At 60.6% G+C, this 135,391-nt stretch overlaps 7 protein-coding genes across 12 annotated transcripts; 5 read left to right on the forward strand and 2 right to left on the reverse strand.

Moving 5' to 3' along the window:
* Window positions 1–8,234: 8,234 nt before the first annotated feature.
* Window positions 8,235–10,583, forward strand: SPDEF (SAM pointed domain containing ETS transcription factor; the record flags this gene model as incomplete). Its single annotated transcript, XM_080358108.1, has 5 exons — window positions 8,235–8,682; window positions 9,428–9,625; window positions 9,705–9,752; window positions 10,180–10,320; window positions 10,405–10,583. The coding sequence occupies 5 exons, from the start codon at window positions 8,235–8,237 to the stop codon at window positions 10,581–10,583; spliced, it is 1,014 nt and encodes a 337-aa protein (XP_080214234.1).
* Window positions 10,584–13,358: 2,775 nt separating this feature from the next.
* Window positions 13,359–24,020, reverse strand: PACSIN1 (protein kinase C and casein kinase substrate in neurons 1). Its single transcript, XM_080358121.1, has 10 exons — window positions 23,979–24,020; window positions 16,239–16,359; window positions 15,774–15,930; window positions 15,408–15,643; window positions 15,100–15,255; window positions 14,800–14,975; window positions 14,436–14,556; window positions 14,235–14,359; window positions 13,781–13,974; window positions 13,359–13,628 (listed from the first exon to the last, which is right to left on the reverse strand). Exons 2-10 carry the CDS (start codon window positions 16,299–16,301, stop codon window positions 13,519–13,521), a joined length of 1,338 nt encoding a protein of 445 aa, XP_080214247.1. The 5' UTR covers window positions 16,302–16,359; window positions 23,979–24,020; the 3' UTR covers window positions 13,359–13,518.
* A 1,033-nt stretch (window positions 24,021–25,053) lies between these two features.
* Window positions 25,054–30,150, forward strand: LOC308048816 (small ribosomal subunit protein eS10). The gene is made up of 6 exons (XM_080358123.1): window positions 25,054–25,191; window positions 26,057–26,206; window positions 26,657–26,828; window positions 29,003–29,080; window positions 29,457–29,512; window positions 30,062–30,150. The coding sequence occupies exons 2-6, from the start codon at window positions 26,057–26,059 to the stop codon at window positions 30,101–30,103; spliced, it is 498 nt and encodes a 165-aa protein (XP_080214249.1). The 5' UTR covers window positions 25,054–25,191; the 3' UTR covers window positions 30,104–30,150.
* Window positions 30,151–31,620: 1,470 nt separating this feature from the next.
* On the forward strand, window positions 31,621–50,288 carry NUDT3 (nudix hydrolase 3). 3 transcript variants are annotated; one of them, XR_013923185.1, is made up of 6 exons: window positions 31,621–32,229; window positions 41,127–41,237; window positions 47,969–48,013; window positions 48,465–48,549; window positions 48,825–49,131; window positions 49,565–50,286. XR_013923185.1 is itself a non-coding variant. In XM_080358122.1 (5 exons), the coding sequence occupies exons 1-5, from the start codon at window positions 32,131–32,133 to the stop codon at window positions 48,992–48,994; spliced, it is 510 nt and encodes a 169-aa protein (XP_080214248.1). In that variant the 5' UTR covers window positions 31,621–32,130; the 3' UTR covers window positions 48,995–50,288. The 3 variants fall into 3 exon arrangements, 1 of the variants encoding a protein (XP_080214248.1); XR_013923186.1 differs by having other exon boundaries at window positions 49,793–50,283; XM_080358122.1 differs by having other exon boundaries at window positions 48,825–50,288.
* Window positions 50,289–53,016: 2,728 nt separating this feature from the next.
* On the forward strand, window positions 53,017–54,428 carry SMIM29 (small integral membrane protein 29). 3 transcript variants are annotated; one of them, XM_080358172.1, is made up of 4 exons: window positions 53,017–53,537; window positions 53,603–53,628; window positions 53,699–53,798; window positions 54,053–54,428. In XM_080358172.1, exons 1-4 carry the CDS (start codon window positions 53,427–53,429, stop codon window positions 54,113–54,115), a joined length of 300 nt encoding a protein of 99 aa, XP_080214298.1. In that variant the 5' UTR covers window positions 53,017–53,426; the 3' UTR covers window positions 54,116–54,428. The 3 variants fall into 3 exon arrangements, with proteins under 3 accessions (XP_080214298.1, XP_080214297.1, XP_080214299.1); XM_080358171.1 differs by having other exon boundaries at window positions 53,699–54,428; XM_080358173.1 differs by having other exon boundaries at window positions 53,017–53,244; window positions 53,699–54,428.
* On the reverse strand, window positions 54,420–57,608 carry HMGA1 (high mobility group AT-hook 1; the record flags this gene model as incomplete). Its single annotated transcript, XM_080358174.1, has 4 exons — window positions 54,420–55,751; window positions 56,278–56,328; window positions 56,715–56,795; window positions 57,507–57,608. 4 exons carry the CDS (start codon window positions 57,606–57,608, stop codon window positions 55,698–55,700), a joined length of 288 nt encoding a protein of 95 aa, XP_080214300.1. The 3' UTR covers window positions 54,420–55,697.
* A 22,320-nt stretch (window positions 57,609–79,928) lies between these two features.
* GRM4 (glutamate metabotropic receptor 4) lies at window positions 79,929–108,904 on the forward strand (the record flags this gene model as incomplete). 2 transcript variants are annotated; one of them, XM_080358274.1, is made up of 10 exons in its annotated part: window positions 79,929–80,679; window positions 86,912–87,128; window positions 95,053–95,188; window positions 97,141–97,295; window positions 97,513–97,653; window positions 101,230–101,430; window positions 102,034–102,170; window positions 102,547–103,482; window positions 107,606–107,852; window positions 108,855–108,904. In XM_080358274.1, exons 1-10 carry the CDS (start codon window positions 80,161–80,163, stop codon window positions 108,902–108,904), a joined length of 2,739 nt encoding a protein of 912 aa, XP_080214400.1. In that variant the 5' UTR covers window positions 79,929–80,160. The 2 variants fall into 2 exon arrangements, with proteins under 2 accessions (XP_080214400.1, XP_080214401.1); XM_080358275.1 differs by lacking the exons at window positions 79,929–80,679; window positions 86,912–87,128; window positions 95,053–95,188; window positions 97,513–97,653 and having other exon boundaries at window positions 97,178–97,295.
* Between the last annotated feature and the right edge of the window lie 26,487 nt (window positions 108,905–135,391).

Below are 135,391 nucleotides of genomic sequence, written 5' to 3' on the forward strand. Positions count from 1 at the left end.
GTGCAGCCCCTGCACCGGGGACCCACGGGCTGCGGTGAGGAACCGGGCGGTGGTCTCGTGCGGGTTATTTTGGGGTTTGGGGCTTGCATGTTCACGTGGCGCTGGTGCGTGGCCAGGCCAGGCGCGTCCCCCCATGTGGGCTCCCTGTGGGCTCCCCCCTGCACCCCAAATCGCTGGTGCAGGGGGCTGTGACCTTTCCTCATCCCCCTGTGCCAGGTTCCAGCTGCCGGGCTGGGCGCACCCTGAGCCCTCTGTTCCTGGCACCGACGGGCGACCCGCAGCCTTTTCCAGGCTTTTAATCCCGAGAGACAAAAGCAGGAGTGTAAAGCGACCGGAGGAAGCAAAGCGCAGGCTTTGAGCAGGGAACAGCAAACACGCCGTGGGTCCCGCTGCTCCCAGCCCGGCCCGTGTCACCGCAGCTGCGCTGGCAGCGCTGGGACGGCGCTGCGGGCAGGGGACAAGGCCAGGGACAGGGGTGTGGGACAGGGGCCAGGGACAGGGGATGGGGCTGCAGGACAGGGGATGGGGCTGCAGGACAGGGGATGGGGCTGCAGGACAGGGGACGGGGCTGCAGGACAGGGGATGGGGCTGCAGGACAGGGGACGGGGCTGCAGGACAGGGGATGGGGCTGCAGGACAGGGGACGGGGCTGCAGGACAGGGGCCAGGCAGGACGGTGTGCTTGGGTGAGGAGCTGGTGCTCCGGGGGCTGTGGGTGTGCAGGAGCCTTTGGGCTGAACGTGCTGCAGCCGGGCAGCACCGACACCCCCCTGCTCAGCCAGGGGACGGCTCTGGGACCCCAGTGCCACCAGCACAGACCCCGTCCCTGCGCCCAGGGTGCAGCTGGGCTCTCCAACACCTCCCGTTTGCACCAGCGAGAGCTGCCCTGAAACGCAGTGACGCTTTAGGTTGTGGGGCCATTAACTGTCCTGCTGCTGCTTTTTTTTTGCCCAGGGGACACCAGGAGCCACCTCGTGCAGAAGAACCGAGCGCTGGAGCCGTGACTGGGAGCCCCAGCTCTTTTATCAGGGTGGGCCCAGCCAGTGGGTGCCGGCAGCAATAACCGCGGCTGTTTGCCCCGAGCACACACACGTCCCCGTAAACAGCGGTTATGGCAGCAGCTGGGAGATGGGGAGCCCGGCAGAGGCGACGGGGGGGTAATAAAGAGGAGCGGCCCCGCTTGGCCCCGCAGCACGGGGCTGCCTGGGAAATGGGCGTATTGGGCTGGGGTGAGGAGGAATTTGAGGAGATTCAGTTGGTTTCTGTTCTGGAGCAACTTCAGTGGTTCGAGAGCTCTGGAGATGCTCCCGCTGGCTCCGCTCGCTGCTCCTGATCCGCTCCGGCCGCTCTCTGGGGTCGCAGGGAGCGCTCCAGGCTCTGTCCTCCACTCGTGCCTCGGCTTGGACCAGCACGGAGCGAGGGCGACGAACCCTCCCGCTGCAGGCCAGGAGGAAGCGAGTTGCCTTTAGCAAACATCCAGTGAAGAGCAATTAAGATTACAGATGGCAGGAGGGAGGGAGCCGCTCGATCCCCGGGCTGTCCCTCTCTCACCCCGCTGGGATTCCCTGTCCTGCTGCTGTCCCGGTGGTATCTGAATTTGAAGGCTGGTTTGGCACCGGGAGCATCCCCTGCGGGTACCGGGGGCTGCGATGGTGCTGGTGGACGGTGGAAGCCAAACGGGCGCTCAGTTCGGTGCAGCCCGGGAGCCGCGGTTTGTGTCTGGGACACGAACCCCTGCCGGCTCCGGGGCCGGTGCGGCTGAGCTGCCGAGTGCCTGGGGCCGGCTCGCGGGGCCGTACCTGCGGAGCGGGACCGACCGGGGTTGGGTGCAGCCGTTCCAGCTGCTGTCTGTCTCCCCGGGTGCGGAGGAGCTGGCCGGAGCCCCCGGTGCAGCCCGGAGCGGGGATCCGTGTCCTCTCTGAATGTCCCCAGGCGCACGGGCTGCGGGTGCGGCGTCTCGCAGGGACCCACGCGGGTGGGTTTGTTCCGTGCAGGGGCCGGAGCGGAGGGAGCCGCGCTGCTGCGGGGACCAGGAAACGCTGCTCAGCGTGGGGACAAACGGGGCCTCTGTGGTTTTACCAGTGACATCAAGTGCCTTCAATAGTTTTATTATATATTACACAGCTGCTTATCTATTATTCTTGTGATGCAGCCAGAGATTAGCTGCAGGCAGGTGGGCAGAGAGATTCTTCCAGGCTGATTCATGAGTCATTTCTCCCCCTTGGGCCACGTTCCCAAGCACTGAAGTTTCAGCCATGGCAAAAGGCACCGGAATCAGAGCTGATGGGTTGACAGGGAGGACAAGGAAAAAGGCCCCGAAACCTGCGCACACGGGGCAGAAAAGCCAGACTTCATTTCCCCTCTTTTGTTGTTTCTCAGGTGTCGCAAGCTCTTCCTTTCCTGGTTTGCATATGCACGCAGAGCCGCGCTGCAGCAGCGATTGCGAAAGGGAGCGCGGCCGCTGCCACCAGCGCGCCCTGGGACGCCAGCAGAGGCCTCTCGCGCTTTGGGGCCTTTTGCCCATCTCTGCGTCCCTGCGCAGCGCAGCCGGCTCCCTGGGCACAGCAGAACCAGGGTTCTGCCCTTTTAGCGAAATCTTCGTGCTACCGATGAGAGCAGCAGGAGAGCGCTGTCAGACCCGGGTGGGAGCCGAGCTGCAGGTTTGCAGACAGGCTGGGACGGCCCAGCTCGGGGATGCTCTGGAGCAAGGAGGTGGCACCAGGCACTGCCAGCACGTCCCCTCTGCCCAGGACACGCCGCTGTCACCCAGTGTCCCCATCGCGCTCTCCTCCGCTTTGCTCCTGGCTCCTCCGCGTGCACTGGTTTGGTGTTTGCTCTGCTAACAAGCAGCAATTAAACCTAATGAACAAGGGAGACTTGAGGGTGATGCCCCAGTGAGGAGGTGCAAACCCACCTGGTGCAGCCCATGCAAACCGCAATGCGCTGCACAAACTGCGATGCGCTCCGCAAACCGCGATGCGCTCCGCAAACCGTGATGCGCTCCGCAAACCACGATGCGCTCCGCAAACCACGATGCACTCCGCAAACCGCAATGCGCTGCACAAACCGCGATGCGCTCCGCAAACCGCGATGCGCTGCACAAACCGCGATGCGCTCCGCAAACCGCGATGCGCTGCACAAACCGCGATGCGCTCCGCAAACCGCAAAGCGCTCCGCAAACCGCGATGCGCTCCACAAACTGCAATGCGCTCCGCAAACCACGATGCGCTCCGCAACCCGCGATGCGCTCCGCAAACCGCAAAGCGCTCCGCAAACCGCGATGCGCTCCGCAACCCACGATGCGCTCTGCAAACTGCGATGCGCTCCGCAAACTGCCCGTCCGAGCTGCCAGGGGACGGCGGGAGGCCGCGGCCCCTCCCCCATGCGGCATGTGTGTGCTCGCAGGGTCTGTGCAGGTTTTACTGCCTCCAGATTCCACAGTCAGACACCTGCGTTCCCGCGCTGCGATAAGAAGCTCCGGGCGCTGCGGGGCCGTGCTGTGAGCTGGCAGCACTGGGGGGACACTGGGTGGCCGGGACCCCCCGACCTGTGCCACATCCCTGTCCTGTGCGCCCTCCCCACGGCGAAGCCCGGCGGTGCTGGCGGCTTCCCCGGCGCAGCCACTCGCCCCCTGCGTCCTCCCCAGCCCACGGGCCCCCCCCCCCCCACCGCCACGTCTCACGGCCCAGCCGTGTTTACCAAAACTGGGGAGAAAATCACCCCTTGAGTAGCAGGAGCCCTAATCCGGGGGGAACGTTTTCCCCACGATAAGATAACATTGAGCTGTTTCAAAAGGGAAGCAGAAACTCCTGGTGCTGCCGATAGCGTGGCGAAGCCCTTTGCCAACGCACCAGGCGGGCCGGGGAAGCCGTAACTCAGGGGTCGCCCTCCGACGGGGTTTTATTTTCCTGCTGGCAAACAGCCCCAACGGGCAGCTTATCGGCCGTGCCGCCGCCGGGGCCAGGGATGCTGCGGCGCTCTCCATGCGCTGGGGATGCTCAGCCCAGGCGCGATGGCCACGTGGCCACCGGGATGCGGTGACGTGGGTCTGACCCGGGTGTCACCGCAGGTGTTTGTGGCTGAGAGTTTGTCTGACGTGGGTTTTTAAGGCATGAGGGAGTTTGATCTCGGCAGTGCTACGTCTATGGGAGAACCCCCTGAACTGCCCTGTGCTCTTCACGGGTTAAAAAAAGACAATAAATACCAACTCAGTGTATGTCTCGCTCGGAACAGCTTTTTCCTGCTTATGCCGGTGAAGACAACCCAGGCCCGGAGCGCCGCGCGTCCCTGTCGCGCCCCGGCCGCCCCGTCCCGCGCAGGCAGCAGCACGACCCTCGGGAGGAGACGAGGCCGTGTCCCGCGCGAGGGGCCGTCTGGTCGGTGTCAGGGGCTCCTGGTGTCCCCAATGGGCTCCTCTTGTCCCTGACGGGCTCTGAGCATCCTTGCTCACAGCTTGTTGCTTCCACCGCAGCACTTGCGTGGGTATCGCTCGGGGACGCTCCTGGGTCCGCTCGGGGACGCTCCTGGCCCAAAACGGCCCAGCCTGTGCTGGGGCAGCGATGCTGAGCTGCAGGGTCTGGGCAGGGACTCTCGTGCACCCACCAGGTCTCTGCCGCAGGGTCCAGCTCCAGCAGGAGCCTTTGGTGTCACCCCTGCAGTGTCCCCATCTCTTGGGTGGGTGTCCTGGGTGAGGGTGGGAAGAGGTGAACGGTGCCCAGATTTGCCCCCCTCCCAGGGTCCGTTTGGATCTGGACCCAGCACCCCGACGCACCCCTCAAGGGTTAAGCCCGGCTCGGGCTATTCAAACACCTCCAGCTGAGGTAAGCACCCAGCTTGTTTGTTCAGGTAAATAAGGAAGGAATTAGATATAATGGGCAAAGGAGGCATTTGCTGAGCACCTTGCACTCGGCTGGGCCACTGACTTCCCCCTCGCGTTCCCCGGCACAGCCGCTGTCTCTTTGTCCCTCTGCCGCCCCCGCAGCCGCACAGCTGCCCTGTCCCTGTCCCCGTCCCTGTCCCGGTCCCGGTCCCGCTGCTGCCTGCCCAGAGCCGATGCAGCTCGGCCCGCGGGGCTGGCGTTGAGCGGGCAGGGTGCCGCTGGCAGCCCCCCGGCCGGGACACCCCGCTCCAGGCCATGTGTCCCCCGGCCGCCGCACCGAGACGCGTGGGGATGGACGTTCCCCCCCTGCGCTGGGACACACGTGGATTCTGAGCCGCCCGCGCACCCTCCAGGTGAGCCCCGCGCTGCCGCCGCGGCCCTCCCGCCGCTGCACCGGACCCCCAGCCTCCCCGGGCTCCTACAGCCCGTTCGGCGTCCATTGGGGCAGACACGGAGCCATCCTGCGCACATCCCGTCCCACGGCTCCTCGCAGCTCCCGCTGCACCAGGGCTCAGCGGGGATGCCTTGTCCTTGTCCTTGTCCCCCAGCGTGAGGTTCCTGGCGCTTCTTGGGATGGTGTCACCCAAAATAAAATGGGATTGGTCAATTTTGCACCCTCGCAATCCCCTCCTGCTCGAGCGAGGAGGGTGGAACAGGAGCCCAGGCTCCCCCCGTGCCCACCGGTACCACTGGGGATACTGGGGAGGGTCCCACGAGTCCCTGTGCCCGGGGGAGGCGGGGGACAGTGGCTCTGGGACAGTGTGACTGGTTGGCAGCCGGGACCCTTTACAGAGCGTCCAGGTGGCTGTGGAGGAACTGCCAGCTCAGCGGTGTCTCTAAAGCGCTTTGGACCCTTTACGAGACCCGCAGCATCCCAGCGCTGCGCTGCTTCTCTCCTGGGTGTATTTTTTGTCGGTGCTGAAGGCACGTTGGCTCGAGGTTTGATTTTTGCGGTTCTGCTTGGTTAGTGAAACACAAACGCCACTCGGCTGCCAAATCCCCCACAATACGGGCTCTCTCACGGGCAGGAGCTGGCGGGGAAAGACGGGGCTGCTATAAATAGGGGCTCCCTGGCCCTGCGTGGGGAACACCAAGCTCTGCTGCTCGCCCGGGGACACCGAGCACCGGGGCTCCGCTCAGGCCACCGGCGCCTTGTGCCCGTCCCCCCCCGCTGTTTGCCTCCCCGCGCCGGTGGAGAGGGCAGCCTGACCCGGGCGTGGGGACCGTGGGGACACCCCGTCCCCGCGCAGGTAACGGCAGGAGGAGCCGGGGGGGCTCAGTGGTGCTGGAGAAGGCTGGGGGGAGCTGGGGGTCCAGGACCCCTGGGATGGGCAGCATCCCCCCATCCATGTGTGCAACATGGGCCCCGTCCCCAGGCAGGTACCGTGGTGACCCCGGAGCTGGCGACTGTCCCGGCTGCCCGGGAAGGTGTTTGGGAGCACCCAGGGGTTTGGGGACACCTCGGGTTCCGTGGGCAGCACCCCGTCCCACCCCCTCTGCCGGTCCCACGGGGCTGCCCGAGCCGCGCTCCGGCACAACCTGTTTAACCACAGATTTAATGTTAATTAACAGAGCCATTGTTTGAGGGTGGTGGTTGGGTGCATTTCCTAGTTATTTATTTATTTGTTCCTGCTCCCAGGGGCTGATCGCAGCTTCCCTGCCGCTGCTGCTGGCGCTGCCGCCCTGAGCGCTTCTCAGGAGAGCTGGGGGTGATGCAGGAGCTCCCGGTCCCCAAAATCACCCCCTCAGCTGCATCATCCACTGCGTCCCCAGCTGTGGTGGGGCTGAGTCCCCATGTCCCATGGAGCTGAGCCCTGACCCGGTGTCACCCAGACCCCGCACTTGCAGCCCGCCCCACGCCCCGGGAGCCCGTCCCAGCCCCACGGCCCCGGGCATCGTCCCCCCAAGGGAAGGTCTGCGTTCCCTTTCCCAGCTGCTGTCGGGACCGGCCGCCCGGGCCGGGCGGTCACGGTGCCCTTGGGCGGCAGCCGCTGCCGCTTCCCCTCAGCCACGGAGCCCGGGACCGGGGCCGCGCTCGCCGCCGGCAGCGCACACAGCCTGGGAGCACTTGCCGGGGCTGGTGCAATCGCCAGCGCGGCTTGGGTGGGAACATGAGGGTTTTTGGGTTGCCATAGGGGACAACGCTCCCCGGGAGCACCTCGGTGTGTCTGGGCAGCCCCTCCAGCTCTCCTTTTCCAGGGAAAGGGAAAAAAGGGAGAGGAGAGAGAAACAGCCACCCGAAGCAGTTCTGGGAGCAAACAGGTCCCCACCCTGCGTACCAGCGCCAGAGAAAGTCAAACAAAGGCCCCCGCCCTGGGAGTACAGCACCGCTGGCAGGTGGCGGCTCCGCTCACCGGGACACTTGCCCCAGGGATCGGGTCCTGCTGGTCCCGGCCCAGAACAGGCGATGGATGGGATGGGATGGGATGGGATGGGATGGGATGGGATGGGATGGGATGGGATGGGATGGGATGGGGAGCCCTGCTCCTCCATCCGTCTGGCTCACGGCTGCGGGAGCGAAGCCTGGCGGAGGCGGGATGGGCAGAGGCACCATGAGCGCAGAGCATCCCCGAGGCACTGGGGACCCCCATCCCCTCCCCAGCAAGCTGTCTGGAGCGGCACAAGCTGTTACGCCGCCCTGTTGTGCCGGGAGCAGCGTGAGGCTGGATTTAAGGCTGATCTGCTAAAGCTCTTCTTCTAATCTAGAGCAAATCAAGGAGAAATTTGGAAGCCAACGCCATCTCTCAGGAAACTGTGGGCAGGGGGCACCCCCTCTCCCTCCTCCCGTACCGGAGACAGATGGGGACGGGCTGAGTTTTGGGTACTTTTTCTTGCAAGAGAGTAGAAGGAAAGTTCTGGTCTGGCGGTTGGCAGCAGCAGCCGAGTGTTTGTGGCTGTCACTGCTGGGGCGCCCTGGGGTGACATTTCCATGCACAGGAATGTGCGTGTGTGGTTCAGGTGTCCTGGAGCCCTGGCTGCCCACTGCCCACCCCATGTAGTTGCTGTGGAGCCCCCCGCGTGCCGCCTGCGCGGGTGTCAGCCTGGCTGGGGCCCAGCCGCTGCTGACCTTCGTGCAGTTCTGGGGACACCCTAAACCCTGTGGCGCTGCAGACCTGTTCGCACCAGGTTCCCCGTCCCTGCACACCGCTGCAGCCGGCGACCCAGCAGCGGGGCAGCCCCGGCGCCAGCGCTGACCCCGGGCCGGCGCTGGTCCGCGGGGCTCCTGGGAGGCGCTTTCCCCTCTAACAGGCTTAGCTCCGGCCTTTGTGCCGGGCTGCGGGCGGGCGGCGCAGCCGGTGCCGGGCCAGCATCCCCTCCTCTCTCCGTGCAGGTTGGGAGCCGGCGCTGAGCGGAGCGATGGGCAGCGCTGGCCCCGGGCTGACCGCGCTGCCCCCCGGCCGCGCCCCCCGGCCCGAGCCTGCCCTGCTGCCCCCCTCGAGGGACCCCGACACCCACAGCTGGGGCTGCCCGGACAGCCCCAGCCCCCCCGGCACCCCCGAGCAGCCCGTGCCCGCCTTCTGCCTGCACTACTTCGACATGCTCTACACCGAGGACGTCGCCTGGGCCACCAAGGGCACGGGGGACCCGTCCCCGAGCGGCGCCCTGGGGGGGCGAGGGGAGGTGCCGAAGGAGCCGGAGCAGTGTCCCATCATCGACAGCCAGGGCCCGGCGCTGGGGGCCGGGGGGGCCCTGCCTGGCAGCCTGGCACTGGAGGAGCACTCGCTGGAGCAGGTGCAGAGCCTGGTGCTGGGAGAGGTGCTGAAGGACATCGAGACGGCCTGCAAGCTGCTCAACATCCCCGCAGGTGGGTGCCCCCCGGGGCTGCGGGTGGGGGTCCCACCACGGGGTGCAGCAAGCGGGGGACGTGCTGGGGCTCGAGCTGCTCTGCAGCTTGGAGGCTGTGGGAGGTGGGACTGGGGAGCGCGGCTTCTGTCCCCCGTGGGCATCGCTCCGGGCAGCACCGAGTTCACCGGGGAGTTGCTGGGGTGTGCTGGGGACATCGCTGGGGTGTTGTGCTGGGGACATCGCTGGGGTGTGCTGGGGACATCGCTGGGGTGCGCTGGGGACATCACTGGGGTGTGCTGGGGACATCGCTGGGGTGTTGTGCTGGGGACATCGCTGGGGTGTGCTGGGGACATTGCTGGGGTGTTGTGCTGGGGACATCACTGGGGTGTTGTGCTGGGGACATCACTGGGGTGTGCTGCTGGGGACATCGCTGGGGTGTTGTGCTGGGAACGTCGCTGCTGTGACACACGCAGTCTCGGGATGTGCTGAGGTTATGCAGGCTCTGCCAGCCACTCCTCGAAGCATTTGCAGTCACCCGGGGTAGCGTAGGGAGCAAGTGGGGCTCCAAAGGGCTGGATGAGGCTTCCCAAAGCAAAGAGGTGGCATGGGGACAGTGCTGTCCCCGGGCACAAGGGCAGGCCGGAGCGGGCGCAGTGGGTGATGCTGCACAGGGCGGGAGGGGCGGCTCCCGGGTTGCTGGGGTGAGATGCGTTTCCCGGGGCTCAGCCGGGGCCGTCGCCGGCCGCGCTCACCCCTGTCCCCAGACCCCACGGACTGGAGCCCCGGCAACGTGCAGAAGTGGATCCTGTGGACGGAGCACCAGTATCGGCTGCCGCAGATCGGGAAGTCCTTCCAGGAGCTGTCGGGAAAGGACCTGTGCGCCATGACCGAGGAGCAGTTCTGCCAGCGCTCGCCCGCCTGCGGTGACATCCTGCACGCCCACCTCGACATCTGGAAATCGGGTGGGTGGGGGGCCGGGAGGGCGCTGGGGAGGGCGGGAGGTGCTGCGCGGCGCCCCTGACCCCCGCTCCTCCCTTCCAGCTGCCTGGATGAAGGAAAAAGCTGCCCCAGAAGATGTGAAATACAGCGGTGAGTTCTGCGCAGGCTCAGCTCCGCTGACCTCAGTTCTGCCTCAGGCAGGTCTGGGGGAGTCGAGAGGTCGCTCCCCACTTGACTACAACTGCCTGGTGTGTTGCAGCAGCTGCTGCAGCAGCAGCCGTGTGGTTGCGGCTCCCTCTGCCCTGGGCAGCCCCTGGGCTGTCTGTGAGGTGCAGCCAAAGGGAAACGGCTGCGAGACCCTCACGGGCCCCATCCCACACCCCACGCACCCCCAGGGGGCTGTGCAAGGGTGGGACCGAGCTGTTTTCCCTGCTCCACGGAGAAAATGATGCTTCCAGCCCCAGTGCCTGGGCTGACCCCCAGAGACCCACGGGTATCCGGGCGGGATTCCCCAGACCCGGCCTCGTGTGGGTCCTGGGGTCCCTCTCCCCACGTGTCCCCTTCCCTCCCCGGGCAGGAGGTGACGCCGGCTGGGCGGACAGCGAGGTGGACTCGTCCTGCGCCGGCCAACCCATCCACCTCTGGCAGTTCCTCAAGGAGCTGCTGCTGAAGCCCCACAACTACGGCCGCTTCATCCGCTGGCTCAACAAGGAGAAAGGTGGGCGGTGGGTGCTCCAGTGGCGCTGTGGCGGGCGCGGGGGGGCAGGTGAGGCTGTGACCCCCTGCCCTGCTCCCCTCCCAGGCATCTTCAAGATCGAGGACTCGGCGCAGGTGGCCCGTCTGTGGGGCATCCGGAAGAACCGCCCGGCCATGAACTACGACAAGCTGAGCCGCTCCATCCGGCAGTACTACAAGAAAGGCATCATCCGCAAGCCCGACATCTCCCAGCGCCTCGTCTACCAGTTCGTGCACCCGCTCTGAGCGGCGGCGCTGGGCCAGGCTGAGCCCCGCAGGGACAGGGACCGCGGCCGCCTCCCTCTGCCTCCCGGCCGCAGAGCGCGCCCTCCAGCGCCCAGGGCTGCGGCCGGGGCCAAGGGTGCAGAGCCCCCGGGACCTGCCGGTGACAGACCCTGGGCCGCCCCTCACCCGCAGCCGTGGCAGGGAGGGACGAGCCCCCAGCTGCGGGACCACCGCTGTGCCCGGGCGGGGGGCAGGGACCGTGCACAGCCCCATCTCCCGCCAGCGCTCGGGGGGACTCGGGCGGGGCCAGCAGAGGAGATGGGGGTTGGCGGGGGTGAGATAAGGGCAGATGGATCTGCGGCTGTCACAGGACTCCCCGCACCCCGGGGCCCTTTGGCAGTGCCAGAAGGTGGGAGCACGGCTGGGGTGACACCGGGGAGGAGCCCCTGGCGCATTGTCCTCACACCCTGCAGCACCGGCAGGACATGGGGGCCAAGAGCACGTCCCAGCAGGAGACCCCGATATCCCACTGGGGCGGGGGTGCTGTGGTGGGGGCTCTGCCCTTTGCGGCACCCCAGCTGCACGACGGGGCTGCCCCGGCTCCAGGCGGGGGGGACAGTGGCTGCGCTTGTCCCTCTCGCATTGCGCTGGCTGTGGTGGCTTCACCCCCGCCATTGTTTGGGGAGGACAAAGCCCGTGCGCGTGGGCAGGGGACAATGGCACCCGCAGGGACAATGGCACTGGCAGCTGCCCCCGCCGGGCTCTCGATGACCCGCGCTGCGCTGGAGCCGCGTGGCAGCGGCAGCACCGCGGCACCCAGGGGTGCTGCCCGCCCGGGACCCGGGGACTCTGGGCGCCCCTCGGGACGGGCACATCCCCCGTCACTTCCTGCTCCAGGACACACTTGGCTTCTCCCCTCCATGGGCGTCTGGGGCTGAAAATGGACATTTTGCGAAGGGAGCGGCTGTAAAACACAAGTGCGTGGGGGTCCCCTGGGCCGGTCCCCCACCCCTGGGCACAGGGACACCCAGATCCCGCAGCCCAGGTCCCTGGCCCTGGGCTCTTCCCTTGGTTTGGGCTTTGTCTGAACTGCCTGGCTCTGGAGTTTGGAAGGGGACAGGGCAGCTTTGCCTCCTCGCTCTGGACGGTAAATCTGAGACACGACCTGCGGAACCTGGACTGGGACAGAACGCGGGATTGCTGCCGCTGCACAGTCCAAACAGTCTGTGTTACCCGGCAATGCTGATATTTTACATTGTCATTTCTTCATTTGTTTATTTGCTTTCTGGCTTTGGCTGGTGGCACGTTGTGGTTGAGGTTCAAATGAGGAGGGTGCCCACAGGATGCTTTGCGGGAGTTTGAAAGGGAAAAAACCATCTGGTTCTTGGTCTTTTGTTTCTAATTCAAACCAGCGGTCGGTGGCTCCGCCGCCGTTGTGGCCGTTTCGTGCTGCTCAGGCGGCAGAGGAGCCCATCCTGCCCAGCCGGGCCGGGGCCGGCGGGTGCTGCGCGGCTGGGACAGGAGCAGGAGCAGCGGCAGCGAGGGAAAGTGCTGGGGCCTCTGGAAAAGAGGGGAAGAAATGGGGGAAAACGAAAACCAAAATGTGTCTTGTGATTTCCTGCGTGTGACCGACGCTCCCGCAGCCGCCGTGGGGGCACCAGGGGCTGGGCGGGGTGCTGGTGCCACAGAGCTCGTGCCCCTCGGGCAGGACCCGCATTGGGCGGGTGACAGGCGGGTGACAGGCGGGTGACAGGTGGCTGCGTGTCCCTGTGGGGAAGGTGGGGTCAATGGCAGGGAAAGCTGCTTGATCTTCACAAAGCTTTGCCCAGCACGTGGGGGTTCACAGAGTCTGTGTCTGCTCCCCCTCCCCAGCCCCTTTGTCCCCAGCGGTGCACCCGAGCCCCCATCCCAGCGCGCGGAGGCAAACGAGGACCCAGAGGACGCCGACAGAGCTCGGTTATTTTCGCTTGCTGCTTTTTGTTGTATCCACGGTAATACAATCACAATATATATATATTATATATATACTTATTAAATTACACAATCAATGTACAAAAAACCGGGGTGCATTGCTGAGACAGGTGGCTGGTTGGGTTTTTTCTGCCTGTTGTGTGGTTTTCTCCCGTCCGCGTGCCCGGCAGGGGACGTGGGGCCATGCCCTGCGCGTGGCGCATCTCCTGCCTCCACCGCAACGCTGCGCTCCTGGGGCCAAGAAATTCCCAGACCCACGGAGGGGCAGGAGAGGAGCGGGGGGTGTGGGAAGGCGATGCCGTCGGTGCTGCCGGGGCCACGGTTGGAGGAAGATGAGGAGATGTGTCGGGAAGAGCTGCCCGGGCCGGGGTCTGCTGCCCGTGCCGAGCCTTCATCCTCCTCCTCCTCCTCCTCCGGCTCTGCTCCCGCCCGTGCCGCGCAGGGCTGGACGCTCATCCCCGCTCCGCAGGAAGGAGGCGGATGGGACCGTCCCCAGCAGCACCCGAGCTGGCCCCCCCGTCCCAGGCTGGGCGCGAAGGTGCTTGGATCCCTCTCAGTGTTTTGGGGTGAATTTGATGGGTCCCAGGAGCTCCAGCGCTGTGCGTTTCGGAACAGTTCTAGCCAATCAGAAGGTGGCTCGTGATTTCAGTATCTTTAAAAACCAACCGATCAGGAGCTCTCACTGGTTGGGCTTTAAGATCTTGAGGTATCGGCTTTTCGCTCGGAAAAACATCAACTAACGTAGACAAACAGACAGCGTCATCTTTCGCTTCACGTAATCTTAGAAGAAGAAGAAAGCGACTATGCAAAATACTCTTCGGAGACAACTCTTAAAAAAATAAAAGCTTGGTCGGAAAATATGTCTGAATCTCTAACTGTGAGGAGTGAAGGACCAGACGGCAAATGGCTGGTTGGCTGGTGGAGAGATGGAGACAACAGAGGGTGGATTTATCTGCTGACGGCGATGAGGAGCACAGCACGAGACTTAGATTGCCTCCACGTAGTTGGCGGGGTAGAGACCCAGCTGCCCGTTGTCCAAGCGCCCTTTGCACCAGCCCTGCTCGTCTTCTTCCCCGAGTTTGGTCAGTTCATCACCTGGAGAGGGAGGTGGGAAAGGAGAGCTCACTGCAGGTGTTGGAGCTTCTTGTCCCACCCCGTGTCTCCCCAGACAGAGCTGCCGGGCGCTCCCAGGACCGATCCTGCGCACGCAGGTTTGCAGGGCGGGAGGCGAGGGGGACACACTGTACCTGCTTTGAAGCTGAGCTCATCCTGCTCCTGCCCGTCGTAGTCGTACAGAGCGCGCACCCGCACGCCCTTCCCCGTCGGCTCCTCGTCGAAGGGGTTGGTGCCGCCGTTGGCCTCGCTGGCGTTGAAGGAGTTGCTGCCCTCGTCGTCAGACCACTCGGCGCTGTAGGTCTGCCCGCGGTCATGGCTGCTCACGCTGCGGGGGGAAGGAGGGACAGGGGCCATCAGAGCTGGGGGGACAGTTTGGGGGGCAGCACCGTGTGCCAGGGACATCAAGGAGGATGCTGCAGCTGTCCCGGGGTTACAGGGGAGCGGGAGCTGCCGTGGGCAGGAACCCCAGCAAGACATGGAGGGAGGCCAGAGGAGAGTGGTGGCTGTCAGGGAGGACATCCCATGTCCCACTGGCGATGATTGCGCAGACAAAGGCCGTGCCTGTCCCGTGGCATCTCCCCTCACCTGCCGCGCTCGCCCGCCGACGCCCCCGTCTCTCCCGCACTGCTGGTGTTGGTCAGGGTCACCCCCTCGCCCTTCTTCTGCTTCTCCTTCCGCGTTATCGTGTGCGTCAGGTCCGGGTTCCACTCCTGCCAGCACAGAGCATCCGCGCCTGAGCGCCCGCCCGCCCGCCCGGCCGCCAGCACCCCGGGTGCCCAGCCTCACCTCAAACTGCGGCCAGTTCATGGGCATCCCGGGGCCGCTGGTGCTGCGGAACCACCGGAGATCCTCCTGCGCGTCCGAGAGGCGGATGGTCTGCTCCAGCTCCCGGTACACGTTGGCGTAGCTGCAGGGAGAGGAGCGGGCTGGGTGCTGCAGGTGGGACAGGACCCCGGGGGGTGCCCCGGGGAGGGGTGGGACAGGAACACGCCCAGACCGTGTCACTGGGGCGCCAGGCTCCCGCACAGCCCTCCTGCCACCTCCCAGGGACCAGCCTGTTGGCCAGAAGCCGCGGGAGCAGCTCAGCCTGGAAGCTCCCGGTCCCCACAGGGCTTGGCAGCGCCAGGACACCAGGCGCGGCGGCACCCACCTGCTGCTCTCGGCCAGGTTCAGGTGCCTCTTGATGTCCAGGAGCACTTCCTTGAGGAAGTTGAGCCTCTTCTCCTCAAACTGCTGGCACTGCTCGAAGACCTGCTCCATGCTCTCGATGTACTGCGGGGTGCACTTGTTCAGCTCGTCCAGCACCTTCTCGTACTTCTCCTGGGTCTGCAAAGGTGCGGGAGGAAACCTGGGTTGGACCTCAAGCACCTCAGAGCCCCCTCTGGGTGCTGACAGGGTCTGGCTAGTGGGCTGCCACGCTGGGGAGCCCAGTCCAAGCCAAGGTGCGCACCTTTTGCACATCTTGCTTGCACTTTTCCACCTTGTCCTGCAGCTTCTTCTGCTGCTCGGGGGTGTTGTTCTGCTCTGCCTTGCTGTTGGCTTCCCGGGTGACGGCCAGCTTCTCCTCCTTGCAGGCCAGGTGGTAGGCTTTCTTGGCTGTCTCCAGCTGCGGAGAGGAGATCAGGGACATCAGAGCAGCGGCACTGCCCCTGCCCACCTGCTGCCTGCGGGGAGGCGCCCCTGGGTCCCCCCGCCCGGACTGGGCACCCAGAGCTGGGAGCCCCAGGGGTGCCGCAGGACACGCTGCGCCTCCCTCACCTCCTTGAGCTTCTTGGCCCAGGGCTTCTGGGCTTTCCTGAACCCATCCTCAGCCTCCTTGGCCTCCTTGAAGCCTCCCATGATCTGCTTGTGGTAGGCGTCCTTCTGCCAGTTCTTGACCTTCTCGAAGTCGTCGTTGAGCAGGCTGTTCTTCACCTCCTGGTGCAGCTCGCTCACCTTGTCCGCCTCGGTCATGATGGCCCCCCAGGCCCTCTCCAGGCTGCCGTACTGGGGACCTGGGGGCAGAGGGGACAGCTGGGTGTCACACCACAGCCCTCGGTCCCGCACCTCTACCAGGGGACGCTGTGACGGTGCTGGGGGCCCACGGGCGTCCCGGGGGAGCCTGTCCCGGGGCGGCCGCAGCACCTTTCTCGATGAGCTGCCTCCACCGCTTGGACCAGTCGGTGAGCTGCTGCGCGTAGGACTTCTCGATCTTGGCCCGCTCGTGCACGCAGTTCATCAGGTCATTGCAGAGCCGGTGCCCGTCGTCAATCCGCTTCACCGTGCGCTTGTAGTTCCCCACCTGCGAGCGGGACGGGGACAGGCGGGCGTGGGAGCAGGGGACGGGCTGGCCAGGGGTGGGATGCGGGGAGCACCAGGCACTTTGGAGGTGCAGGGATGGAGCTTTTGCTTTGGGGCTGCTCCAGCCCAGCTCCTTTTGGTCCCCTCCATGGCCCCTTGGGGACAGCCGAGGTCGAGCCCTCCAGCAGAGCCGGGGACAGCGGAGCCACGGGGCAGCAATGGCTGTGGGAGGGGACGGCAGCGCTGCCCCGGCGCAGGGGACACCCGGGATGCAGGGACAGCGGCGGGGGCAGAGGGGCCCGCACTCACCTCCCAGAAGCTGTCGGTCGTTTCCTCCGCGGCCGCTGCCGACTCGTCGTAGGAGCCCGACATGGCTGCGGGCGTCAGTGCGGGCGCTGGGCGGCTGTGGGGCAGACCCCCGCCTCATGCACTGCGGGGAGACGGGAGGCGCGGGGGTGGGCAGGGCAGCCCTGGCCCTCCTGCCCATGGGACAAGCGTCCGGCTGAGGGGACAGGGATGGGGACAGTGCCCGATTCAACTGCAACCCACAGACCCTTCCAGTGCCCACACGTGTCACCCACTCGGTGCCCCCCAAACCCCCCAGAGCTGCTGTGCTGGGAGAGAACTGCGGGAGCAGCGCGGCGGGGCTCAGCAGCCAGGGCCCGGCTCAGCACCGCCTGTCCCTGCGTGTCCCCGCGGGGCCAGTGGCCATGGCAGGGCTGGGGTGGGGGATGCGCTGCCCGATGAAATTCTCCCTACATTCCACCTAATCTGTCCTGATCTTCAGAAAAACGGCATCCCCGAGCATCACGTGGCCCCGCCGCACGGCTTAACCCTTTGCCGCTTTGCTGAGAGCGGGGGCTGGGGGCTGGGGGCTGCCATGGGGGGGACGGACAGGGGGTGCAGTGGCCATGAGCATCCTCGTCATCCCCACCCTGCCCGGGCTCCGGTCAGTGCTCCCACGGGGACATCCTGGGAGCATGGGGGCCCGAAATGGTTACTGGAGCGCAGCGCAGGGCTCACTGTGCTGGAACTAACAGGGCCTGGCAGGGATTTAGTGATATAACCAGGGAGGCACCAATCCCTCCGCCAGTTAAAAATAAACGCGTGACTGTCCCTCGCTCAGCCGCCGCGGCGCAGATGGCCGGGGGGCCGTGGCGATGCGCACTGCAGTCTGCACCGGCCCCGCTGCCAGCGGCACCCGGCGCCTGCCCGGCACCCACGGCACGACCACCGCCCTGGCACAAACACTCGCTGGCTGCTCCGGTGCCCCACAGCGGTGACAGAGCAGCCAGTGGCAGAGCTCCCACATGTAGCTGCCCCCTCTGCAAGCCCCGCGCATGGCGCGGTGCTCAGTCCTTCCCTGTGCCACCGCTGCGACGGGCAAGGGCATCATCGGGGTGACAGCCCCATCCTGCCCAAGGCCAGAGCGGGGACCCCGGGAGGGAGCGCACCCACGGCCGGGGTACCCTGGCACCCACGGGCACACAAGCGGCTCCAGACCCCCACCCAGCAGCAGAGGCCGTGGGGCACAGCGGGACATGGCTACCGCAGCTCCCGCTCCTCGCTGTTCCCCGGCCAGAGCTGCAGCCTGGGGGTTATTTTTGGCTCTGCAGCACTCCCCAGCCAAGGCTGCCGCTCTCCTGCCACGCACAGCCACCCCCGCACGCCCCCGCGTGTGCCCCCGCCGCGCTGGGCCGCCCCAGCTGCCTGCGCCACGCGCCAGCCCCGCGCCCCCGGCTCCCGGCACAGCCCATCGCTCCGCATCACGGCGCTGTCGCTGACACCGGCACCCGCAGTGCCGGCGGCCGAGACACCGCGTGGCACGCTGCCAGCCCCTGCCGCGCATGGCCGCCGGGGCACCCTGGGCCCAGGGAGCTCCGCTTCAACCCCCAGCCCCGTGTTTCCACAAAGCTGCCGGAGACAAGCCACAGCACATTTGGCACCGAGTGACGGTGGAGTCTGGTCCCGCTCCTGCCCCCGCGTGCCCTCGGGCAGCAGCCGCCCCCTGCTCCTCTGCTCCCGCCAGCTCGCGGGGCGCTGAGCTCTGCCACAGCTCAGCGCACCCGCCGGCATTGCCGGGGGTCTCTGCCGTCCGCGGGGCCGGGGCCGCGGCTGCCGACCCCGCGCAGGCAGGAGGCTGCTGCAATGCAGAGGCTGGCGCTGCCCGCGCTCCCGCAGCCGCAGTGCCCCGGCCACGCGCAGGCAGGGCCGGCCGCTCTGCTGTCCCCTGGCAGAGGGGCCAGCAGCCACAGCGGCCTGACGTGGAGCCGCAGCCCAGCCTGCACTTCTCTATGGATTCAGCCCAGGCAGCACGGCGGGGCCGGCGCACACCCGCGCACGGGGCGGCTGCCAGGACAGCCGGTCTCTGGGGGTGACACGTAGGTAATGATGCAAAATGTCTTCTGGGAGCCACTCTTCCAGTGAGTCCTGGGCGGGATGCGCCTGCAGCAGCCGCCTTGCTCCAGCCAGGGGCCTGGGCATCGGGGGTTCAGCTGCCACGGGGACTCGCTGGACCCTGCTGGGTCAGGGCTTGGGTGCTCCCCAAAACCGTAGTGTTTGCAAAGGGGATTCAATGACCCCGGAACGTTACCAGGAGCCACACGTCCCACATGCAGATGAGAGGACGCCAGCCTCGTTGGCCAGGGGGGTAACGCGCCGCAGGTGCTGCCAGGTTGCAGTAGCCAGGGGCCAAGAGACACGTTTGCTCCAAGTCCTGGCAGGAGGGTTTTGATTTTGTGTGTGCTCTGCAGAAACCTTCACCTTCCTCCTATGCCCCCCAGAGCACCCCTGCTCAGAGCGGACACCTCCAGAGTCTTCTGGGGCTTTACCAGCCTTGTGCAAAGATTTCTGGAGGCACACACGGCACCTGCAGCTAACGCAAGTGTCTCTCACCAGGGGAGCCTGCAGCCGGGCTCGGGTGCAGTGATGTGCCAGGAATGCGGATGGAGCCCACGGCGGGAGTGGGAGCAGGAGCAGGAGCAGGAGCAGGAGCAGGAGCAGGAACAGGAATGTCAGCCCCAGGCTGGGGAAGGGAGATGGGGCTCAGCCTCAGCTCCTGGGTTTCAACCTCCCTCCCAGCGCCGCAGCCTCGGTCTGCACTCAGCTCGCCACAGTAAACAAGGCTGCTCAGCACTGGAGCAGGGGCTGCTCTGGTCCCCGGAGCGGGGTTCAGGCAGAGATCCAAATATGAGGTTTGCAATCAAACCGAGAAGTACCAAACGACACTGGTGGAGGATATGGCGGTGCTGTCCCCCCGCGCGCATCGGGGAGGCGGCAAATCAGAGCATCACGCGCTGGCACAGGGCAAGGGGTCCCGTTCCCTGTACCTCGGTGGGACAAACCTGGGGCTGGTGGTAGCAGGAGGTGAACGGGGCTGCCGGGAGGAGGGGAATGGGGAGCAGCGGGATTTCAGCTGCCTCTGGTGGGGGAAGCAGACCTGGGGCCAGAGGGGGCTCAGAGCGGGGGTGGAAAGCAGGGGGACAGGGTGGGAAAGAGCAAGGGGGAAGCTGGGGTGACAACGGCAAAAGGAGGGGCTGCAGTGATGGAGTGAGGTGCTCGGCTGAGCAGGGCAGCAGCGGCGACAGGGACAGCACAAGTGTCACCCCCCCATTTGCAGCTGGGGAAACTGAGGCACAAACGCAGGCGCGCAGCAGCGTGGCAGAGGCGTCCCCGGCCCCGGCACCCCCTTGGGCGCACGCAGCGGTGAAGGTCATGCCCCCTCCAGGCTTGCCGTCTTGCAGACGGGATCAGGGGACACCGTGTCCTGGCGGGGGGTGCAAACCCCCCCCGTACCGCCTGGTCCTCGCACAGCGTCCCCCCTGCGCCCCCCATCCCGCAGGGGACACGGCATCCCCCGCAGCCCGGGCAGCCCGCAGGGCCCGCGGGGCTGCGCTTACCTGGGCCGGGGGGACCGGGACCGCGGGGGCTCCGTGCGGGGGGGCTGCGGGCAGCGCGCGGCTCCGCTCCGGCCGTGCAGCAGCGGCGGCGGGGGCGCGCGCGCGGCCGCGGGCACGCGCCCTGCCTGCAGCCGCGCGTTGCCATGGCAACGGGGGATGGAGCCGCTGCCTGCAAAGGTTGCGAAAATCATCCCGGGGGGAGGATGGACACCCCCCCACCTCCTTGTCCCGCTGCCTCCGCTGCACGGGAGGCTGCGGCGCGGGGCACGGGGCTGGGGGGCGGGGGGCGCCCGCAGCCGGGAGCGCGGGGGGTCCGGCCCCGCGGCGGCTCTGGGAGGCTCCTTGGGGAGCTGGGTGAGGATCCCAAGGGTCCTCGTCCTGCTGCTCCCCGGGCCCTCGTCCCTCCTGCACTGCCTGGGACACAGCAGCTTGCTCCCTCCTCTGCCCCCACGGGCTCCACCACCCCTGTGGGCTCCGTCACCCCTGTGGGCCTTGGGAAGGGGCTGCAGGGAGGGTGTTCAGGCTGCGCCACAGCTCTTACAGCAACAAACACCTCAAAACGCCTTTGGAGACGCAGCCAGTGCTGCCTCCTTGCCAAATGTGCCAGCTGGGAACTGGCTGGCAGGGGAAGCAGAAGCGGTCCTTCCCACTCGGGAAGTGGGGCTGGGGAAGGGGGCGACGGGGGCGGCACCTCACTAAGGCTCCCTCAAGGTCAGGGAGCCGGGCAGCTCCCTCCCCGCTGCCATCTGCCTCCCCGAGCCCTGGGGCTCTGCCTGGGGTCACTGGAGCTTACTGTGGGGTGGGGGTGCTGGGCGGCTGCAGCCCCCCACTCAGGAGCTGTCGGGGTGCCAGGGGGATGTGGGTGGGGGTGGCGGCAGACTCTCCCTTCTCAGATGCCCGAATGCACCGCGCTGCATTTCCCCAGCACAGGTGATGTCAGGGAAATTAAAAGCCAGCAGGAGACGGGCGCTTCCAGCCGAGTAACCGAAGCCGCTGCAGAAGCCGCGGTAATGAGGCTGCCGAGCCGCCGCCGCCGGGATCGGGTTGCCCAGAGAATGCGACCGGGTCCCGGGGGGCTCTGCTGGCCCCTGATGCCAGCTCAGCTTTCCCCTAACGAGCACCTTCGACTTAATGAAGCCCAGTGGGCTCTCTGTGCTGCCCTCCCCCCGGCTCTTTCCAGCTCCGTGCCATCCCAGTGCCTCTTCCCAGCTCATGGCTGGCCAGGAAGAACACAAACCCCTCCGTGCCCGGCTGCAGCTGGCAGCGGTGTGCGAGATCCAGGAGATCTAACGCTCCCTGGAGCCGACACGGGAGCGGGGACGGACTGTGGTTCCTGTAGGTAACGGGATCTTTGCCCAGGGTGAGGGACCAGCGGGTGCTGGTGAACTGGGCACCATCCTCACGGGCGGTGAGCTGCTGGTTCTCAGCACGGCGCGGCTGGACCGTCCCGCTGCTCCTGCCCCGGCAGCCGGGAGGAGCAAACGCTCTTGGCATTGAGCGCTGGGGCTCAGGGTGACGAACGCTCTGCAGGGGTATAATGGGGCGATCTCAATGACTTGGGGGGTCTCCAGTGCTGACAGCCCATTGCCACCATCTTTGTGGCAGACGTGGTCCACGCAGGGAGCACCGACCCACAGCTCATTCCGCACAGCTCGGGCGGCCCCGTGCTGGGAGCCAGAAGGAGCCTCCGCGGCACGAGGCTCCCGCGACGTCAGCAGGTTCCTTCCCAAAAACTCAGCCGTGACAGACATCCCTGGCTCTTGCCACGCCACTGCTTACTATTTCCCACAGTAAGTCATTTTCCCTTCTGTAAAATGAGCTTCCTTGTGGGAAGCAGTGGTCAGTATTGGCAGGAAATAAGCCCTGATTTATTGGGCCACTTGCCGCTCTGAAATGATGGCTCTTGGAGCGCCACGGCACAGTGAGGAGCAGAGCACAGCAGCCCAGGCTGCCAGCGGCGAACCAGTGTGGGCAGGACAGACAGAAATGCCAGGAGCCATCAGCCACTCTGCCCATCACCAGCCTTTGCACCAACACCGGGGGCGCTTTCGGGCCCAGCCCGCTCCTGGCTGCATCCCTAGCGAGGCAAGGAGAACACACGTCCTAAATGACAGCAGAGCCCCCAGTGCTGGCGCCGGGAGCAACGGGAGAGCCCCCAGCCCACACTGCCCCAGGGCAGGCTGCCTGGGGCGGGGCGGAGGGGGTTCCGCACCCCGGCACCCCGAGCACCGCCCTGGCCTCCCGCTGCCCCTTCCCGCTTGGAGCGTGGGACGGGCCGGTGCCCCAGCGCTCGCCCCGCCGCGGATGTGCTGCCGGTCCCAGGAGTCCTCTGGGGCTTGCTGGGAGCATGCAAGCACAGGGCTATTTTGCATCTCTAATTAGCAGGGGAGGATAATTGGCGGCTCTGCAGCAGTTACGCAGAAAGGCAGCCATTGTGGAGGGCCCCGGCGTGGGGCAGGTGCTGCCGCTGACCCGGCTCCCACCGAAACAATCCCGCTCTGTCTGCTCAGCCCTGGTCGGGGCAGCCCCAGGGACGGTCACAAAAGCTCCATTTTCCTGGGACTGGAGCTGGATGCAGCTGCCCAGGGAGCCCCATGTGTTGGCCCGGCCGCAGCGACGGCGGTGCCGGGCCCCGCTGTCCCCTGCCCCGCGCCGCGCTGGGACAGGCGGATGCGAGTTCAGCCCCGGGAAGCGCCGGCTGGGTGTGGTGGGTGTGGCAGGTGTGGTGGGTGTGGTGGGTGTGGGAGGTGTGGTGGGTGTGGCAGGTGTGGTGGGTGTGGCAGGTGTGGTGGGTGTGGCAGGTGTGGTGGGTGTGGCAGGTGTGGTGGGTGTGGGAGGTGTGGTGGGTGTGGCTCATCCACAGCAGCGCGGCACAGTCCCTGGTGCTGCCATCAAGGTGTTGCACAAACACCAGTCAGGCTGGCTGCCCCACGGGGACAAAGTCTGTCCCTGGGCAGAGCCACCGCCAAGGTCTCTTCCTCCTGCCGAGCTGCGCCAGGGAGCCCAGCGGTACCCCGGTTCCAGCCCAGCCATATCCCGGTTCCAGCCCAGCTGTATCCCAGCCCCATCCCAGCTCCATCTCCCGGCACAGCCAGGAGGACCAGCACGCTGGGGACAAAGGATTTGCAGCAAGGAGAGGAGGGGTCAGCACCAGCTGGGGGTCGTGGATTGGTGCAGAACCCACGGCGGGGCCAGCACCGGCAAAGCCAGTGGCCCAGAAATTCCCGTTTTCTCTTGGCTCCTGCAAAGGGAACATGAAATCCCAGGAGCAGGGACGGACTCCCAAGGCTCTGGCTGGGGTTTGGGGTCACGCGTGGGGGAGCTGCAGCGTGGCAGAGCCCTCGTCTGGGCACAGCTGTGCTGCGACAGTAGCGCTGCCCTGAATGTTTGGCGCAGGGATGGAGTTTGCCTGGGGACAGTGATGCGGGGGCCGAGGGGAGCGGGAGCAGCTCGAGACGCTGCTGGGGAAGCTCTAATCCGTTTAGCAGAGCGCTGGCTTGGCCATTTCCAAGGCAGGCGCAGGAGCGGCCCGAGGAGGCGCGGGCAGGGCGGGCAGCGCGGGCAGGCAGGGCAGCTCTCCTGCGCCGCGGCATCGGCCGGGAGACGCGTTTCTCCGGGGGTTTGCTGCAACTGTCGCAGCATCCCGGGGGCTGCCCTGTGGGGGCTCCTGCCCCCACCTCCATCCCTGCTCTCTCTCCCAGAGAGGAAGAAACGAGGCAATAAAACGGTAGCAAAGCTCCAGGCGCCCCGGGACGTGCCGCATACCTCAGCCCCGGGCAGCCCGAAACGCGCAGGCACAGCCCCGGGGGGTACGAGCCCCCCCAGCCCGCGCACCCCGCAGGGACGCCGGGGCAGGCAGCAGTCCCTCCCACCACCCCGTTCATCCTGGGGCAGCCCCAAAGCCTCGGTCCCGCCGCCCCGTGCGCCGGCAGAGCTCGCACCCTGCGGACAAACGGGGCTGGGGGTGAGCACCGGCCCCCGCCTGCCGCGGCACCGGAGCCGGGCCCGGGCTCAGCCGGAGCCGCCCTGCAGAGCCCCAGCTCCGCGCCGTCCCACCCGCGACCCGCGGGGCGTCCCCACCGCGGCCGAGCCGCCGCCCGCCCGCCCCCGGGAGCCCCGCCGGCCCGACCCCCGGCGCCGCGGGCGATACCTCGGGGCCGCTCCCGGCTGGCGCTGCTCACCGGCGGGAAGGTCGCGGCAGATGGGAGGGGGGGTAAAGATCAGCGCGGGATTATGGAGGCATTTTTAGCCGCCCAATCCCCGCCCCGGCGTGACGGCTCCGTGGCCGCACAAGGTGACAACACGATCGCGGGGACGGGTGGGAAGGAGCCGGGAGCCGCGGTGGCGGGGGGTCCCCGCTGTCCCCTGCCCCTCCGGGCGCTGCCGCCCCCTCCCGCTCTGCCGTTCCCTTCCCCTGCGGCTGCCGGCAGCCGCGCCCCCACCCCGGGGTGTCCTCGGGCTTGGGGTGTTTGTGGGGGGCACAGGGAGCCAAATCGCATCGCTCCGGGGGTGTCCAAACCTCCAAACGGGAGGAGCAGCCCGGGGCTGGGGGACGTGGCACCGGGGGACGGCTCCTGTCCCCGCACCGCGCCCGGGGCCACCACGGCCCCCGAGCCCCGAGCTGGGGCTGCGGGGGGGGCTGCGGGAGGGGCTGCGGGGGGGGCTGCGGGAGGGGCTGCGGGCAGGGGCTGCGGGAGGGGCTGCGCGTGGCCCCAGCTCCGGGACGGACGTTTTGGGGCGCACAGCGAGCTCGTGCCCCCGGCGCGCCCTTTGCCCGGGCGGGGGAGCCCGCGGGGAGCGGGGGGGGGGCGGGGGAGCCCGCGGGGAGCGGGGGAGCCGGCGGGGGGGGGCGGGGGAGCCCGGGGGGGCGGGGGGGGCCGGCTCCAAAGGGCGCTGCGGGCGGTGACCTGTGCCCGGGCACGCGCGCTCCTCGCCCCGTGTCTGGCGACAGCCCGGCGGCCACCGGACCGCGCGGGGACGTGACTCGTGCCCCGTGCGGCACGTGCCCGGGCTGGCCGCCCGCCCGCTGCTTCCCCTGCGAAGTGAGGGGCTGGGGACAGTGCTGGTGGCGGCCGCTGCGGCCACGGCGGGTGGAGGGGCGGCACGAGCGGAGATGTGAAGAGGGATGTCAGTGGTGGGGACATGGAGCGGGATGTCAGTGGTGGCGCCAGCCGACGACGGGGCGACAATTCCCATCAGGCACCGCAGCGGGCACCCCCGTGCCTGGGCTAGAGGGGGCCTGCGCGCGCCGCTCAGGCAGCGCCGCGGCCACCCGCGCCGCTAAGGGGCCTTCCGGAGGCCGGAAACGATCGCGCGGCGCATGCGCAGTCCTTTCCGCTCCTGGGCCCGCTGCTGCTGCCACGGTGAGGCCGCGTCCCGGGCCCGCATCGGCCCCGCATCGGCGCCATCCCGGGCCGGCGGCGCGGGGCCGCGGCTGGGCAGCGCCGGGCAGCCCCAGCCGGGCCCCCGCGGGGGCATTTCCGGGATGGGGGCGATCTAGGTCCGGGTCTGCGGCGTGAGCGGGCGCTCTAGGCCGCGGGAGGTCCCGGTACCGGGCGGGCGGGCCGCGGGGCCCTGGGCTGGGGCGGGTGCGCCAGGCTGCCCCCGGACACCCGCGGGGTGAGCGGCGGCGGCACCGGGCAGGCTGCTCGCCCGGCGCTGCCCGCGGCCGGGGCGGTTCCGCCGCCGTGTCCCGAGCGCCGGCAGCGCTGCGGGTCCCGCAGCCCGGCCCGGGGCGGCCCGAGCGGGGAGCGGCGGCGGCGCGTCCTGTCCCCGGTGCCGCCGGCCCCTCGGCTGCGCTCCCGTGCGGGCTCCCGGCCCCGAGCGGGGCGGGGGGGGTTCCCGGGCCCCAGGGCACCGAACGACCAGCGGCACAAGTGCTGTGCGGCGCTGGGGTGAAACGAGCCCGTCCCCGCCCGAGCCGCGTCTCTCGCTTTGACACAGAATAGTCACAGTTAATAACGGGGGTGTGATCGGTGTGCAAGAGCAGCGCTGAACTGCCCGGGCTTCCTCTGCCCGGGTTTCCTCCGCAGTTCAGCGGCCGCCCGCCCGCTGTGGGAAAGCGGCGCGGGGAGTTCTTGCAAGATGCGGTGACCTGGGGGGTGTCACTGAGGCACTGGGCTGTTCATACAGACGAGCACTGTTAGTGTTTTGTTACTTCTGGTGGACTCCTGCATGTATTCGTTTTAAATCACCAGTATTTATTGCATGCCACTTATTCTTCTTTAGATGTTGATGCCCAAGAAGAACCGAATTGCCATCTACGAACTCCTTTTTAAGGAGGGCGTGATGGTGGCCAAGAAGGACGTCCACATGCCGAAGCACCCCGAGCTCGTCGACAAGAACGTGCCCAACCTCCACGTCATGAAAGCCATGCAGGTGCGCGGGGCTTGCGAGCCTGGGAGCCAACAGTCCACCGCTATCGAACGAACGGCGTCACACCTTGCCTTGCGTTTGATGATTCTTTCCTATTACAGTTGTTTTCCCGTTTTCCTGATTTTTGCAATTTCGTCTCTGATTTATTGTTCCCCACAGACCACAGGTTGTTGTTTTGTTGATCTCCTTGTCTAGCTCTGTTTGGAACTGGAATAGCTCCATGTGTGCTCGCTGTGTATTCTCTCAAGGGAGAAACACGATCCACATTTTCTCAATGGGAATGATGCTGTAATTTTGTGCTCTGCATGTGAGCTTGTATCGGCTTCTAAATATTTACTCCCCACATGCCCTGATAAGCTCTTGTGTTCATAAAAACACCTGGTGAGGGTGTTGATCAGAGATATTGAATGACGATAAGATTGTACACAAAGTAACGGAGAATTCTCTCTCTAGTCTCTGAAATCCCGTGGTTATGTGAAAGAGCAGTTTGCGTGGAGGCATTTCTACTGGTACCTGACCAACGAGGGCATCCAGTACCTGCGCGACTACCTTCACCTGCCCCCCGAGATCGTCCCCGCCACCCTGCGCCGCAGCCGCCCGGAGACCGGCAGACCGCGGCCCAAAGGTGAGCGGGCGGCCCAGCTGGAGGGGCTGCGGCGGGAGGTGCAGCTGTCACACAGCGTGGGTGTGCTGGGAGCTGAGCTGCACCTCTGCCTCCAGAGTCACCCTGAGTTTGGGGTGTATGAACGTGAACAGATTGAGGAGACTTGTAGGTTTTATTATTTTGTGTTTGGTGCTGCTCTGGCGGCCACTGGCCTGCTGAAAAATGGGAGAGTGCTAAAGAAAGCTGCGAGACAGACTGGAGAAACGCTCCGAGTTGGGACTTGGCCTTCTCTGGTAGCACCAGGGCCTGGAGTTGCTGAGCGCCCGCCGGGGCCGCGGGCTGCGGATCGAGGGGCGGCTGGCGCCAGACACGGCGAGGTCTGAGGCGGGGGTGGCTCCTTCTGACAGGGCTTTCCAAGTGCTGGTCTTGGCTTTTGGGCAGAGCCTGCGGCAGTCACTGCAGTGCTCTGCTGGGAAGATGGTGTGTGCGCTGCCGGTCTCATCGAGCAGCCGCAGAGAACCTTGTCTCTGGCTGAGTTATCCGTAGCAAAATGACAGGAGAGGCTGTTATGTGGAAGCTGAGTGGGCTTGGATTGCTAAGATGGGGAACAAACCCAAACTCAGGTGCAGCGCACAGGGACAGGTTTGATGACTCAAAGGAAAAGCAGCATTGCCAGTTCTCTTGGGGCAAGAAATGGTTCTTCTCCCCCAAGGCAGGAGATGCAGGGTCTGTTTGCCTTGTGTGGAGCTGCCACTTGTGTTTACCAAGAGTAATGCTGTAGGATGTCATCCTGCCCTCGAAGGCCTCGCTCTGTGAAAGGAGAATCCTGTGTGACAGAGCTGTTTCTGGTAGATGTCAGGAGTCTGCTCTTCCTGCATCTGAGCCACATCATGTCCCGTCAGCAGGTGCTGGGCATGAACTAGGGATGGAGGTTGCGGGCGGGGGATGCCGAGGGCTTCCCCTCCATCTCCTGCCAGTTGTTGTTCAGCCTAACAAAACGGGAGCATCATCTGCTTCAAAGGAAAGCATTGCATCAAAGCCAGGAAGGTGATGGTTTCTTTGATCTCTGAGTAGCTTTGGGTGTTACCCAATTTATTCTTCAGATGCTGTGTTTATCCAGCGAGCTAAAGAAACTGCATGTCTAACGGGAGGTGGAGCTGCCAGCCCTGGCTGAAATGTGCTCGGGTTTGTGCTACGAGGAAGCTCCACTGTGCAGCACCTCAGCCCTTTCAGGGCAGCGCCGGTGAGCTCCGGTCCCACCTGGCGGGGCTGGCTGCTCGGGCGGCACACACGGTCCGATGCGCTGCTCTCTGATGCCCTGCCCTCTGATGCCCTGCCCGAGGCTGCAGCAAACCAGGAGCCGCGGTGGCGCAGAATCCAAGCGCACGGGTCTTCTTCACCTCTGCAGGTCTTGCAGCGAGTGGGACTGTGGGTACACCGTGTCGGTACACCGTGTCTTACGCCTGCGCGTGGAGACCTTGGCCTGGTGCTGTGGGAATGTATTCCACAGAATCATGGAATGGTTTGGGTTGGAAAGGACCCTAAAGATCACCCACTCTGCTCCGGCGTGGGCAGGGACATCTTCCACCCGCGCTCCGTCCAGCCTGGACTTCACCGTTGCCCAGGGTGAACCCCGCAGGAGTGGCACACAGGGGGTTCCCCCACATCTTTCTTTCCTGCAAGTGTTCTGTCTGATGTTAATCTGATGTTACATAGATAATCTGCTTTTAGTTCATTAACCCACTCCATTGCGGAGGATTTGTCACACTGATAGTGCAGCTTTGGTTTACGTTGGGATCAGAATACTGTGCGGTTTGTGACTTAGCTGTGAGCAAGCTTGTTGGACGTGACAGATTCCCTGTATTTCTGCTTTTTTATTGTCATTAATTTTTTGCTCTTGTTTGAAGGCTGGAAAACTGCTGAGATGATGCCGCAAAATCTGTTTTTCATGTTATTTACCTTCAACCTAAGCACCAGCTGGTGCGCTTTAGCAGATTTCACCCTTAAAGTGAAGTTTTTCTTATGATGTCACATTTTTGTTTAGGTGTATGTACACTGAGCTGTCACAGATGCAGTTCTGCTGGTAGATCTAATAGTGAACTGGAGAGCTGTTTCCACCTTGAGGTGCAGGCTCACCCATGGAATGAGTTGTTTGTGTCCCGGATAAGCAAAGCGTTTGCTCTGTTCCCTTACAGGTCTGGAAGGCGAGCGCCCTGCACGTCTCACTCGGGGAGAAGCTGACAGGGACACGTACAGACGCAGCGCCGTCCCACGTGAGTGTCCCTCGTGTTGCTGTGCAAGCATCAGGCTGACCTTGTCTTAGTGAGGGTCATCTCTTTGGGAGAATCGTCTTCAGTATTGCCCTCCTCTCAAGAAGAGAAGGGCAAAATCAGACTATTGGCGTGACTTAGGCATTTGCACAACAGAGTTCATCTGTATCTGCCTGTGGGTATGAGTCTGTTCTTGAATTCTGTCAGCCTGGACTGGGGGGTTTTCTCTGGGGTGGGTTTGGTAGCTCTCTAACAGTCACAATAACAGCTATTTTACTTTGCTATATTTAGCCTCAGTTTTAGTCGTCTTTGACTGTAAAGCTTTGATTCCAAGCAGGAGCGCTGTATGTGGTCAGTAACTGATTCTTCTCCTCTTCAGCTGGTGCCGACAAGAAGGCTGAGGCTGGGGCTGGAGCAGCCACTGAATTCCAGTTTGTGAGTATTTGCAGTCAAGTTTACTCCCGTTATCGAGGCTTTGATTAGGAGGAGGTGGACGGGTGGTACCTGGGCGCTCTTCAGCGCGGGGCTGCCGGGTCTGCCAGCCGGTGCTTGGTGTTTGGCTCCGATTGTGTCACCAGCAGCTGGTTAGTCCCCTTGTGCCCAGCTCGCTGACCACATCCCTGCTGGGGACACGACGTGATGGCCTCGCTGCTGTGACGGGAAACCCCGTGAGAAACACGCCGAGCTCTCCGGAGGAAACACACCATCTTACACTGCAGAAATAGAAGAGTTTTAGACGTGACCCACGGAGCTGGCTGGGATGGGTTCATTTTGTTTAGTCTCACTCATATGGTTAACCTGTGTCAGGCAGCTGGTCTCAGATCAAAATTAGGCTGTGCTTGGAGCAGGGGATGCTTGTCAAACCATGTGAAGTTGAGGAAAGACAGCTAACTCTTGTGATGGTGGTGGTTCTCGCTGCTGTGTAATTGCTGCTGTCACTTGCTTAATACGGTGACTTCTAACGCTGTCCCTTTTCTGTTGCAGAGAGGCGGATTTGGTCGCGGACGTGGTCAGCCTCCTCAGTAGAACTTCCTGCTCATGTTTTGTGTATAATAAAATAGGTGAAAATGCCACCTGGGTTGCATCAGTGTGTCTTATTTAAGTGCATAAATCTAGAGCTCACGTAGCAGGTGACTCAAATCTTTGGTGTAACAGCAGTAACAGAATGACTTGTGATTAGAAGCAGGTTATACCAAGGAACTTCATAGCTTTGGTGGCTGCTGACGCAGGGTTCTGCTCTGAGGAGGTGGTTCTCCCGGAGGAATGAGGATTGTTGGTTCGCGGCAGTGCAGAGCGCTGCAGGCAGTTTTTCTGTCTGCACAGGAAGACACTCATTTCTCGTAATTCCCAGGAATGCAGTAAAGCTGGGCTGAGAGACAATTTTATTTTGCAAACAGAGAATTCAGCAGGCTGAGCAGTGTTGGCCCGAGGCCCTGCGTGAACCGGACACAGCCAGTGCAGGCAGGTGAGCGTTTCCTTCATCCCAGCTTGGAAATCACCGGGTTAATTAACCGTGGCTTGAGAAAGATGAGGTGTGTGCGGAGGCACAGCCCGGGTTCCCTGCTCTGTGCAGCCTACCAGCAGGTGTCACCCACCAGCAGTTAACGGGACGATGCTAATTGGGAATGGGTTTCTGTAGCCTGGTTAATCGTATCTTGTCTAGCATTTCTATGATATTAAAGCTGCCCTGAACACTAACCAAGGCCAAAGGAGTTGATTCCAGTCCTAGTTTGGGCTGAGGGAAATGGTGGGCATGGGATTATGAAACTGAAGGGAGAGACTTGACATTTCAAGTCTTTGTTTTATCTGATCCATCTGCCTCTGTTGGAGAAGTTCTCTATTCTCTATCGCTCTGTTGAAGTTTGTAGGTTGCGATTTACCTAAACCTAATCCAGACTGACCTGCTGAGTCCTGGGTGACTGGATTTAGCCAAGACACGTTGGTAATGTGAATTAAAGCAGCTCTTTTTTCGACTGTGCCAGCGGTATTCCCGAGCTGCTAGGTTGTCTGCATCTTCTGGCACTTTCTGTTCAAGTTCCTGCTTACTTTCCCTGCAGCACGGTGGTGATGTTCACCCTTCCTGTGCATTTATCGGTGTGACTCTGTTCAGGAAGCGGTGTGTTCTGCAAAAGGTTTAGGATTAAGCAACTGTTTAAAATCACTTGGGAGTGCTTAAGTGTGTGGCAATCAGTATCAGATGTTCTAAAAGAACGTATGACACGCTAAAGGGAAGATCCAAATGAGCCAGTAAAAATTGCTTTCTGGAGTGAAGAACTGTACTCTAAACAGACTCACGTTTTGAAGCAGGGTCCCTCCGGGGCTCCCCGCTTTGTTCCGCGCTACAACGACCCCCACAGCCGCGCTCCGCCATCGGCGCAAGCCGCCCCCGCCCTGCGCCAGGCGGGCGTTCTCCCGTCTCCGCGGCTGCGCCCTCTGCGCAGAGCCGCTGTCAAAGCGGAGCCATGTGCACTGGGGGCCGGCTCCGCCCCGCCGCCGTTTGCGTAACTGCCAGGGCGCCCCGCACGCAGCCGCCCGCCCGCTTACGAGCAGCCTTATTCTCGGAGGCGGCCTGCGCCGCAGAGGGCTCGCGGCGAGAGGAGGCGGAGGCGCGGCAGCGCTGTCTGCGCGGGGGGGAGCGATTCTGGAAGCCGGGCTGCGCCGTCTGCGTGGCGGGCGCGCCGTGTAGCGGCAGGGGGCAGCCGCCGCCTCCCCCGCCCGGCGGCTCTGCGCCGTTTGCGTAGCGTGCCCCAAGATGGCGTCGCGGTCGTCGTCGTCGGCGGTGGCCGGAGCGCTGGCAGCGGCGGCGGAGCGGCTGGAAGTGAAGGGCGGGATGAGGCGGGCGAAAGGCGGCAGCGCGTAGCGGGCGGCTCCCGGCCTGCGGGAGACAGAGCGAGACCGAGAAAGAGACTGTCACGGGGAGGCGGCCCCCCTCTGTCCCCCGTCCTTCCCGCCCGCCCCTCGCGGGAGCCCCGGCGGGTCCTGCCCGCCCCCGCCCTCTAGGCCGCGGCCCCGCCGTCCTCCGGCCTCCCCCGCGGCGCCCCTCGGAGCGGAGGATGATGAAGCTCAAGTCCAACCAGACGCGCACCTACGACGGGGACGGCTACAAGAAGCGGGCGGCCTGCCTGTGCTTCCGCAGCGAGAGCGAGGAGGAGGTGAGGGCCGGCGGCGCGGGGCCGCGCGGCGCCCGCGCACACTGCTTGCGGGGGTTTGTTTCTAGATGCAGCTGAACGTCCCTCGGGAAGCTGGTGCTTCTCCCCCTTTATTTTTCTCCGCCAAACACGAGAAAAATGCCCCGATCTAAGTGCTGGTGGGGTGGTGGAGCGGTCTGATAGGAGCGCTGTGGCACAGGATGGGATTTGGCAGTTGAGTGGAGCGACCACACTGGCAGAACTTCAGTCCAGCGCATCACATGAGATGGGAGAGGAAACTTGACCTCGGATTTATAAAAAGAAACTGGGATAAAAGGGGCCTGCTGGAGTGCCAGGAGCTGCTGTCCAGAGCGGCGGGAGGAAGTGGCAGTGGAAGGTGGACCAGGGGGCCGGGAGCGGCCGTGCTGCCCAGGGCTTCTGTTGTATGAAGTTAAAATGAGAAAGTTTGCTCGGATGTGCAGTTTTTCACCGTTCTTTCGGTATCTTAACGTGGGCTTGGGGCACTGGGGACAAGCGAGGCTGCGCGTCTCTTTTCTCTTCTTCTGGAGTCAGGCATACTTCATTCCATTTGCTGGTTCCTGAGTGGGCTGTGCTCAAGTCTTTGTTCTCCTGATTATCATATTTGTAGCTACAGGAAATTGGAAGGGAATGCCGGCAGTTCACTGGAGGAGAGTCAATTAGCATACGGTTCAGTTATTATTTAACGCGGTGAAGGAGGCTTGACAAGCCCTGTGTAGCTGTGCTGTCATGGTGAAGTGTCAACATTTCAAGCATAAATAGTTTGAAATGAAAACAATATGTTTTGGTGAAGCGTTCATCATAGCTGGTCCTTCCCACCGACTTTCAGGAAATTCATGATACTTTGATCTAACTATGAAGAAGAACATAATTGTGTTGTGTCATGATGCTGGGGCTAATCAGCACGGGTGGTTGAAGGCACCTGAGCTTCCTGATGCGCTTTTACACAGTTTGTGTGGCAATTCTTCTCCAGAGTTAGATGCTTGACCTTGTTTGACTACAGTGTGGTTGAAGACAGAAATGTGATTTTAACAGCTGCCTGATGCACCCAGCTCCTGGCTGCTTGTTGGTCTGTATGTCACGATGCCTCGATTCACAGTGTCATGCAGCTCCAGCCGGCCCCATGGCTCCAGCCGGCCCCACGGCTGCTCTCTCCTGTCTTCTGGCTGCTGGGAACCAGTGTGCAGAGCTCAGAACAGTGTTGGTGACACAAGGGTTTGTTAGGATGGCACGTCCGCAATACTGACCCGAGATGGTCAAAGAAAGAAAAGTAAACTCATTCCCGAGACATGCTGACTTATGGCAGATTTCTCTCCGTGTAGTTAAACTGGTTAAGTTTGCTCAAGTTGAGCTTTAAAGCCATTTTGATGTCAAAGTTGTGTCTGTTGTGGCTTGGTTTGCAGATGTAATCGGTGCCGTTTCAGGCTCGAGTCGCTCGAGAGGACCCGGGGCAGGAAGGTGCGTGTGCGGTTTGGACGCAGTGGTGTCCGGTGCTGGCTGTGCCCCCTCCCTCCCTGGGTCTGCTCTGGGCAGCGAGCGGAGCGCTGGGCAGCGAGGTTCTGCCGTCAGCACCTGCCCTGCCGTCCCCGGTCACACTGCGGTGCCGCGCTGCTCTGTGCGGGGACGGGGCACCGGTTGCTTCGTGAGTGATGCAGCACGGGATGGACGTTGATTTCCTCAAGTGCCTACCTGTGTGCTCTTTTTGTAAGTGAGACACAGATAGCGAAGCAATGAATTACAGTTTTGTTTGATTTTGAACTGGCCTCCCGAGGACATCCCAGGCTTCCAAACACCATGTGTGTTTATGGTATCTGTTATTTAATGCGGCCCTGGCACTGCAATAGCCCGTCATGAAGTGGGCTTTTCCAACGAACGCTTAGGAGAGGGATCAGGTCCCACCGCAGTGCTCGTCCGCAGACACGGCGATTCAGCTGGGCAGAGGCCTGCAGGCCGTGTACGTGCTGCTCGTGTCGATCGCTGACAACAGCAAGCAGGGAACCTTGATTTTTATTGCTTTCTCTTTCTAATTATTTCTTAGGTTCATTCTCTTTGTTGACGTTTCAGCCTTAGTTCGAGACGAGTCTACCTGTCTAATCTTAGTGCTACTTGCACTTCTTCGGTGCTGAGAAAGGTGGTATCTACACAATTATGGAGTTTAACGTTTCTGTGAAAGATTTTTTGGTTTTCTATTGGAGAATAATAATTTTTCTTGTGCTACTGACATATTTTATTATTGATTCCTTCTGTGTAAATGGAAATTGAGATCTGTTTAAAAGGCCTCTCCGGGGAGGAGGAAAAACCAGAACCGAAGTGGGTTGGTTAAAGATCTGTTAAGCGCTTACTGTTTAAAAAGAAAACAGGCAAAAATCACTTAAACTAAGTATTAGATTTTTCTAGGACTGGCTTGTTCTAGTTGCTGCTTCTTTTGAGATCTCAGCTCTCGTGTTTCTTCTTCACTTCCTGCTATGAATTTTAAAAAGCAACTTTTCTCCCTTCTTGAACCTCTAATTAGCTCCTGAATTAAACAATTTTGTCAGTGAATGAGAAGAAATAAGAAAAATTCTGATGGCACTTACAGAGGAGGCTTATTTTTTCTTTTCTTTTTAGGTATTTACACCCTAACTCTTCAGTTCGTTGACTTTATTTTCTTTAACATCTCAGCAGTCAATGGAGCTGCTAAACCAGCATGTCTTTGGCTGGGCATTAAATTTGTCAATAAAGAGGCTTAACATAATAATACTTTGGGTTTTTTGGTTTTTGAGTGATTTGGTTCTCCTTGAGGTTGTGCATTGTCTCTGTTGCGTTTGGAAGCTGCGGTTTGGGACCTGAAAAGCTCTGGAACGTTTTTGGAAGACCAAACGTTGGCTGAAAAGATGTCTTTGTTACACTTTCCTTTAAAAGCAGTACAGGGAGAATTCTTTTAAACACGAATCTCAAGTGGAGCAAAACCTACAATTCTTAATTGGGCTGTATGGAAAAATCCGTTTCATAAGCAGTAAAGCGCAGCGACGTCTGCCTGGGCGAGCGGGAGCAGGGGAAGCAACGGGATTAATTCAAAGCGAGTGTGGACAGACTTCAAAGGGCCTTTGAGCAGCCGAACGCCGGGACGCTGCCGTTTTCATCCCTTCCCGTGGAGCAAACTCCCCTGGTATTGGTGCTCCTGCAAACGTGGGGAAGGAGGATGTGCAGATCAAGAGATTCCGAGTCTCGTGTTATCGCTGAAATCACTCATTTTATTGCTCGTGATGTCAGTGCCTCTCAATATTGCTATTATGGTGTTATATCTAAATAACACAAGTTTTTTTTTGTGTAGAGCAGCTGTTTCAATGAGGAAATGTTCCAGCAGGTCTCACTACTGTCTTGCTCTTAGGGAGCAGATGGAAGCCTTCTCAACGGCAGCGTCTCCGCGTTAGATTTGAACAGAAATGAAAAGGAACCGTTTGGCTTTAAGTCCCGCACTGGTGCAGCTACAGGTTTAAGCATGCCTGCATTGTATCTGCTGAAAGGACAAGCTGCTCGTTAACAACGGGTTTTTTAAAGACTTTTTGGAGGAAATGCTTTGGAAAGAATACGATCCAGGGCTGGATGTCTTTTCTTACTGGTGAATGAAGCCTAAATTGAGAGGAGCAAGCAGAACTTTCACACAGCGCCTGGAAGGCGCGAGCGCGCCAAGGCAAACCGGCCAGAGCTGGGGCTGGACAAGGTCATTTAAATGCAAACTACCCTTTTTCTTCTCGCTTCTCCGGGTCAGGTTTAAACCAAGCTCTGGTGCCATACAGCACTTCTCAGATTTTAACCACGCTGATGATCACACGCTGTTCCTGGGCCTCCTTTGTGCGTTCGCTTCACTATGAAAATAATAATAGCTGAAAGCACTTGGAGCACTTCACCGGTGGGACGTTAAGGGAGCCCAGCATCATATGATCGTTGTACTTTCCATGCAACAGTCTCAGAATCTCTGTTCTGATGGTTCTGCTTGACTCTGTGTTCTCTTCGGCTCCATCAAAGGGCTGTGACGCTCTCCCTGTGCTGCTCTCACATCACCGCGGGATACGGGCTGGTTCGGAAGAGTTCTCTTGTGCTTCTCCTGTGCTTTCTCCAAGAGCAACAGCATAAACCTTTGCAAAACCTAGCTTTCATCTTAAAAAGTGTTTTCTATCCTTTTAATAAATGATTTTGCAATGGATTCTGTGGTCTCTTGTACTTTTGCGAACTACAAAAGAATGAAAATTAATTGTTACATTTTCACTTAATTTAATGGAGGCTCTGTAAGCTGGGCAAAGCTGAAGAATTGAGTCTGTCTGATGCTGCTGAAGCTCAGGAAAATACCCAGTGGGTATCAGCGTTTAGATGCTGTAGCTGATACCCAGCAAGGGGGACGCGGGTGCCCGGTGTCTTTGAGCAGTTGTGTTCACTCCGTCTGGGGGGCTGGCTGCGCAGACGGGTCGAGCGCCCTTCCCATGCGCTGTGGATCGCTATCAGGATGCGGCGCTCTGAGCTGTTTGTGCCGTGGATAATGCACAGGAACTCTTTGTTCTTAGAAGTTTCGCATTAACACGTGAAATTCAGAGTGATACAATTACCTACCGGGGAGATTTGTTTTAAAGACACTTCTGATGGTTTGAATGTTATTTCCATTCATGTTGACTTGGGTGGTTACTTGTGTAAATGACATATTGGTGTTATGCATAGGATTAACTGCTTACATTTGAAAGACTTCTCAACAGGTTTTCATGGCTGTAGGGTTTTTGTGTGCTTTATTTTATGAACAGGACTTGATAATCAAAATAGTGTATACATACGCAACTGCTGAAGGCCAGAGTTATTTGGTCAGTGTAGAAAGACCAAAACACTCCCTTAATTTCTCCCTCCCCGACCAAGAAACAACGCGGGTTCAGAAGCTGGCGTTTCTGCGGGAAAGCCTGCGTGGAGCTGCGCGGGTCCGGGGTCGGCGGGCTGGCTTGGACAGGCACAAACGGGTTATCGGCTCCAGGTCTCGCTGGGAGTGTCTCCTTATCAGCCCTCGGCCTCCGAAACAAGCGGCACTGGTTCAGGTGTTGCCCTGTCCTGCGACAGACATGTTGCAGATAAGTTTTGTGGTTATCTAGAACATAATTTCAGTGCAGGGAGAGGACTCTGGATGGTGTTCTTTGTCAGTGAGAGCGAGCAGTCACTCGAAAGCCACAAGAAAGCTGCAATAACAGTAATATGAGCCTTGGTATTTTGAAGGCAGCGTAGCAGTGCGGTATGCAATGCTTTGTTATCGTTATTCTAAGAAACAGGCTAAAAACTAACAGGATTTTCTTTCCTTTTTCCTCTATGGTTATAGCACCATAGGCACGATCCAAATGCTTGAAATGACTTGAACATCTTCCAGTTCACCTCTCACTCCTCTTTGAAGACTTGTGCTTTAGTTTGTCGAGTTCTGTAGCAGGAATAATTACCCTTCTGACTTTGTCACCAGTTTCTGGGCGCTGCTTTGTGCCCCGGAGCGAGGTGTGTGAAATCCCGCTTGTCCGAGGCGGTGTAACCTCTGAGGAGCAGCGAGGACGCGCTGCTGTGGGCAGGGGAGGCGTTGTGGCTGTTGGCCGAAGCCGTGGTCACGTTCCAAGGCGGCTGTAGCTGCTGTAGCTGCTGACCGCAGGCCGTGCTCGTCACTACCGTGTGCTGACTCCAGAACGTGCCCTGAATAGCAAGAGAGCGGAGAACCCCTCCTGTGAGCCCTGGTGCGTGTGTTCAGCCGTCCTGCGGTGGGAGTTTGGCCAAACGCGTGTTTTGTTGTAGTGCAATCAAGGCTGTGTTTCTGCCGGTTAGATTAGATTGAATTTTTGCATGGCTTTGCTAACCACAGCGTCTCCTTTCCCCTCCTACTCCTCTCCAGCTGTTCTTCATGTTTAAAGGTGGTTCAATGTGGTCAAATCAAGATCCCAGTTTCGTCAAAGCATTAAGTACATTAACAATAATATGTTGGGATTGTAAGAACGTTTGAGAAGAGCATAAAAGGTCTTTATTATGCTGGACACAGAGCTGCACCGGCTACAATATCCTGCTTGGTCATGGGGCACATTGGAGAGTCACTCGCGCAGCTGAACCGCAAACTCCTGAATACAGAGACTCTCGTTAAATGGAACTTCCAACAAAGACAGATTGTAGAGGAGAACGCCGTTGAAGTCGCCCATCTTCACCAGCCTCGCTACAGCGCCTTGTGAGATGTTATTTTCTTGCAGTCTGATAAATAATGCTGAAGTGTGAAAGGAGTTGAAATGTCAGGTTTGTGCCCTATTTGCTATGCAAAATACCTGATTTCGTGGCTTAATATTGATAGAAAGCACGAACGTGCAGAGGCCGTTCCAGTGGCAGTAGCTATAGATGGGCCAAGGCCGCGTACTTCACGTCTTGCTGTTCCTCATGGGTCTGCCCAGCGGTCCTGGGGCTGGCGGGGGTGGGACTGGGCTGTCCTGGGGGTCGCGGCTCCTGCTCTTGTCACGCGTAGCGCAGCCGCTCGTGATGCTGGAGCCCTTTTGTCTGGGCTGTGACGCTTCTGTGGAGCCTCTTTCTAGGGATCCTGTTCATTATAGAGTAGCTGCTCTTGGTTTATTTGTTGGGTGGTGGTGGTTGTTGAAATCCACCATAGCATGAAAGAACCTGGGAATCCCTCCATCTCTTCTCTGTTAACTGGGAGCTAATTCTGTGCCTTGTTTTGGTTGCTTAGCCTTTTGTATTGTAGAGCACCATTATTTCTGGGGGAAAATCAAAACAAAAAGCACAAACAAACCCCAACCCTTTTGTGAATCCAGCAGCTTTGTTCATGACGAGGTTGGTGTAAGGTTGCTGCTGGTATCAGGGACTCCCAGATCCATCCTGGCGAGCAGCTTTTCCCCTTTCCCACGGGTCTCCCCGGGGCCGCCGTGGGTCCAGCAGCCTCCGCGGTCTCGGCGTTTTCCTGCTGCTCCCCGGGGAGGCTGGTGGGGTCTGTGTGTGGTTTTTGTTGTTTGGCTGCACGCAGCTTTGAAGGCGGCTCAGCATGGGGGCTACGGTCCAGCACTGGTGGGAGCCCCTGCTGTAGCCTTTAAGCTTTGCTTATTTTTCTAACCTTTCTCTTATTTTATTGAATGTGTGTGAGAGCTACTTCAGGGCTGCCCCGCGCATTGCCAAGGAGGCTTGAGTTGCTCATTTCCCTGCTTTGAAATGACAGAATCCAATCCTGGAAAACAGAACTTGGCCCTGTGACGCGATACCTGCAAATGCTTTTCCAAAAGGAGCGCGATGCTGAACTGCGAATCCTGCCGGGTCCGGAGCCTCCGCGGCGCCCCGAGCACAGCGCCTGGCAGGAGCCTGCTGGGACAGCCCGCGTTGTCTTTTGGCCTGACTTACAAAATAAGTCACTTTGGGTATATTTTTTATGACGCTTTTGATTAAAGTATCTTCTCTAGTATCCAGTCAAATGAATGCTTTTTCTGTAATAAAGAAGTTAATGAACAAAAATTGAGGTGTTGAAGACATAGGAGCTCCTGAGTGGTCCCAGGTGTTGGTGTTCACCATCCGGCCGGCGGGGAAGGTTTGTGGTGGGGAATGTAGTTGTTACCCGGCCCGTCCCACCCGCTGTTCGTGGTTTCCAGGGAGAGGCTGTTTTCCAGCAGGTCTCCTTTTGCTGCCTTTGGGGCAGTTTGTAACGTATTTCAGTGTTGTGTGTGCCTTGTTAAAACAGGGATTTGGGTTAAAATGACCTTTATACTCGATCCCTTTGAGCAGGTTGCCTGTGTTGGGACATGGGACGTTTTAGATGTGGGTTTTTAAAGCACACCAGCGGCTCACCCTGGTTTTGAACCAGGCCCTTTGTCTTGGGAGAGCTCATTGGTAGCAATATCCTGTGTAAAGCTGTTGTAAAAGAGTGACCTTGTACGGCATGTTTCCTGCTCTCTCTTGATGGGATTTCCTTTTTCTTAAACAGGAAATAGTCTGATTACATAAAAGTGTGAGAATGACGGGTTTTTCCTTCCCAGCGAGGGCTGTTCATGCTAATTCTATTCAGAAAACTCTAACTGCCAGAGCAGCTGAAGTTAATTTACTTTGCCTGAAATGCTGTTTACACTCGGGGTTCCTCCCGTGTGCTGCGCAGCGTTGGGCAGCGCTGTGTCCCCGGCAGCCCCGCAGCCGCTCCTGGAGGAGTCTTGGCCAGGGCTTTCTTAGCAGATACTTTCTCACCAGTGGAAGGTGGCAGGAGTTCAATGGCCTGACGTGTGCTGAACCGACTTCAACGAGCTGTTTCTGCAGCTTTTTTCTGTTTGTTTGAGCTGGGACTCTGAATTGAAAGTGGAAATGACAAAGGTGATGCTTCCTTACCTGGCAAGAAAACATATGATTGAAATGACCATTACTTTTGTTTTAACTTTGTCTTGGCCTCACATTTAGGAATTTCAGTCCATGCTCTCCCATGCCCGATATTGGTGGTGAGTCCAGGTGCGGTAAAAGTCGTGTGGTGTAGCGGGAGGAGATGTGGTGACAGGGGCACAGCACACGTGCTGGGCCTACAGGGCTGCTGCCCCCTCGGGAGCTCAGAGGATGGATGAAGCTGACGTTCCCTGTTGAGGCATGGCTGACTGCTCGTGTTTTACATGTTGAAGAAGGCCAAACGCTGTGGGATGTCAAGAGGATGGGGCCAGAGTTTTCAGTGCTTTAGCGGGGGTTGGAGTGGATGGTCTCCAGAGGTCCCTTCCAACCCCAACCAGTCTGGGATTCTGTGAACTGTACTGCAAAGAGTGGAGTGTTGTCAGGACTCGCGTTGGCGCGGAGGTGTGGGCAGCGCAAATGCAGCTTCTGTTGGCAGCTGTGCGACCCAGCGTGCCCGGCCGTGCGCGTCAGCTGTGCTCCGCTCTCCGCAGGTGCTGCTGGTGAGCAGTAGTCGTCATCCCGACCGATGGATCGTGCCCGGGGGCGGCATGGAGCCCGAAGAAGAGCCCAACGTGGCCGCGGTGCGAGAAGTCTGTGAAGAGGTGAGTGCTGGCGAGGCCGGAGCTGCCACGGCCCCACCGCTGCGTGTTGGCCCGGGCTCTGGGAACCGGTGTTGCTCCTGCTTGTTTTCCTGAGGGTGAACAGAACTATAGCGTCACATTGTACGTGGGAGGGAGACCGGAGTCCTAAGTAAAGATAGCGTGGGAATGTAATTAAGGCTCTCACTCAAAATGAACTTTTCCTCACCTGATACCTTTAACTGAAAATAGATAAAATTAAGCTACAGTCATTTCAGTACATACGATGATATTCTCAATTTTGTTTTCCCTGTAAGAACAATGATTTCTAAACCACCAGCTGTGCTTCAGTGAAGCTATCTAGTACTTGGGTGGAAGGTAGGAGTAAGACCTTCTGAGCCACTAAAGTCATTCCAGATGTGGGCACCTGAGTGTGTTTTGGTCTAACACATATTTGAGTTTTATGTGAATAAGAGAAATTGCTCATAAAAGTTAATGTGTTTGTGGTTTTGTTGTTTTTACTTGAAGCCATTTCAGAAAGGGGATCAAACAGCAGCTCACACAGATCCATGCTCTGGGTGTGTAGTTTTCTCTTCAAGCTGGAAGAACAATTTTATTCTCCATAAGGAATTTGAAGGCAACAAATGGCAGTTGGCACACTGTATGTAAAACATGTCTTCAGAACTCACTTCTGAATAGTGTCGAATTGGAGAGATGCTTGGATTCAGTAAATGATTAAATGATTCTATGTGGATGACCAAGTCGGTTCACAGTTATATAAGGCAGGATTAAAAATGCTTTCGAGAGGGTTATAAATCTCTGTGCTGCAGAGCAGAAATCAAGCGCTAACTGATGTGGCTGGGAGGAGGTTTCTCCAGTAGTTACTTTATTTACCTGTCTGGTGTGTGAAGGTTTTTCTGTGAAGTACCTGGAAGTACCTGCTGCTGTCTGACACCATGCTGAGCATTTGGGCCTCTGGACTAACCTGATGCGGCCGTTCCCGAGTTGTGTGTTTCTCTTGGATGTTTTTGTGATGTAGCCGTTCATCAGGAAGACAGGAAAGACTGTACTGTGAAAGTTTGTTTTGTTGAGGTGTCTTTAGGTGCCTCTAGTACTGGGATCTCTGCTTGCCAATTTTGCTTCCAGCTTGTAGTACAGCTCCTGCTTTTTTAGTAACTCAGCAACCTTTCAAATGCATTACAAGCCAAAGTGAGTTTAAACAGAACAATAGGAACATTTTTAGCTACAGGCTCCCAATCGTTATTAACAATTCAGTTATTGGATACAGCAGCCAGGGGTCCATACAGGAGATGCATGGCTTTGCCTTTCGAATCCATGAGATAAGCCCGTGCGGACCCTGGGTCCCGGGGAGCAGCCTCTCGTTCCGTGGCGCTCGGTGGCTGCGCGGCCCTTGGCTCTGCGGCGAGGGAACTGGTTCGGGCTGGCTCGGATAATCCCCCAGCTCAGCTGGTGCTCCCTGCTCACGTGGACCGGTGCCCGATGCCACTGAGGCTGCGGCCGCCCGGCAGGCTGGAGCCGTTCCCGGCGCAGCCCCGGCGCGCTCACTGCCGCTGGGCGAGCAGTGGACAGTGTGGGCTCCGGCGGCCAGCGCCGGCCTCCCGCACCTCCCACAGCCCGACATGCAGCTCCCCGGTGCCGTTACCAGAACGGCTGCCTGAAAGCCGTCTGCAGACGAGCAGCCTGGCAGGTGTGTGGAGCGCTGAGCGCTCTGCCGCCGCTGCTGAGGCTGGAAAACGCAGGCGGGCTCTCAGGTGTGCAGGGCGTCCTGCAGATGGGTCTGTGTGCCGGTACCCTGCTGATGACCCGCACACAGATAATCGCGCACATCAGCTGTCTGAAGCTCAGTGAGCTGTTTGCTGTACAGTGTTGCTGAGGAGTGCGCGTGCAGGAGGAGCACTGGTTGTGTTCCAGCTGTGAGGAGCTGTGCCCCCGGGTCCCGCTGCTGCTGTGGGTTTGGCAGAGGGCGTTCGAGGAGGCTGCGGGCGGCTCCTGTGCGCGCTGGATGGTGACGCGCGGTCACCTGCTCGTGCGGGTCCGGGCCGTTTCAGGCAGGTGGCAGCGGATGCTGAGCTCCGAGGGGTGGGTGTCTGGGTGTCTCTGCTCCCGTCCTGGGCCCGGCACCTCTGGCACGTGCCAGGAAAGCAGAGGCTCCATAGCGGGTAGCGTCGGAGGCTCCTGAGCAGGTAGCGTCAGAGGCTCCTGTAGGGAGAGGAAGAGCCTGTTTCCTCCATGGCGATCAACACAAAGTCAGCTTTATCCTAAGAGAAGGTGGTTTGCATGCTGGTCAAAGTTATGGAAGAAATTAGTGGGCTTTCTTTTGCTGGCTTTGGTATGCCTTCTCCGTTTTAATAAGAGCCAGTTGGAAGAGCTGGAAGGACTTGTTATCCTTTCAGTTGCTTGTGCTCTTTGAAGATGACAATAGGCTGGTTTTTCTCAATTCATTCTTTTTTTCGCATGTCATGCTTTTGCTTTTGAAAATATGCTTCCCTAAGCTAAGATTTTTAACTTGTGTATTCACCATTTTAATGTCACCACATATGTGTTTGAGTTTATCCGTGTGATTGCTGGAATAACTGTCATTTAAAGAAATCGGACCTTTCCCTCTTTCTGATTTTCAACACTTTAGAAGTCTCCTGAGAATGGAATGTTGACTCAGAGTGAAACCTGTGGTGCTTCTGTCCCAGTTTGAGTTAAAGTCCTTGTCCCAGTTTGCAATAGTCCTTATCTACATTAATCTCTGCCAGCACAAGTATTAAAGCAGACAGGTACTCACCCTTGTCACACTCGCTGTCGTCTGCATCCAATCTGAAGTGACTTGAGTTCTGGGCATCGTTAGTAGCCAGGGGCCGCAGACGGGCGCGCCGGAGCGGAGCAGCCTTCACAATCAAACGCTGGCTGCTAGCAGTCGGGGGAGATCCATGTGGTCGGCCCTGCACAGCGGGGAACTGGGGTGCGCTCTGGGGTTCGCACCCCGGGAGGATGGTGAGCCCTTTGAAAATGATCATTAGCACAAATGGAGTGTATTTTGCTTCTTCCTTCTCGGATTTTTTGCATTCTCTCCCCAAAACTAATGTGTTAGGAATAAGGGTTTTTTATGGGTGTGAGCAACTGGTGAAGAACATGTTTTAGAAATAGATGCCCTAAATTAAACTTATCATAGAGTGACTTTGGAAAAAACCTCCGCACTCATCTGTTAAACCCAAAGGCATTTCATTTTGCACTTAGAGCATCTTTCACATCCTGACCTTTAAATACTTAGTAAATGTCAAGTTCTATAAAATTACAGGAGTGTTAATTGTGCTTTCTTCATGGGATCTGTGATCAAACAGCAAGTGATGCCAGCATCGAACATAGTCCATCATGATAGTACATTGATCTGTTGTTTCCCTTTTCCCCTCTTAAACATGCTTTATAAATAGTCTTTTCTGTTTCATGTATTTTGTTAGTAATTTAGAATATGAATATTGGTATCTTCAGGGCTAAAATAGGAATACTCTCTTTTAAATGTTGCAAGGACTGTGGCCCGGTGACTGAGCTGATGGCATCGAACTCTTCCTAGATCCAGTACTAGTGCAGACAGTGGACCGGGTTCACTGCTGCGTTACCCCGTGTCCTCAGACTCCTTCAGAACGAGTGCGACGTCTTAAAGTTCTTCTCTCTGTCATGGTATTTAATGTCTGTTCCAGAAATGTGGAAGCACGTATGGGTTGTAATGCAGTGAAGAATCGGCTGGGTCGGTGTAGCGCCTGTGAGCCCAGCGGACAGACTGGCCTCGCGGCCCGGCCGCGCGTGCGGACGGCCCAGCCCGCGGCGCGGGGGTGATGCGCTGCCCCAGCCGCGGGGATCAGAGCGCACATTGGGCTGTGACCACAGTCCTGCCCAGCAGTAATCCATAGTGGATGCAGGCTGCGAGCCTAATAGAGCAAAGTCAAATAGCTGGAATTCCAACCCACATTTTCTTAGCTCAGATGGAAGGAAATGAAAGCCGTCCCAGGGAACAGATGGTGTTGCTGCAGGCTGCTTTTTGCATCTGACCCAAACTTATTTTCAGCTTTGAAACCTGAACCTGCTGTTCTTGGATGTCTTCAGTAATTTTTCTTTATTAAAACAAGTTGTTCCATGAGCAGCAGAACTAGTAAAGCTTCATTTCCTCCGGATTTTTTGTTCCTTGTCCGGAAAGCCCAGCCCAGCCCGCGGGGCGCAGCGGTTTGAAGCCCATGCTGCTCTGGGGACACTGCCTGTGACTCGGGCGCTTCTGCCGGCTGCGTCTGCTCCTGCAGGGACACCTTGGACATTGAAACTGATGTGGGGCTGCAGAGCCGTGGAGAAGCAGCACGTTTTGCAGGCTCAGTCTGTCCCCTTTCATACCCGAGTGTGTCTTCCTGGGGATTTGCTTTATTTTTGTGCTGCAGATGGAACAGTTGGTGCTGGTGCCCTCCTGCCCCTTGTTGGCAGGTTTAGTGACATCCTCCTGGGACACGTGTGTGTTCTGAGGGCGGCAGCAGGGGTCCCACACGCAGCCCTTCCGAGGCTTGGGGGGAACGTCCCCAAATAAACTGTGCTGCCTCCGGCAGACGCTGCCATGCCCGCGAGGGCAGGGGATCCTCAGCGCACTCACCACCCAGGAGGAGATTCCCGAGTCATCTGGTGCAAATTAGGATTTAGATCCAGCTTCAGGCCTGGCTGAGCCTGTGACTATGCTTTGAACTTTCCAAGAAAACGCTGCTTGTCCTGCAGCGCAGTCGGGAAGGAGCTGAGGGCTGGAGCTCTGGAGCTCGCCCGGAGAGGAGCCTGGCACTTGTGCTGCTCGTTATCTGCCTCGCTTTGTTAGTGACAACAGCTATAGATTGTTTTCTTGAATGTCTTGGGCAAGTTGTGTGAGCTCTGAATTCCACTCCCACATTTGTTGGTTCCACTGAATGAAGTATGTGATTGTATAGAGACCACGATTTACCGATCCAAGCTGCCTAATGACAATTCAGCGTGATTTTCCTGCAGCATGTGTTTGTCTTGGCGTGGCTTTTTGTGCAGAACGGAGGCTGAGCTCAGCGTGCAGGAGCGCGTTCCCGCCGCCGCTGCGGCCAGACGGCGGGGAGGGCTCCGCGCCTGCCAGGTACCTGCGGGCGCTGGGGCCGCGGCGCTCGGGCTGGCTGTGCGCGCTCCGCGCCTGCGCTCCGGCCTGAGAGCTCGCTAAACCATCACAGCATCATCGCTGGGCTTTGGTTCAGCGCTTCTGCAGGCGGGTGAGGAGAGCTGACATTCAGTAGTCAGAGTATTGGTCTAAGGCAGTTACTTATCTGAACCATTTGATTAGGTTTCACCTTTTAATATATTTCTGTACGTAGGGATGTTGCAAAGGTGGAAGCTTTGTGTTCCTCTGTGTTACTGCCGGCTGATGGATGCAGTTGCTTACTAAACCAAACTGCTCACTGCTGGGGGCTGCGGAAGGACTTGTTTGGATGAAATTCGTTGCAGTCCTCCCCCCGGCTCGGTGCTGGGGGGTGATCCCGCTCCGCAGCGCAGCTGTGCAGAGGAGCAGCCGCTCAGCCGCAAAGGTCAGCGAGCTCTGTCCGCCGTGCGCAGACACACGGACATTGACCTTCGTGGAATCGCGGGCAGCTCCAGAAATAGCCCCGCGGCTCAGTCGGCGCTCTACCTACGGGCTGCGCAGAACGGCACAAATACTGACGAGACAATGCAATTTGCATCCAAAACCAACAGAAAGGATTGAGTGGAAAAGCTCTTTCCTAGAAGCAGAGGCCGGGGAGTGTGTGACAGGGAGAGTTACGCGTTTCTGTGAATGCCGGAGCCGGGGAGCTGCAAATGGCGCTGTGTGGGGACAGCTCTGCCGCCGGCAGGAGCCCTCGCGAGGTGCCTCGGCCTCTGCTGTGCGGCGTCTGTGTCTTCGCTGGTACACTGGGAACCTAACTGCCGAAATCTTGTCGTTAATAAGAGTTCTGCCTTTCTGAGAGCGTGTGACTGTGCAGCAGACTGTCGGAAGCTGGGCAGGCGGCAGAGGGTGTATCACAGCTGCTCAGGACACAGCGTTTGTCTTAGGAAATACTTAGTTGCCCTCACCCAAACAGCTTAAAGAACCAACCAAACCAACACCACAGGAGCCGGGGGGAGAGAAAAGCGGGACACACTCAGGCCCCCTGGGCACCGTCTTCCCGAGCGGCTCGGGATGCGTTGCTGACCGCACCTTCCAGGCGTGGCCGGGTTGTGTGCGGACCGTGTGTTGTTCCAGACCAGCCAAGTCATGGAGCGAAATCTCATCTTGTCCATAGCACACAAGTTCCAAGCGCTTGTGGCTGTGAGGAGGGACGTGAATGGTGGGAAAGGCGGTGTGCGGTGGCCACGGGAGCGGGCGTGCGGTGCCCACGGGAGTGGGTGTGCGGTGGCCATGGGAGCGGGCGTGCGGCGGCAGAGCCTCCTGGGCGCAGAGCCTGCCCGCACAGGGGCTGTCGCTGCTCAGTTAGTGACTATCGAATACATTTCTCCTCCTCCAGGTTGAGGCCAAAATGTTTTTAATCTAGAAAAAGAAGGAAAAGCTCCTGGGAATGTGTGCGTGGTTAGAGCTCGGGATACAGTTGTGCAGTTAATTTTTCACAACCGTGTTGTTTCCAGATTAACAGAGTTGTGCAGCTTTTGCTTCATGTGCTCATCACAACAACGGAGGAGATGTGTCGTGACCTGTTGTTAAAGCCTGTTCTTTCTCTCTGAACTTTCCCTAGGCTGGCGTGAAAGGGACGTTAGGAAGATTAGTGGGAATTTTTGAGGTAAGTTACAGATACCGAGGCTGTGAAATTTTCACATAAATATTGTCTTGGTGTAAAAATCACTTCCTAGTTTGTTATGAAATAAACTAGATACCGTGTCTGAAGGAAAACTTAAAACTCTCCGTTAAATAAAATGGCTCATGTGCCATTCCCAGTTGGGCCGAACTGGTCAGTGACAGGGCGGTGTCGCAGTGAATATTCCCAGTGCCGTCAGCCGCCACAGAACCTCCCCGAGACACTGCCCCTCAGATCAGGAGCGAGACCTTCGGCCGCAATCCCTATTCATACTTTCAGTAATTAATACTCTCGTTTAAATTGCGGTGATTTTTAATAGGCAGGTACAATGCGAGGAGCTGTGCGTGGAGTGCGGCAGTGTCTGGCGCAGCAGCGTGCGGCCCGCGCGCCTCGCGCCGTTGGGCTCCGCAGTAACCGTGCTCCCCTTGCCTTCCAGAACCGCGACAGGAAGCACAGGACGTACGTGTACGTGCTCATCGTCACCGAGGTGCTGGAGGACTGGGAGGACTCTGTCAATATTGGTAAGCCGTTCCTGCCGCCGCTGTCCCCCTGTCCCCACACCGGTCATGGGGACAGGGGAGCTGTCCATGGGGTGCTTGCAGTTGGTGCCCCTTGATCAGAGAATACGGAGAGAAACTTTCCCAGTGTCTTTCGAGCTGACACTGCTACACAGTGTAATTATTCCTGCAGCGTTAGTGCGCGTGATAATGACTGAAAGCTAATCAACGGTAGTATTTAACCATAGAAAGGTTAACATGGTTTTGTTGCATCTACTGATTTTTCGTTCTACCCACAGGAAGGAAAAGGGAATGGTTTAAGATAGAAGATGCCATCAAAGTTCTGCAGTATCATAAACCAGTGCAAGCCTCGTATTTTGAAACCTTGAGGCAAGGTTGTCTGGCGAACAACGGCACTCCCGTCATGACCACGACGTACTCCGAGAGCTCCGTGTCCGACATCAGATGACTGCGGACGGCCCTGGAGAGCAGTTTGACAAACAGACTGAAACACGGATTCCCCCCGCCCCTTTTTCACACGCCTCCTCTATCAAACAAGGCCTGGGCAGCAGAGCAGGTGTTGAGAGTGCTACCGTTTAGTGCAAGGTGGGATTTTTTTTTGTCGTTGTTGGCTTTTTTTGCTCTTTTGGATATGTATTTTGTAAAATACATTTTGTGCATGAAGTGCCCCTTCCCGTGACACCGCTTCCACGGCCTGGCCGGCGAGGCTGCCCCTTCTGCCTCTGCCCGTGTTCTCCAGTGTCCCGTTTGTGTCATCCCAGCCATAGCCACTCTTTTTTTAATTAAAAGACTCCAAATGTGAGATCAGCTCTTTAAGTCTTAGTCTGTACTGTCAGGTGCTGTTCAGACCTGTGTGGTGGTCACTTTCAGCACGTATGTATAAACTTTTTTTAGATGGAGAATCTAACCTTTTAATTTTGCGGGAATTTTTTACTCCTGGTGTGCTTCCGCAAGGAAGGGTCCGTAACCGAGCTGTCTGCCTTCTGTTCTGTTTTCAAACATCCGCGTGCTGTGACAGTGCTCGTGGCCGGGCCCGTCTGCTCCCATCCAGTACCTCCTGATTCAGTGCAGTGACACTCGAGGGCAGTTGGAGCACCTGCAGACATCCCCGCTCCTTCTCCTGCAGCTTCTGCCAATGTTGCCGCATTTTCATCAAAACAAAAAGGAGTTGGTCTTTAACACTTGGCCAAAAATAAATAGCCTCAGAAACGCTGCGATAGAAACTGAATCTCGTTGTCTGTGGTAGGAATCGGGGATTGAGAGCGGGGTCAAAGTCAGACAAACTGGAGCGTCGCTCGCCGCTGCCGCCAATCCCGCCGCGCTCTGCTGACGGCTCCTCTTGTCCACATGCCTTACACCGAGCCGAACCGGAGACGAGGAATTCGTGCTGACGCATCGGATTGTGCTCGCTGAGCGCTGCTGCCCGACCCCTCAGTTGGACAACCGTGCGTGTCCCTGAACACGAGTCCCGGGGGAAAGGTTCAGGTGCCCCGTGTCTTGCCCTGTGGTTCTGCAGCGCTTCGGCGGCACCGCGGGCGCGCTCGGACGTTCACACCCCCTCGGCGCAGGCGCGGCTGCCCGGGAGCAGAGCCGCTGCAGACCCGCCGCTCTGCAGGACGGTTCCCCGGTGCATTGGCACACTTCACTTTTTGTTGTTACTTTTATTGATGTAAGTCTCATGCTGTCTTGATTTGCCAACAGTGTTGTCTAGTTGGGAAATGAAATGGGAAGGGTTGGGGCTGGGGGGTTGGGCAGGTACAAGTTTTGGGAGGGGCATTAATTAATCCCTGGCTTGGGACAAGAAGTAGTTGCTGACTTCAGTAGCTTCTCCTTGTCAGAGCAGAGCCAAGATGTGAAATTAAATCTGCAGTACTCTGGTTTTTTCTTTTTTCCTCCTCTTTATTTAACAACAAAAAAGTTCTAATAATACTCACTGTTCAGAGTTTTCTCTCTTCCCGAGGAGCACTTACAATATGAAAATCTGATAGAAATATCCATGGAGCCCGGGACACGAGGGAATGGTATCCTTGCTGCCTTGGCAAGGGGCTGTTTGTTTCAGGATCCTTTTCTGTTCCGCTCCCTGTTCTTGCTTTCATGGGCGCGGAGCGGCAGTGCCAGGAGCAGTGCCAGCGGAGCCCGACATGGAAAACCATGCGTAAGGAAGAGCTGAGAGGAGTTATTCAAGAACTAGCTTGAAACCACCAGTACCTGGAACTGAGCCTAAATTGCACCAGTTCAGTTCACTTCAACTTAGAGACGAATGTACAATAAACGCTGTCTTACTCTCTGCTGGGCGGCCTGAACCAAACTCCGCAAAGGGCTGAAGCGCAGCGCACGAGGAGCCGTGAGCGGCCTCTCGCAGCGCCCGCCGCCTTCCCCGGGCTCTGTGCTCTGCACACGAGTGTGTTGGAAACGCTTTGCAACAAACAGCTGGTACTCCTGAAAGAGTAACTGCAGTTTTAATATCAACAGCATGCACACTTTTGTTTTTAAACTAAAAATGTTTTTACAGGGCTGTTAAACTGACAATTTAGGGTAGAATATTGTTAATGACTTGCTAATGGCTTATTTGTTTGGGTCAGAAAATAAATTGTGCCAAGAAAGTGTTTTAATGTGGCATGAACTGATGCTGTTAACGCAGTAACGTGGAGTGGCTGATATTACGCTTTAACTGGAAACACTTCCTGGGGTAGAAACAGCCTTTATTCGGCAGCTGTGGGTTGCCAGCCCGGCCGTATCCTGTGCGAGCTGCACCCCGTCCTGCTCAGCACCGAGGCTCTTCTCTGGTGACTGATACGGCGGGCACTGGCTCTTTAGGTGGGCTTTATCTGAAATGATGTTAAATTGATTTGGGACCGGCAGTCGAACTTCCTTTGTTAGTGACAGAGGAGCTGTTGTAAGGACACGCGCGCTGGGTCCCCGTGCGCTGGAACGATTCGTGTCCCCAGAGTCAAAGCTGCAGTTGGTGCTGACTCTTGGGAGAGGATCAAAACCTGTCAGTCTCTTCAGCCAAACTTGCACCGAGAGGTGAAATAGTTGCAGACAATTGTCGGTATGAAGAGCTTTTATCGTATAAAGATACTCAGCAACTTTGTGTAACGTGTGGGCTGCTCTGGTCCTGCTTTTAAGTGACTATTTCCCCCCGGCTCTTCCCGCTTCCTCAGAGCATCATCTAGTGGCTGTGTCGGCTGGGGACCTGCTCCCGGTGCTCCCGGTGCTCCCGGTGCGCTGTGTCCCTGGGGCATGTCCCATCTGTGCGTCCCTCATCACATCTGCGCGTTCCTCGTCCCATCCGCGCTGAGTCCGGGTCTTTGGGCCAGATGTTGGGCCTGAGTGAAGCTGCGCTGGTGCACGGCAGCCATGTCCTTCCAGATGTTGCGTCTGTTTGAGTTGTGTGCAGGGGAGGTCATCGCTGTCCATAGAAGACAAAATAATTAAAAACCAGTCGATGCAGGTTTGACGAGTGTGGGCTGTAATCTAGTGCCAACCAATAAACACTCAGTACTTCAGCGCCTGCTCTGCTGCCTGCTCTCTCTCCTGCCAGCACCGGTACCCATGCTCATGAGCCTGGGGACCGGGCGATGAGTGTGAGCCGAGGGAAAGACCCCGGGGCCGGGGTGGCACCAGCACCAGCACCGGCGCGGGGACACCCTGCAGTACCTGCACCGGCCCCTCCAGGCTCCGCTCTCCACCTCGCATCCCTCCGTTACAATGGAGTTCTATCTGTTGCAAAGCCGGCCGGGGGCTCCCTGCTCCCCGGTGTCCCCGCTCCCTCCTGACCCACTTAGTGGGACCATCTGGCCCCTGCGCGGGCAAAGCGGATTACGGCCGGGGATCAGGGCTGGCCCGGGGCGCCGCGGGGCCGGGAGCAGCCGCGGCGGAAACGCAGCCCCGGGGGGACCCCGGCAGCTCCCGCACCGCGGCCCTGCCCGCAGCCCCGGCCTCTGTCTGTCCATCTGTCCAGCCACCCACCTCGTGGTACAGGGACCGGCCTGCACCGGTGTGCGCTGTCTGTCCGTCACCCATCCCTCTGTCGGTCTGTTCAGCCCCCGTGCCCCAGGTGTGCACCCACCTGTCCCGCTGTGTCCCCTCACCCCTCCCTCATCCTCCCATCTGTCCATCCGCCCGTCTGCTCGCCCCTCCGCCCTTCCCTGGGACCCCGCGGCCCTTCCCTCCTTCTTCTCTTTTTTCCCCGTTTTTTTCCTTCTTCCCTTCCCCTGTTTTTCATTTTTCTTGTTTTCCTTTGCCCTTTTCTTCCCCCTTTTCCCCATTTCTCCTTCACCACCCCCCCCCCACCCCCCCGCCTCTCCCGCCCGGTCTCTGCTGCCGCCTGCCGGCCCTGCGCCGACACCGCCCCCTGCCCCGCCCCCCTGCCCCGCCCCCTGCCCCGCCCAGCCCGTCACGCGCCTCGCAGGTTCCGGGTGCGGGCGGCGCGCGCAGGTGGGGCGGGGCGGAGCCGCGCGGGGGGTGCAGAATTGGGGGTGCAGGGCCGGGGGAGGCGGAGCCGCTCCGGCTGTGCGGGAGAGCGGCTGTGCGGGGTGACCCCCTGCCGGCCCCGACCGGGACTCCCCGGGCACCGCTCCGCCGCCTCCGGGGCTCCCGGCGTGCGTGTGCGGTCCCCGCGGCTCCTGCCCGGCCGCAGGGCTCGTTACCGGGATAACTCGCTGTTGATTACCGGGGCGGTGGGTTGTTACTGGGGTAGGTGGTTGTCAGTTACCGGGGCGGTGGGTTGTCACTGCGCTCGGTGGTTGTCCGTTGCCGGGGCGGTGGGTTACTAGCACGGTAGCCGGTTATGACCGCGGCCGCTGTGGGTTCACAGACGTCCCGGCCGGGGGGCCGGACACCCGCGTCCCGATGCCGAGCGGAGCCGGTGCTGGGCCATGAGTAACGCCACGGCCCCCACGGCCCCGGGCGCGGCGGGAGACCCGCTGGTGGGCTACGTGCTGGGCCCCTTCGTCCTCGTCACCCTGCTGGGTGCCGTCCTGGCCGCGGTGAGTGGGGCACGGCCGGGGGGACCCTGTCCCAGCCCCCGTCACTGCCCCCGCTCTCCCCGCAGGTGATGTACGTGCAGAAGAGGCGCAGGTGAGTGCGGGGCGCGGGGCTGGTTCGGGGGGGCGGGACCGGTCAGCGCTCAGTCCCCGTCCCCCGCCAGGTTTGACCGGCTGCGGCACCGGCTGCTGCCCATGTACAGCTACGACCCGGCCGAGGAGCTGCAGGAGTCGGAGCAGGAGCTGCTGGTGGAGGACGCGCGGGTGGGTGAGCGCGGGTTCGGGCTGGGACCGGCGGGGCGGCTGCGTGGGACGCGCCCCCGCCACGCGCGGGGCTGCCAGACTTGCTGTTTGTCTGGTTTTTGCATGAAAAATGAGCCTTAAGCAGCAGCAAGGTCGGGAGCCCGGGCTGCGAGCGCCCTGCCCGGGGCAGCTGGGCGCGGGTTGGGCTGTAATCCCGCGGTTCCTGGTGGGTGGGCTGCGCAGCCGGGTCGCTGCTCAGGCTCACGCTGTTGCAGGTGGTGCCCGGCTGGGGGGACCCCTCGCCCCGCCGCCCCCCGCGCGGCGGCTGGACGGCCTGAAGCTGCCGCCGGAGCCCGGGGCCGGCTCAGCCCGGCGCTGCCTGCGGCCCCTCGGGAGCGGCGGGACGGGCAGGACGGGCCCGCGGCGGCGGCGCCACTCGTGAGCACTGAGCGCAGCGGGTGCTCCCCCCACGCTGATTGTGCCATGTTCTCGCCGCACCCCCCCCGCGCTCGAGCAGGAGCCGGGGCTGGTACCCGGGCAGGCGCCGCGGGGCGGTGCGGGGCTGTGCCGGGCGGTGCCCGGCGTGCAGGGCAATGCCGGGCGGTGCCGAGCGGGACGCGCATCCTGGCACAAATAAACGTGTTTTCTGCAATCGCCCAAGAGCCTCCTGCTTTGGGCAGGGGGGGTGCAGCAGCGCTGCCGGACCACAGGCCAGCCCCAAGTCGAACCATCAGCATTGGGACTCAGTTTGCTGAGGACGGGAGTTTGGGGGTCCAGCGGGGTTCTGCCTGTTTCAGTTTCCATCGGCAGCTCTGCCCGTCCCTGCACAGGACGCCTGGGACCACGGCACGTGTCCCTGCAGAAAAGGTGCCACGCAACGCGGCTGCTCCCACCCCAGCGCGGGGCTGCGCCCCAGCCAGAGCCGCCACACATCCGTAAAATGTTTAATTCAAGTAACTGCAGATAGGAAACCAGAAGGTTGTTAAACAGTGGACCAAAAAAAACAAACCCAAACCCCAACTTTCTCCCACCGGAGCCGCTCGGCACCAACCTCCGGTCCCGCTGCAGCTGTTGTGGGGGCGGCACGGCGGGGGGAGAGCCCCTGGTCCCCACCCCACGCCCTGCCAGCCGCCATCCTTTGGTGCAGCAGAGAAACCTACACCTTCAAACAACAATCCAAAACAAAATTAAGCCCAAAAAAAAAGGGGAAGAAAAAAAATCCCCCACGGCCCCCAGTGACACCCAAGAAAGGAGCCAGCGGCGCCCCGAAAAGGACACGCGGAGCCAGCGGCGCCCCGAAAAGGACACGCGGAGCCAGCGGCACCCCGGCAGCCGGTGCAGCGCGCCTGAGCTCACAGCGGAACTTAAATATCCAGAGGTAGTTGTGAATGAAAGGAGGAAAAAAAAAGTACTAAAAAAAATAGAGATATATATATATATCAGAAGCCATGAGGAAAGGTCTGCCCTGCGCCGGCCCCCCCCGGTGGACACTGTGCCCCGTGTCACTGCGGGAGCTGCTCCCCGTGCGGGGGACGCGGGGCTGCAGCCCAGAGCAAAGGTCTAACGTGTTTGGGGTCTCGCCTCGCTGACCCCTCTGCAGAGGCCCTGGGGCAAAGCTGGGGGGCAGCAGCTCCTGCCTGGGATGGGTGAGCGCTCTGCACTGAGGGGGCAGCAGAAGTGGGGGGGTCCCCGCCCCAGCTCCCTGCCAGGACCCACCTTTGCCAGTGGGGCTGCCCCACAACCCAATGAGAAGGGGGAGCTGGGGCGGGTGTCCTGGGGGGCTGCAGGGGCCGTTTCCAGTGCTGCCGTTGTCTGAGGGTGAGGAGGGAGCGGGGGGAGGAAGAAGCCGGGGGTGGGTTTGCGCCCGTCCCTGTCCCCGGGGCCGCGGGACAGCGGGCGATGAGGTAGCGCCGGTCGGGTTCACTGCTCCTCCTCGGATGACTCCTGGGAAATGTTCACCTCCTCGTCCTGCTGCTGCCGGGTGAGGGAGCGCGTTGGGGGGGCCCGGGGCACAGACACCCCCCCGGCTGGGGCTGCCCGGGCACTGCGCCGCGCGCGCGGGGAAACTGAGGCAGCAGCACCGCCGGGGTTGGGGGGGCGGCCCTTGCTCCGGCTTTAACCGCCACAGGTCAGGTCCCAGGTAAGAACCCCGGGGGGGCAAGGAGGGGGAGCCGCTCGCCCAGCCCGTGTGACACCGCGGTCCCAGCGCCACCACGGTGTCCCCAGGCGCCACCAAGGGGGGTGGTGGCAGGGTGGGTGTCGGTGCCGGCACCGCACTGGGTGAGTCAGGGCCGTGGGGGTGACTCAGCGCGGCCCCCGCTTCCTCCGTCCATCCAGAAAACACTGCCGAAGTGGGACATGGAGTCCCCAGCGCGGCCCCGGCAGCGCTCGTGGTCACCGCGGCCCTTCGCGTGTCCCTCTGCTCCTGCTGCGCTCCCCCCAGCCCCGCACGGGGGGCCGCGCTGAGCCCAGCATGGAGGGGACGGGAAAACCCACTCACCGATTTTTTGGGTCGGCCTCGAGGTTTCCTCCCCGGTGTGACTGTGGCTTTCTGAGAGGAAAAAGACATTTTGATCAGGCCAGGCTGTCCCCTCGTCCCCAGGATGTCCCCAGGATGTCCCCTCATCCCCAGGGTGCTGCCGGGGGGGGGGGGGCGTTCCCCTTCCTCCCACCCACGATGCCAAATTCGTCACGCCGGTGGCATCTCCCCGGCCCCCCCGCAGGTCCCAGCCCCGTGACTCAACGTGGGCACAGGATGTGAGTCGCCTGGTTTGCAAACAGGTTTGTCACGGGTGTCCCCACGCTGACACACGCGGCCCCTGGCTGCCCCCACCTTCTCCAGGGACCAGCGCCAAGACCCGAATTGTCTGTAATTGGGCCCAAACTGGAGCTGTTGTCCCAGCCCGGCTGGAGCAGCCCCTGTCCCCAGCCACCTACCCTGACTTTCGGGGTGGCCTTGTTCTTACTGCCCTTTGGCCGTCCGCGGGGTCTCTTGGGGGTCGGGGCCTCGCTGGGCTCCTGCTGGAGGGAGAGCAGAGGGGGGGCTGCGGGTGGGGGTCCCGCGGAGGGCGGGGGCAGCTCCGGGTGCAGCCGGGAGCCCCATTCCCCAGGCAGACCCCGCTGGGCAGATGCTCTTGCCCATGGTACTGGGAGCACTGGTTTCACTGGGACTGGGGCACCAGGCACCGTGTCCTTCAGCCGGGGGAGCGTGGCCCGGGATGCCCCGCCGGGCTCTGCCGGACGGTCCCGCCGGTGTCCCAGCCCGGGCCCGTCCCGCGGCCGCTGTCTGGTCAGGAACCAGGAATCCATCTTTTCTGCAGGAAAACCATGTGCACAAACCCCCCCTGCCCGGAGGGGGCCCAGGGCAGCTTTAGCACTGCAGGGCTCTGGCAGCATCTTATCCCTCTGAGCAGCTTTTGCTAATGGCGCTTTAATTAGCTTGTCTGCAAAGGCAGGTTCAGCTGCAGCGGGGAGGAGCCGGCGGGGCCGAGTCCTTCCCTGGGGCTAGAGGAGCTGGGGGGCTGTGGACCCCCCAGGAGGGATTTGCTGCTGGGGAGCACCCGGGTGGTGCTGCCCAAAGGAGGTAACGGGGGCTGCACCGTGGGCACCCCCATCCGTGCCCGGGGACACTGCCATGGTGTGTGTGGGGGGTTCTCGCTGCCCTGTGGCCCGGGGGTGCCCGGCCCCCAGGGGCATCACTGTGCAAGCCCCCAGGGCCACCCCACATACCTGCGGCTTCTTCCGCGGCCGCCCGCGGCCCCTCTTCTGCGACGCGTCCTTCTCCCCCTTGGAGGCCAGGGCCTGGCTGGATTTGGCGCCGGATTCGCTCATCGTCCTTCCCGCAGCGGTGAGGAAGAGCGAGAGGAGGAGGAAGGTCAGTCAGCGCTGGGTGCCCATGCCGGGCCGCTCCCCGCCCTCCCCGCGGGGTCTGCAGCTCCATCCCTCCCGGGGATGCTCCTGCATCCTCCCAGCGCCGCTGGGCAGCAGAACGAACCGGGTACCAGGCGGGGTCCTGCCCAAGCCCCACTGAATCAGCCCATGTGCCAGTGCTGGGCCAGCCCCCGGGGTCCTCAGCAGGCGCCTGGGGAGCGCAGCCCCGCCAGCCCTTCCCGCAGAGCCCAGCCCCTTGCCCCGAAACGAGGAGAGCAGCTTCAGATTTCATCTGGAGTCTCGTAAATCCCAGACACGCTGCCGGCACCGGCAAGTTGGAACAGGACGGGTGGCGGCACCGCACTGGGGCCCCAGCGCCCAGCACCGCTGCACCCCAACCCTGCTCCTGCCGCCCCGCTGGCTTCAGGGGCAGCACCACCTGGCACTTGTCCTAGGAACACCAGATTGTTCCCTCCTGTCTGCGCGTCCTGAAGGGCTGGATGCGTTTTCTCACTCATGGGGAAATCCCACCCGAGGAAAGGCTCCATCTTCCCCTCTCCCCCTCGACGCTTCCCCAGCGGCGCTGGGGAGATCCTGCTTCTCCAGAGCCGTGGGGCTGGTTCCGCGGGCAGCTCCAGCCCTGAGCAGGACGATGGGCTCGGGCTGGCGGGAGCAGGGCCACGTCACAGCCCCAGCGCTCGCTGGTGACCCGAGCACGGCGCGGGGACACCCGATCTGGGCGGTGATGGGACATTTCCCAGCAGAAATAAAGTGTTAAGAGCAGCATCCCAGTCTCGCTGCCCCTGAGCGCGGGGCTGGGAGCTGCCTGGGAGCCTCGGCTAGAGAATCCTGGCGTTGCTGTGACGGGTGCTGCAGACCCACTGACCGCCTCTGCCCCCGGGGACGCTCCCTGCACCCTGCCCTGGGTCTGACCCCCATCTCTGGGGCGCAGCAGCCCCCAGCCCGGCTTCTCCTGCAGGCGCAGGGTTGTGCGCCCGTCCGCGTGCGAGGGATGGCACTCTGCCCACAGGGCTCGTAACTCTAAGTTTTGAGCAACTGTTTTCCATGTGGATGGTGCTGCAGCAGGCAGGGCAGCGCTGCCGGGAGAGGGGGCGCTGGGGCGGCCGGGCTGCGGAGCCCCGTGGGGCAGCAGGAGCCGCAGGGGCGAGCTGTGCAGCAGGAGGAGCCGCGCTCAGACCTTCGGCAGCTCCCGCTCTCCTCTGGAGTGACTCACGAGTGCAGAACAACAACAACAACAAAAACCACCCTCAGATTCTTTTTTTTTTCCGGGACAGAAAGCATGCTGTCATGTAAACACCCCGAAAACGTTACTCACAGCATCCCAGAGCTCTTCAGGGAGTCTGTTATCACAAAAAGTGTGGTTTGGGAGTGAAAAACGCCGGCTGGCTGGGATGGGTTTGTCTCAAGTCAATTTTTGTTGGAGGAAATGCAGCTCGAGCTGTGCCGTACCCCTCCCATGGCTGGAAACAGAGGGGCCTGGTGTGGCCCCCCCGCCCTGCTCTCCTTCACCCACTGGGGATGGGCACAGGCCCCACACGGCAGCCTTGGCCAGGGGTGCTGAGGGGACCCCCTGCCGTGGGGACACCGCTGGGTACAGCGCCCAAGCCACAGCCTGTGCTGCAAAGTTGTGGCTGCTGGGGGAACCATGTGCACATCCCACCTGTCCCTCTGTCCATCCCTCTGTCTGTCCCACCTGCCCATCCCTCTTGCCCATCCCTCTGCCACCCCTGAGGGCTCCAGAGCTGGAACCACCCCGGGGAACCGCGGGCTCCGCGCCCCGTTCTGGGAGAGGGTGATGAGGACGGGATGCGCAGGTGGGAGACGGGGGACGCTCCTCTCTCCCCCCCAGCACCTTCCCAAGAGCGGCCCAGGCTCGGTGTGATGCTCCCGGCTCGGTGGCACCTGCCTGGCCCCAGGAACAAAGCCCAGCCCGTGGGACATGCTGGGGACACCGCGGGAAGCAGCTCCGGCCCCGCTCACGGGCACCAGAGCCGTTCGGGAGGGAGCAGCTGTGTTGCCATGGAGGAAAGGAAGCAGCTGAGAGAGAAACCTCTGCGCGCAGAGAGGAACCGGCTGGAGCCGGGGCAGGGGCTGCGGTGGAGGGGCTGCATCTGCCTCCCGATCGATGAGTTAGGGGATGAGAAACTCCTCCCCGCTCCATCCCCACGGGTGATGAGCCACTGGAGCCCCCTCCCTCAGCCCCGTGACACGAGCCGGCCGTTCTCAGCAGCCGCCTCTCGCACAAGCCGCGGGTGGGTTGCACAAGCCGCAACCTGGGCCCCCGGCGGGATGCTCCGCGCTGCCCCCGCCCCCCCGCGCGGCTTACACCTCTGCAGCAACAGCCCCACAAATCCCCCGCTCCTACCACCTACTCTTAGATTAAATAAACCAGCCCAGGAGAAGCCGGGAGACAGGCGGCGGCTCAGATCTAGGAAAGAGAACCACCCTTCACGCCCAGGAAATCTCGGCCGATCGCGGCTGGAGAGGGAGCGCGGCCGCTCCTCCCGGCGGGGGGAGCGGTGCAGAAGTTGCAGAGCCTGTTCGGCGGGTGCAGGGCGGGCAGGGAGGTGCGCGGCTCCTCGTCAGGACGAGCCCTCCGTGGGGCTGCTTTGAAGCCCCCCCCCAGGCCTCGTATTCAAGAAAGTCCACCCCCCGTTCCTTCCTGGGCATGCATAATAAAAGGAAGTGATAAAAGAAAGGAAGGAGGGAGGTGGGGGAGAAAGAAAAGCGGGAGGAAGGGCACCATCACACGCTTTGTGCAGCCCCTGTCCTGCGGGGAGCAATAAAACCCCGGGGGGAGCCCGCCCTGGGTGGCATCACCGCGGCCGGGGGGGCTGGGGGTGCGGGGCCGCACGGCTGCGCGGCGGGAGCGGCTGCGGGGGGGCTGAGCCCCAGCAATGCAACTTTGCACCGACATGTGCTTCCCCATCCTTAAGCCGGGCCCGGCCTGGGCCCTCGCACCGGCCCACGCACCTTGCGCCGTGCGGCCCCCACGCGCGGTCCCGACCCCCGCGGGCCCCCCCGCCCCCCGCAAGCCCGAGCACCGCGGCTGCGGCCCCCCCGGGGCGGTGCGGGGCGTTTGCATCACCCGAAAACGAGTAAGTGCAGGAAAAGTCCCGCCACGCCGGGAGCGACCGGCGCCGGAGCCCCCCGGCCCCCTCCCCACGGCCCGGGCAGCCCCGCCAGGTGCATCAGCCTATTAATAACAATAATTAATAACGAGACTGATCCAGAGAGGCACCGCAGAGCCCGTCCGCCGCACGCACACGCGCGTCCTTGCGAACACGGAGCGAACGGGGGGCGACCGTGCCCAGCATGCGGGAGGGGGGAGCACAGCCCCGGGTCCCCCCCACTCCAGCACCCCCCGGCCCTCCCCGCACCCCCCGCAGCAGAAAGGAAAGAGGAAGGCCGGCACTCACAGTCAGCTTGATCTCGGAGCTGGGTGCTCGGGGTGGGTTTTTTGGGTGGTTTGGTTGGGTTTTGTTTGTTTGGTTTTTTTTCCCCTGGCGTGTCTGTGTTGTGAAGCGAATTAACCCCCCCCCCCTCCCGGCGGCGGCTGCTGCTCGCAAATGCGGATCTGAAAGGAGAAGGCAGAGAGAGGCTGCGACTCACACACGCATCCACAGCTCAGCCAGGCCCCCTCTTATTTATATAAATAATAAAGAGAGAGAGAGAGAAAATCGCTCCAGGAGGAAGGAAGCGGGGTCAAAATCATCTGCGGGGAGCGAGGAAAAAGGAAAAAAAGGAAAATGGGGGGAGAAAAAAGGGGGGGGGGGGGGAAGGAGCGAGCGCCCAGCCTTACTGGAGGGGATCCAGCTGCTAAAAATAGCAAAATCACACTCGAAATTAAATAAGGGCAAGCAGGCTAAGGGGAGCTCCCAGCCCTTGCGGAGCGGGGGGAGGAGCCGCGCGCATCACGGCGCGGGGGCGGCGCCGGGGCCGATAGGTCCGTTCAAAGGGCTGCGGCGGGCGGGCGGCGGCTGCGCCCCCGAGCCCGGGGCTGGGGAGGGACCCCCGGGGCGGATGGGGACGATGGGGACCCCCCGTGTGCCCGCCCCGACCTCCCCCGCGGGGCTTCGCTGTCCCCGCGGGGTGCGCACCGGCCGGGGCTGTGCTGGGCCCCGCACCCGTGGGCAAACGATGCTCTTTCCTTTTGCTGCCTCCCGGCCAGGTTAACCCCCAAAAAGAGCCTCTGCTCCCCATCTGAGGCACCAGCAGCAGAAGCTTCGTCCCTGGGCCGGGCAGGTTTTAATATTTTATTTTATGTTATTTATTTATTTTTCCTTGTGCTTTTGACCATCCTGATGCTGAGGGTCAAAATCTGTGTTTAGGAGCTGAACTACAGGTAAGTGTTTGTTAAAGAAAGCATCTTTAAAAACGCGAATCTTGGAAGTACCAATATCTGCATGTGCGAACTTCAGCAGGGAAGATTTACACTGTAAAAAGAAACAAATCAAACTGAGCAAGGATTGTGGCGCTTTTTTTTAAAGTGTTATTTGGATTTTAAAATCCCCTGCAAATTCCCCTGACTCAAACACAATCAAAGCAGCGTCCCTGTCTGATGATTAAAAACTGAAAGCAAAGAGGGGGAAAAATGCCCTGTGAGCAGCTGACCTGTTCTCCAGCTCCGCACAAGCGCGGGAGCACCGTGCCCGCAGCGCCATGCCGGGCTGAGTGCGGCCGTGGCTCCCTGGCCGCTGATGAGGGGTCTCCTCCACCCCAGGACCTGCACCCAGGCAAGCTGTTGCTTGCAGACCCTGAGCATCCTTTACTTTTGGCTGAACTCGGTGTTCCCCAGGCTGCCCAGGTTCAAGGTGCTGGGGTGTCTTCCGCCCACCGCCGTGCTCGGGCGTCCCCGTGTGCTGTGAACCTGGTGCGGAACTTGGTTTCTGTCCCTGGCAGAGGCTCCTCATTATTAATATCCCTCATTATTTACTCTGTGGCAGCAGTGGGTGCCTGTACCCAGCGAGCTGCCAGCAACTGGGGCTGCTCTTTCTTGCTTTGATCCCCAAAACTTCGGGCAATCCCCCGCTCCCGAGACCATGCCGGAGCCTCCCCAAGCCGGGTTCACCTGGGGGTGACCACTTGGTCTTTAAAGCCAAATAGCGCTGTGGAGCTCTCCAGAACTCCAGCACGGTGTGAGGTGCTCCCAGCAGCCGGGAGCAAAGCTGGAACGGGAAACCGGCACACAGCTGTGTGCAACGGGGACAAAAAGGGGCTGTGGGGAAAGGGGTTTGTTTGGTGGTCTGAGTGTGTTTGCCAGGCTGGGAGCACCCAGGGAAATCTGGAGAGAGCCTGGCAGCGGCCAGCAGCGAGGTCTGCACCGCGGCCAGCAGCGCCCGCGGGGCTCCCGCAGCCTGCAGTCAGCTCTGCAGGGACCGGGGAGCGAAAATGGCTGCAAGTAGTGAAAAAGGGATTTATTCCCCCCATTGCGGCTGAGCCCAGCGCAGGGGCAGAGGAGCAGCCCGCGCCGTGCTGGGGCCGGTGTCGCACCCAGCGGACTGCCCCGTGTTACCCGGTTACCCCAGCGAGCTGCCCAAGTGGGAAACCCGCTGGGTCGGGCAGGGATGTCCCCGCGGCCATGGCGGGAGGGGATGGGGACGGGGCCTTTGTTTCCCCTCCCGGCTTTGTTTCCCAGCAGCCCCACTGACGAAGCCCCATGTGGCCAAACAGCCCCGGACCCACCCCAAAACAGTCCTTTTAGTTTGATTAAACAGCTCTTTCCTTCTCACCCACGAGTAGATGTAGCACTCACCAGTGCGGTATTTTCCTGTAGCCCTCTTCTGGGGACAAATTCCTAAATCACCTAAGAAATTATAGGCTTAAAGCTGCCGCTTTTGAGAGCACAAGCCCTGGGTTTGCAGAACACATGGATGCATGTGGGGTGCACCCATGAATTATGGGGTATCCCTATTCTTTTTAGCCAATGTTTCAGGCCTGGGAGGAGATTTGGTGGGGAAAAGGGAGCCCGGTGCCTGGGAAAAGCTCTGCCTCTGCAAGATCCCCTGAGAAGAATGTACTTGAAATAATTCCCTGGTTCTTCAGCTCCGCAGGGCTCTGCAAAACTGCAGGTGGTGATGGTCTGTCCCCAAAATGCAGCCGTCTCCGGGTGGGGACATCGTGTCCCGCTCTGCCCCATGTCCCAGCCGCCAAGCCCTGTCACGCTGCCTTTGGGATCTGAGCGCCTAATTCCTTCTGATTTCCCTGGAAAAGGGGAAGCCGGACCCTCTAAGGCAGCTCTGGAAAACATCTCAGCCCGGGTTGTTGGGTAACTGGAAAGGCTACACGACTAACTCAGAGCGTGGCGTGTTTGTCACCTCCAAAGCCCTCTTGAACAACAGTTAATTAATCTGGGGGTTCTGGGCCTTGCAGAGACGGGAGTCGTTCCCCTCAGACAGGGAAATGTGCAGCTCGGGGGTGGTGGGACCTGTACAAGGCTGGGTGAAAAGCTGTGTTACCCATGTAGGTGTCAGATCTGATGCACCATGTCCCGCTCAGATGCTTCTGCTCGGCATTGCTGGGGCTTTGCTGTCCGGGGAGGTTTCACGCTGTGCCTGGAGCATCCCTTGCGCTGCCCTGGTCCCAGCTGCATCGCAGGCACCGTTCCCTGAGGATCCTTTTTCTGTGCCAGCGGTTTTGCAAAATACAAAACCACAGGCAGGACCTGGCTCTCTGCAGCTCAGTCTTCTCAGCTCCAGCATCCTTGGGCTGGTGGAGGCAGGTTGGATTCCCACCTTTACACAAAAATTGGGATTTACTTTTAATTTGCTGCCAGAGGGAGCTGGGCATGGAGGGGCTCAGTGCCCTGGGCTTGGTGCTACCTGGGTGTGTAATATATATAACCCCATATACAGAAATACATACAAATAGCTCCCCAGAGCGCTGGGGCAGCCCACGCGGCGCAGGGCGAGCAGGACGAGCCGGTGCGGCTGGAACGCGGCTGCGGCTCAGGCGGGGACGCTCCTGCCATGTGCGGGCAGCCAGCCCCGTGCGCCCCGACCTGCTGCCACCCGTGGGGACATGTCCCTGCCTGTCACCCCACTCAGCTGTGGCAGGGTCCAGTTCACCCGCTCCAGCCCAGTGTGTCCCCTGGCGTGGCGAGGATGCAGGTTTGGGTGCTGCTGTTGGTGCGATGGGGAAGGGGGAGTGCAGGGGTGCAGCGGGCTGCTTCAGCTTGGGCACCCCAAGATTGAGCAGCGCATTAGCTTTGGGGAGCTGCTTGGTGTCCCACGGGCGGGTGTCCGCGTCACCCCGGGGGCTGGGGGCTGCTGGGCCCTGGCCGGGAGGGGGATGCTCTGGGGCTGCGGTGCACAATGGCCTTTTGTCTGTGGCGCTGCCCCAGGAACATCCCGCCATCCCAGTTTCCCAGTAACATGAAACCTCCTCGGGGCTGCCTGCCCGAGCACAAAGCCCGGGGCTGCTGGGGGTGGGGGCAGCTCCTGCCCGTTCCCGCTCCCCCCATGCTTTGGCACACATGCACAGAGCCTGTTGGGGCTCAGGGGTGGTGGGGGGCTGCCAGCTGAGATGGTCCTGCATCGCATTGCTTGTGCTGGCGAGGGGGTGGCAGCCATCAGGGGACCACCAGGAACGGGGTCATGAGCCGTCCCTGTGCCTGGGGGAGCCCTCTGGCAGGATGTGACCAACCCAGGGCGAGAGCTCCAGCACCTTCCTCACCCCGGGGCTCCTCATCCTCAGCAGACCAAGGGCTCCCCGCCATTGCCCCCAATCCTGGGGGCACCCAGGGCACTTGCCTTCGGCTCAGAAAATACCTGCAGGCCCTGCCCAGAGCCCCTTTGCCCTTTGCAGCCCCAGCCCAGCCTGGGGGAACAAGGCCAGGGAGGAACCGCTGTAAATCATTAACGAGGGAACGCAGCGGAAGAGAATGCGAAGAGTCATTAATTGAAGACTTGCTGTCTGCTCGCAGGGGAGTCTGACTGCCTTATTTTTTTTTAATCAAGGTATTTTATTGCAAGTGGTGCATCAAAACTAAACAGGGCAGCAAAGCAGCTGGTGGAGGCTGGCAGCGTCCCGGCGGGGGGGCCGGGCGATGTGGGAGGGGGCCATGCTGCCGGGGGCTTGCTGGGACACAGGATGAGCAGCGCAGCGGTGGGGACACAGTGTGGCCCCCGTGCCGGGGTGTGTGTGGATGCCGGCACCATGTGCTTGTCTGCCCGGGGTTGCGCGCTGCCGGTGACCCCGAGTTCACCGCGGCCAAAGGGACTCGCCGGAGGCTGCTCCTTGTCGGGGCTCCAAGGAAACATTTCCCAGCCACGTTCCTTGACACTTTCCCTTTTACTCAGCTCCGGTGGGGAAGGCGTGGGGATCGAGGGACTTCCCTCCATCCTGGTGACTCAGGTGGTGGTCACGCGTGACTCAGCCGCTGGCAGCGTGTCCCCCCCGGAGGCACACGGGTGAGCGCAGGGGAGGGGGCGATGCCGGAGGTGACGGCGCCAGGCTGGTTGCTGTGTGAAGGAAGGAGCCGGGTGCCGGAGCAGTCTTGGTTTTGGCTGTGGACCCTGTGACTCGTGTCCCCTTCCGTGGGCTGGGCTGGTTAATTAATAGGCTCTGATGGAGATGGGTGGTGCGGGGGAGTGGGTGCAGCACCTTGTGGGTCAATAAATGACACGAGCGGCAGCAGGGCTGGGTGGGACGGGGTGTCCTGAGATGTGACCAGCAGGTTTTCCTGGGGGAACACGCTCCCACCCTGTGGAAACGGGTTCCGAGCGCTCGAAATCTGTTTTCTGGTGCAAGGAAAAACCTTTGCGCGCGCCGAGCTCGTGGTCCCCGCGCCAGCGGGCAGGATGCGGCCTCGGCCCCCGGCGGTGTCACCGCGGTCCCTGCTGCCACCTAACGGGGACCGGGCTCCCGGCAGCCGGGGGGGGAACTGCGCTGTCGTGGGTGCGGTGACCCCGGGGCTGCGCCCCTCTCAGCCGGAGCACTGGGAGCAGCGCCTTGGAGCAGGGGGAGGGGGACGCGTCCTCCTGCGGGGGGGGGGAAACTGAGGCACACAAGGGCTGATTGCACTGTGGCTGGAGAGGGACCCGGGTGTCCTGGTGCTCACCCCAGCCCACCCGTGGGTGCCGCGGGCTCTGTCCCGCCGGGCGGGGCCCCCGGCTCGGGGCTGGGGCTGCGGGAGCAGCGCATGGAGCCCAGCTGGGAGCCCCGGGTGTGAGCCGGGGCTGTGCCTGCAGCTGGGCTCGTCCTCAAAGGCAGAGCGGGCAGGAGCCGGCCTTGGCGCATCCCGACCCAGCCCCGCAGGGCACCCCCTGCATCCCCACGGTGAGTCCCAGCGTCACCCTGCGGGGAGCGGGATGGAGCTGGGCTGGGGTGCTGGGGGCACAGTAGGACGGCCAGGGCTGAGGTCCCTGCCTCTCCCAGCAGGTAGCCTGCCCACGGCAGTGCCCACGACAGTGTCCTCAGCAGTGTCCTCAGCAGTGTCCTCAGCAGTGCCCTCAGCAGTGCCCACAGGGCCTTGCCTGGTCCCCTGGGGAGGGGATGGACGGGGGATGCTGGTGACCCCGGCTGCAGGGCTGAGCTGCTCGCTTTGCCCTGCAATGGCTGCAGGAGCAGCACGTTTGTCCCTAGCAGGGGTCACCCAGGCACGTGGCACATCTCCTAACCCTGCAATGTGGCTCACCCATTCCTGAGAGGGACGTGACATCCAGCCCGGCCAGAGGATTAGGGCTGGCTATAACGGGCCCGGTGGTCACCGGTCGTTCCCGGCTCCGGTTACACGGCGCCTGGCCCGAGCGCTGCCCGGCAGCGGCAGAGGGTCACCTTTCAAATGGCACAGACGCACTGGCGGGGAATGATGGAGGATAGAAAGGGGTGAGGGGGTGTCCATAAGGCTGGAAGTCACTGTGGGGCTGGGCATCCCACCCCTCTGTACCCCAAACCCACCTTGGGGTGCAGCAGGCTGCGGTTACCCCCACAGCCCCTGCCTGGGAGGGGGGTCCCGCATGTTGCTGCTGCCTTTGTGGCTTCGTGGTGGGGGGCAGGAGGTGCCTGTGCTCCGGTCCCGCTCCATCCGTCACGAGAGCAGCTCGGTGGGAGTTTGCAAGGCTGTCACCCACCTTCCCAGCCAGCTCCGGGCCCGATTAATTGCTCGCTTAGCAACTGCTAATCTGCATGGGGGTGCTGAGCCAAACGAGGCGCACGCGTGTCTCCCCTGGGAGCGGAGCGTCACGACGGCGCGGGCTGGGGGGCGGCTCGGCGTGACTTGGGCCCCGGGAGAGGACAGCGGTGATCGCGTTCCCAATGAAAGGCCCCAGGGTCCCTGCGCGGGGGGGGACACCCCTGAACCAGCTCACCCCCAGGCCAGCACCCACACGTCACCCTTAACTCAAAGGACACAGTGAATGGGTCCCTGCTCCGCAGCATCCTTGGGGAGAGCGCTTGGGGGTGCATCGGCTGGGGTGGGATTTCTCCCTGGAGATTTAGGGAAGGCTCCTGGGGGGTGTTGGTGCTCTGATTCGTGTTTCCCCCGCTGCGTGCGGGTGATGAGCTGAGTGCTGACACTGCAGGACCCTCTGAACGTGGGGCAGGAGGGGCCCTGTCCCCGCCGCAGCCGTGCATATGTGGGTGTTAGGCCAGGGCATTGCCCCCAAATCCTCCCGCCCCCGCGAAGGGAGCGCGGCGCGGCTGCAGGGGGCGCGGCGGCCACGGGAGGGCGCTGCTGCCCCGCGCTGGGCCCGGGCGCTGCGGGGCGCGGGCGCTGCTGGGCTGCGCTTCCCTGGGGAACCGCTTCTCCTGGCAATCAAAGCCTCTTCGGCTGACGGAGCCGTCCCTAAATCTCCGGGTGCAGCACTGACGAGCACCCTGCGAGTGCTGCGGCTTCACCTGCTGCTGCTTCAGCAACGCCATGGCCAGGGCTGGTGCTGAGCAGAGGAGAAAAGCGCTGCTGGGGGGCCGCTCTGCGCCCCCCGCCAGGCTGAGCACCGAAGCCAGCGGGAGGTGATGCTACTCTGCCATGAGTGGGGACCCGGGCTGGGGACGCAGGACCTGAAATGGCCCGAAATGCTGCTCAGCTGTGAGCTCCTTCATGGCTCTTCCAAAAGCCACTTTCCTGCATGGGACACACAGTGATACTGGCCAGGGGGCCCTTCCCAGCGCGGCCCCTCTTGTTGCAGCACCGGATCGATGCGGGACATAATTACTCTTGCAAAGGCAAATCCGTGCTGGCCTTGACTGTTTGGTCCTGCTCCAAGGAAGACAGTGTTTCCTTGCAAAGTATGAGGCCATGAATATTTTATATCTGAGGAAGATATTTCTTTCAGGAGGTTGTTGCATGAATTATGGAAAAGTTGGGAGGAGAAGATGGGTGTTATTTCAACAGGGTCAGCTCTGTGGCGTAGGCCGCCCTGGCGCTGTGGGGCTTTGCTCGCCCAGGGTCCCTTTCACTGTCTCTGCTCCCAGGCGATGCTGGGAGTGCAGAATGGTTGCAAAGCGTGGGGTGAAGCATCACACCATCCTGGCAATGTGTGCCGGATTAGTGCGTTTCCATCACAAAACCGGGCTTCTTATTTAATTGAGCAAAACTCCCCATTACTGGAGCTTCTGGTACTGGCTCACGGGGTCGGTGCTGGCAGATGTTCCTTGGCTGAGGTCTGAGCCCGGGTGGGTGCACTGAGCGGTGCCGGTCTCTGCTGGGACAGGGGTGATGTGGGTGCTGGGGAGTGATGTGGGTGCCGGGGGGTGATGATGTGGGTGCCGGGGTGGCCGCGAGCCCGGGCCGGCTCTGCTGCCGTTAGGTGGGGGTGTTGCCGAGGAGAAGAGCGCTGGTACTGCCTGAGCAGGGCCGGGCATGAATCCTTTGTCCTCCCCAAACGCGGGGCAGGGAGGTACCCAGGGAATTCGGGGCAGCCCCGGCAGGGCCAAGGGGCGCCCAGGGGCTGCCAGGAGCGGGCAGGGCTGCAGTGGCCTCCAGCGAGAAGGAGGAGGAGGATGAGAAGGAGGAGGAGGAGGAGGAGGAGGCATCGCTCACAGCCCGCAGCCCATCAGCCCTCTTTCGCTGCTAATTCCTCCACACAAGCCCGGATGGGCTTCCCCCCCCATTTCTTTAAAAATGCAACTCTCTCCATCGAAATCTGGTTAGTCATGAAGCTTATAATGAGTTTTATATATATTTAAAATGGCCTGACATTCGGCATCCCATTATCCTCAGTCCTCGAAAGAAACATGGACTCAATGTGTGGATGTTGATCCAATAAGAGCACAGTCAGGATCATTTTTGCTCTCTGAAATATCCATATCAATTACCCATATTCATGTGCTGTTTGTGTGTAGGAGTCTCTTTCTTGTGGAAAGAAATCCAAGGCTGGGTTGTGATTTTTCCTTGGGCCTATTATTTCGGTACAATTTTGGGGCAAGCTTGGTTGGTTTTATTTTGCAGTTTGTTTATTCCTTCTTCCTTCAGCAAAGCCCATCTCCAGCTCTGACCGCCCAGCGCAGGAGCGCTCGGTGCGAGCAGCGCGTGCGATCTCTGCTGGCAAACAGCCGCGGGGCTGCGCCCGGCACCCCGACCCACCCCAGCCCAGCGCACCTGCCAACGCCAGCAGAGACTTTTCCCGCTCCCCATGCCCGCACTGGGGCTCCACGCTGCCTGACGTCAGTGAAACCTTCTCTTTGCTGCAAAAATCCCACCAGGGAGCAGGACAGAAGTGTTGACGTGTTCCTCTTTCTTTATTTTTCCTCTCAAATCCTTCTGCTCCTCTTTCTTTTCTTTTCTTGCAAACCGGCCTCTTGCTTCCTCCTGCGTCCCCAACACTGGCCAGGAGCCCCTGACCCGCGGGAGCCCGTGTCCCCCGCTGCCCCGGCCAGGCAAGCGGGACACCAGAAAAACATCCCCAGCTCACCCCACCCTTAAATACATACGAAAATAGCTCTTACTGGGACTCCTGCTTTTCAATTGTGCAGATATTACAGCTAATTACAGTTCTATTAATATTTCACTTTGAATTAAAGATTTATTTTCCCCACTCTTCTATCCAGAAGGGGATTAAATCCACACCCGAGGCAACTGCAGGCGCTGGCGACGCAACCCACAGATAAAAAGGGCCACGCGTGGCTCCCGTGTCCCTGTGACGTGAGTGACCCAGGAAAAGCGATGAGGATATGGTGGCTTGGCCATCAATTATTCAAAGCCCTTCTGCAGAGCTCAGCTGGAAGGTCCAGTACGTGAGATGCGGTTTCATGTGTTCCTATATTAAAAAAATAAAATAAGAATTGCAAGCAGCGCGTGTCCCTGATTGCGCCCGGTGGCTTTTGCAGTGGACACAGTGACCTTCCCGCTGGCCGGGGGCCAGGGCAGCGCTGGGTGCTGCACGGCCAGAGCTGCGCCTGTCGGGGACACAGCGTGGGCTGGGGACACGATGGAGCCCCTGCCTGGGGTCTGCCAGCCCTGGGGGCCCGGAAATGCTGGAGCACCCGTAATCCCAGGGTGGGCACGTACATAGTGCACCGAGCCTCTGGGGGGAGAAGCAGCGACTCGTTCGGTTCCTCTTGTTGGGAGCCTGGTGAAGCTGTATTGATCCGCAGAGCGCGGTGCTGCAGCATCTGCTGATGGCACTGCACTCGCATGGGGTACCTGATCGTCTTGGGACCCAGGAGGAGCCCTGGCCGCAGCAGTGGCCTCTGTGGGAAGTGCTCTCGGGGTAACCCCTGCTTCCCCCGTACCGTGGGGACACGTCCCATCCGTCCCCGTGCCCTCCCACCCGTCCTGCTCAGCCACCACACGTGGCCTTTCCCATCGTGCCGGGGGAAGCTCGGAGGCATCAGCCTGAGCTGGGTTTCCAAATGTTAATTGTGTTTTGATGTTCTTGATGGTGACACGAGGAGCGCTAATGATATTTTGGCTTCCTGACAGCAAGGAGAGGGGCACGAGAAGGGAAGCTGTGTAGTCTGTGACACTCGGGGACGAGAGGAGAGACACTGGCAGCTGCAGCCACGGGGGCAAGAGCATCCCTCAAATCCCTGAGACTCAGGTGGGGGTGTTGAGTGATGATTATTTTCCATCAGCACCAGGGGAGCACTGAGCACCAAACATGCCCAGGCAAGCAGGCTGCCAGAGCAATCCAGGTGACATTTCAGCCCAAACTTCTGCATTATTTAGCTGAGACACCTTCTCCCAGTGGCTGCTCGGGAGCCGGGCAGAGCAGAGCAGGCTGGGCTGGTGTCCTGTGCACAGCCCTGCCCCAGTGCTGCTGGCGCCCAGGCTGCCAGCGGGATGCCCTTGGTTGTCCCGGGACACTGAGCATGTGTGTCAGCAATCCCCGGGAGCTGGGGGCCTGGCCTCAGGGTGCCTCTGAGAGCAGCTTTTGGCGAAGGGATTTGTCCCCAGCTTATGGGAAGCAGAACCACTTCAGCTCTCGTTGTGAACGAAATCACAGCTACAGCCTGGCCTCTTGGCAGGAGCTGGCGCTCTGGGCGAGATCCCGCGAGCATCCGACTCCATGGGAATATTGCCACTTATTTTAATGGCAGGAGGGTGGCTGGCCAGCTTCTCAGGTGAGCGCATCTCATTGGAGAGCACGTTGCTCCTTCGAAGGCCTGGCCAGGGTGTCGAGATGGGCAGTCCCCAGTGCTGCTGGAAAACCAGCTCATGTCCAGCCTCCTGAACAGGATTCGGGCTGCAGCCGCCAGCGCAGAGCCCTCCGCAGCGGGACCCTTTGTGCTCAGGACCTGACCGACCCTGCACCAGCGCTGGGAGTTTGCTATTTGGAGCAAGCAATGCTAACCAACCTGTAGGGAAGATGAGGCTGGAAATGCATGTTGGAAGGGCTGTGCTTTGCTTCTCGGTGCATAGAGGGGCAGGTGGAGCTGCAGAGAGCCCTCCCTGCAGCCAGACACCCCCTCGTGTGCAGGCACCAGGGTCTGCACCTGTCGGTGCACATGTGCTGGGTGCTCTTTCAGCCCCCTATGCCACAGGTGTACTCCCTAATCGCTCCGGTGACCGTTTATCTTGCAGTCATTACCATGATGGATCGGAGCAGTTAATGTGTCAATGGCCATTACTAGGGGGCTGTGTTTTCTCTGAAGTAATGAATCGACACACCGCGATGGGTTCCTTGGAGCCGCCAGGGCCAGGACGGGTGGTTTGATAGCGGAAAGAAGCGACGTGCGAGCCGTGCTCTGTGGGCACGTCTGCAGAGCAGGGTGTTGGTATTGTTTTATGGGAGGTTGAAGAGAAGGGTGATGGTTTGGGGCGATGAGCCCGCTTGTCACTGCCTGTGGAGCTGCTCCCACCATGGGGAGGGGACGTCTGGGGCCGGCTGTTGGTGCGTGTCAGCAGCCTGATGTGGGGGACCCTTCCCGAGCCCCCGCCATGCGCTGTGCTCCCTGAAGGGTCTTGCAGGGCTTGGCCACGGCTGGTGTGGTTGCACCCATGGGAGCTGTCATGGGCCCTCGTTTCTGCAAATGCTGAAATCCGAGGATGTGACCTGCAGGTGCCCGTCAGTCCTGCCGCCGAGTTCATGGCCGCGATGATGGCAGGACAGAAGGACAAAAACGAGCAAAACACGTCGGGATGTGAGAGCCGGAGGGGAGAGGTGCTGGGGGCAGCAGGGCATGCGAGGGGCCTGGACCAGCCGCCTCCCGCCGGCCGGGGCTCCCGCAGCCCGTGCTGCCCGCGGGGGTGCGGGGCTGAGCCGGGGGGGTGCGGGGTCCCCCCGCTGCCGTGCGCTGGTGCTTTAAGAGGCTGGCAGAGCCGGCGGCGGGCTTCCCAGCGCCTCTTCATGCAAAACTTCCCCGGCTCCGGCCCTCCTCCTCCTCCTCTTCCTCCTCCTTCTCCTCCTCCTCCTCGTCGCGGCTGCGGTGCGCGGAGGGAGCGCGGCGAGTCCCGCCCGGCTGCGGCTCGCTCGGCTGCCGGGGCCGGGGCGGGGGGGCCGGTGCTGCCCCCGCACATGTCGCAGGGCCCCCCCGGCTGCCGGGGCCGGGTCGCAGCACCGGGCAGCGGCCGCGGGCGGAGACGGGGCCGGCGGCGCCGCCAACTTCGCGCTGCCCGCGGGTAAGTGCGGGGCGGCGCGGGGGGGGCGCGGAGCATCCCCGGGACGCCCGGTCCCCCCAGACTTTCTCGGAGGGGCTGGGGTGCCCCCTCCTTCCCCTCCCTGCAGCTCGGCTGCCCCCCCCCCCCGCAACGCTCCAGCAATTTTTCCGCTTTTCTTTCTTTCTCTTTTTTTTTTGGATGGGGGGGCTGCGACAGCGGGGGCTGCAGCACGGACACCCCCCGGCCCCAGCCCATGGCCCCCGGCTGCCCCCACCCTCCCGCGGCAGCTCCCCCGCTCCCACTCATCACACGATTCGTTGTGTTGGGGCTGCCGAGCGCTGCCTCTCCTGCCCCAGCCCCCGCGCCGCCGCCTCGGCCCCAGCGGTGCCCGTGGCCGGGCAGGGGCAGGGCTGCCGGTTGCCCTCGCCTCGCCGCAGCGGCGGCACCCGCAGAACCCGCCGCAGGGCAGGGCAGGGCAGGGAGGGAGAGCCGGTGCCGTGCCCGGGGCGCGGGGGAAGAGGCTGGAGCGGTTTTGGGGGATAAGACCGTTCCCCGAGGCCGCGGAGGTGTCCCCGGCTCTGGGTGCAGACACACGCTCCGGGGTTGTTTTCTCTCCGGAGCGTTCTCCCGCTCCTTGGCGCGTTTCGGAGAGCGGATCCGCCTGGAGCCGCTGGGGAACTTGGCAGCCGTGGGAAAAAAGCGGAGAACTCTCCCAGCGCCTGGCTGGCTGCAGCCCTGCCGCCCTCCTCCTCCTCCTCCTCCTCGGGCTGGGATGGGTTGCCGCGCTCTGCCAGCCACGTTATTTTCCTGTGGGCTGCCTCGGGTTTGGGGGGCTGCCCGCTGCCTTCAGCGGCGGCTGCGACGGAGAGGCTGCGGAGTGAGTCATTGCTATCGCCACTGCTGGTGACCTGTGGCTCCCAGCTTGACAGAGGGATGGCACAAAGCAGGACTGGGGTGACCGGAGGAGCTCGCCGGCACAGCTGCTCACCCAAGGCAGGGTCTGGGAGGGAGGGAACGGAGCTGATCTGTTGAATGCAGTGAGGAGCTCAGGAAAATGCTGAGAGAAGCACCAAAAGGAAAAAAAGCTCATTTCCTTTGCTCTCTGTAAGCAGGAATTTATCTGCAGGGGACGCGGGGGGACGTGCTGGGCAAAGCCCCATGCGGGGGGAGAGCCGGGGTGAGACCCTCCTCCCGTGAGCTGCCGCCTCCACGCTGAGAGCTGCGGTCCGATGAGATGTGCAGAAATCCGGCTGCTTTCGACCAGCGCGGCCGAGCCGGGGGATGCAGCACGGGGGGCGTCTCGGAGAGGGGGGTGGAACCCGCGGGCAGCAGCGCTCCAGCTGCCCCGGGCTGGGGGCGCGGGCCTGTTTGTGGGAAGGCAGCAGGCACTGGGCTGGTGGTGCTGAGCGGCACCCCGGGGTGCCAGGGGAGCTTCGAGGGGATTTTACAGCGGGAACTGAAGCTCGGGTGCAGCTGGGGGCCAGCGTCACCCTGCGGAGGAGCTTGCCGGCTCCCCAAAAAAGGGTGTCACGTGCTTCAACTTTGGCATCAGGCAGGAGGAGGATGGATTTGTCAGCTCAGCCACCCCCTTCCAGCTCTTCCCAGAAAGGCAACGGCTTGAAGATGTGGCAGCTCCTGATTATAACATAGGTGAACCCGCTCCCGCCGCCCTCCCCAGCTTCGTGCCTGCTGCGGGCACTGTCTGTTCCTCTCGGGCTTTGGGTCTAGTGTGGGGATTTCCTCTGTGGGGTGGGTGGGTTCCCCGTGCCCCTGTGCTGTGGATGGCCCTGCACAAAGCCCGGCTCAGGATGGGGGTCTCTGCCCCCGCCAAGGCTTTCCCAGGCTGGGAACGGGCAGGGGCTCGTGCTGTCGGACTGTGGTCTGGGAGCGTTGGCGTGACGGGGAGCAGGAGCACCAGGCAGTGCCGCGGGCACGGCTGGGGACCGGCAGCCATGCCGTGCTCTCGCTCCGAGCCAGCGCCGCCCCACTTTGCAGAAGGCGATCAAAAATTAATTGCGGGATTTGCTGCATGTGGCAGGAGCGGGATGAGCGCTGGCTCCTTCCCTCCTCTGGCCTCTCCCGCCGGAGCGCTGTGCCTCGGCTGCCGGCAGAGACCCCGCGCTGCCGCCCGCAAGGTGAGCTGCTGCTGCCCCCGCTGCTCCGCGCTGGGTCTGGCTCGCCCTCCCCTCCCTGCGCCGTCCCATCCTTCCAAGTGAGGGATTAGCCCTGGCCTGCTTGGCAGTGCGGAGCGAGGGGAAAGGAGAGAGCTTGCCTGCAGTTAAGGATGTATATATATATAAAATGTGATAAATGTTCCTCGGGTCTGATCTGCACCTTTTTCTTTGGGCGTCAGCATCCTTCGGGTGATGCTCCAGGAGGGTGCTGGTACCCGGCTCTTCCGCTCTTGAGCTCTGAGCTGGGTACTGGCAGGACCTGGGTGCAGAGAGGTCGAGTCAGCACCCTGGCAATGGCCGTGGGCTTATGCAAGGTGGTGATATCGGTTTGTGCGCCAATCAGGGTTTGCTGGGTGGGGGGCTGCGTCTGGAAGCGCAGCGGGTGTGTTTTGATGGTAAAATCTGGGGTCGTTTCTCGCTGCTGCCTGCTGAGCCGTGGCCCTGCTTTTCCTCCGAGCGAACGCTGGGGTACTTGACCTGAATACTTAAGGTTTTGCCTGTCCAGAGAGAGCTTAACCTGGCATCCCCTCTCTTGTGTCTAAATTCTTCTGTACTTCATGGAGCTTTTGCAATTATGGAAAACCAGGAGCCAAAGCAAAGTTCCCCGTAATCGCTTGCAAGTGGGGAAGGGTGAGCGTGCACTAATTGGGATATTGTGCTGCATGCCGGCTGGTCCCGCTGCCGAAGGAATAGCAGGTGGGGAGAGAAATGGCCTTGATGTTCAAAAAGACGCTGGCGAGCTCGCAGCAGAGCCAGCACAGCCCTCCAGGGCCGGGGCCGGGGTGGGGAGGTCTCCTGGGTGCTGGGCGCTCAGCTCCTCGGCAGCCGGGATGGGGTCGTGCAGGCGAGCGCTGGGCGCAGCCCCTTGGCCGGGCATTCCTGCATCTCCTGCACCGGCTCAGCCTTCGCCTGGTTTAACAAGCAGCTGGGTGGGCTCAGCGCAAAGCCAGCGAGCGCCTTGGCTCCGAACGGGAGCGCAGCCGCCCTGCCCAGCCGGAGGAGCCTGCTCCCGCTGCGGGCAGAGCTCTGCGGCACATGGGTGGGCGTCTGCTTGGAGCTGGCTGGGCTGCTTGGGCTGCCCTGCGATAAACCCTGGCTGGGATCTGAGTAACTCGCCTCTCGGCTCTACTTGTGGCCGGTGGTGATAAAGCCGCGGTGATTAGTGCTTAGCCGGCGCTTGGGTTGATGGCACATGAGACGCGAACTCGCCTGCCTGCAGCAGCACAGGCTGCATGGAGCTAATGGCAGTGAAGTGACTCGGTTCTGACGGGGAGTCCTGCAGGGAGCAGAGCGAGGGAGAGGAACGGGCTGTTTCTTCCTTATTTATTATTTCCCTTCCTGAAGGAGCATTTCATTGCTGCAAAATCCCTGTATCGAGGGGCAGTTGTGGGGGGCTCCAGGAAAAAGCCCCCGTGTGCTGTGCAGCTGCGGTGGGCCAGGTCTCCTCAGGCCCCAGGGCGAGGGCTCTCAGGACCGCTCGGTATCATTTGGGGGTCCCTCTGGGCTGTTTGTTCCTGGGGCTGCAGCAGCAGCAGCCTGGGGAAAGGATATTTTGCAAACAAAATCCAGGCGATGCTTACGGGGGGGCTCCAGCCGCTCCTCATGGGGATGCAGCCGCCCTGGGGAGCGACCGCGAGCGCTCGCCTTGGCTCCGAGCCCCGGGGCGCAGGCCCCGCGCAGGACAGGCTGCGTGTCCCAGCGCCCGCGGCTCCCCGGGCTGTGCAGGGTGCGGGGAGCCCGGGCGCCTCGCTGCAGCCCGGCTGGCGCGGAGCTTGCGGGATGCGGGAAGGAGCTGTGGGAAGGAGCTGCAGAGGCAAAGCCGGGGATGCTTGGTCCCTGCCTCCGGGGACGTGGTGTCGCCTCCAGGACACTGTCCCTCCTCCAGGCACTGGAGCTGCTTTTGCAGCCGGAACTCTGTGTGACACGGAAATTTTTAACCAGCGTCTGATTTCTCCTGCACAGCTGAGCTCCTGTCCTGGCTCATCCAGGAGCCTTTGGGGATGGTGAGGATGGTGATGGCCGGTGGTTCAGGGTCATGGCAGCACTACAGGGGGTCAGATTGGCACTGTACAGGACCAGCCCCTTGTCCCGGGCTGCTGTGGACCCCCGGGCAGGGGCACAGCCCAGGGCCGAGCGCTGCCCCGTGGAGCTGTGCAGATGGGCAGACGGTTCCATCCCCTCAGAGCATGTAGCACATGGATAGGGCTGTTCCCCGCTCCACGAGCACCTGCTGCAGGCAGGCGTCTCCCTCCAGATGTGCGTCTCCCTCCAGATGTGCGTCTCCCTCCAGATGTGCGGGACCGGCCTCATGGGGAAGGGCTGCTCCGGGGGTGCAGGAGCTCTCTGGGGTGCAGCAGCTGGTCCCACACAGCATGGGAAGGGGGTGCCCCTCTCCTGCCCCTTCCCCAAAGCGCTCAGGCCATTTGCAGCACAGGCTTATCGGGTAATTCATGCTGCATCTCCCCTAATGATTCAGCGAGGGATTCAAACCAGCTCCCTGCTCCCCTCCCCATTATTTGTGCTTTCTTCTTGCCTACTGTGATATTTTTACCTTCAGTTCGTTCAGATTATATGATCAAAGGAGGCACAAAGGGGAGAGAACAGAGAGGAAAACGCTTAAAAGAAGAAAGGGAGAGGCTGTGGGCTCTGGGAGCGCTGCCGGCTCCGTGGGAGCTGCCACGGGCTCGGTGGATTTCCCTGGGAGCAGGTCTACATGGTGACCCACCGCACCTTCTCCGACGGGCAGAAATGTCACGACTCCACGGGTAGGATGTGCGAAATGACCTGATTTCGGCTGGCGCGGGGCTGGGGGGGCTGTGGTGTTTGAGCATCCCTGGGTGTCCCCATCGTCTGCCTCGTCTCCCCGGGCAGAGCCGGAGCCCGTCCTGGCTGCGGCAGGAGCTGCTTTCCCCGCTCCGCTCCTGCTGCCGACGCGTGGGATGGTTCTGGCGCAGGAGACAGGATGTGGGGAGGGCTGGTCCCCGTCCTTGATCCGTGCGGAGGGTCAGTCCTTGTCCTCCATCCCGGCTGAGCGGGGCGGCGCTCCGGGCGCTCTCCCAGGCTGGGGGATGTCGTGCCGCAGCTCCTCAGCTCCTGCCTTCTGAAGCAAAGAGCTCGGCACTGGGTGATTCCGGTTGCTTAAAAGCCCTGGCTGTCAGAAACGCTTTGGAAATGGGCCTTCAAGTGGCTCCGCCGGGCAGGGACGTGCATAATTTATGGGGGTGAGTTGAGGCGAGGGCGCTCCTGGCCGGGCCGGGCTGGCTGCGGGGCCGGGAACCTGCTGGCGGTGTAACGGGGCTCGGCACGGCCGGCGGCGGCGGCAGCACCCCCGGGGCCAGCGCAGGATCCGGCCCGGCAGGCGCGGGCTCGCACGCTGCGCTCGGCGCTCGAGCTGAGATTAATTTAAGCTGTTTCTTCGGTCTCGCTGTTGCAGCCCGTCCTGCTTGGGGAATGCATTTGTCTGCTCGACTCTCCTCTGCTTTTCGGTGCCTTGCATTAATCATGCGCTGCCCTCACAGCATCCATCAGCGGCTGCCTGGAGACAGCAGGGGTGGGCTGCAGGAGCGCCTGCCCAGAGGGGAAACTGAGGCAGGGCGCCATGCTGTTTGGTAGGGACAGTTCTGGGGCAGGGAAGGGGGACGAGGGCTGTCCTGGAGCCAGGGCTGTGGCAGCGCCCTGTGCCCACACAGGGCTCTGTGCTGAAAGCAAAGGAGAGCAGGTGAGGGCACGGGGGGTTGCGGGAGGACGGTGAGAGCTGGGACCCCCCGGGCTCCCCCGGCTGGGACAGGGTGTGGGGCTGGGACAGAGGGACCAGAGCAGCCACCAGCCTGGTCCTGCTGCTCGGGGCAGTGATGGAGCTGGGACCCTGCACCAGCCTGTCCGCGCGGCTGCGCTTTGGGCTGAGCCAAAGCTGCTGGTGTGAATCAAAAACCAAGCGACTCCCAAGCCTTTTATTTATTTTTTTATTTTGTTTTTCATTAACCCCCAGTGCTGGTTTCTGCCGAGCTCCCAGATGAAAGCCCAAAATTGCTGATGTCCTCTTCATGGTCCTGCTTAATTCTCTCTCTCTCTCTCCCTCCCTGCTGTCCCCCCACCCAGGGCTCTGGAGCAAGGACTCGAAGCTTCCCCCTTGCTCACGTCTCCGCCGCTGCCCCTGCCCGGCGTAGCCATGCAGGCGCCCGTGCAGTCCCGCAGCCCCTCTGCCCGCTGCTCCGCGGGGGCCGGTGTCGCCGCCGGGAGCCGCTGAGGGGCCGCGGAGCCATGCCGCCCGCCCGCCGCGCCCGCTGACCGCCGCCACGATTCGCGCCGCCAGCTCTGCCCCAGCACGGCTTCGGCGATGAGCGCGGGGTCCTTTTGCATGGAGCGTCTCTCCTTCTGCCTCCTCCTGAGCGCCTGCGGCTGGGGCTGGGCGCCCGTGGGGGCCGCCAAGCCCAAGGGCCAGGGCTACCCGCACATGAACTCCATCCGCATCGACGGGGACATCACGCTCGGGGGGCTCTTCCCCGTGCACGGCCGGGGGGCGGAGGGCAAAGCCTGCGGGGAGCTGAAGAAGGAGAAGGGCATCCATCGCCTGGAGGCCATGCTCTTTGCCCTGGACCGCATCAACAACGACCCTGACCTGCTCCCCAACATCACCCTGGGCGCCCGCATCCTGGACACGTGCTCGCGGGACACACACGCCCTGGAGCAGTCGCTGACCTTCGTGCAAGCCCTGATCGAGAAGGACAGCACCGAGGTGCGCTGCGTCAACGGCGGCCCCCCCATCATCACCAAACCTGAGCGGGTGGTCGGCGTCATCGGCGCCTCGGGCAGCTCCGTCTCCATCATGGTGGCCAACATCCTGCGGCTCTTCAAGGTAGGGCCCGGCGACGGTAAAAATAACCACTTGGCGAAACCACCGCGGGTGCTTGGTGTTTGTGCCGTGTTTCTCCACGTGTGCCGCTCCCTCCCCGGCTGGGGGTTGGCAGGAGCCGCTGTCTTTAGAACTGTTCTCCTGCCTCCCCCGAGTCCCTGGGGATCCCACCTCCTCCCCACCGTGACGGCACCTGGAGGAGTTTTCTCTCGTCTCCCCGGCGTGGTGGCGAGGGGGCCGCTGCTGCTGGCGTCAGCGCCAACGGGGAGGAAGTTGCCGTGCAGGGCGGATTGGGGGCGCGCTGAGGATGCTGCGGGGTGGGGTGACTCGGGCTGGGTGGGACCGTGGGGCTCAGCCCCCTGCGCCCTGCGGTGCCGCTCCGGGGTCACAGCAGGCTGCTCGGCGCTTGGTCGCGCTGAGTCTGTGAAACCTCTGAGGCTGGGGAGGGTCCAGCCGCCCTGGGACCCCCGCGGGTTCCCGGGGTGCAGCGCTTGCCCACTCCCCAGCTGCTCTTTGCTCCAGCCCAGGGACATCAGCCAGGCTGGGGACACTTGTCCTGTGTCACCAGCCTGGGTGTGCAGGGGGACGAGGGCGCTCTCCTCCCGCTCCCCATGCCAGCTGCAGGAAAGCCGAGGAGTTTATAATGACTTTGTCCCTCGCTGTGCATTTATTTATCCGCAGCGATGTCCCTGGGCTGGAGAGGGTTTGAACAAGAGCCCCCGCAGCAAACAGCGGGAGAAACGCGGATCCCGCAGAGGCGGCCGCACGGGGAGCCCGGTACCGACTGTGTGGGGCGGGGTCCCTGCTCTGCCCCCAGCACCCAAACCACCTGGTCCTGCGGGGCTGGTGCCGTTCGCTGGTAGCAAAGACGGAAAAAACAGATTGGTGGTGTCTGATTTTTCTGGGTCCTTTTTTTAAAAAATGTGTTAATGTTCCAGGCAACGAGTGAGAGGGCTTTTCAATAATTAAAATAATATAAATTAGAGGGAGCGGGAGGAACTTAAAAGCTGTTTGCCGAGACAAATAAGATTGAATGCTTGCTTGAAAGAGGAGGAGGGAGGCAGGAGAGCGACGGTCAGAAGAGCGGGGAGCACCTCCACCCTTTCTGGGTTATTATTGGGTTTTTCTCCCCCTTCTCCAATTTTGATCCCTGGGCGAAGCAGCCGTGACCTGTGCAGGATGTCACGGAGCCCAGCTGCACCCGCACGCCAGCCCTGCAGTGGGCACCGGTGCTGCCGTGGGCTCCGTGGGGGCTCATCCAGCCCTGTGGCGGGCACCGGTGCTGCCGTGGGCTCCGTGGGGGCTCATCCAGCCTTGCGGCGGGCACCGGTGCTGCCGTGGGCTCCGTGGGGGCTCATCCAGCCCTGTGGCGGGCACTGGTGCTGCCGTGGGCTCCGTGGGGGCTCATCCAGCCCTGCGGCGGGCACCGGTGCTGCCGTGGGCTCCGTGGGGGCTCGTCCGGAGCCCCGGGTGTCCCCAGCAGCTTCCAAATCCAGAGCTGCTCTCAGCCCAACGTGACACTGAGGGTGTGCGGATTGGCGGACGGGCGGGTGAAGGATGGGGAGCTCAGAGCCCCTGCAGAGGAGGCTGCAAGACGAGCTCAGCCCGTCTGGAGAGCTGTGGGTCCCGTGTGGGGGTGTCCGTGCGGGGGGTGCCGTCCCCAGCTGTCCCAGCACAGGGACGTGGTTCCCGTGGGATGTCGGGTCTCACGTTCCTGCAGCGACGGGGGCTCGGGGAGGGCTCCCCCACCTCCGCTGTGACCCGAGAGCTGCTGCTGCTCTTTGTTATTCAAATAGCGGGTTTATGACAGGGACATGCTTAAAATGAGAATAAGGCAACTTCCATTTCGCGCCGCTGCTGACCTTTAAGCGCGGGTGACTCTGCTCCGAGGTTCAGCAAAGCGTTTGCCCCCGGGTGCTGGCGGTTCCTTTGCCTGTCCCCTCGGGGGTGTCACTCGTGGAGCTCTGGCTCCCCCCGCAGCATCGTGACATGAGGTGACGCTGCTCCTGAGCCCCCAGCGCCCGCGCAGGAGCCCTCGGTGCTCCCCGGCCGGCGATGCTGGTGTGGGGTGGCGGGTGCTGCAGGAGGGGACCCGTTCCTGAGGCTGGCGAGCACCAGGGGTGTCCCCACCGCGGTCCCTCGCCCCGTCCCACGCTCCCGTCCCACACACCCCGCCCCGCTCCATCCCGCTCAGCTCCCGCCGCAGCGAGCCCTGCCCCTCCCTGCCAGGGGGTTTGTCGCTCCCACGCTACATAAATAAATAACATGTCCTTCGTTAGATGCCACTGCCTAATTAAAGCTGTACATCAGTGGAACAACGTGCAGATGCGGCATCCTCTGTCCAAGCCGGTTTCATCACTCCTCGCAGCTCTGCCTGCGGAAAAGCCTTCCCCCAAATCCCTGCTCGCGGCTCCTTGCGATGGCATCTCTGGCGTCACCGCGAGTGTTCTGGCACGCTCCAGCTCCTTCCCGCCGGCTTCCCAGCCCAGCTCTGCCGGATTTCTCCTCAACCGCCACAGCAATGACGGTGTCAAAGGAACCAGCTTCATCCCTGGTAAATGGGATCCCCGAAAAGCTGCGTCAGGATCTGGGGTGCTTTTCTCAACCCCATCCAGAAGGAGCTGGGACATGATTAAGCTTGAGTGCTCAGCCGGGGTGAGGAGCATCCCTGGTGCGCGGCTGGACCCGACACGCGCCGAACTCTTTGAGGTGCTTGTTTGCTTTGAGGTAGCGAGTGCAGCGGCTCTTTTTAGCACAGGGCTGTTGTGCAGCATGAGTAGTTCCCCTAAGGGAGGACGATGCCCATGGCGTGTGCCGCAGGAGCCGCCGGTGCTCCGGGAACGTGAGGCTTTGCTGCCTGCGGCCAGGCTGCTGGAGCTGGACCAGGCCCCCGGTGCTGACCGCCCCCCCAGGCTCATGTCTGCTCCCTGCACCCTGGGCAGCATCGCTCCATCCTGGGACATGACCTGAGGCTTCGGGGGCAGCGCGATGGGTGATGGCGGGAGGGATCCTGCGGCTGGGGGGATCCTGCAGCAAGAGGGATGCTGCATTCACACCGCGTGTCCCTGCTTAGCGGGTAAATAACCTTCACGAGGGCGGAAGGTGGAAATCGGCCGGGGGACGCTCTGATTAATCACTCACTCCTGCCACTTCATTTCCTTCTTCTCCATTGAGTTTATGAAACCAAATTGCAGCCGCCTGGCTCTCGGCTGGGGTGGGAGCTGTTTCCTGGGGTTTCCCGCTGGAGCTGCCTGCCCAGCACGGGAAACTGGGTCCATGGGCAATTAAGGAAAAGTTTTCTTCCTCGTGGCTGGTTTTCCACCTGCTCCCCACGCCGGGATGAGCTGGTGCTTGTCGCTCTTCTAGCAGATGCTGAGGGCTGGATCCCGTCCTGGGCCTGGTCCTGAGCCGCGGGGAAGGGGCAGCGGGACGGAGCTGCAGCTCGCGCTGCTCCGACCGTCCTCGCTTGTTCCTCCAGCCCCTGTGGTTCCTTACGCTCTCCCTAATTAAAAGCTGCCATCCAAATGGCTTGATGATGGAAATTCTAATTAAATCAATTCCATCTTGTCGGTGAACCAGAGGTTTGCATAGATATGCATGAAATTAATAATTATGGTTAGGGAATTAGCTGCTCCCAGTCGGGTTTCTGGCGCGGGGGGCTGGTGCTGGAGCCCCTTCTCGTGGGGATACTCCTGCCCGTGTGCGCGGCTCCGGCTCCGCACCCGCCCGGTTGTTTGGGGTCCTTCCCCCCCGGCTGATGCTCGATCGATGGTTTCAATTGGAGCGTCGCAGCCCCCAGGCCCCGGCACTGCTGCTGGGTGATGCTGACTCTGGCTTTTCATTCAATAGAGGGAGGAAGGAGATTTAAACCCTTGCCCTGGGGTTACTCCCCACTCTCCATGGCACAATGGAGCCCTGGGGCGCAGGAGAGATTTCCCCACCCTTGGGCTGGAGACGAGCACCACCGGGGGAGGCACCACCGCTGCCCGGAGGTGCAGCCGAGACGCCTTTCCAGCTTCCCCTCCCCGCCACATCCTCCTTCTTTCTAAGAACTTCGAATTCCCTGCCTGCATTTTGCTTTTATGGATTTAAAAGGACTTTTGTCTTTTATCTGAGAAAATAGCTGGTGCCGGGAGTTGGACTATTGTCGAGCAGGAGATCAAAAAGCAGAGGGGGAAAAAGGCAGAAGTTGTCTATGAAATGGTCATTTGGGAACTGGTATTTCATTTCCACTTCCGTCCAATGCAGAAGAACAAGAGAGAAAAGCTCTTCCCATTTGTTTATTAAATGCAACTTCCAGTTTGTAGCCTGTAGATCAACAGGTATTTTCCAGGCTTTGTTTTCCAGCAGGAGCTGGAGCAGGATGGGCAGCCCAAGGGGTGTCACTGGGACATCCCCATCACCTGTGCCCTGCTGAAGAAACAGGGATCTGTTTGAATTAAACCACTTTGCGGAGAGAAAATCCTCGGGAAAGGACCCTCTGGACAGGCGGGGTTGCGTTCCTGCCCCAAACCCCCTTTGATGCGTCAGTGCTGCTGTCCCTGCCCACCCGCCCTCCTGGCACAGGCACTTTGCACCCCTCGCCCCATCCCAGCCCCATCTCCATCCCAGCCCCATCTCCATCCCAGCCCCATCTCCACCCCTTGCCCCATCCCATCCCACCCCGTCCCCGCTGGGGGGCGAGGGCGGCGGGCGCGGAGCAGCCCCCCGCCCCCCGGGATGAGCGATTGCCAGACGGGCGCCTCGCCTGCTGAGCAGAATTTTAATCGCGTCTCCTGCATCGGCTCCCAGTCACGGATACCAACGAGCAGATCACAGCCCTCGGAACGGAGCACAAAGCAGATTGTCACACAGTAATCCTATTTGTGCCTCGATAAAGATTCCTTCCTCTCCCGCTCCCGCTCCTTTGCCATCTCTCCCTTTTTTCATCTTCTGTTTTGCAGGCAGGTACAAGGGTGGCTGCTCCTTTCCAGGGGCCTTTTAGCATTCAGGTGGAGTCGTGGTTTATAACATCGGTATCGCGTTTAATAGAGAGAGAGAGAGAGGAGTGGAAGAGGGGAAAAAAATGAAGAAACAAAGGAGAAACTGGGAGGAGGATGGAGGGGCCCGGAGGGTCTCTGGGGGACTCTGGTACATGTGTCCACATCCTTGGGGTGACAATACCCAGCCCCGCTCTCCACAAGGTGTCTTGATCTTATAACGTGATCTAGGATTCCCACAGACCCCAAACCTGCTCCCCATGCCCTCCAGCCCCCCAGGTCTCTCAGCTGTTGGGAACTGGCTGATTGCTTAACGGGGAGTGGTGATGGGTGAGGCCAGAGGTACCCGGAGCTGATTTGGGCAGCTGGCACTGCCCAGGTGCTGCTGAGCCTGGAGGTTGCTGGGATCCCCTGCGCCCCTGGGATCCAGCAGCGCCTGTGCTCCTGCAAGCTGTGACCACGGGATTGTTCCTGGGCTGGATGGGTGAGCAGGAGAGGGGAAGGTCCTCCAAGAGCTGGGGATGGCTGTCCCCAAGGCACAGGGCAGCTGCGCTGTCCTGGCAGTGACACAGCAGCTGCGAGGACACCGAGGGGACAGCGGGCGGCCGGTCCCTTCCCTGGCTGTGCCCGCGTCTCTGCAGCGCTGTCCTGCAGCTCCAGCGGTTCTGCTGCTGAGCTGAAACCCCTTCCCAGGCTGTGCAGCCGCTGCAACGTGCCGGGCTGTGCCGGGAGAGGATCCCGTTGGGGTGCGGGACACGGGACGATGGACGGGGCTGTCCGGGTGTTCGGTGTGTCGTTAGGAGGGAGCTTCATGCTGATGGAGAGAATCTGGGCTTGGTAATTGAATAAGCCTTTTCCATCTTCAAGGTAGATGAATACCCGTGCTGTGTTTTGGAGATGTAAAGTGCTGTATAAGTGTTAAGCATCGCGTGATCCTCCGGTGCTAAATCATTCTAATGTACTGAGCGAGGTGCAGCAGCTCTGGCACATTTAAAGGGCTTATTTATCGCTGGGGTGGACAGAACCCAGTGAGGTGGGGTCGGGTCTGTCCTCCCTGGGGCGGGAGGCCAAAGGGAGACCCCAGAGTGCTGCGGGGGCACGAGTGAGGTTTGCCCTTCGTCCTCTCCACCGACCCGCGCTCTGCCTCGCTCTCCACCGCCCTCTCCTCCAGAGCCGGGCTTTGGGAGCGCAGGCAAGGTGAGGACACCATGGTGGGGTGGAGATCGCTCTCTCCTGACTCTTTGTCTTCATCCCAGATCCCCCAGATCAGCTACGCCTCCACCGCCCCGGACCTGAGCGACAACAGCCGCTACGACTTCTTCTCCCGCGTCGTCCCATCTGACACCTACCAGGCCCAAGCCATGGTGGACATCGTCAAAGCCCTCAAGTGGAACTACGTCTCCACCTTGGCCTCCGAGGGCAGCTATGGCGAAAGCGGCGTGGAGGCCTTCATCCAGAAATCCAGGGAGGATGGTGAGCGGGTTTCCCTGGGCTTTGGGGGGATGCAACTGGTTGGGACGTGGCCGCGGTGCGTGAGCAGGGGTGGACGACGCGGTCTGGGGGATGGTCCCGGCGGTGCGGGTTCGGGGCTGCTCTGCTGTCCAGCAGGGTCCAGGCTCTCAGCAGCGCCGGGACCGGCAGCCCCAGCCGGCTCTGCAGGGACGGCAGCTGCAGCGCTGCCGGCTCCTTTCAGAAAGCGCCGCGGTCCCGTTCCCTGCTCCCCACGACACTCAGGTCTGCCGGGGCGGTTGGTGCTGAGCTGCTCCGACCCCGTCTCTCCACGGGGCTGGGCGCATTCCAGCAGAAAAGACTTTTACAAATGCTCCCAGGTTTTAACAGAAAATAAAGTTGGCACCAACGTGCGCTTCACCCAATTTTAGTGGAATTATCCCCGAGGGCAGGTGCTTTAACTTGTCTATAGGCTTTGGACAGGCGGAAAGTCCGTGCTCAGCAAAACTCTTTGGGAGGATTAGTCGGGAGGCAGAAAGCGTTTTGCTGACGGGAGCGCGGGGACGCTCGGGGGGATCAGCAGCCTCGGGAGCGCTGGAGCAGCTTGTGGCACTCGCTGGCGACCGAGCGGCCGTGCCAGGACCCGCTGCAATGGGGAGGCCCCCAGGGGCTGCTGTTGTGGGGGTTTTTGCCCCGAGACCCCGTGCCCCAGGGTCCCTCCTCGCTCTGGCGTCGCTTTTCCTCCGCAGCATCGCGTGCGTGGGCGAGACGGGTATTTTATGGAGCAGCAAATCCCCGCAGCGCGCCGGCTGCTGCCTCGTACTGGCTTGACTGTATCGGAATGGCACATTAAGTTCTGGCAAAATCGGTGGGACACCAGCCTATCTGGAGCTTGTCAAACTGTGTTATGGCCTTATAAATGGATAAAGGGAATAAAAACTTGTAGGTGACGAGCTCCCAATCAAAGGCCTATAAATAGGAACAGCGTTAATTCTGTCTCGCGCGCGCGTCCTGGCACTGGGAACCGGCTGTGCTTTTAATATGCTAGAAACCCATCTGGGGATTCAACCTGGAGTCTGCTCTTCAGGATTTTCACTTGAAAAGCAAAACATTTTCCCAGGGCTGTGGTTTTGCAAGGAGAGCGTGGGGATGCTCTGGAGCTGGCGCGTGCAATGCCCGTGGTCCAGCGGGCGATGGGGATGCGGGTGTGATGCCCGTGGTCCGCCGAGTGATGGGGATGCGGGTACGGTGCTCGTGGTCCGCCGAGTGATGGGGATGCGGGTACGGTGCTCGTGGTCCAGCAGGCGATGGGGATGCGGGTGCGGTGCTCGTGGTCCAGCAGGCGATGGGGATGCGGGTGCGGTGCTTGTGGTCCAGCAGGTGATGGGGATGCCGGTGTGATGCTCCGTGGCCCCCTCCATTGATGCTGCTCCCGGGGTCTGTTCTGGGCTGGATGGGGCCGGGCACAATTCAAACCCATGTTCCTTCACCAGTAAGCACCAGTAAGGAGCATGACCAGTAAGCACCACGAGCACTTTTTCTTTGAGATACCTGTGGTTACCGTGAGTTCCTATAACCAGATGGTTAATGATATGACGGAGTAATTGCAGAGTAAACGAGTGTACATGGAGTCGAAATGCATGTGTATTAATCCAGGGCTGAGGCAGTCCTGTAATTTGTGTATCCACATAACCCAACGATTATGTGCATTAGTGATAATTTAGTTATCAAAAAGCATAATTCCACTGTAATTGCGGTGTAGCAGCGGTGCAAGTGCAGCCCGTGCGTTATCAGCGTAGCGCGGCTGCCCGCTCATGCTGCAGGAGCACGGTGGCTGCTGGGAGCCCCCGCCCAGCGCGGGCTCGGGAAGCGGCTCCCGGGGGGGCTCCGAGCTGCTCCCCAAAGTGTCTCCTCTGGGAGGACGTGCGGGGGGTTGACCTGGCTCCTTTGCCCATGGAGGCTGCTCTGCAGCCGTGAAAGCAGTATCATTGGACCGAAAACGTGTCTTTTGGTTTTTTCCTTAATTGTTTTCATTGGAAAATCCCCTGGCCTTGTCCCTGGCGGCGGCAGCTGCAAGGCTGGGGCAGAGCCGGGCTGTTCCTGCTTCGCCTCTGTCTGCCCCACAAACAGGGACGCTCTGCTGGCACCAAAAGGCTTTAAACCAGCGCGGAACTGCATGGAACGGGTGAAGGATCCGTCCCCTTTTATAGCCCATTTGTAGATGCCTGGCTCTGATGTGCGTTCCTCCGGCAGCGCAAAGGCTCCTGCGATCTATTGCTGCGCCAGGGTGCCTGCAGCCTGTCCCAGCGATGTGAAGGATCCGCCCTGCAGAGTTTACCCGTGCTGGGGTGTTTGTGCCGGGAGGGGGCCCACGGACCCGGGCTCGGGGTGAGCGTCTCCCCGCGCTCCTCCGAGCAGCCCCGCTTCATTTCCCACGCCGAGCCTGGGTCTTCAGAGTCGGTTTTATTTCCATCAGGCAATAACGCTCATTGCTGCAGTTAGCAGTCGGCACTCAAGCTGTTTGCTTTCTGATACATTATTAACTTGACCTTCAGTTTCAATTGTTAGCGTTGAAGCCTTGTCCGTCGCAGCGGGAAGCGCTTTGCTCCAGGCACAACCCGGCCCCTCGGCTGGCGGGGAGAGACTGGCCCTGAGGGCTGTGCGGGCAGCCGGTCCGGCCGGGCTGCGAGACGGACGGACCCGGGTGGCCCGTGATCACCTACATCACTTATACTTGCGGTTTCTCTGACATTCGTGCTGCTGGCCCCTGCGATTGCTGGTGCCGGCACCGGTGGCCCGGCAGCGCTCACCCGGGAGAGCGGAGGGTTTTGGGCGCTACCATTGCAAAGATGTTACGTCTGTGAAGGATGAATTTTCTTTGGCAGTCTCTAAGTGTTTTAAGTGCTCCCCAAAGCATCCTGCCCAGGCGGGGGTGTCAGCTGTGTTCACACCTTGGCACCAGCGTCAGGGTGTCCCCAGTGTCCCCATCTCCTTTTGTGCAGCGTCTCCCATGACCCTTGTCCATGGCATCGTGTCAGTGGACAGACAGACAGACAGACAGACCGACCCATCCGCCATCCTTGGGCTCCACGTGCGCTGACATCTCCCCTCTCGCTGAGCTGTTGGAGAAGAAGGATTGGATTTATGTTGATGTAATTTAGCTGGTGAGCGTGGCATGTTGTGCCACGCGTCGTAATGCGCAGTGCTCGCTTTGTGAAGAGGGTAATATTTCCAGCCAAACGCAAGACTCCTTAGTCATGTGTCTGGATCAATTTTACACTGCCATCTTCCCTCGCTATTGTTTTATCCTTCGCTGAGTTTTCTATATTTTTAGTTAAGAGGCTGATATATATTTGTGAGGCGGTTGTTCATCCCCATGTGACATTCATGGCTGAATCTTTCTGGTTTTAGCTGGGTTCATTACTTTTGGTTGATGCATCAGGATGTCACCCCAAAGAGCCGCTCCCAGGCCTTAAGGCACAAGCGAGCATTGGACACGACTTACAGCACGTGGTGTACGCGATCCTGGGTGTCTGCTGGTGCTGAGGGTCACCCCGTCCCGCGCCCTGCGGACACGGTCCCCGCGGGACAGCCAGGAGGGTGGGGGTCGGTGCTGTAGGTACCAGCCCCGGTACCTCCCGGCGCTGTCTGCGGGAGTTTCGCCCCAGCCAGCGCGCAGGTCCAAGGCAGCGATCACGGCGGGAGCCGCAGGGCACACCCTGCCCATGGACTCACTGTGGGGTCGGCACTTGAGGCAGAAACTTGAATTTTCTGCCCCCTGGCATCCCTCCCAAGGCCCCACATTTGAGATTAAGACTTGCTTTTTTTCCCCATTGCAAATTCATTAATTACAGATTTAGCCTGGCGCGGCAGGCAGTTGAAAAGCAGGCGCAAATTGCTCAGATTCATAACGTCTGATGAGATTTCAAAACACTGAAGAGCAGCATTTGAGCCGGTTCCAGGGACAAGGGAGCCAGTTCCAGGGACGAGACAGGCGGCGAGTGCCAGGAGCCTCCGGTGACGGGGCCGCATGTCGCAGAGCCCAGGGCACACGGGGACGGAGCTGCCACCCGAAGTGGGACCGCGCTCAGAACCGAGGGCTCAGGGAGCTGCCGTGACCCCGCCCTGTCCTGCCCTGTGCTCCCCAAGGGGCGGGTGAGATGAGGTCCCCGCCAGGCAGTGACATGCAGGAGCCTGCGAGCTGAGATCTGGCCACGCTGGGGGATGCGTTGTGGCCAGTTTTGGGTGACAAAGGCAGGTTGGTGTCCCCACGGAGTGCAGGAGCCTTTTCCAAACTGCAAACCACTCGTTGCTGCAGTGTTGTGGATGGATGGGTGGATATACGGATGGATGGACGGTGCAAACCCTCATGTGGTGCAGGACATCCCGTGCTCTGCCGTTAGACCAAGGTCCTGCCGTGGCACAGGAGCTTTGATGTTGTGAGGCCACAGAGCCACCTTCCTTCTAATGAGCCGCTTCCTGGAGGCTTTGAAGTGACATGAGTAGGGAATCCGGAGCAGGGGAGCAGCCAGATGCTCAGCAGTTAACACTCTGGGTTTGGAGATCCCGTTGGAATGGCTGGGAAGGGCAAGAGCGTGCGAGGAGCAGCGGGGCTGTGCAGAGCCAGGGCTGCCCGGGGAGCACGTCGTGGCGGAGGGGACACGCACATCACAGCAGAGGGGACACGCGTGTCGTGGTGGAGGGGACACACATGTTGTGACAGAAGGGACGTGCATGTCACTGTTCCCAGTACGATTGAGCTGGGTGCCCCTGCTTCAATGTGCCGGGTCTGTGCTCCCTCGATGCTTTCAGCCGCCAGCCCCCGGGAGCCCGCGGAGCATTCCCTGATTGATGGTGCGCGTTAGCGACAGCAAAAGCTTATTATCTACCTGCAATCAAGAGGGCACTTCAGTGTCGCGCTTCCCGGAGCAGCTGCGTTCCCACCGAGCCCGTAATGGCGGAGATTAAACCCTGACCTGTGTTTGACAACATGCATTAACCCAGCGTAACGAGGAGAGTCCCGAGGCCCCAATGAGCGTCTCCGTCCCTGCTGTCCCCAACCGCTGGCCCGGCCGTGTCCCGCTCGTTGTGCTCTGCGCTCTCCAGCCGCTGAGTTAATAAGGTCCTCGTTACATTTTAATTGCCCGTATCCCTTTTTTGTTACATTCCTCATTAGTTTGATTTAACGGAGCTGCTGAGTAACTCGGTCATTTCTGAATTGCCATTGATTTAGTCTCGTATTTATTTACGGGCTCATCTCCTCTGCTGCTCCCGTCTCCCCGTGCGTCCTAGAAGCCGTGAATGTCCCTGCCGTGAGCTCGCCCATGGCCACTGGCCGCCCCTGTGGGTACCACGGGGTTCCGGGGGTGCTCAGAGCCGCTGCCTGGGCCGAGGGGAATCAAACACCTGCGGAGGAGCCGGGGCACACGTGGCTGCCGGCCCGGGCAGCTCCCACCGCGGGGTTTGCTCTGGCCATGCTGGGAAGGGGCCGGTGGGCAGCCCCATGGGCACGCCTGGAGCCCCCGCGGCCCCGCCTTGCACCCTTGCGAGCACACGCGTGTTCAGGGGCACGTGTCGCAGCGGGACACATGTCACAGCGTGTGCCCTCCCGTGCTCACCCCGGCCAGGAGCAGGGCACACGCGGCACAGGATCCTCGCAGCGCTGGTCCTGGTGACACGCGGGTGGCGCCTGTGCCAGCCCCGAGCTGTCACTCGCGTGTGCGCACGCCCGCCCGACCGCGCTGGGGCGGCTGGAAGGCTCTTGTGTTTGCAAACTGCTGGGTTTGTTGAATTTTCTCCTTTTATTGCCATGGAAACTGTAATTAAGCTGCACCGGCTCCGTAGCCGGGGCCGCGGTCTCTGGCGGCGCAGCCGGTGCCGCGCTGGCCTGGCCGGGACGCGGCGGTGACCGGGGCTGAGCAGCCGGGGCGATGTGCCCGTCCCGCTGGCGCTGCCCGTCTCGCCTGGCTGATCTGTCTGTCCGGGAGTCTGTTTATCCAACTCCCTCCTCTCCATCCATCTGGCTCCCCATATGGGAAACAAACAGCAAATTGGCCCAATTTCTTACCATAGGAAAACAAACCCGAAAGCCCACCAAGCCCCTGCGCGTGGCTGGGCTGCCGGCCGCCCGACGGTGATTCTCCCCCAGCCAGTGGGTGTTTGCCGGGGATGCTCCGTCCCCCCGCACCCTCCCGTGCTGCGTGCTCAGCACCCGGCACGTCCCGCGCTCTGTTCTTTGGCTGCAAGGAGTCAAATTACCCCAATTTTTCTCCAGCCCTGCGGCAGGGAGCAAACCCTCCTGTCCCAGGGGCCTGTCCCCACCCTGTCCCCTCCCTGTCCCCACCCTGTCCCCTCCCTGTCCCCACCCTGTCCCCTCCCTGTCCCCTCCCTGTCCCCACCCTGTCCCCTCCCTGTCCCCACCCTGTCCCCACCCTGTCCCCACCCTCTCCCCTCTCTGTCCCCTCCCTGTCCCCTCCCTGTCCCCTCCCTGTCCCCACCCTGTCCCCACCCTGTCCCCACCCTCTCCCCTCCCTGTCCCCACCCTGTCCCCTCCCTGTCCCCACCCTGTCCCCTCCCTGTCCCCTCCCTGTCCCCTCCCTGTCCCCACCCTGTCCCCACCCTGTCCCCACCCTCTCCCCTCCCTGTCCCCACCCTCTCCCCTCCCTGTCCCCACCCTCTCCCCTCCCTGTCCCCTCCCTGTCCCCACCCTGTCCCCATCCTGTCCCCACCCTGTCCCCTCCCTGTCCCCACCCTCTCCCCTCCCTGTCCCCACCCTCTCCCCTCCCTGTCCCCTCCCTGTCCCCACCCTGTCCCCATCCTGTCCCCACCCTGTCCCCTCCCTGTCCCCACCCTCTCCCCTCCCTGTCCCCACCCTCTCCCCTCCCTGTCCCCTCCCTGTCCCCACCCTCTCCCCTCCCTGTCCCCACCCTGTCCCCACCCTGTCCCCACCCTCTCCCCTCCCTGTCCCCACCCTGTCCCCACCCTGTCCCCTCCCTGTCCCCACCCTCTCCCCACCCTCTCCCCACCCTCTCCCCACCCTCTCCCCACCCTGTCCCCACCCTGTCCCCTCCCTGTCCCCACCCTGTCCCGGCTCCTCTCCAGGGCTGTGAGCTGGAAAATCTCTCCGTGCTGCCATGTGCTAATTACTCTGACCTTTGCTTAAGCTGGGATCTTTCAGTGGCAGGCGAGGTATCAGCCGTGTCATTTACTATGCAAATCAAGACCATCAATTACATCCAGAAGGTCTAGCCATGTTTAATTTTCTCTCCCATCCCTCTCTTTATTGGCGTCTGCAGGAGCGCGGGAGCAGTTGGGCCGGGCTGCTGGGAGCGGGCGGCCGGGAGCCCGGCGGCGTGCGCGGGTCTCTGCCGATCGCCAGCTTCCCGTGCCTCCTCTCATTTTAATTAGCTGCTTCTGCACTCGCCCGTGGAAAGCGGGGCCGAGAGCTCGCCCGGTGCCGCAGGGGTGGGAATGAGCCCTTCGTGGTGCCGGTCTGCTGTCCCGGGGCTGCACCCAGCGTCTCCTCATCCCAGGGGCTGGTTTTACTGGTATTTGACTGTCGTGCACTGGTTTTGATGGTATTTGACTATTGCATGCTGATTTTGCTGATATTCGCCCATTGCGTGTGCGGAGCCCTTCGCAAAACCTGGGCTGGCGAGGGGCTGGTGCTGGGAGCTGCCTGGAGACCCCTCCCCAAGCTGTCGAGGTGGCCAGGGGCTCTAGGGGTGTCACGGTGCTGAGCCCCTCGCTGGGGCTGGGGTGCAGGTGAGCTGGGGAGACCCCTGTTTGCCTGTTGTGGGGCTGAGGAGCCTCGGCATGGGGGCTGTCCCCCCAGGATGGGGGCTGTCCCCCCAGGGTGGGGGCTGTCCCCGGGGTGGGAGCTGTCCCCGGGGTGGGGACTGTCCCTGGGGCTGGCAGCCTCTCAGTGCCGGGGCTCTCTCTGCCGCAGGGGGGGTGTGCGTGGCCCAGTCCGTCAAGATCCCGCGGGAGCCCAAGCCGGGAGAGTTCGACAAGATCATCCGCCGCCTCCTGGAGACCTCCCACGCGCGGGCCGTCATCATCTTCGCTAACGAGGACGACATCAGGTGCGAGGGGCTGCCGGGCTGGGGGGATCCCCACCGGGCCTGGGGTGTGTGCTCCATGCGTGCTGCTGGGCTGTGGGACTTGAGGTGCAACGGGAGGAGCTGGAGAGCAGGAGCCAGCCCTGCCTGAGTGTGCACGTGTGCAGCGCGGCAGAGGCGTGCGTGCAACAGACGTGTGTGCAACAGACGTGCATGCAGAGCTGCCCGTGCAGCGCGGCACCATGTGTCTGCAAAGGGGAGGACGCATTGCAGCGCGGCAGGGACTGGTCTGACCCACCAGAGCCGACCTCAGCGGCCGCCTGGCACGTTGCTGCCACCAAACTGCAGCAACGCGGAGCTCAAAGGGGGAAAAACCGCTTTCCATCAGCTCTGGAGCCCCCGCCGGCACCGCCGGCTGCTCCCGCTGCTCCCGGCCGGGTCGGAGCTGCAGCAGGACCCAGGCGCTGGTTCTGCTCCGCTGTGCAGCCTCAGCCCCAGCGGGTCTGGGGCCTTTCGGGGACCCCCCCCCAGCCCCCCAGCGGGACGGGGCCGCAGCCGCGCTGCGAGGGGATGAGCTGCTCTGCAGGCGAAGCGACGTCTTGCAGCTCCCATTGTTTATGGAGCAGAATGATTCACATGGAACTACCCCTGATTTCCTAAGTATCTAATTTATTAATCAGCAAACATTATGTAAATGTGGGTAAACTGCGATTTTAAATCAGTTTACATCAGTTGTGCAAACGCTCCGAGTTTCTTTTTTCCTTCCTTAATAGAAATGTCTGCAAACCTGACATTTACGCGGGTGTGTGGCGAGAAACGGGGGATTTACCTCGCTGTGTAAATGGCAAGCCCCATTAACCGGGGTTTGTAAACATTTACCCATCCAAATAGGATTACATCCCCTGAACAGCGGTTTCCGCACGCCCACCTGGGTCTGGGTAAGCCTGGGTTTAGGCTGGACCCGGGGGCTGCCCTGACCCGCTCCTCACGCAGGTTTGCGCTGCAGAGCCCGGGGATCCACGGCCTCTCCAAAGCGTGGGGGCTCTGCCGAGCTTGGAGCCCCCGGCGCGGCCTCCGGTTGTTCGCTGGCCCGTGGCCCCCCGGGCTGTTCGCTGGCCCACGGCTCCCCGGTTGTTCGCTGGCCCGTGGCCCCGGGCTCGCTGCCTCTTCCCTTCTCGTCTCCGCTCTCTGCTGTTTTGCTTTTTTCCCCTTATTACACATTTCAAACACCATCTGGACTTGAAATGATCAGCTCCCCACGGCAGGGGGTGAGTCACCAATCTGCCTCCTCGCTGCACGGGAGACGGGGAGACTGGGGGGCCCTGGGCCCCCTCCCGCAGGGCTGCGGACCCCCCGAGCCCCGCGGCCAGGGGGCCGGGGCGGGTGGGGGCGGGTTGGTGCCGCTGCCTGCGGGGGGTCCCGGGCTGTGCCCGTGCTGTGCCGCTGAGCTGCCGCGCTGGGATGCTCGGTGGGACGGATGGCATCCCCAGCTCCCCGCTGCTGCTCAGCTGTCCAAATGGCACCAGTTGAGCCCAGCAAAGCCCAGTTTAGCTCAAGCCTGGCGCTGGCAGCACTGACTGGCTCTCTCCTGTAGCTTGTAATGCTCATCGGAGCCGAGAACACACATGCGCTCTACAGTGCTGCTGCTTTCCCTGCCTGCTGCGGCATAACCTGATTTTATTTTTCCTTAATGTTGGGTAATTAAGAGGGAAATTGAATTACCAGTCAGCAAATATGCAGATGAGGTGGGAGAAGCGGCCTGTGTGCCCGGGCTGGGGAGCACAGGGGGTGCGGGAGCCGAGCGGCTCGCTTTGCTCCACGTACCGAGGGTTTGCTCCGTGCATCGTTGTGCCCGGTGCTGAGCGCCCGGAGCAGGAGCTGCAGGCAGCGCTGAGCCCGGCCTGTGCGCCCCGTGTCCGTGGGGACACGGAGCCAGTGCCCCAGCGAGCGCCAGCGCCTGGTGCTTCTCTCGGCAGGAGGGTGCTGGAGGCAGCCAAGCGGGCGAACCAGACGGGACATTTCATCTGGATGGGCTCGGACAGCTGGGGCTCCAAAATCGCCCCGGTCCTGCACCTGGAGGAGGTGGCCGAGGGCTCCGTCACCATCCTGCCCAAGCGGGTCTCTGTCAGAGGTACGGGGCTGCGCTCGGGGGTTCCCCCGGCTCTCCCGGGCTCGGTCGTCCTCCTCGGGTGGGCTTTGCTCAGACACAAACCCACCGTGCTCTCGTGCTTCCCCAGACCCCACCGATTGCCCACGGGACCCTCCTTGCCCCCTGCTGGGGGGTTTCTGGGCTCTGCCATCCCAGGGATTCATCCCTCTGTCCCCTCTGTCCCCTCTTCCCCGCGCAGGTTTCGACCGCTACTTCTCCAGCAGGACGCTGGACAACAACCGCCGGAACATCTGGTTTGCCGAGTTTTGGGAGGAAAACTTCCACTGCAAGCTGAGCCGGCACGCGCTGAAGAAGGGCAGCAGCATCAAGAAATGCACCAGTAAGAGCCTGGGGGGCTTCTTGCAAACCAGGGATCTTGGGGCTGTGTTGAGCGCGTGTCCCATCCCAGAGACTTATCACCTCCATCCCTGGTGGGCCCCTGTGCTGCTCCAGGTGGGGAACCCCATCCCTGGTCCGCAACCCCCTCCTCAACCCCCACTGCGCATTTTTAGCTATTTCCAGCTAAAAGAGGCTTGTAGGGATTAATGCCGTAAACAAGGCGAGCAGAGGATCTGTCTTGCTGACAGCGCTGCTGCCGAGGTGACGGCTGGAGGCTGAAGGAGGTGACATGTTTACTGAGAGATGGGAGAGATTTACTGCCTGCCTGGCACCGGCTGGAGACAGATAACGCGGCAGCTTGCGGGCTGTGGCGTGGCGGGACTCGGGGACGGTTGCACGTCCCCTGTCCCCTCGGGAGGGGCGTCTGCGGGAGCCATGGTGTGCGGGGGCCGTGGTGTGCGGGGGCCATGGTGTGCGGGAGCCATGGTGTGCGGTGGCCATGGTGTGCGGTGCCCAGGTGGACCTGGCTGTGCCCAAGTTTGATCATTTGCGGTTTTTCCCCCTCTTGCCGCTGAGGGTGAGGATGATGATGCTTCCACATCTGTTCCCCAAAGGCTCATCTGGTGACTCGGGGACATCTCTCGGGCCCTGCAAGGGCTTCCAGCGCTGCAGCTGCCCCGAGAGCCTTGTGGCTGATGCCCGGGTGCGAGCCCGGTGAGCAGCAAGGCAGGAAAACACGCCCGTGGCCATGGCCTTGAGCAGCCAAGAGCTCCTTGTCCTTCCCGATCGCATTGAGAAATCCCCGGCACCAGGAAATGTAGGGGCAGGTCCTGCAAACCACTCATCTCTTCATCTTCATAGTAATGCAGCATTTAAACAAGCAATATTTCAGGGCCAGGGTGTTAGTGGAAGCAGCTGAAACCACAATGTGGCAAATGTCCTAGGAACTGTCTTTAAATTATCTGAATTTGTCAGCAAATAAATTATCTCCTGGACACTTGCTTGGCAGATAAATGGGGAGGAATAATGCACGATAAAGCAAATAACCTGCCCGTGCAGATCCCTGCGCTCCTGCTTCGCTGGGGTTATGAGGCTGTCGGGTGCGGGGCTGTTCTCCGAGGGAGCTGCACGGGCTGTCCCAGGAGCAGGGCAGGCAGAGCCCCCGGCGCGCAGTGGGACGCTGGCTCTGCGTGCCCAGGCGAAGGGCTGGGGGGGTGACGAGGGCGGGAGCACGGGGCACGGCCCCCGCGCCGTGACCACACGGGGGGCACAGGACGCCCTACGGGCCATGGCTCTTCCAGCAGAGTTATTAACGGCTTCATTTAGCGGGGCTGGATGGTACCTGGGCTTTGAAGCGGGGCTGGTGATTTCTCTGCACTCTCCTCCGCCCAGCGCGCTGTGCACAGATGTGGAGCAGCAACGTGGGCTGGGGGAGAGGAGCTCTGATTTGATTTTCCTTCTTTATTTGTGATTCTTCATATTCTTTTCCCGTTCTGTTTTGCTTCTCTCTGGTCTCTTCTTAATACGGGGTTGGGTATTTTGTGGCACTGGCTGGTTTCCAGCACCGCGTGCCCCAGCCAGGCCAGCGGGGGAGGATTTGCAGTGTAGTTCGGGTAATAAAAGGCTCCTGTTGAGCGAGGCTGGGTCTGGGCAGGCAGGGACACCCGGACGGGCTCTGCTGGCCTCACGACGGGGACAGCGCGTTTCAGAGAGACTGGCAGTCAGTCCCTGCTCCAGGACGGGCTCACCCAGCCCCAAACCGCCGTGCTGGGTGCACAGACCTGGGGTGACACCCCCGGCTCCGTCCCTGGCGCGGCTGGACGAGCTGTGCAGACCTGGGGTGACACCCCCGGCTCCGTCCCTGGCGTGGCTGGACGAGCTCCCGCGCGGCGCCGGGAACGTGCTGGGAGTTGCTGCCAATCCGTCTCACCCCCCGCTCGAGGAGGCAGCGGCGCCGTCCCCCGAGGGCTGCCCGCGGAGCCTCGTCATGCACTTGGAAATTAATTACCAGCCCTGTAGAACGATGCCTGACCCTGCTATTCTAATCAGTGAGGTCACATCCCTTTTGTGGCCCTAATCTGCTGTGAGTTTGGCGGAGATTTATGGTATCCATGTCAGGAATGAGCTCTGTGTTGCCCTCTATGTGCACCAGCCAAATTCCCATCTGCAGAAAGCAGCTGGGGCTGAGGGCAAGGTGGCCAAGGGACAGTCCTGGGGACACCTGCACATCCACCGGCTCGGCTGAGGCACCAGAGCTGGATCCGGCGCTGCCTGCAAGAGCTGCAGGAAACGCAGCTGGTTATCGCAGCGGGTCGTGCTTGGCTTGCTGGGACCTGTGTGGGGACTGAGGCATCCGCTGCGGAGCCAAGGAGCCGGGAAGGGACGAGTCCCGGGTCCCACCTGTCCCCTGGGCCCAGCAGCCTCGGCGGGGCTGGGACAGTCTATTACATCCTCTTTTTAATGGGTAATTATCTTGACAAGACAGAGTGGCTTGTCTGCGCCGTGAGAGATGAATGCGGGGAAAGGCCCAAAGATGAGGGAGGAGATTAATAGCTCTTGTCAATAATGCGGAAGAAAGGATAACTTGACGGGTTTCACATGAGTAATCTCCACGGAGTCCAAAAGCATTTTTACAACTTTGAAGGATGGGCTATAAATTCACCTCCTTGATATCATGTTTTCTTCTTGGTCAGTTCGCTATCAATTTGCTTTAGTGCCCTGTCAGTGGCACGTTTGGCTCTTTGTCCCGGCGCAGGGACCTTCGGGCACGTGGCTCTCGGGGCCGTGTCCCTCGGCAGCACCGGCTCCGTCCCGCTGTCCCGCAGCAGCGAGGGGACCAGCCCCGCCTCCTGTGCCTCCTCTGTCCCCGTCCGCACGGGGTCCCGGTCCCTGCAGCCACGTAAATCACACCTGGCAGCAGCAGCGTCGGGCACGGTGGAGCTGGAGTGACTTCTGGCCACCCCTGGCTGGGTTTCTGGAGGATGGAGGACGGCGGCTGCGCCCCCGGCTCCTCACACCCCCTGCCCTCTCGCCACTGCCGGAGCAGCCGCGGGCTGGTGGTGCCGGCCGTGCCGCGGCCGTGCCGGGTGCAGAGGCCACGGCTCTCTGTCGTGGCATCACCCCATGGGAGATGCTTTCTTAGCCATAATTAACAGCGTGCTACGTTAATCGGTGTCTTTTGCTGAATGATTAATGTGTTTCTAGTGCCATTAGGGGCGGTTTGACAGGAGAGGCAGGCAGCTGTCGCGGGTAATTGCTGGATCCCGCGAGCCGGGATGGCTGGGGGGGCAGCGGGGTCGGCGGGGCGGGAGGGCGGCCGGGGTTGGCGAGGGGCGCGGGGTGACGAGAGGCTTTGGGAATGTGGCAGAGGACACGCGCGCGGTGATGGGCGCTGTGCGGGCCGTCCCGTGGTGCCGCCGGTGGAGACTGAGCTGGCGCAGCTCCGGGAAAGAGGCGCCGGGGCTGGCGGTGGGTCTGTGGTTTGGGACCGGGGTTGGGGGTCGGGGCTGCCCCGGGGAGCGGGGTTGTCCCTGCGGGCCAGCAGGCGCTGGCAGCCCCGCTTTGTGTGTGCCCGCAGACCGAGAGCGCATCGGGCAGGACTCCTCGTACGAGCAGGAGGGCAAGGTGCAGTTTGTCATCGACGCCGTCTACGCCATGGGCCACGCTCTGCACAACATGCACAAGAACCTCTGTCCCGGGAAGGTGGGGCTATGTCCCCGCATGGACCCGGTGGACGGCGTGGAGCTGCTCAAGTACATCCGCAGCGTCAACTTCTCAGGTCTGCCCGTCCCTGGGTGGCGAGATGGGTGTCCCGGGTTGTCCCCTGCTCTGGCTTCACAGCAGCACCCACAATTCATTCCTTGTCTGTCTTCAGATGTCCGGAAACGCATCTTTGCCTCTGCTCTGTCTCCTTAATAAACATTTTCTGTCTTGTCCTCCTTATTACTCCTATTTATCTCCACTCCGTGATCTCCTCTGCAGTGTCTCTTTTATTTATTTTCCCCTCTTGCTTGATTTTTCTCTTCCTTCCTTTCATTAGTGCTTATCTGCACAGTTCACTTGATTTAACTTTAAAGCTACTTTTCCCCCTTGTTTAGAAGAAGCCGTAAACCAGCTGGTGCACCAGCGTGGGCGCTGGGCGCTCCGGGCGGTCAGTGGGTCTGCACCGCAGGCTCCCTGCACCAGCTCTGCCGTGGGGCTGGTTTTCTCCTCCCCGATTGCTTCCCCCACGCTGTGCCCTCGCTGGCACCGTCCCGGCAGCTCGTGCCAGCGCCAGCACCGAGAAACCCCGCGCTAAGGGGGGGCACCAAACCGCAGGCCCCTCGGACACCATCCCCCGGGGCCGCGCTGCTGCGGGAGCTGAGCCCTCGTTCTCTCGCAGGCATTGCTGGGACCCCGGTGACGTTCAACGAGAACGGGGACGCGCCGGGGCGCTACGACATCTACCAGTACCAGATCAGGAACTCCACTCCCGAGTACAAAGTCATCGGGCAATGGACCGACCACCTGCACCTCAAGGTGAGGCAGCACGGCCGGGCCGAGGGGGACGTCCCGCAGGTTCCCCCTGCACCACCGAGGCCATGGGGGGTGTAGCAAACCCAGCTGGGCATCCGACATGCAGCTCCAATAAGGGAGGAGAAGCCAGAAGAGAGCAGGGGGGGTTTCCAGGGAAGGATGGACTTTAGTTTGGGTTTCTGGTGTAGAATCTTCCCAAAGGCCAATGGAGCTTCACCCCCCAGGCTGGGGGGCTGGTCCTGCACGAGATGGGGCGAGGGGCAGGATGGGGCAGCACGGCCGCCGGCAGCGTGGGGCATCCCCCGTGCCCCGGGTGCTGGGCTGATGGTGGGGGTCAGATGTTCGGGGCTCAGCGGGGCTGTGGGGGTCTCACCCGCAGGTGGACAGCATGCTGTGGCCGGGGGGCGGCAGCCAGCTCCCCAGCTCCATCTGCAGCCTGCCCTGCAAGCCAGGTGAGAGGAAGAAGCTGGTGAAGGGCATCCCCTGCTGCTGGCACTGCGAGCGCTGCGACGGGTACCAGTACCAGCTGGACGAGTTCCACTGCAAGCGCTGCCACTTCAACGAGCGGCCCAACGAGAACCACACCAGCTGCACCCCCATCCCCATCATCAAGCTGGAGTGGAGCTCGCCCTGGGCCGTGGTCCCCGTCTTCATCGCCATTGTGGGCATCATCGCCACCCTCTTCGTGGTGGTCACCTTCGTACGCTACAACGATACGCCCATCGTCAAAGCCTCGGGGCGGGAGCTGAGCTACGTCCTGCTGACGGGCATCTTCCTCTGCTACGCCACCACCTTCCTCATGATCGCCGAGCCCGACCTGAGCACCTGCTCCTTGCGGCGCATCTTCCTCGGGCTCGGCATGAGCATCAGCTACGCCGCCCTGCTCACCAAGACCAACCGCATCTACCGCATCTTCGAGCAGGGCAAGAAGTCGGTGAGCGCCCCCCGGTTCATCAGCCCCGCGTCCCAGCTGGTCATCACCTTCAGCCTCATCTCGCTGCAGCTCGTGGGCGTCTGCATCTGGTTCATCGTGGACCCGTCCCACTCTGTCATTGACTACGAGGACCAGCGGACTACAAACCCCCACTTTGCCCGGGGCATCCTCAAATGTGACATTTCGGACCTCTCCCTCATCTGTTTGCTCGGGTACAGCATGCTTCTCATGGTCACCTGCACTGTCTATGCTATTAAGACCCGCGGGGTCCCGGAGACCTTTAACGAAGCCAAACCCATCGGGTTCACCATGTACACTACTTGCATTGTGTGGTTAGCCTTCATCCCTATATTTTTTGGGACGTCGCAGTCGGCGGAAAAGGTAAGGGTGGGGGGCGAGGTCTGGTCTGGCTGGTGGCCCCGTGGGCTGCGAGGACGGGGCTGGGAGAGCCCGACGTGTCCTGAGCAAGGACGGTGCTGCTCTGCGCTCCTGCCATCCGGCATCGCGGCGGGAAGAGCTGGTTTCCAAACCTCTTGCTCTACCGGGAGCAGCGAGCGCTGCCGCCCCGGCACGTCCTGCCCTCGCTGGGGCTGCGGCAGCTTGCAGCTCCTCACCCAGCTACTGAATTGCTGTGATTTTAATTGACATCCATGTGTTTGGGAACACGGTACCAAGGACGGGGGCTGCAGTGGGCATGGTGGGACGGAGCTGTTGGGGCAGCGGGCGGCTCCGTCTCGCTGGGGCTTTGGGGACTGAGCGTCCCCGGTGCCTCCGAACGTGACTTTGCACACAAGGAGGACGAGGCCGGGGCAGATAATCCCAGCGGTGGGTTTGTGCTGTGACAGCCCGTCTGCCTGCGCTCCTCCTCTTCCTCGGCCTCCCCGGCGGGTGTGCAGGGAGATCCCGCTGCCCGCGGGAGCCAGGCCAGCCGAGCGGAGCTCCGTGCCCAAGTGAGAGTGAGAACAAAGCGGAAAAAGTCTCATGAATGAGACCAAAATCACCTTCGCCTGCCAGCCGAAACAATCGCATTGATGCTCAACGCCAGCAACTCACGTGTGCCAGCCCGCAGCTGCCTGTGACGAGTATAACCAGGGGCTGCTGTTCCCCGGAGTCCCCAGGGGACCTACTGACCCTCCCTGGACCCATCACGACTGCGACGGTTCCCCGAGCGTGTCCCCGTGATTCTGAGCCGCTGAAGCCCTGGGTTTGGGAAACAGCGACTGCAAAGGGCTGGTTTGCTGGGGAAGCCCTGGAGGTGTTTTGCTGTGGACACCAGCGCTGGACACGCGTCCTGGAGAGCTCGGAGCGTCGGACCCGGAGCCGTGCGGGCACCTTCCACCTGCGCTCACCAAAACGCCTCCACCAAGCCCGTGCTGGCTGGAAGTGTGAAGCAGAATTAAAGGAAATAAATGGAGCCTTTTGCAGCATTTCCATTTTGATGAGATGGCAGGGGAGATACTAACAAGAAAGCAGGTTTTTTAAGAAATTATTGCAAAACAAAAGCTCCCTTAAAGTCTCCTTAATGTGCTCGGCATACTGTGGGTAATAAAGATGGAAATGATAATGATTGTAGATTATGCGCAAGGTTGCTCACCTCTTCGCTGCAGCTTGTCATGGGATAATTTAGGGCTGCCGAAAGCTGGCTGTCAAGCAGCAGCTCGACAATAGGCTGCGCCTCACTTCGGGGGCTTGTAACGTGCAGGGCTCCTCTGTTATTAGGCTGCTAACAAGCTGATTAGAGGCGGAAAAAGTGATGTTCCCAGCTCCCCTTGGACGCAGCTCTTTCTCAGCGCCTGCTGCTGCTGTGGTGCCGCCGGGCGGCCGGGGGGCCCTGGGCTTCCAGCTGGGGGCTGCGGGGTTCCAGCCGTGCCCCGCGGGACGGGAGCTCCGAGCGTCGCTGGACCGGGGACCGAGCTGCGCTGGAGGGCAGAGGAGGAGCCGGGCGCTCGGGGCTGCTTGGATGCTTTAGCTGCTGGTTTGCAGTCTTGGGGAGAAGAAGGTCCCAAGGGTGTCGTGACACAGCCTGCACAGGGACCTGGCTCTGAGCGCCCCTGGGCTGAGAACGGGGGCTGTTGGTGTTGCCCGCAGAGGTGCTGGTGCTGCCCAGGGTGCTCGGGGGGCGTCCCCAGGTCCCCCCGCTGGGCTCTGTGGGTCCACACAGCTGGGAAGGACCAGCCAGGAGCATCGGCCGGGCTGTTCTCCCCACAGAGGATGCTGTGGGGCAGCCCCACACCTCCCAACACCACCCGGCGCCCCCACTCCGCGGGGCCCGCGGCCCGGGCTGCCTCATGGTCCGGGGGAGCTGGATAAAAATCTCCATTTTTATTTTATTTTGCTTCACCTCGTGCCTACAACTTTGCATGGAGGTGGCATATTATTATAACAAGTCCCCCAAGCCTTCTCTCAAAAGAGCCTCTTATCCCTGCCGATCCCAGCGGATTACAGAAATAGCAATAACAGAGGATCTGAAGAAAGAGACAATTTCCTGTGCTGATAAGGTGGCAGCTGAACAGCGGTGTCATTGTCTGGTTCTCTGTTTATCACATTTGCTTTCAGCCAGGGAAGAGGGAGAGGAGAAGGAACGAGCAGGACTGTCCAGTGGTTCGTTTAGCGGCGCCGGCTGAGCGGGTTTTCCCTTCCCCGGCACCCGCGGTGGTGCAGAAACCTCTCGTCGCTGGGTCAGGCCCTGATTTGGAGCAGGGGTTGCCAATGGACGGCAGGGATTCGCTGGGGCTGAACGCAGGCGGTGCAGAGCTGAGCCCCGAGCCCGGCTCAGCCACCCCGGGGCAGGTCTGGGCACAGCCCGGCTTGGGGACTGTCCTGGGTCACTGGGGGAGCGCTGGGAAACGGGGGGAGCGCGGGGGTCTGGAGCTGCTGCCAGCGGGTCTGGGGGAGCGGGAGCCCCGAGCGTGGGGGAGCGAGAAGGGAACCGTCTGTCTGAGCTCGGCTCAGCTGTCCTCTCGAATCGCCCCCGAGTCGGGGCCGCAGGTGGGAGTCGCTGCAGAGGCAGCGATATGGAGGTGGCTGATGGCACTGAAGCTCCTTGCAAAGGCGCCGGCAGAGCAGCAGGAGTCCCTGGGGCGTCGTGCTGGTGCTGGTCCCCGGGACGGGGCTCGGGGGGTCCGGTTGGGGTCCCAGCGCCGCCCTCAGTCCCATCCAGTCCAGGACGCCTGCGGAGATCCAGCAGGGAAAAAAAGAGCAGATATTCTGGCACAGAGATGTGTTTTGACTTTCCTTGATGAAATGACATTTTTATTTCCAAAAACTGCCTAGTTTGACTCTGCGTGCATATAGAGAGAAGGTGGAACAAACAAACCAGCACATGTGACAGCAAGAGCTTTTATTCTGGGGACAAACGAAACTTTTCAGGTGACTCAGAACAAGCTCTGTTGCTTTTTTTTCTTATTGGTTGGGAAGCCCCAGAGCCCCCCCTCGCTCAGCCCAAAGACACCCAACGAGTGAGCGGCTGGTACAGGAGAAGGGGCTGGAGAGGATGGAGCCCTGTGCGCGAGCAGGGATGTTCACAGAGCAGGGATGTTCACAGAGCAGGGATGTTCACGGAGCAGGGATGTTCACGGAGCAGGGATGTTCACAGAGCAGGGATGCTGGTGGAGCAGGGATGCTGGTGGAGCAGTGATTCTCAAGGAGCAGAGATGCTCATGGAGCTGGGATGCTGGTGGAGCAGTGATTCTCATGGAGCAGAGATGCTCATGGAGCAGGGATGCTCGCGGAGGGGCCTGCCCAGCCTCCCGTGTTGTTCACAGGTGAGAGGTGGGGATGGGCAGAGGGAAGGAGTCTCTCTGCCTCCTGTTGCCGCCTGCTTCAGATGCCCCCGGCTTGTGAGGAGCCTGCCAGACGCTTTCCGTAGAAAAATGGATTATTCTACAGTCAGATTAATGGGCTTTCATTTTGCAAAACATCTGTCACTGTTAGTCCTGGACAGTGAGCGTGAAATTAGTTTTGACTGCAGAAAGGCAACGTCGGTGTGTAATATGTGACTTACATGACAACGGCGCAGGAGCCAGCTGGGGAATGGGAATTACCTGTGAGGGGGGCGCCCCAAGCCGGGCCCTGGGTGCGTGTCCTCGCTGTGCCCATCACCGCGGCACCGGGGCTCCCGCTCTGCGGTGCTGGGGGTGCTGGGGAGGCCGGGGGGAGCAGAGCGCGGGGGCTCCGGCTCGGGGATGTTTCGGGGTCGGGGTGTGGGCAGGTTGCTGCTGGAGCACCCATGGGTGCAGGGAGGCTGGAGTACGAGCCAGAGACCGCTCCATGTGCACCCTGACCCATGCAACAAGTCAAGTCTGATGTTTAAGGTCCAGTTCTGCCAACATGTCCAGCCCTGGCTCTCCACCCCTTCATTTCTTTAACCACAATGCTCCATGTCCTCCCGTTTCCTCGCCTTTCCCTGCTGACCCTTTGTGTGTCCCCAGAGCTGCGCTGGGTCTGACCCTTTGTGTGTCCCCAGAGCCGCGCTGGGTCTCAGCTCTGCCCTTGTGTCTTGCAGATGTACATCCAGACCACGACGCTCACCATCTCGGTGAGTCTGAGTGCCTCGGTGTCCCTGGGCATGCTCTACATGCCCAAGGTGTACATCATCCTCTTCCACCCGGAGCAGAACGTCCCCAAGCGCAAGCGGAGCCTCAAGGCAGTGGTGACAGCAGCCACCATGTCCAACAAGTTCTCTCAGAAAGGAGGTTTCCGCCCCAATGGAGAGGCCAAATCAGAGCTCTGCGAGAATCTGGAAACACAAGGTACCGTGACTGCCCGGAGGGTTGGGGACCATGTGCGGGGACACCTCGGGACAGCGGGCACATGCCTGTTCTGTGTTTGGGTTCCCAAAACTGGAGCCTTGCAAGAGGTTGGAGCCAATGGTGCTGAGGTCCTTTGAGACGGGAAATCCCATTTGAGCTAAATCTGCAGAAAACCCTGGAGAAATACAAACGTTCCGCGTGTACCAGCAGAGTTTCTGCTTTCCAGCGTCAGTGGGAGGAGACCAAACAGCATTTCCATGGAAAGCTGTGAATGTCTTTGTAATCGCTGGCTTGCTCTCCTTCCAGCCAGAGCCATTGAACGTTCATCCCTGGGGCTCTCTGCGTGACCCCGCTGTCCCCGTGCAGCGGCTCTCACTGGTGGTGGCTTTTGCAGCCACTGTCGCAGATCCGTGTTCTGCCCCAGCGTGGCGGCGGGGGGCCCCTCTGTCGCCCCCATTTTGTCTGTGCAGCGATGCTCCTGCCGCGCTGCGCGTCCTCCCCGCGGGTGGCGGCGGGAGCCGCGGAGCGTCGGCCGCGCCGGGAGAGCGGAGCTCCCGCTGCCGACCCGGGAACGCGGAGCTGGTGTGAACGGGCGGGAGTGGGGACGGCACCGGGACAGGGGACACGGCGGTGTCAGCGCAGGACCGAGGGGCCGTTTTTCACTGTCACCGGCAGGTCACGTATCTTTAAATAAACAATAGAATAAATAATTCACAGGGCTTTGATATGGGCAGATTGGCCATGGAAACATTGCGGCTAACAAATAGCTCTGTCAGCTCTAATTTCTTATGGCCTATCTAATTGTTATCTGGGAACACCAGTCTGAAATCCACGCAAGGTTCATTTGTCAGCGAGGCACTGAGAGCAGGGGGAGCTCTGGCGTCCCCTGCGCCGCCCTAAGGGGACGTTGGTGCCTCGTGCTGCCTCCTCCCGTGTCCAACCTGGGGACGCCGGAGGGTGGACTTCAGCGATGGTCCATGTGGGCTTTGTCTCTCTTTCCAGCACTGGCCACCAAACAGACGTACGTCAGCTACAGCAACCACGCGATTTAGCGGCTGCAGCCGGAGCCGCGGAGCTGCCGCTGCCCCGCGCCGGGGGCACCGAACGCGTCCCCATCGGGACGGGGAGAGGGGCAGCGCGGCACCCGCTCGGGGCCGCTGGGCTGAGCTCCCGGGGACCATGGCGATCGACAACAGCAAAAACCACACAAAGAAACAATACAACACTACAAATAAACCACCGCTCGAGCGCCCAGCGCGCCATGCATGCCTCCCGCCTCCGCGGGGGAGGGAGCCGCGCGGGACGGGACGAGGGGACGCGCTCCCGCAACTCCTGGGGGCTTTTTCTGTATCTTGGGAAAAAAGAAAAAAAAGACCCACCATTTTCCCTTTTCTGGAATTTGTGAGGTTGTTTGTGGTCGTGCGGAACCTTCTGTTTTCTCTTTGGGTTGTTTTAATCCTCAGTTTTCTTTTGCTCCTGTCTTCCTCCGTCCCTCTTCACTCTCCCGTATCCTTCCAAATTCTAGATGTTGCAAAAAGGAAAAAGAAATAAAAATACATAAAATCGAAGTAAAAAACAGACAACAAAATAAAATTAAATAAAACCTAGACTGTGTTCAAAGTGCTGGTTTCTATAGGTGGTTGATTCATGTACGTGATGACCATATGGATTGAAATATGTCTGCTTTATGTACCGACCAGTCAAAAAACAAACCAACCAACAAAGTTCAGTGCCTGGATGTTTCTGAATCATTCGATGACTGTGTAGAGCATGATCATTTTTATACGAGGAGATTTCTAATAAAAGACCATGGTTTTGCACTCAGCGTTTGCCGTCTCTTGGTGCCTGTTGGTCCCGGGGTGACCCGAGGAGGTTTTGGGTGGCCCTGGGCGCGGGACGAGGGGACGAGGGCTCCGCGTCCCCCAGCGCTCGGGCTGGGGCAGCGTTTGGGGCAGCAAAGGCTGGTTCCTCCTTCGCTCTCCGCAGGGTGTGGGCTGGACCCGGGGATGCAGGGCCAGAGAGGGCTTTTCCGGCATTTTCCAGGGTTTTCCGGGATTTTGCGGGGTTTTCCCCACCCCCCTGCAGCGGCAGGGCCAGCTCCACCCCCATCGTCCCCATCAGGACCAGCCGGGGCTAATTAGCGAGTTCCCAGCTAATAAAGGCAGCTCTGCCCTTCCTGCGGGGGTGGCGGTTTGTCCTGGCTCGGCTCTGCCCTGCGGTGGAGCGGCTGGAGGTGCGTGCTGTGCGGGGCCCGGCGGCTTTGGGGTGTTCGCTGCTGCTCAGGGGAGGTTCGGGGCGCTTGCTGCGGGTTTGGGGCGTTTGCAGCTGCTTTGGGGGGGTCTGGGGTGTTTGCTGCAGGTTTGGGGCGTTTGCTGCCGCTCAGGGGAGGTTTTGGGTGCTTGCTGCGGGTTTGGGGTGTTTGCAGCTGCTTTGGGGAGGTTTTGGGTGCTTGCTGCGGGTTTGGGGTGTTTGCAGCTGCTTTGGGGAGGTTTTGGGTGCTTGCTGCAGGTTTGGGGTGTTTGCAGCTGCTTTGGGGTGTTTGCTGCTGTGCAGGGAAGGTTTTGGGTGCTTGCTGCGGGTTTGGGGTGTTTGCTGCTGGTGTTTCTGTTCCTGCGCTAAGGCAAAAGCCCTTGGCGCGGGGGTGGCCGCGCTTGCTCGCTGCGGGAGCGCGGTGACCCCCTGCTCTGCACGTGGCCCGGTGTTCCGCGGGGTTTCTGCGTTAAGCGCAGCTCGGCGCTCTGCGCTGGGTGCCCGGGGAGGGGGGCGCTCTGCGCTGGGTGCCCGGGGAGGGGGGCGCTCTGCGCTGGGTGCCCGGGGAGGGGGGCGCTCTGCGCTGGGTGCCTGAGGGGCGGGGGGCGCTCTGCGCTGGGTGCCTGAGGGGCGGGGGGCGCTCTGCGCTGGGTGCCTGAGGGGCGGGGGGCGCTCTGCGCTGGGTGCCCGGGGGGCTCTGGGCATCCCCGGGAGCTTCGCCCCGGTTGGCGCCGGGGAAGCGCGGCCGTTGTGCAGCACGGAGAGGACCGAGACAGGCTCGAAGGCGGGAGTTAAAACGAGAAGAAAAGAAATGTAATGAAAAGCTTGAAACTGATAAGATCGTTCTTGTCAAAGGAGCTTCTCAGGAGAAGAACCCGCTCGGTTCCCAGCGCATCCGTCACTGTCGGATCAGGTGTGAAGTGCCGCCTGGTTCAGAGGCTCCCAGCAAACCCGAGCTGATGGCTCTGGGGCTGTTTCGGGCTCTGAGATAGTGTTCTGCTGTCTTCACAGGCAGCTTTTCACCCCAGACTGCACCTGATAGAGATGGAAGGGTTGATTCCACCTTAATTACCGCATCGCCTCCCTGGCGGTGCGGGCGCGCAGGGGCGCTCCCAGCCCCGCGCCGGCTTCAGAACGTCTCATGCGCTGACTGGGATGTTGGGTTTGGTTTTTTGGTATGTGAGCTGTAACACGTTATTTTTGCAGAGCTCGCTGGCAGCCGGCACTGCAGAGCAGCCCTGGAGCTGCTGCTCTGGCTGGCGGGGTCGGCTCATCGCAAGGGGCTTTTGGGGCTTGCTGGGGGAGGAGGTCGCTTGGCTAAACCTCGGAGGTGCTGTCAAGTAGATTCATGTTCCCCTCCTGCGTCAGGCCCTATTTAAACACAATAGCTACCCTGATTTCTTGATGGATCTGGTGGAGTGTTAAATCAAAAGAGTCCTCATGTGGGTACTTATTTTGGTGTAAGTGTGCTTTACAGTGATTCAGCCGTATTCCTTACAGACTTTGGCTTAAATGATATAAAGATGCTCTTAAACGGATATGCAAAATATTTGCACAAACCTAGCCTCACTGGTCTCAAAACAGAATCTTAATTGGCCCTGTTTTTTAATAGCCAAACGGCGACCTGGCCCCGCTCGGCGCGCTCAGCAGCCCCGTGTCCCCGCGGTGCCGCGCGCGTTTCTGCGGCAGACGCGGTGACCTCCCAGCACGGCTGGTTAATTTTACACGGCACTTCATGATACAGCGCTGTTTAATTCTAGATGCTGATTTGATTGTGGAAGCTAATGAAAAGGCAGCGGTCTGGCGGCAGCTGAGCTGGCTGCGCGGCCAGGCGGGCGCTGGGCGGGCTGGGGGCGCGCTGGCTGTGATAGCATCCTGTTTCTGCTCTGCTTACTGGCTTTGAGGGCCTGAGCAGAGCAGGCTCTGTGCGATCTGCTGAGGGGGTTCCTAGACTTCTTTACTTTGTGTATATATATATATATATATATATTTTTTTTTTTTTTTTTTAAATAAGGTGCTCATCCTGAGATCAGTGCTGTTGTTTCTCCTCCTCTCGTACAGCTCAGGAGCACTTGTCTGATTTTTTTTCCCCCCATTTCTGTGAAGAGTTGTGGAATTTAAACAGCATTAATTGCCTGAATTCCCTGAGAGGCTGGCCTGTGTGTTTTTCACTGTTTCTGGGAATTTGCGAAGTGTGGGGGGAGAAAGCGGGGCTGGTGCCGTCCCTCCCCATCACCTGCATCTCCCCTCCTTGAGCTTCCCCTGCCCGTGGCTGCTGTTCCCGTCCCCAGCCCCAAGCAGGTGTTTTGGGGGTCCCACAGTGGGGGGCTGGCCCAGGCTCCGCTCCCCAGCCCTGTGCAGGCGTTTTGGGGGTCCTGCAGCGGGGGGCTGGCACAGGCTCCGCTCCCCAGCCCCGTGCAGGCGTTTTGGGGGTCCTGCAGCGGGGGGCTGGCACAGGCTCACCTCCCCAGCCCCGAGCAGGCGGCAGCAGCGCCGAGCCCGTCATTAACACTCTGCTGCGAGAGGCAAATTACAGACTTCAGTGACACAATTAGGTCAGCTCGATAGGAGATGGGAAAACAAAATAATTCCCTGTGAATTTCTCGTCTGCCTGCCACCTTCTCTGTAACGCTGAAAATTGCTCCCCCAGCACCTGGGACTGGAGATTGAAACCACAGCAAAGCTCCTTAGTGAGTAAACCTGGAGGAAGGGGGTGGGAAGAGGTTCCTTGACCTGAGACAGGTGTCCATCCAGCTCCTCTGTGCGGGCAGAGCCCCGGGGCTGCTTCAACAAGGTGCCGCCTGCGCTTGGGGCAAGAGGCATGGAGCCCGTGATGATGCTGCGGGTCACAGTGATGCTGCGGGTCACAGTGATGCTGCGGGTCACAGTGATGCTGCGGGTCACAGCGCGGGGAACCTGCCCTGCAGCAAGTGGAGATCATTTCCGCACTAGGGAGCGTTTATCCCAATGAGAACCAACCCTCTGCCAGCCAGAACCTTTGGCCTGGAGCATCAGGACCTTGAGGCTGATTTTCCCAGGCTGTGGGAAGCTGGCAGGAGGATGTGGAACTGTTGGCGATGCCGAGGAGGCGCGTGGCGCTTGTGGGCGGTGTGGGGCAGCGGTGCCCGCGGGGACGCGGCAGCACCCCAGCCCGTGGCCGGGTCAGACCTGCCCGGCTGTCCTCGGCACGGCCGTCCCCGCGCTGGAGCTCAGCGGGACGGGGGCGCGTGTGCCAGGGCCTGTCCCCAGCGCCGATGTTCTCTTGGATGGCCGAGCGAGTCAATGGCAGATTGTGTTGAAATCTCACTTCAGCGGCGAAAGCTGCAATTAGCATTTAATGAAGCTTCTTGCTTTTATTTTTAGGTAACCTCCGATTCCCTGACTGTGTAATTTAGTCCTCCATTGCTTGGAGATAATTAAAGTATGTCACTATAATTTGCTTTTTTTAAAAGCCTGTAATTATGTTTTTATTGAGAATAAAAAAGGGGGGGGAGGGGGAAATGAAAACAATGTTGGGGAGGAGAAGGCTCTGGATGGGCAAGGGGGATTTCTTCCTGCCTGAAGGCTGAGGAGATCTGTGCAGGGTGCTGGGGGGCTGGGGCCAGAGGGGGGGCCGGTTCTGTGCTGGGGTGGGTGGCAGCACAGGGCGGTGTGGGGGTGTCAGAGCTTCGGGTGTCCCCAAGCCCGGTCCTGCCTGCTCGTGGTTCAGCCGTGCGAGGGCTGCGGTCTCCACCGCTGTTCCTCCTGCACCCCGGGAGAGGGGGAGCCCCAGACCCCCCTGCGCCCCAGACCCCCTGCCTGGCTCAGCAACACCTGCGTGCACGCTGCGTCTCTGTGTTTCAGTTGCAGGCATCTGGTCTGTGTGACCAACCCCGCTTTGCTGCTGCAGGGCTGCGTGGCTCCCGCGGAATGTCCTCCCTGCACAATAATTAACGGAGAGGAGTTAAATGGACCCTCCCAGGGCTGGCAGGACTGCGCAGCCTTTGGGGGATGCTCCTGGGGGTCTGGGCTGTGTTTGCATCTAGAAATGCTGCTGGATGTCACATAACCCGTGTCCTTCCAGGTCCCCCGGCGCTGTGTAACGCCAACCGTGCCAGCCAGCGGGTCCTGCGTGCTCCAGCCGTGTCACACGGTGGTGTCACACGGTGTCACCGTGTGCGGCCCCGGGCCACACGTTGCTCGTGGGCAGCCCAGCACAGCTGCCTCCCTGCGAACGGGGCTGCAGCGCGAGCGTGGCCATCGCAGGAGGAGCCACTCACCTCCAATTCGCAGCCTGGAAATTGGCTGTCGGAGGGAAGTTGAATAACGAATAAATTCAAGATAATTGATTGGCGTGTGGCCAGTTCACAGCCAGAGAGAGCTGAAATGGGTTGGATTGTTGGCTTTTTCTTTAAGTTATTCTCGCTCAAATTTTTGAGCGCTAAGAGGTTACATTTAGTTTAAAATATATTTAATTCATTAAAACGTTGATCTTCTCTGCTGTGGAGTTCAGATCTGATCCCAGGCTTTATTCCTTATCTAAATGCGAAGGTTTCTTGCCAGAAATACAAAGCAGAAAAAAATCTTGGTGCTTAGAAGTGACATGATGAAGAGAGCAGGGACTGGGCTGCAGTGCTGGGGACCCGCTGTGGTGGAGCTGACGTCCTCACCAGCACGCACTGGTCTTGTCCTTGCCCATGCTGGGGTGCAGGCTGCAGGGCCCTCGCCCACTCCCACCCTGACCGTGGTGGGAACCGGGGTCCCTGCAGCCTCCCCTGGTGCGGGCGCTGGGTGCTGGGGAATGTGGCGCGGTCCCCTGCAATGCCCCTCTCGGGAGCTGGCTCTCCTGCTGCAGCTGGGGCCAAGCAGCTCATGAAAGTCTCTTTGATAGAGCAGTATCAGGTCAGGGATTTATGTTCAGTGTGTCCTCAGGCTGTGCGTTGAGTCCCAAAATACCTGCTCTCCTGCTGTCTGAACTGAACGGCATGATGAGCAGGATCAGTCCCCGCTGCGTTCGCAGCACGTTCGCGTTCCCCTCGCTGCGCGGGGTGTCACAGCACCTTCCCTGGGAGCCTTTGTTATCTGCTGGGGATAACAAAGGGAAGGAGCAGCACTTAAAACCCAATAAAACCCACACACCATCATCAGCCTTTGTACTGGTTGCTATGGGAACCCCATACATGCACCGGAAACGCTGGAGTATGCAAATGAGGTTCTTAATTAGTTCTCCTCAGTCTTTCATGCTCCTGGTGCAGCAGTTTGATCATTAGATGAACATGCCACTTAATTATCGGCAGCTTAACCAAACAGGAGCTAGGGTGACCCTTGGGGAGGGTGGGGTGCCCAGGGAGCTGGTGGAGCGGGGACCGTGCTTGGCAGCTTTGGCGCGGGCAGGAGCTGCTGGAGGGGTCTCTGCTGCCGCTGGCGAGGAGCCGCGCGCTGGGTGGGTTTCTGCCTCCCTGCGCAGGGGCTGCGTGGCCGCTGGGTCCTGGCAGCGCGGCCGCCGAGGTCGGCTGGCTTGCTGGAGAAGAGGCGCTGAGCCGCAGTGGGGCAGTGGGCCTGGCTGGACGGCCGAGCGCCGGGGCAGGTCGTGGTGCCACCATGGCTCTGCTGGGCCCGGGGACCAGGCTTGGACGTGTTGCCTCCAGCCCAGCGTGCTGGTTCTGCAGAGCCAGATGCCAGCCGGGTGCTTGTGTGAACTCTTGCTGTAAATGCTATGAGTTTTTCACCAAACAAGCTTCATTAATCGCCTAATAACCGGATTAATTAAGGACACTGAAAGTAAACAGCAAGAATGTAATTTGCCTCTGATTACCATGTAATTGCAGGAGTATGGTCCTATTTGCATATGCAGAAAGTGTTGTTGACAGAGGCAGTGGGACCAAGAATAACAATTTCTGGAGGGCACACGTGCCCTTGGGGTGTCCAGACCCCTTCAGCTGTACCCTTTGCTACCTTCGGTGCCGCCTGCGTGTGGTGTTCTCTGTGGTTCTCCGACTTCTTCCTAATTAGCCAACCCTCCTGCTATTTGTGGAGCTTTCCGAGCTGTTGGCTTAGGCAAACATTGGTGCTCCAAATAGACTGGCAGAGCAGCTTGGGAACGCTCTCCTGCGTCCTGCAGGCCGGCAGGCAGCTGAGAACGCTCTGTCTCTCAGGGCTGTGCTGCTGAGCTCTGGGACAGCCGGTTCCCCCTTGGACCCTGCGTACCTGCACGTGAGCGTTGGTTGTGCTCGGAAGAACCGGCGCTGGCCGGGAGGTGAACGGGGCACGCGGAGAGCAGAGCAGGTGCTGAGCGGCTCAGGGCAGAACTGGTGACCGAACCCAGCGAGTCCCGCGCCATCCACGTCCTCCGCCCTCCGCAGCCGCGCTGGTTTTCCAGCGTTCCTCTCTTCCGCTGCGAACACAGACATCTGGATGGTGACTAATCCTCCCGATAGCCCTTGGTGAGCTTTCTTCTTGCGTTTGACCATGTCGGCGCCGGCTCTGGGCTGCTGGGGGAATGCACATGGTGCCTTCGTGTGCCCGCCCCACGGCGATGCACGTGCCCGGGGAGAGCTGGGAGCACCAGCTCCACCTTGGAGAGCCCCTGGGTCGTGTTTCTCTCTCCCTGACAGACAGAACTTGGTGGCAACCTGCAACGCAGAGGGACGTGATCTTCCAGGGGCAGCTCGGAACACCTATGGCGGGCCTGATTTCTCTGCGTATCCATTTTTGTCTCTCGGTGGTGATGTGGTCTGGCTGCTCCTGCTATTTCAGCCCAAACTTCATGTGCAGAAGGACCTGGGTTAAATCGGTGCGTGTTGTTTGCTCGAGACAGGCACCTGCTGCTCACTTGTGTGTCTCCACACCCGCGCAGGATAAGAGGCGGTGAATACGATCCCTTGAGCACTTGTTTTGTAGAAGAGAGCTTGCTGGCAATATGGATGGGGGCCGGTTTGCCAGCACAATGCTGGTGACAAATACCTGTGACCCCCCACCTGTCTGCGGGCATCTTTCCCATCAACTCTTTGTTTCCCTGCAGCATCTGAAGGTTTCTGGCCAGTTTCCCGTGGCTTTAAGTGCCGTACCTGTCCCAAACAGCTGCCAAACTCTATTCATCACTGTCAGCGTTTTGTTTTCCTCTCCTGGAAACTTGAAACGTTTAGAAAGAAATCAACCTTTCCCTTGAAATTCAGTGAGGAGAGAGTGGAAGGAAGGTCGCTTTCTGCTGGCTGCGCTGCCGGGCTGGGGGCTGCTCTGAAGGACCCGTCACCGTGTCCCGCGCAGCAGCCGGGGCTGCGCCGCTCTGCGCCGCGCGGGCTCTGGTGAGCGCGGTGTTTGTTTCTGGCTGCTGCGGGCTCCCTCGGAGCTTGAAGAGCAAGGCAGGGAAATAGCAACAATTGTGATTGGGGCTTTATTTTGAACTTGTAGAATCTCGATTTCCCGCAGTGAGCGGAGCGGCTGGAGCCTGCGCCTACTAGTGCCTCCCGGGGAGTTTTCCAAGCGGCAAACAAGGAGGCAATCAGCCGCTCCTGGGCGCGGAGGGGCCGTGGGTGGCGGAGCCTGCCGTGAGCCGAGGCCGCCGCGCGGCTCTGCCAGCTCTCAGCTGTATCCCACTGCTCCCAGACCCTCCCTATGCAACCTGGACTTTCTTCTGGAGCTGCAGCATCAGCGCCTGTGTGCAGGGCCGGCCCGCGCCGTCGGTGTGCCGGGCAAGCCTTCGCTCCCGCTGGCTCCTGGGGGCCAAGGGTTCGGTTGGTCTTGAACCTCGTGCATGAGTCGGTCGCTAAGGCTTGATGTTGTTCTCGTTTCCCATCGCCATCCCTCCTTGTGCACTGGAGTAGGTGTGAGGGGTCTGCGGGAACCTGACCTTGAGTAAACGCTGGTGAACCCAAAAGGAGCGATGTGTAGGCTCATTACTGGGTCCTGGCTCGAGTGGTCTTTGGCTTTGACGATACCGAGCTTCTGAACTGAGGTGCACGAGACCTTGGCACAGGTAATTCATCTTTCCCTGGTCCTGCTCTTTGGAATCTCCCTATTTCCAAGTGGCTCTGTATTCGGGTGCTGTTGTTCAAGGCTGATGGGGAAGCTGCCTCCGGTCTGATTGTCAGTGCTGCTGCTTTTCTATTATTTTTCAGATGCCTTGTGGTTTTTTTGGAAAATAAAATTCTAAATCCTGCTTTGTGATTTTTCTCTTCTCTGTAATTAGATGTAGCAGTGATCAAAATATGTTGCATTGAGCTGCAAGCTTCTCCAGGCAGATGTTTCTTCACCGGAGGAGAGATGACCTCATCCTTTACATTGGGAGAAAATTAAAAGAGAGGAAAAAAAAGGCGAAGGAGAATGCTGGGTTTCCTGTTGTGTGGATACATCTCACCGGGCTTCAGGGAAGGGACCTAGAAGATCGAGGGCAGGTTTTCGTACCCTGCTGACATTCAGATGCTGGGAAATGCCCCGTTGTACTTAGTTTGCCATGGGCAGGGAGGGGGCGGTGACCCGCCGCGCTGCTTCTGCCGCCTCCCGTGGAGGAGGGTCCGGCACAACATGGGCGCTCAGCTCTGCGTTTTGACCTTCTGGGGGGAACGGCCGCAGAGGGGGCAGAACGTCCACCAAGCCCTTCGGCACCTGCCGCTCTGGTGCATGGTGCTTTGTATTGGTGGTAAGAATGGATTAATTCCCCAGATGTGACCAGTGGAGGAAGATGTGGCGAGGCCTGTCAATGGTGTTTGGGGATGTCAGCAGCACGTACTTGGGTCTGGCTGAGGAGAGGGTGAGTGTGCAGAACAAAGTGTTTCCCATGCTGGGAACACCAAGCACAATTCCTCAAGCTCGGCTCAATAAGAGAGCTGTCTAAAGTAAAAATGACAGCAATTCTGCAGTCAATGTAATGTGGCTGCAGGTTAAATAAATAATGTTTGAATGATAATAATTGCAAAATGATACTATTTCATCTGCCACAAACATGTGGTTAAGCTCTCATTAGCTGGGCTGCGCGCTTTGTGGAAGCGCAGGCTCTTTGAAAGCGGAGCTCTGTGGATTGTGCCGCTGCAGAAATTCCTGGGCTGCCTTTGCGAGTGTTTGATAATGCTCTAAGTTTGCTCGTGGGAGCGAGAGGACAAGCGGAAAGGCCAGCAAAGTGAGCCTGGATTTGTATGTATTTATTTGAGGGCAGCTTTTGTAGGTTCTCAGGGCTTCTGAAAACCTGAGTTTATAATTAATGGACTGGATTATAGTCCTTGAGCTCTGTAGGGAAAAAAGGTGTATATTTCTAAATGCTTTTTACATACGGAGTTTTTTACTTATCTGTATTTGTATACAGGCAAATCCAGCCACATCTGAGCACAGTGTTGTCCGAACTCGAAGCTGCTCCATACTGTCCCACCACCTTCCTCCATTACCGCTCCTTGTCCCTGTGAAGCCATCCAGGATTGACACCCCAGAGAAGATACTCAGCCCCAAACTGGAGAAGCCGGTGTGCTCAGCACCTTGTCAGACAGGGCTGATTTCAGGCTTGGCTGCAATATTGATCCTCACTTAACATAGTAATGAGAATCTGCTTCCCTAATGAGCGAGGGAGAAATGTTATTTTCCAGCTGCCAGAAGGCAGTGAGCTGTGCTTGGCCGTGGGCGGCGTGGGGTGGCGTGGGGCTGCTGCGTGGGGCGGCGCCGCGCTGCCTTGGCTTCGCCTGGCTCGTCCTGGGAGCCCCTTGTGGTCTCTTGGGCTGTGTGTCCTTGTCTTGGCTTCTCTCCCACACCCCATGTTCTGGGGGAGCCTCCGTCTTGCTCATCCTGAAGCGAACTTGAGTTTCTTGTGGTGAACCCCATCATTCATGTTGCTGTCTTTGAACCCCCGGGACCGGGGGTGGTTTTGCAGCCCTGCTGTGTTGCAGAGACGTGGGGCAGTGTGGGTGCCAGCTCCTCGGACCCCAGTTCGGCGCCTCATCCTCCGTGTCCAGTGCGTTATTGAGCTGGAAAATGCCCTATTTCCGCATTTCTCGGCGCGGGTCTCCCCGGTGGGGCGGGCGGCCTCCCCCGAGCTCCCTGGGCCGGGTCCCTCGCCGGACCGGCGGGCTGACGGCAAATTGTTTTTTGATGGCTGACTCGGTATAACTGAACTCAATTTGCCTTTCAAAAGCAGCTAATAGTCGCATTAAAAAATCCATTTTCACTTGTGATTGAATTTGACGGCGGCTCAATCAATAAGCGAATGGAGTGTTTCACACGCTGTACCGACCGGTGTTACCACGGTAACGGTGCAAGCCGGTGCGGCCCGTGGACCCCTCAAACGGTGCCACCGCACCCTGTCACCCGGCCCTGTCACCCCGCGACGGACGGCCCCAGGTGGATGCCACGGCAGGAAGGGCCAGAACGTTCTTCATTTTCCCTTCCTTTGACCCTGCGAAGGGCAGCGAGGGCCGCACCGGTGGCCACCATGGCCAGCCGGGCTGTGCCGCCATGGCCAGGCCTGGTGGGGGGAGATGGCCCCTTGGTGCTGCTGGGCTGAGGGAGCCTGGCCCTGCATGGCCCCCTGGGTCACCCGCCCTTTTCTGTGCCGTTCCTCCCCAAATCTCTCACGTCTGGACAGGAAGGCGGGAGGAGAGCAGCCAGCGTGGCTCTGGAGCCACACGTGGGGCAGGGCTGGCGATGGAGCTGGCGATGGAGCTGGCGCTGAGCTTCCCGAGGGGACAGTTCTTCTAGGGGGGAAGATAATGAAGTGAGGAAATGGATTCTTTTTTTTATTTTTTAATAGGGTTCATCCGCATTTGCTGAAAAATGAACGTGGCACTTTGCTTCATGACAATCGGAGTGTTTCCTTTCAACTATTGTTTGCGTTCCCCCTATTGTAGTATAAAACGAGAATGAAATGGTTCAGTCAGGAATCTTGCAGTTGTGATTTTTTTTTTCGTCTTTCTTTCCAAAGCGGTTTCTTGGGGAATGTTAATGAGAAGCTCGGTGTGCGTGCTCCTGGCTGCTGGGAGGCGCCGGCGCCGCGGCCGTCTGTCCTGCTGGCACGGGGCAGCGGGGCCGCCCGTCCCGTCCCGTTCCCCTGCCCCGCTGGCTGCCCCACTCTCCTCCAGCCCGAGAGGGGTCCCCTTCTCAAACCCAATAAGCTGCTTTACAGCGTGTTGGTGTTTGCTCTGCAGGGAGTTCGCCTGAGGCTCCAGGATGCCGTCAGTTGCCTTCTATCGCATCCTTAAAGCGCAGGAAAACAACGTGATCCTGTCTTTGAGCTCGTTTCCACAGATTGATCTGCACTAGGGGAAGAAAGAAAAAGTCTGTCCTGTGTTTGAACTAAGAGAGGAAAGGCAGGCACCCTGGGCTTGAGCTGGCAGCGGGGGCTCACCCCCACGGAGGGCTGCACGGGGCTGAGCTGTCATGCCGGCGGAGTTCAGTCCTTTGGCCCCGATGGTTCCTCGGGGACGGCTCTTGGCCCGGCTGCCCGGAGTTGCGTTTCTCACCTTTCCTCCTCTGGGGTGTGCGCCGTGTCCCGCGGGACCCGCGGTCAGGACGGGGGTGGCAGGGGTCACCTCGGCCTCTGCTCGCGGGTCGCGGCTCTGGCTGGAGGAGGCGGGAGGCTCCGAGTTTGCAGCTGTTTGCTGGAGGCCCCTTGCAGAGGAAAGGAGCCGTTTCCATTAATTTCACAGGCTGCTTCCACCACATCTGTGTTTGCTGGTGGCTGAGGATGATTCTTTCTTCCCACGTTCACAAGAAGAAACAAAACCTCTAACAATGGTGCCTGAGCAATCCGCAGAGCTCTGGAGACAGCCTGGAGGGTCGGGGCTTTGTTTCCTCACACGTTCAGGGCTCCCCTAAACTGTAATTTCATTGTCACTGGGAGCTGGCATCTCTTTGTGTTACATACTGGAAGGAACTGGCAACAGAGCTGGTTTTGGTGTGCGGAGGGAGCTGCATCTCTTCCGCCCGAGCGAGCACGGCTCCGCCGCGCGGGAGGCGACAGCCCGGGCTCCGCTCCCTGCGGTGGCACAGGGACCCCCGTTCTGCCCCTGACCCCCGCTCGGCGCCCTGGCCGAACCGCTGCGCCACAGCTCTGCTCCCAGGACAAAGAGCCTGTGCCTGTTGCTCCCCAGAACGGGGCCACGGCACGTGGAGAAATCAGAAGCGGTCGAGGGGTAAAGTCGGGCTCCTTGAGAGAGGGGTCCTGGCTCCTCTCCTGAGGTGTATGGGGAGCATCTGTGCAGCTCCCTGGATCGTACCCGCATGGGGTATTGAGGAGCTGCCTGAACTCTTTGCTGGTAATTGGAAATATTTCAGAGGCACCGTGTTGTCCCTGCGAAAAGCCAAACTGAGTGGGCTGGTGTCGGTGCTGTCGAGATGTGTGCGGGGCTCCTGCACAGACCTCTCGGGGAGATAACTGACCTGGAGGAAACCGTGTCTGAGCTGCTTGCTTTCAAAGCCGTGCCAGGCCCTGCTAGAGAGCAGAGCGAAATGGTTTCTGTGCTCCTTTTTCCCAGATACAAAGCTGCCGAGGTGTAATAAGCTGAGGGGAAGGCGATAAGCTCTGCGGTCAGCTCCGCGTGCCGCAGCAGCACGTGTGCTGTCATTATCCTTCAGAAGCTGCATCTCCTGTGAAAGTCACTTGGGAATGGCTCTGAGCTGGTGCGGCTCCTGGGGGGAGGTGGCTGTTGTGTCTTGGCTCGTTCGAGCTTGGAGCAGGGGAGCGCTGGGTCGCCGTGGCGGGCAGAGCCCCGTGTGCGGGCAGGACCCGCGGCGCCGGGCGCTGTGCCTGCGGCCGCCACAGGCGTGTTCCCAGAGCTGAGAAACGGAGGAGGAACGTTCCCTTAGAAGAAATGAGGTACTGAGATTAAATGGTTTGAGTCGTGCAGAAGACAATAACAACGCTTGGGTGGCGCGCTTGAGGCGGTGACGGGAGCTCTGGGTTGAGCTTTACAGTTTGTGATGAGGCTTAACAAGCATTGACTGGAAGAGCTCGGAGGGAGAAAGCAGCATCGCGGAGGGTGCTAGTCCGGAGCTCTGAACTAGATCTAGTCAGACTGGGCTGTGTCACGTTTTGAGCCAGGCCATCCCAAGGCAGAGGCTGCTAAAGCTGAGCGCTGAGCCCAGGTCTGCTGGAGCCGCTTAAGGAAACTGCTCCTGGGTGTTGGCGTTCCCGGCGCTGCTGTCGAGCTCCGCACAGGGCGGGTTTGTGTGACAGGATGAATCCCCGCGGTGCCCGCTGGCACCCTCCGGCGCAGCCAGCGAGAACGGCCGCATTTCGCCGCCTGGAGCAGGGGCAGGATTCCCGTCGCCCACCGGTGGTGCCGATACCACAGCCTATGGATTTGTGGTGGTTGACGTGAGCGGCCCCAGATCAAAGTGGGCTGTGGGACCTGACATGTGAAATGATTTCCTGTCTTACATGGCTGTGCAATTATTTCCAGAGCTTTCTCCTTTACAGTTGCATGGAGAAAAATTAAGTCATGAGCCTAGCAATATTACAGAAATAAATTAAAGACAATAACATGGAAGAAGTTCAGGGCTGACTTGGCGTTATGATTAATTACAGGTCAGTGTAGCTGTGAATGTGGCGCGGGGAAGCCTGGAGAAGGCCTGGGCCAAGCTGCGGGGAACGGGAACCATCGACCCTGGAGGGCATTTCCTTCTGTCTTCCTTACCGCTGCCCTTTGCCTTGGGCTTATCTATGTGCAAAAGGGCTTCTTGACCATTAATAGAGCTTCCAAGAGAAATGAGGCACTTGTGATTGCATTTTGTCTATCTATTCTACCCTTTCTACACCAGTAATCTTTTAACACATTACCCAATTTGAAGCACATTTGAGAAGAGAATCAAGGTCTTGGAGATGTGCTATTTTGTAACTTAGCTCAGTCTTTCTGTTGACTTTTGTTCTTTTTTTCAGTGCATGCTCCATTTACTCTTTCTCTATTCCTGATAAAGAGCAATAGAGAAGAGAGGAGTCAATCACCGGGGTCGCTGGGACAGGGCTGGTTTTCCTGTTCCAGGGCTGTTCTGCAGCGCGTGTGAAGGCGAGCGAGGCGCCTGCTGACATCCATGGCCGCTTCTCAAAGCAATTGATAACGAGGGGTCTAAGAAATGCGAGAATCTAGAATTAAGGGTGTTTTTTCCCTCCCTTGTCCCTCTTTCTTAGAGAGCCCATACCGTGAGAGTCGCTGCCTTAATCTTTGCAACTAGAAACTGCCGACAGCTCCGGATCAGGCAGCCCTTGCCTCCTGCCCCTTGGTTGTGTTAATAGGACGAGTCCCTTGCTCCACAGCCTCCTTCCCTGGGCTTGTCCCTTTGTGAGCAGAGCCCTTGCAAACACCCACAGCAAAGCCTGTTTTAGCAATTCCTCCAGGTCAGCCCGCAGGGGAAGAAGAGCTGTTCCTAGGGTGCCTTCCTCCTCCCGGAGCGTGCCAGTCCTTCCGTGGGCGGGTTGGAGCTGGGTCCCGAGCAGCAGCCCGCACACAGGGACGCAGTGCTTCCTCCCCATGTCCCCAGCTCGCAGGGACCCTCCAGGCTGATGGGGACGTCAGCCTGGTGACTCGAGCCCTTGGCACCTGCCTCTTGCGCGGGGCTGCAGAGGGTGCCGGGGCTGGCAGATACGGTACGGCGAGCTCGGAAGGGAGGCGTGGAAGAGGTGGGAGACAGCAGGGTTGCAGCCTCCCTGGTGAGGAGAGCTCTGCCGGCCGCGCGGTGTCTGCGGTGTCTGCGCGGGCTGGCCGTGCCCGGGGAGCCCTGCGGCCCTGGCCGCTGCTCGCTCTGCTTGGCCGGCTGTGGGTGGTGTCCTGGGGGTCTGGGAGAGCAGAGATGGGGCAAATCCCGGTGCTGGCCGATGGTTCTGGACAGCAGGATACATCACGCTGCCCAGCTGGTCTGTTACCAAATCGCCAGCAAACTCCGAGCTTTAGCTCTGGAGACCTGCACACCGTTTACCAGCTGCGTTAAGGAGCAGCGCAGCTCATTCGCATCGCAGAATGGGCCACCACGTGGAGACGGTGCTCTGTACTGCAGCCCTGGCTCTTGGATCTGAGCAGCTCTGAGAGACTCATGAAACACCGTAACGGTGTCTGTGCTGGATATAAGCTCTCCCAGGGGAAGAAGTATGTGTTTGAATGCCTTGTTTTGATAGGGCATTGCTGCTGGTTTTTAGCATGCACAGAACCACAGCCGGTGCCTGGGATCTGCCTTTGTATGAGGATCAAGAGAGATGAACCAACCTCTTATGTGAGCTTCAGAAAACCTGGCCCGCCTTTTCTGTGTGTGAGTGTGGGAAGGGATTGCTGTTATTTTTATTTACTATCCCTGGTTAAGCACCAGTCAAAGATCTGGTTCTTTTTTGCATGCCTGTTCCTAATTACAGCAGGGGCGCGTCTGTTTTCTCTGAGAGGCCAAGCTCAAAGCAATTTTCATCTGTGCCTTTGTTTTCATCGCCCTGCGATGTGAGAGACCTGAGCAGCTGTCTCGGGCGCTTTGCTCAAAGTGGAGAACAAGCCCTAGTGAGAAGGGCAAGGGGAAAGAGAGATTAATTAACCTGGCCTCGGCTGGCCTTGTAAACAGGGGAAAGATCTCTCTCAAACTGCTTGTTGCTTATTTAGCCTGTAAAAAGCTGCCTGATCTAACACTCAGTCTTAATCCAATCCACCTTCCTACAAAGCTAATTGCCGGTAATTTGCTTGCACGTCTGGTGCCCCGCTCTCCCTGGCTGGCCTTCCCGGCTGCGGACAAGGTGATGGAGAAGCACACTTTTCCTTTCTTTGGCTACAGAAGAGGCAGTAAAACCCTGTTGATCAAGTCCATTTATCTTGATAATCCCAGGAAGATACTCGTCTAAAACTGAGGATTGGAACAGAGCAGAGGTGGTCGTGGAGAATGTCTCTCCTCTGCTCCCAGTGTATTTACAGTGTGATCTAATTAAATGAAGGCTGGGTAGCTCAGATCCATTGATTTTCATCAGTGGCAACCTTGCTATGTTATCAGAAGTGAGTAATCCCTTCTCTGTAAAGCAGACATTGATAGATCGATAGGTGAGAACATGCTGTACCTCCTGGCAGCTCCATCAACCTTGGCGGCGGAGCCACTAAGGACACGAGCACTCCTGTTCCCCCCTCCCAAACCTGCACCCCCAAGTCATCTCCCTCTTGGGCTGGCTGTGCTAATGGCTGTGTTGGAGCCGCTGTTTCTGAGGGCACACACGAGAGGAGCCGTGGGTGAGGAGGCAGAGAGGCTCACCATGGACCTGCTGTTGTGTGGGACACCGGGGGGACCTGGAACAGAGGTTGTTCCAGTGACAAGACTGGTAACAGTGAAAGGCACAGATTTTGCGTATGGTTTGAGTGTATTCTGGCTTTCTCCTGGGAAGTGGGACTGTGAATGTGAACCTAAAAGCTTGTAGGACAGGGAATTGAGATGGATGGTTGATTTTTAGTGAACAAGTTTAAAGAGTGTGTTTTTATCTGAGGACAGCAGTCAGCAGAAGTTTTAATGCTATTAAGCGCTAGGTACACAACGCGGCTGCAGCAACGTGCAAAGCTTGAAGTAGAAGGCGCTTGGGACAGGGAGGAAAGGCGTTGGGTGAGAAGAATGAAAGACTGTCACGGCTGTCACAGCCCCCCCCGAGCTCTGCTGTCGAGACTTCTGGTAACGTATTTGTTTCTGAAGATTTCACGCGATGCCGCTCCTGGTCGGGGAGTGAGAAGGTGCTGTGCCTGCTGCAAATTGTCTTGATAGAAAATAGTGGTACTTTGGCCACTAGCTGCATGAACAACCGCTTTGTTCTGCTCTCTAATCGCTTTGCCTATACATAATTTGGCACCTAACACACCACTACAAACGCTGCGGTGATTCCTAACAGTCGTATACAGCACATGTAATTTGCGGGTGAAAGCGGGAGCTGTCAGGAGGGGCCGTCCAGCCGGGGGGCGGCTGGTCGTGTCAGCGCCGCGGCAGCTCCCGCTCGCGCCTGCGGTCGCTGCGTACAGCAAACCCCGCGCAGACCTGGTCTCGTGGGACCCGCGGGTGCCGTATCAGCTTCCAGCAGCGTTCGCTTTGGGGAATGGAGCCCCAGACACCGCGTGTGCCTCGTGTTGTGTGTGATGACAGGGCTCGCTGTCATATCTCACAGCCCAGGCTTGTTTTCTACCTAATATTCCTTCCTCTGTTCTTGGAGCAGATTAATAAAATGCTGCAATCCAGGGGACAGAGTCTTAGGAAGCATCAAAAACCCTACAACAAACAGCTCATGAGTGGTTCTTCTCTTGCAGATCTTATCTTCCCGAATTAGACACAGAGAAACAATCAAAGTCAATGCCACGCTTATTGTGAAATCTTTACAGCGTGTCTCTGCAGAAGTTACAGGGGGATTGTTGAGTTGTTCCCTGGCTAAGTGATGGGTTTTCCCTTCGCTTTGAAGTTTGCCGGGTGGGGTCCCGGGGGCCCTGCGTACGGGAGCAGGGGGTGCTGGGCGCGCTCGCGGCCCCACGCACGCTCATCCCCTTCCACCCTGCCCCGAGAAACGCGGCACCGGCCCAGCGGGACCAGCAAACCCACAAACGCTCGAATGGTAATCCAGCTGCTGCCGTGGCTTGGCCATTGCTGGCAAGTGACCGTGTTGCTGGTGCGGCAGCCGCAGCCCCGCCGGCGACACGGGGGTCCGGGGAACGGCACCAGGTGTGCCCGGGAAGGGGATGTGGGGAGTGAGTAATTGGAGGCCAAGAGGCGAAAGTGTCTGACAGAACAGGATTGATTTGAAGCTTTTCACTGGAACACTTGCAAAAAAAAAAATCAATGCTTATTCCCTGGGCTGGAGCGCGTGTGTGTTTACTGTGTTCAGCAGCCAGCGCTAAAAGTGCATTCCAGCAATCGCAATTACAGCTTTCTCCTTGTTGCCATCCCCCTCTCCCCGGCTCCCCGCTCCCCCTCTCTCGCTGGCTGGCTTTCCTCGTGTTTTGGAGCCTGAGGCAAAGCTAATGCAGTCAAACTGGAAGTGGTTTTATAAATTGTACAGCCCACCTTCCCCGTTCCCCCTGGTCCCCCGGGATCCCCTTTCCTGAGCACTGTCGGGCTCGGTGCAGCTCCGCGGGGCCGGGGGCGGCGCGCAGGCACGCGGGTCCTGGTCCAACCCTTCCGTTGCTTCCAGCCTGGTGGCAGGAGGCTGGGACGCGGGTCTGGGGTTCAGCGTGGGATGGGGTGGGCGGAGGGCGCGGGGCAGTGCCGCGGGTGTCCCCCTGCCCTGCGCCCCCAGCCTGGCAGAGGGGTGCCCAGCACCCCCAGAAACCCTCCTGACTGGTCCCAGTAGAGGGCACTGATGTCTGCACTCTGGTTCTCTTCATTAACCTTTAATTAATGTGCACGTCCTGCCCTGGTCCTGGCTCCGGACAGAGCGTGGGTTGTCTCCGCACTGCGGAGCGGGGCTGGGTCACTGGTCACCGGCGCTCAGGGAGGCGTCGTGGATCACACGAGTGAGGGTCATTTCTGTCTGTTTCTGACGATGCTCTCGAGGTGTGTGTTGGTGCTGGACGGGGAGCAGGTGCCTCCCTGCCCGGCGCTCCCGAAGCCCGTGTGGTGTGCGGATGTGCAGATGTGCGGGATGCAGATGTGCGGGGTGCGGACCTGGTGTTGGGGTTTGGGGGTAGGCAGAGCTCAGCCGCAGCCCCGGCCCGAGCAGGACGCGCTGGCTGCTGCTCACAGACAGGGCGGCTTTGATCTGGAAGTTGCTGGTGGGGAAAATAAAATATGGGAAGTGAAGAATTCATTGCTCCTGCTCTTCTTTCCTGAGCATGATTTCTTTACATTTTATTTTCTCTTTGCATGCGAGCCTGTGCGGAACAAGAGGAGGGGCTGCTGCCTGGGTCTGCTTGTGCGTTCCGTCTGTATTGATCTGGTCTGCTCTTCACGGGGAGCGGTTCCAGAAGTGCGTAAACCTGCTGCCTTTGGGTGTAACAGAACCTTCTCGTTTGGCTTTTTCCTCTTCCCTCTCCTTTTAAATGGGAAGGGAGGAGACGCTCTGACGAACAGCAGCTGGCCGGGCAGGAGCAGGTCCAGGGCTGAGGAATGCTTTTCCAGCTTTTTGCAGAAGCAGGCGGTGAACGCAGAGAAGGGAGAGCAGCTGCGTGTGCCCTGTTCACCGCCTTCCCGGGTGCCCGTGACCGGGCACAGGGGTGTCCCCGTGCTCTGTCTGCCTGAGGCTGTGACAGAAGAGTGTTTTGCTGGGAACACGAACCCGTGGTGTTTCGTGGCCCTGGGTGGGTCGGGAGGGCTGTGGGGACTCGGGGCTCAGCCGGGCGCTGGGAGACCCCCAGGTGTGAGCTCTGCGCCCGCTCCGGCTTCTCTCCAGCTCTGCTGCTAAACCTCTGAGCCCCAAGGTAAATCGCTTCCTGCTGTAATTACAGAAACTCATTTGCCCGTGATTAAGCGGTTTGGTGGAAGGTGTCAGAAAGGTGGTAGCTGAGCTTTGCTGAGTCCTGCTTTAATTAGGATAAAAGGGCCGTTCCTCCCGCAGCTCCCCCTGGGCCTTCCGCGGCTCCGCTGGAGACGAGATACTGGTGGCTTGACCCACTGCTGACTTAAACGAGTTCATTCAAGGCAGCGCAAGCTCCAGGATGTAAACATGCTCTAATTATCCCGCCTAGTGTTTGTAGCGGCCCGATCAGCGCTGTCCCCGTGGGGCAGCAGGGTGTCCTGCGGCGGCTCTCTGCAGGTCAGCTCTCCGGGAGCGGAGGAGGGTGTGAAACAGCCCGTGGAGGCGAAGAAAGGCCGGTCTGGGCTGTGGAGCACCAGTGAACGGGCTGCGAGGGAACAGAGGTGCGTCCCTTCCCTCGCCTGGCCTGGGCGGACTCGCGTGGTCCCTCATGCAGCGCGGGAGCTGGGGGTGCACGTCCCCAGGGGTGCTGCTGCCTCCTGAGGCTCCAGCCCGCGCTGGGAGCCCTGTCTGCGGGGCTGGGAACCGCGGGATGGCGGCTGTGAGGGTGGCCAGGCCTGACCCGACGTGCTGGGAAGGGCTGGGAGTCAAAGACAGGTGCTCTTGGCAAAACCAGAGGGTGGAAAGAGCCCCCTGAGAAGCCCTGTGCAAACGGAGTGAACTGGCTCCTCTGGCCTCCCTGGGAACCGGGTGCAAACAGGCTTGCAAACAAGGAGAAAAACACCGGTGTCCTGGTGTCAATAAAGCAATCCGAGTTTCTGTGCTCGCGCAGAGCTTGTTCCCTTTAATGTCCCCACTCCCGGCGGGAGCCCGGGGACGCTAATTGCTTGCGAAGGCTCTCTGAAGTGTTTTGCTTGGTGGATGCATTTGCGTGATCTCGGAGCAGTACTTGTGAAAGTGGCAAACCGTGTCGCCGCCGAACCGCCTGATTCATCAGGAATCGATTGCCGCTGCCCATGGTACACGACCCGCGGGCTGTGGGGGCTGCGGCGCGGGGGAGAGGGGGCTGCGCTGCTTGGGGGAGGTGTTAGAAACCCGTGCTCAGATGAGCCAAGGGAAAGTGTGGAGTTGTAGTGATCCCTCTGGGTCCACCGGCTTATTTCTCTCTTCCCTTTCTGTGCTGCGGTTTGTTCAATGCGACGCAGCTGTAGGTGAAAAGGGTCACCAGCCTGGAGCATTTTTCATGCGTGGATCAGCCTGCAGCCTGTGTGAAGCTTCTTGCTGGGGAAGCGTTCTGGGATTGGATTCTCAGCCTTTGGGGACAAGAGGGTGACTGTGTAAAAGCAGCTCCCTCCTGCCTCTGCAGAGCAGCTGAACCTGCGCTCCAAGGCAGGAGATGGAGCCGGTGGCTGCTCGGAGCCCTTGGCACTCGGATCCCAGCAGGAGCTGATTGGGAATTGCCAGGGCAAGAATGCCCACGGTGGCTCCTGCAGAGCTGTCCTCAAAGCTGGGCTGCTTCTGAGCACCAGTTAGTCAGCAGTGCAGTTGCTTTCATCCCCTGCAATGGCTTTAGCGGTTTGTGGCTCTCTCCTGATTCATCTGGAGGCAGGAGCGTGTTTGTTGTGTCCCGGTGTGCCTCTGGTCAGGCTGAGGTGCCGCGTCCTGCTGCTCCTCTGGGACTGGGACGTTCTCTTTGCTCCTGGCTGGTTGTGCATGACAGAGACCACCGCGGTCCTGCGGAGCCGCGCAGACCGCCACAGAGACCACCGCGGTCCTGCGGAGCCGCGCAGACCGCCACAGAGACCACCGCGGTCCTGCAGAGCCGTGCAGACCGCGACAGAGACCACCGCGGTCCTGCAGAGCCACGCAGACCACCGCGGTCCTGCAGGGCGGCGCAGACCGCGACCCTTGCGTGGGCTGCCGGGGACACGGGGCTCCTGAGGATGGGTGGGAAAGCAGCGGGAAGCCTGTTGTCCTTCCCCATCCCTCTTATTTGCCTTTTTATTTGTACTAACTATTCCAGCGGTCCTCACAGCAATTAGGTGTTCTCAAAGTCGAGCTGGCTCACTGGGGGGGATGCGCTCTCAGTAGATGTGAAAAATGCTGCAATCTAAATGGATGAGATGAGATGTGAAAAAAGCTACAATCTAAATGGACGAGATGAGTAGACAAAGGATAAGAAGGAAGCCAAGGGACAGCAGATTGGTGACAAACCCAGGACGTGACCCTGAACTGTGTCTCAAACCAGCTCTGCTTCCATCTGTCTGCTGTCGCCCGATGCCAACATGGAAATCTGTTGCTCACGCCTTGAATCTGGGCTGGAGCTGCCGCCCTCCTCCTCCTCCTGCGGCTCCGGCCTCGTTCAGCCTCACCCGGGAGAAAACCCTGTTTAATGTGGTGTGTTCCTGCTCTGCTGTGGCACGTTCCCACTGTCAGCAGGGCACGAGTCCCCTCGGCGCTGGGTGGAAAGAGACCTTGATGCGTCACCTCCCCCTGCATCCCCCACAGCCGCTCTCACGCTCAGCGGCCGTGCCGGGGGCTGCGGGCGCTCCAGGGCTGGCCCGGGTGTCCAGGGCCTCGGCTGAGCCCGGTGTGTGCTCCAGGCTCGCTCCGGCTCCCCAGAGGGCTGGAAATGCCCTGTCCTGCCAGGGAGGCTCCCGGGGGCAGGGGCCCCGTCCCGGCGCTGAGCTCAGCCTGGGGCTGGGACAGGGCTGTGCCAGGGTCCCGTCTGCGCTGGGCTCAGCCTGGGGCTGGGACAGGGCTGGGACAGGGTCCCGTCTGCGCTGGGCTCAGCCTGGGGCTGGGACAGGGCTGGGACAGGGTCCCGTCTGCGCTGGGCTCAGCCTGGGGCTGGGACAGGGCTGGGACAGGGTCCCGTCTGCGCTGGGCTCAGCCTGGGGTTGGCTCCGTCCCTCCCATCCACCTGTTCGGAGGATGTTAGAACAACGCATTAAATAACTCTGTCTTTGGCACTTCTCCCTTTTTTTGGCTGGAAAATAACGGCAGAGAGAGAATAGATGGTTGTTTGCAGAAACACAGCAGCACCCTAAACGGGGCGGTCACTAGAGGAACACAGTGGCATATGAAATACCTGTAAATCTCCATACTGTGTTTAAATGGTGCAGGATTTTTGTAGTGCATTTTTTTTCCGCCAGTATGGATTGTATCCTGACAGATGGGCAGCGCAAGCCAGAGCATCAGTCATCAGGCTCCGGAGAAGGGCAGGATTTGGTTAAATACCTCGAAGCTGAAATCCGTATCCTAGTAGCTCTGTGATGTTAATTTTTCCCGTAGGACTTTCCAGGCCAAGGGACCCTGTGCTGGGCGCTGTTAAAGATGCGGTGGGTGCTGGCAGGATGGCAGTGCCCATTGAAAAGGCCTTTGAAAGCGCCTGCAGTGTTGCTCTACGCCATGCCGAATTGCAGCGGTGGAAGAGATTTAGGAGCATCTGAAAAATCTTATGGTTTGGCCTCTTTCTTAAGCATGAAGTAGTCAGAGAAGGATTTGAGTCTGTTTGGCAGGAAATTATTTGATTCCTGGCTTTTCATTCTTCCCCTCTGCTTGTTTTCTTCTCCTATAAGCATCTGTTTAGAAATTCCCCTTGGCCGAGGTTGGATTGATGGCTCTGGGACAATCAGTTGGATTCTGCTGCTGTTAGTAGTTTTAAAGGCAGCAAAGTTGGGTCCTTGAAGTGCTGTCGGGATTCATTTTTATGGTGGTCAGATTGCTCATTAGCACGCTTGTTTTGAGATATTTAAGCTGGAAAGAAATCTATAGTCCTTGCATTTTTAACTTGATAACCACTCAATAGAACAAATAGAGTTGGAAATGAGAGCAGAGCTGGGCTGGAAGAAATAATCCTGAACACTCACCTTTTACCCCAAAGGTCTGTGGAGACAAGAGCTCTGGGAACACGGCTGGAGGGAGCGCGTCTGCGCCAGCCGACGGGCGGCAGCGCACGCAGCGCTCCGCACCGCGGGGTGCACTGCAGGGTGGCCGCACCGGGGGGCACAGCAGGGGTGCTGCTCCGAGCCGAGGTGGAGCCAGGGACGGGGGGAGCGTGCGTCACCAGGTCACCTTCCCCAGGAAACAGCCCAAGAGCTCCTGGATGGTGGTTCCTGGAGCCTGAAGGCAGCTGGGAACAACCGCGCGTGCGGTGCCGGAGCGGCTGTTGTGCGGGTGTTACCGGGCGCTGTGGGGGTGTTGGGGGTGCCACGGGGCATCAGTGAGTTATTTCGCACCACACCCTCGGTTCGGGCAATAACAGAGTAAAGGGCTAGGGGTTGTGTTGGGGTGCTTTTATTTTTGTGAAGCGTTTTGGCATTCGGTCGCGTGCAAGGCGCTGTGCAGCTGCGAGCTCGTCACAAGATCGTTGTCATTATTTACCTGCTGTGTCTGTCTGTCTCTAAACAGCATTATCTCTCAGCCTATTTATCCAGGTTCCCCTCCTAACCTCGCAGTGGCAGAACCCCGGTTCGCACCATGTCTGCACCTGCTCCCTCCCCGTTTCCCCGCAGCGCTGGTTGTACCGTGTGCTGCGGGAGCCCGAGGCCGTGAGGCCACGCTGGCCTGGGTCCGTCCATTCTGTGCCGCAGGGGAACGGCCCGTCCCCCCGCGTCCCCTCGCCCGCCCCCGCGGCTCAGTCCGCTCCGCAGCCTCGCGGTCACGTTGCTCAGAGAAGATAATTAATACGAGGAAGCTAAAAATTTTGTCTTGCACTTTTCCCAGCCTCTAACCCCATTAGTCAGGCCATTTGGAGTCCGGGGAGGGCTGTTTCTTGCTAGAATAGATTGCAAATGGATTGAGTTCCATTACGTTGTTAATTAAAAGGAATAGAATAAAAGAAAAAAAAGGGCGAGGAGAGGCAGCAATGGAGCTGTCTGAAACTTTGGAAGGAAAATTAAAGCCTCTTGGGTGTTTTCCACTGATGCATTCGCGTCCATGGCCTTGGTGCTTGATCCACGGGGGTTTTTTGTGCGTGAGCATCACAGGTGCCTGTGTGTCCCACTGCCACCCCCGGGGACCCGGTGTCCTTGCGGGAGGCAGCAGGGTCTGTGCGGGGTCCAGCCCCGCTTTGGAGAGCCCCGTCGCAGCCAGGGCGCCCGCGGGTGGTGGTGCTGGGGGAGCCGATCCCCCGGACACCGAGGCAGCCTGTGTGCCTGCGATGAGCGCCGCCGGCTGCCCGAAGCGCTCGGCGCTCTGCTTTCTGTGCCAGGCCCCGCGGCCCGCGCTGTGCCAGCCGTGGCGTCTGAGCAGCCGCGCTGCTCCTTATCAGCCGCTCGCACTGTCTCAGAACCCTTCTGCTGAGTGTCTTCTGTCCCCTAATAAACTGATAAGCCGCTGGTAATCCGGCGATGGCCGATAGGCAGGGCAGCCCTGCTCTCCCTGCCCGCGCAGATAAGCAGCTCTGTGCCGGGGGGACGCGGCGCTGAGCCCCCCGGCAGCTGGGGGCCGGGGCCTGATCCGGCACCCCCGCTTGTGCCGGGAGAGGGGACGGTCTGGACTGCAGAGCAGCGAGGACAGACGTGTCCCCGTCTGGCTGAGCCCGAAGGGGTTTTGTGTCGGGCGGGCAGGTTGGTGTCCTGGGTCTGTCCCACGAGCACAACTGCCCCCAAAGCCACTTCTGGGTGGGCTGGGATGTGGGTCCCACCGAGTGCCGGTGTCACAGCGGCTGAGTGGAGAATGACTGAAAAGAAACGTGTGTGTTCTCCTCTGCCCTTTGCTCCGCTCGCACTGCCGAGAGACGGGCAGGAGGAGCTGGGGAGCTGCTTTTGCTGTTAATTGTCCGAGGTTTTCCCTGCACACCCGAGCCGCTGGAGCTCCCCCGGCTCCTGTCCCGGCGGCCCCGGCGCCCTGCAGCCAGCGCCAGCGGGGCAGGGGGCAGCCAGCGGCGCTGCTCCGGAGCGCCCGGCCGTGCCCGCCCGGCTGTGGCAGCACTGGGCAGGGACCCCGCGCCTTTTCCAGCCACATGTGTGTGCATCCGAGTCGTTTATTTTGC

This window comes from Nesoenas mayeri (assembly GCF_963082525.1).
Source record: "Nesoenas mayeri genome assembly, chromosome: 23".
Lineage (NCBI taxonomy): Eukaryota > Metazoa > Chordata > Aves > Columbiformes > Columbidae > Nesoenas > Nesoenas mayeri.

What these genes read in the sequence shown, in the direction of transcription:
- PACSIN1 (XM_080358121.1), bottom strand. Translation starts at nt 16,301, where the DNA reads ATGTCGGGCTCCTACGACGAGTCGGCAGCGGCCGCGGAGGAAACGACC. An exon ending in GAGGCAGCTCATCGAGAAAG is followed by an intron (nt 15,644 to 15,773) that starts GTGCTGCGGCCG and finishes CTCTGCCCCCAG; the next exon opens with GTCCCCAGTACGGCAGCCTG. An exon ending in TGAACTGGCCGCAGTTTGAG is followed by an intron (nt 14,360 to 14,435) that starts GTGAGGCTGGGC and finishes CTGTGCTGGCAG; the next exon opens with GAGTGGAACCCGGACCTGAC.
- LOC308048816 (XM_080358123.1), top strand. Translation starts at nt 26,057, where the DNA reads ATGTTGATGCCCAAGAAGAACCGAATTGCCATCTACGAACTCCTTTTT. An exon ending in CGGCAGACCGCGGCCCAAAG is followed by an intron (nt 26,829 to 29,002) that starts GTGAGCGGGCGG and finishes GTTCCCTTACAG; the next exon opens with GTCTGGAAGGCGAGCGCCCT. An exon ending in CAGCCACTGAATTCCAGTTT is followed by an intron (nt 29,513 to 30,061) that starts GTGAGTATTTGC and finishes TTTCTGTTGCAG; the next exon opens with AGAGGCGGATTTGGTCGCGG.
- NUDT3 (XM_080358122.1), top strand. Translation starts at nt 32,131, where the DNA reads ATGATGAAGCTCAAGTCCAACCAGACGCGCACCTACGACGGGGACGGC. An exon ending in GATTAGTGGGAATTTTTGAG is followed by an intron (nt 48,014 to 48,464) that starts GTAAGTTACAGA and finishes CTTGCCTTCCAG; the next exon opens with AACCGCGACAGGAAGCACAG. An exon ending in GGAGGACTCTGTCAATATTG is followed by an intron (nt 48,550 to 48,824) that starts GTAAGCCGTTCC and finishes TTCTACCCACAG; the next exon opens with GAAGGAAAAGGGAATGGTTT.
- SMIM29 (XM_080358171.1), top strand. Translation starts at nt 53,427, where the DNA reads ATGAGTAACGCCACGGCCCCCACGGCCCCGGGCGCGGCGGGAGACCCG. An exon ending in TGGGTGCCGTCCTGGCCGCG is followed by an intron (nt 53,538 to 53,602) that starts GTGAGTGGGGCA and finishes CTCTCCCCGCAG; the next exon opens with GTGATGTACGTGCAGAAGAG. An exon ending in TACGTGCAGAAGAGGCGCAG is followed by an intron (nt 53,629 to 53,698) that starts GTGAGTGCGGGG and finishes GTCCCCCGCCAG; the next exon opens with GTTTGACCGGCTGCGGCACC.